The 144,179-nt window shown below is 40.8% G+C and overlaps 1 protein-coding gene across 1 annotated transcript; it reads right to left on the bottom strand.

Annotated features, from left to right (window-relative positions):
* Positions 1 to 49,996: 49,996 nt before the first annotated feature.
* LOC138211224 (GDNF family receptor alpha-4-like) lies at positions 49,997 to 117,070 on the bottom strand. Its single transcript, XM_069170961.1, has 8 exons — positions 116,606 to 117,070; positions 88,181 to 88,477; positions 82,634 to 82,705; positions 81,448 to 81,802; positions 80,322 to 80,431; positions 77,304 to 77,438; positions 66,718 to 66,857; positions 49,997 to 52,335 (listed from the first exon to the last, which is right to left on the bottom strand). The coding sequence occupies exons 1-8, from the start codon at positions 116,643 to 116,645 to the stop codon at positions 52,120 to 52,122; spliced, it is 1,365 nt and encodes a 454-aa protein (XP_069027062.1). The 5' UTR covers positions 116,646 to 117,070; the 3' UTR covers positions 49,997 to 52,119.
* Positions 117,071 to 144,179: the final 27,109 nt, after the last annotated feature.

Below are 144,179 nucleotides of genomic sequence, written 5' to 3'. Positions count from 1 at the left end.
CGGAGCTACCCGTGAGAGCCTGTCCCACCAGCTGTCCGTCCCTCTGCTCCTGATTCAGCTACCAGTCAGGAGAGTCGGTGGAGTTTCCCTCGTGAGGAGTAGAGGGAAGACTTTAGGTACCTGGTCTGTACAAAATAAAGACTGTTTTGGAACTTTGACCCGTGTCTGTGTCTGAGTTTGGGTCCACTCCAACACCACATCATAACATATCCTCCATTTCTCCCTACATATATAAGGTGGGAAAAGATCAATCTCAAGATATATTTTTACTTAAGTTCTTGGCTCCAACAGGGGTTTTGAACAGTCTTTTCTGCCACTCATGCTCTACAAATAGTTTTGCTGGGAAATACAACCTGTACCTTAGTTCCATTCCATGCCTCCTCCGGAGCTTCTTAACTGCAAAGGACTTGCATTTCTCCAGGACAGCTGCGCTGAAATCCGGATATAGAAAGAATCTCTCAACATTGAAGCTGAGCTCGCAAAATTTTCTGGCTCGATGCATCACTTTCATCTTCTGTTGATAACTCAGGAAGATTGGTATCCCTACATGGGCACCTGTCTGACATGCTTCACGTGTTCCTCAGGGTCACAGGCGAACATCAAGATATCACCCAAACAGAAGAAGACAGAGATTTAACAGGTAAAGGAAGACATCATTAACAGGGGCCTGGAACACTGCTGGTGCATTGGTCAGTCCAAAAGACAACCAGATATTCAAAGTGTCCCAGAGGGGTATGAATGCCGTTTTACACTTGCCCCCCTTCCAGGTGCAGATCAAGTGGTAGGTGTTGTGGAGAACCAGTTTGGAGACTTGTGGCAGTCTGAATGGGTTCAAATGCAGAACTTATCAAGAGCAGAGGATATTTGTTCTTTTTGTGGTGTTGTTTAGACTTTGGTAATCAATACATGGAACAAATCATTTTCAAATAATGCTCAACTAAAAGGTAACCCCAGCAGTCATTAGGGAAGATGATGATGATGAAGATAAAGATGACAACTAAATGTCCCCACTGTGGGATTAATAAAGTCTTATCTTATAAAACAGGGAATACGATGCTTGTCAGCAGACTATAGCATGCAGCACATGGTCATCGTTGGTTATGTACTGTAACCCCAGATTCTATGAGTATAGGCTTAACCCTAAGAGCTGTCGCTAATGGGTTTATCCCTCGAGTATGTGTAGTTTGAAGATGTTTTTAATGTTACATGACCCACCGGGGTTCACCCCCTTAGGTCCGCATCCTATTTATATAACATCATTTCTGGAAGCAGGAGAAAGTCACTGACCACTACCCAGGAAACACAATGGAAGGAACCCATTGTAAACAGATGCCCCAACTAAGATCATGAACTCAATCCCCACCGATGGCAGCGCAATGACATAACGGCAAGGCCAGCAGGTGAGGGGCTGTTGCGGATGGGATTCTGCAGGTTGCAGGACAACAACTTCCAGTCATGTCACATCAAAAGAAGAGCATCAGCAGGAAACAATTCAAAGGTACCACCACAGAATTTCTCCGATTATGTTGGAAGGGCTAAGGGGGCAACTGTTACAGATTGTGACTGCCCCCGTACATGTACAAAGAAGCGAGCACAACACACCCGTCGTTAAACCGATCACAGAGTGATGTACAGGAAATTCTGAGGTAATCGATTAACTTTTTACACCAAGCGCATTCAACACAGAATGACTCAGGGAAGTCTCTGCCGTGTCCCGTAGATAAAAGCTAATAAAAAAAACGGGAAAGCCCACAAAGTCACTGTGGAGGGCTGTGAATTAGGGAACAGCTCTCGTGGAATTCACTCGGATGTCTGGTGGAGTATCCACGCCTGCCACAGCATAAGCCTCACTAATTTAACAGCTAGAGAGACAGCCGCTGTTTTGACAGTGGTTTCCCCCAGAGAGTGCTCTCTGCAATGCACAAACAACTGCTGGGTCTGTCTGACAGCTGCTGTGTGCCTCACAAAGAATCCGGAAATGCACTGGGCAGAGGTGATATGAAGCCTCATCTGAACCATTCTTGTGAAAAGGAGGGAAGAAAAACCTTCCAAAGTCACTCTGGACCTGAACAAGGGAGTTATGACCTTGGCATAAACACAGGGTTCAATCTTAGAGCACGGAAGCTGCCACAGGTTGCCTGCATGAAGCTTAACCCCTTTTGGGTACCAGGATACGCTCGTGTGCTCTGGAGCTACCAGACAGCTGCTCTTCCTGCAAGCAGTCCAGGTGGATTTTGGAGAAATTGGAGGAAAAGCGTAAAGAAGAGCCATGGCTGGTGAGAAAACACAGACATTACCAGAGGAGGATGCTCTTGGGTGCTGATGAAAAACCACAGCAGACACTGGAAATGTAGGCGTGAAGAAAACAGATCCACCTCCACTCTACCAAACCTGTCCCACAACGTTCTCAAAATTGTGGGATTCAGCCTCCACTCTCTCTGGAGCAGGTTTCCCCGTGACATTGGATCTGCGGCAAGATTCTGCATGCCAGAGATACGGCTTTGATGGTTCACAGATGCGTCTGCACCCAAAGCAGGAGGGTCATGGCTGAACAAACACAGCCCCGCCAATTGATATAAGCCACGGCTATTTTTTACTTTTAATACTGGCTTTTTACACAGTAGACAGCGCCATTCACTTTATTTGAGGAGATGCAGGCTTTGGTCACCTTCTAAGTGAAACATTCCTCCCCAGCTGTACAGAGAGGCATCTGTGCATAGCCAGGTGCCTGATGTCCTCCTGCCCAAGGGAGTCCCCACTGACAGAATGTGAGAATTACCCAGGTATGACAAATCCAACTGGACTCGGGGAGGGACAGTCACCATGCATCCTTTGTGGCATACAGGCTCCAAACAGAGATGGCTGAATGATCTCAGTTTTCTCATTTGGAGGAGACTTAAGGGGACTATCAGATGATTGGCTGACATCATGCCCAGCAAACGCATCACTGAAAGAGCTGTCACTGATGCACAGGAGGAGATGAAAGACAGGGGAGAGACATGTTCATTGGAGGAGAAAGCGTTCCTGTAATGCTGAAAGAATCCAACTGCACTCCCAGTTAGTGGTCAAGTAGGAGGGAGGAGGTGAACTCTTTTCCTAGTCTGTGGCCAACCCCAGCAGAGACAGATGGCTCACAAACACCCAATGTGTGGGGTGCAGTGCTGTCTCCAGAGGAAGCCATTAGATCAGGTTTTCCAGATAAAACAATACTGTGATGCCCCACCTGTGTAGTGGCTCCAGAGCAGTTTCCGTACATTTGGAAAATGTGAGTAACCAGAGAATAACTGAGGGTAAACGGTTGTATTGTAGCTGAGCCCTAATGAACAAGAAAAACAGGTATTTCCTGTGTTTTGAGGTGATAGAGGCATGAAAATATGCATCTTTTAGGTCCATGGACATGAACCAGTCAGCAGATCCTATGCTTACCAACACATGCTTTATGGTGAGCATGCAAAATAAATTTGTTGAAAAGAGACAAATCAAGTATGGGTTTCATCTGTTCTGTTTTCTTGGAAAGGAGAAAGTGGGAATAAATTTCCGTTCGCCTCGCCCAGTGGGACTTTGGAAATCACTCCCTTTTCTAAGAGCTTGGACAGTTCTCAGTCTCTGCCTGTGACTGCATCACTGTCTCTAAAACTCCGTTAAATGGTAGAGGAGGGCTGGCAAACAGCAGTGTATAACCCTTTTTTTCATTAATTTGTCCATCCATTTCAACTTCGATTGCAGATCTTGCCATACTGAGAAAGGATGTATACATGCTCGCGGAGCCTTTGTGTATGTTATAGACAGCCACTGGAGAGCCCCTTCCACCATTGCATGAGTTGGACACGCACCTAGCGCAGCACATTGAGGGACTACAAGGAATGGGCTCATATGGAGAAGTCTGCAAATGCCAGCGTTTGAATCTGACAAGGAGATGCCAAGGTGAAAAAACACCACTAATGCACCGATGGGCGAGAAGCGGTGACGTTGCAAAGAGGTGGTGAAATAGAGCGAGTGTTTTGGTGCCCTTGTGAGAACACCGCTGCCTTATTCATTTCAATGCAGGGAGAATGAGAAACTGACATTTCCGCTGACTCAGTGTATGTGGAAATAGCATCTGTAACAGGGCTTGTGTTTGTAGCAGAGCTAGCATTTGTAGCAAAGGCAGCATATGTAGTGTAGCTGATGTGTTGGCAGTGCTGGCTGAGGCGTAGAGGCAGCAGTGGCTGCGTGGCGTCTGCCTGGAGTGAGAGTTCCTGCGATCTCGCAGGGAGCCCTGGGAGCATGGTGGGTGCTGAGTGGACAAGCCCCACCAATGTGCTTCTGGGCACAATCAGCATCCTTGGCCACTTGACAAAGGTGGGAGGTGGCATCCTGTAGTAACTGTCGTGCCTGGCTCCTGTAATGAAGTAATGTAATGTAACTCCATCTGGCCTCAACGACAACTGACCGGTTGCCCTCACTTCTCGTGGTGAAGGTGCTGGAGAAGCTGGTTTTGGCCCACCTCAGACCACGGGTAAAATCTTCACTGGACCCTCTGCAATTTTCATACCAGCCTCATGTGGAAGTGGACGACGCCCTCATCTACCTGCTGCAACGAGCTCAGTCCGCACCTGGATGGAACCGGTGGCTCTGTGAGAATCACTTTCTTTGATTTCTCCAGTGCATTCAACACCATCCAACCGCTGCTTCTGAGTGACAAGTTGCAGGTGGTGAGGATAGACACCTCCACCGTCTCCTGGCCACTGACTACCTGACAGGCAGGCCACAGTTTGTACGACTTGGCGGTGTGCTGTCTGATACGGTGGTCAGTGGTACTGGAGCTCCACAGGGAATTGTTCTGTCTGCCTTCCTGTTCACCTTATACACCACTGACTAACGGAAGCCTGACTAACTACCTCTGGAACAGAACAAACGAAATGTCTTCTCTAGCTTCTCTAAAGGTTACTTGACTTAACACAAATACAGAGGGAGCACCGACCAATAAACCTAGTGTTTCTAGACAACTACATGTGTGTACCAATGTACAGGGTACCCCAGACTCACCTACTGTCTGCTAGTGATGTTACGAGATGTGCCGACGCTTCGAAGCGTGTGTCGAGTAATGGAGGGGGCGTTTCCTCGAAGCGCGTGTCGAGGCTTGCTTCATTTAGGGGAGGAGCCAAAAATGATGACGTCCGAAGCCTCGCTGCCCGGCTGTACCACGTGACTGCTTCGGGAAGTGGTTCAGATTTTGCCGGGAGGTTTGACAGCAATATAAACCCCTCAGGCTCCATTCAAAATGTGGGTTGTTGGTGGAGAGTTGCGGTCAGTTGAGAGTTTGGATAGTTTGGATAGCGTTTATTTAGTTTGGAGAGTTTAGAGAGAGAGAGATAGTTTGGAGAAGTTAGAGAGAGAGAGAGAGAGATAGTTTGGAGATTTAGGAGAGTGAGGAGAGAAGGATAGGTGATAAGATGGAGCCAGCTAGGAAGAGGAGGATTTCCCCTGTGTGGGAACACTTTGATTTGATAACTCCTAATAAGGTAAGCTAAATCTAACTCTATTTCAGACACATTAGGTTTGCTTATCAAGAACTGTATTTTTCACAGTTTCTTATTTTATTCAAAGGTGAGGTGTTTATTGTGCTCCAAGGAGTTGGGGTACAATAACAACACCTCATCCATGCTAAGGCATTACCGTGCCTTGCATGAGAATAAGGAGGAAACTGGAGCTTCACCCAGCCAAGGTAAGTCATTACAATATTACAAATGCACCATCACAATTTTTCCCTGTTCACTTTTGTTTATTGTGCAAATAAAGACAGGTAACAGACACTGTATTTATTCTCTTTTAACCAGCCACCAGAAAACAAGAGCTGGATGAAGCCCTCGTATCCATGATAGTGAAGGACATAGCCCTTCAGTATTGTGGATGATGTTGGATTCAGGGCATTTGTGTCCAAACTGGATCCTAATTATGTTCTCCCTACAAGGCAGGTATGTATGGGTGCATGCATGAAACAAATGAGTACTTTATTGTGTCTCACAGTTCAGCACTATATATTTTTTCCTTTAGGCTCTGAAGGCCATGGTGGAGGCCAAGTATGAGTCAGCTAAGGAGAAGGCTAAGGCTAAAGTGGAAAAGGTGGCTGCTGTTAGCCTTACTTCTGACATGTGGACATCCACAAAACCAAAAACTGTTGAGAAACTGTTATTTCTGAATAAAAATGAATAAAATGTCCCCTGTCCTGTACATCATTGTCCAAGTTACACAAGCATATTCAGTCCCCTCTTCCTAGTTCCACAAGCACTTTCACTGTCCTCTGCCTGCTTAAGCCCATGCCATTTTCCTAAAGTGACAGAAAAACATGATTACACAACCTGCCATATCATATGATACTACCATTTTGGGAAAATTTACACACACAGAATACATTCAAAAAATATTTTATTATGCACATATGTGATAATTTATGTACAGAAATTATTTGGTCATACATTTTTGTAATTCATAGTCATTCCCAACAGCCATAACAGACACAAAAATTCAGTGCATCACATTATGTGGTTCAGATACAGCTGCCTGTGATTATACACTTGGCCAGTAGGTGGTTTCATGTGCACATGAAGCTTTGAGAAATTAACCCTTTCTCAAACCAATTGGCTGAAGTGGTTCGATGCCTCATGAGGCTTCATCTCACCATCACTACTGTCTGCAACCTCTCACCACCAACCTTAGCATGCAGTCTCAGCATTGACAGAAACAACAAAATGAGGAGCCCCCGAACTCCTGAGGCTTCCTGCTTTTATTCCTGGTTCTCACTCTGCTGATTGGCCAGCCTGCAGTTGGTGCAACCCACAGAGCAGCATGACCGGCTCCCACAGGTGGAACCCAATCAACTGATTGACACCTAATTTGAAATGAGGGAGAGAGAAAAAAAAAAGGCAGGGCAGGAGGGGAGAGAACACAACACGTAACAGTGGATAGAAATCACCTGCTCCTGAACGTGGCCAAGACCAGAGAGATGGTGGTCGACTTCAGAAGAAAGACCACGACTGCACAACCGCTGAGAGTTCTGGGAGAGGATGTGGACATGGCGGAGGAGTACAAGTACCTCAGTGTCTCCATCGACAACAGACTGAACTGGAAGACCAACATCAACGCTGTCTACAAGAAGGGGATGAGTTGACTCTTTTTCTTGAGGAAACTTCAATCCTTCAATGTGTGCAGCAAAATGTTGGAGATGTTCTACCAGTCTGTTGTGGCCAGTGCACTGTACTTCTCTGTAGTCTGCTGGTGGAGCAGCATTGAAGCCGGCAACACCAACAGACTTAACAAACTGGTTAAGAAGGCCGGCTCCATAATTGGCTGTAAACTGGACAGTCTGGAAAAGGTGGTGAAGAGGAGAACGCTGAAGAAACTGTTATCAATATTGGATAATCCAGACCACCCTCTCCACCACATGCTGCAGGGACAGCAGAGCACTTTTTCTAAAAAGACTCCTCTAGCTGTGCTGTCAAAAGGGCCGATACAGGAGATCATTCCTGCCCATCGCTATCAGACTATAAAATAACTCGCCTCTGGTCAAATCCATCACCTAACAATAATACCTTTGGTTGTATGTTTGCTGCTTAAATATATTTGCACTATTGTTTAGTCAGTTTAATTTAATATTATTCTATTTTATTGTATGCATTGTGCATTTTCATATTTAATATTTTTTACTCTGTTCTTTTTATTTCTTTACCTGTATCTATAATGCTGCTGTAGCGAAAAAATGTCCCCCTTGTGGGATTAATAAAGTAGCTATCTATCTAACTATCCATCTATCTATCTATCTCCATGGTGCCTCGGTAGAAGGAGCACATGATGGGTGCTGGGGCTCGTGCTCTTTTTGGAATTTTTTTTTTGCGGAAGACGTAGAGGTGCTCCTGGGCTTTCTTGGCCAGTGATGTAGTCTTGTTTGTCCTGGAGAGGTCCTCGGTGATGTTCAAACCCAGAAATTTGGTGCTGCTCGCCCTCTCCACAGCAGAACCATTGATGGACACTAGGAGGTGTTGGTTGAGGGTTCTCCTGAAGTCGATAACAATCTCCTTTGTTTTTGTCATGTTGAGGGAGAGATTGTTATCCTTTAGTTTTCCTCATCGTTGTTACGGATGAGACCCACTACAGTTGTGTCACCCGCAAACTTTATGATGCGATTGATGCTGTAGAGTGATGCACAGTCATGAGTAAGCAGGGTGAAGAGCAGGGGGCTGAGCACACGTCTGTGGTGAGCCCCTGTGCTCAAGGTGATGGTTCCTGATGTATTGTTGCCAACCCGTACTGCTCGCGGTCTGTCAATGAGAAAGTCCAACAACCAATTACAGAGAGAAGAGCTCAGGCCCAGACAGTTTAGTTTCCATATTAACTGCTGAGGAATGATGGTGTTGAATGCTGAACTAAAGTCGATGAAGAACAATCTCACGTTGGAGTATCTTGTGTCGAGGTGGGCGGCAGAGGAGACTGCATCCTCAATGGACTGATTGGCTTGATATTCAAATTGTATCCTCAGCTCTGAAGTCAGCGTTCCAAACCCTCAGCAGCCTGTGGCTGTCCCCCATCAGCCATGGTTTCTGGTTAGCCCAGGTGGTGATGGTTTTCATGTGGGTCACGTCATCAATGCATTTGGTGATGTAGGCAGTAACAGACTCTGTTTATTCCTGGATGTTTGTATGGCTGTTGTAGGTGGCTCCCTGCTTAAACATGTCCCAGTCTGTGGTGTCAAAGCAGTTTTGAAGTGCAGTGGTACCATTTTCTGGCCACACCCGTACCTTTTTCTGAGCTGGTCTGGTGACTTTAACCATTGGTCTGTATGCTGGTTTTAGCATAACAGAGAGGCCGAGGAGCAGGAGGGGTGGAACCTTGTATGCTCCTTTACGGGTTTTGTAGACCAGGTCCAGTGTCTATCTTCAACATGACCTGCTCCGGACCAGGTTAAGTTTGCAGCATCAGTTACCATGGTGATCTAGCCAGTTTAACAGAGAGCCAGCTTCGTCACACTGACAACCCTGACTTTAGTCTCAACATACTTCGCTAACCCACTAATCTCGCTTCGTAGTACACCCCTCTGGTCTCCTCAGTTCCCAAACATTTACAGAGTGTTGTAAAAAGAAGTGGTGATGCAACACAGTGGTAAACATGTCCCTGTCCCAACTTTTTTGAGATGTGTTGCTACCATCAAATTCAAAAATATATATATATATATTTTGTTTTAATAAAACAACAAACCTTCTAATTTTCTAATGTTGTCTTTGTTCTTTTTGCAATTAAACGTTGTGTTCATGTGATTTGAAAAATCACTGCATTCTGTTTTTATTTACATTTTACAAACTTTTGGGGAAATAGGGTTGTACAAAGGAAAAAAGAAAAAAAGAGGCCTTTAATTCCATATTTGACTTTCTCTGAATCATCTTATTAGCTATCTGTCAATTGGCTGTCAATGATTTTTAAAACAATCCAAAACATATGATCATTATTAAATATAACACAAAACACTGGATTAATTGAAATTCAACAAATCAACAGTATAGACGGTAATTAAAGCCAGCTCATCCTCAACCAGTTCTGACCAAGAAATGCTGCTTACTCACTCGTGCATTAGTAAAAAAGATTCTAGTAATAAACGGCAAGATTAGCAAGGGGGCTAATCTACAGAACAATTATTTTTACTTTTGATAATTTACTATATGTTTGTTTCATTGTGTACCTTCTGTAAAAGTTTGAATGTTAAATTTGTGCAACACTTTGTTGACTGATTACCAAAATTTTACTGTTATCAAAAGATTGTACAGTTTATTCGGTAATATTCAATTTTGCAACATAGGACAGTCTTTCGACACTTGATAAAGAAATGTAGTACTGTCATGGATTGCCAGCATTGTATTTATTTTCCATTACCTGTAGAAATATAATTACTTAAAGGACTGCTATGAAGGTTTGTACAGACATACAGTATGCATGCAGTCATGATGCATTGTCCCTTTCAGTAACTAAGCATTGCAGAAATGTTGGTGTCTTTTTGTTGTTGTCATGATACAAAACAATTTTTATTAGTCATTTTGAACTGTTTTGTACACACTTCCATTAACATTTGATTGGACCAATGTTCCTTGGCATCTGTTACAAAAAAAAAAAATCTGCTGAAAGTGGATTTATCAAAAGAACAGGTTGTTGGAAAGTTTGTTTTATGCATCCCAGCTAATAATATTCCTAAGGCAAAATAATATAAGACAAATCTAGTGCCGATGCCAACCAGTAATTAATGAACTGTGTTTTGCCCCGACCACAGTGGGGTATTTTCACAAACATTTGATCCATGATGATCATTGTGCTGTTATTATTATTGTTGAAGTAGACGAAATGCTTTGGCTGTTATAATTCTTTATCAATCGGCGTTACAGAAATTAAAGTTGTGTCATTGCTGCAATTTCTCTCTAAATTAGTTTTACTTGTTTTACGGAAGAATTTTAGATGGAATACAAGTAATTCAATCAGATTTTTTTATTTTTGCCGCACAGCTAAAATTTCAGGGCACGTTGACAGTCAGTCAGCCAAACAGTGTTATTAAGTTTTCTGCAATGCTTCAGTTCTTCATAATTCTTGCCAGGATATGAAACCACATCGAAATTACAGTTAAAGTTCAGTTCATTAATTTTTGGGCTTTATAATAGATTTGTGTGTGTGTGTGTGTGTGTGTGTGTGTGTGTTTGTCAGCCTGACTACCCAGTCTTCTGTTAGTATACAGTTCTTTAGGTCTGTTCATTTATGATCAGCTTGCAAAGACTAGCTTTGTGATGTTCGCTGTATCAATGTGTAATTAGAAGCTAGGAGCCACTGCAGTCTGAACAAGCTCTGTGTGTGAGTGTGTGTGTGTGTGTGTGTGTGTGTGTGTGTGTGTGTGTGTGTGTGTGTGTGTGTGTGTGTGTCTATATTGCAATTAAGTTTCTTTATGTGCCATCATTATACTTATGAGGTACAGACAACAGCCCTGGAGCTACTGAAGGGTGCAAACACATACATGCACGCACATACTTTCTCACACACACACATATGGACGGTTTGCTGGTTAATGAAGCTCTTCTCTTCTTTAATGAGCGCTGTAGTCGTTCTTCTCTTCGTTCTCCCCCTCATTACCCCTCAGTCTTCATACTCTTCTTCTTTATCCTCTTCTCTGTCCTTTTGTACCTGCACCTCCCTTTTCTTTTCTTCCTTCACTGTTCTGTGTGTTTCACTCTTGCAGCCTTTTTCTTACACCTCTTTTTTTTCTTGGCCTGACTCATTTCGACATACCATGTGTCGTCCTGCTTTAAATCCTAGACCATTGTCCCCTACAGACAACAAACTTGTGCTCTTTGGTCATTAAGTCCTTTAAATGCTTTATGCTGTCTAACCTCAAACCCATCACAGACCCACTTCTGGGGCCTTTGTAATTTGCCAAGAGAGCCAAATGTGGAAAACATGGCCCCCACTTCCTCCTCTCAAACCAGGACTTTGTTGGAACATACACTGATATCCTGTTTGTGGTCTCAGCTCTGCATTTAACACTATCCCCCCAGCTCTGCTGCAGGATAAGCTCTTTCTGCTGAACATGCCTGACTCCACCTGCAGGTTGATCATCAACTTTCTGTCTGACGGAAAGCAGCATGAAAAGATGGAAAAACATACCTCTGACTCCTTGACCATCAGCACCAGTTCCCCTCAAGGCTGTCTCTTTTTCCTCTACTCTTTACTCTCTACTGAGCTGTGCCTCCATTCATCTGTCAGTAAAGCTCCTGAAGTTTACAGGTGACATCACCCTAATTGAGCTTATCTCCGATGGGAATCATCTGGTGTCTTGGTGCCGCCGAAACAATGTGGAGCTCAACGTTCTACAGACAGTGGAGATGGTTTTGGATTTCAGAGAAAACACAGCCTCACCCATTCCTATCTGTGTGACTCCACAGGTGACAGTGTGGAGTCCTACTGCTTCCTGGGCACCATCATAACCCAATACGTTAAGTGGGAGCATAACATCAACTTCCTCACTGAGGCAGCTCAGCAAGGTGATGATGGTCTACTTCTACACTGTGCATTGGGTCCATACTCACCTCCTCCTTCACTTAATAATTACTCTGTTGAGAGGGTGACCTGCTGTCCCTCCAGGACGTGCATGCCTCAAGGACACAGACACAACCGCAATCAGTAAAGATCATAGCACACCCCTCCCACCCTGGTCATAAACTTTGGCATATGTTACATATGTAAATAATATGATGTGCATGTATGTGTGATTTGTATATTACACATTTTTACAAATATTTATATGCTTAATGTATAATTATATATGTGACATATGCCATGTCCAAAAAAGTATTATGCATACGTAAACATACGTATTTCTAAAGGCTAGACATATATGCCAATGTATGAAAGTGTTCTATTTTTCAATAGGTTTCAATAAAGGTTTATACGTATAAGAACAGATGGCATGTAATTTGTATATTACACATTGACAACAACATATATGTTTGATGTATTGACAATTACAGATGTTTTATGTATGAACAATTGCAGTCACATCTGTACTGTAATGAGAAAAACAGTACATGAGATTTACATGTACAATTACAGGGACTGTTGTAAAATGCAAGGGTCTAACTAACTAAAGAATGTGAAACAAAACAATGCTAAACAAAAAAAAGAAATGTGGCCAAAGAAGTATTGGAGTAGGTTTTAATTTTTTGAGTTAATGAATGCAATGTATTTGTCATTTCCCATACACCTAGGCTACATTGAAATCAGTGCTCTATAAAAGGATCTTTCAGATAAATATTTACTTAATTATGATATCTATCTGAAATATTTTGTGTAAGGTTCATCATCTTTGGGTGCTTCTGAAGCTTGCATACAACCATTTCCATTGAAGAAAGGTGAGGTCATCCCACAACTTGCGAGCGTGTTTAGACACTCCCTTAATCAGAGATACTCCATGGCATGAGTGCGACTCCATTGTGAGTGAAACTCCATCACCGAGTAAGAGGGTGTAGGGGCCAGATTGGCATTGGGCTAAAGACACAGCAACTGGAGAAGGAGGGAGACACACAGGTAACGTCTGGTGAGTAGGGAGAGTGACACAAGAAACAAATACCAATAGGAGAATCGCTTCAAAACGATCGCATATGAACACAATATTTGACAGGTGGTCATAATTTTCTTAAGCTCATCAGAGCATATTACCTCACTCTGAATGTAGGTTTTTTTTTTAATGAAAATATAGTGTAAAAACTCATACTTAAGGGTGACCTCAGCTTTAGCCTGAGAGTGGTTTTAAATGGATTATTATAAATTTGCATGTGGGCACATTAAGAACTTCCATTTTTTTGCTAAGTGTGATTTAACCACTGCTAACTAATTCAGCAGTGCGGTTCTCTTCCTTTTTTGCCAAATTAATTTGCAAGCCACAGCTGAACATGATAGCATCCAAATATATTTCCTCTCACATGGTAGAGATTGGATAAAATATGTAGAAGAGCCAAATCATGTGTTTTTGCCAACAGTTTGAATGACAGCTGAATGACTTTGCAACTTCAAGAAAAAAAGATTGCCATATTAAAATTGGTTGAGAGTTTGAAGTGTTTGAACTTTGCTGAGAGGCTGGTGTATGTCGACATACACACTGTTTGTCATCTGTGACCAATATTTTCCCCCAGTAGCAGCAGTAATTAAGGATATGGATGTTAGGTGGTAGTTCACTTTGTTTGTTTGTCCTTCCAGCACTTTGGTTCAGACTAAGGCAACTTTCCAATTGCTGTCCTGATTGCTGTAGAAACCATTTTTGATGGTTTGATAAATGAATGACTCTAAGGCTGTCACAAATCACTTACTTACACTTACTATTTACAGTGCATAAATTAATTCATACTGTCAATTATGGAAACATGTAGTACTCGACAAATAGCTGTATGCCAGTCAACAAATTTTGTATGGATTGCTGGAAAGTTATTACCCTCAACAGTCGCTTTGGCTACATAGCAGAAAGGGGGGAACTTCTAAACTGTAGTGGTTGCCAAAGCTGCAGCTTTTGCAGAATGGCAAACAATACAATTTGCACATGTCCACACAAAAGTGTTTATTTACACCTCTATACTGTTGTCAGATAGAAGACATCACTATGTTTACTGTGAGCATAAAATAGAGAGCACGAAAACACGTTACATTTTTTGTTAATATAACTGAAGAATACCGTCAGAACATATCGCTTTTCAAATGTCACCAGCTGGATTAAGATTTCCACAGACTGACCTTGGTAAATGAAAATACTCAATATAATGTTCCCACGTGATAAACCTATGATTTTAGCAACCTTGGCACTTATTCTTATAATCTACCACATACATCTTTAGCTTCACTACTGCTATGGCTAAAACAGGAGACTAAGTGTCCTGATCCACCTGAGTGTTCCCATGGATCAGTATGCTGTATTACACTTCATTCTCTCTTGGGGTAGGTGACACACAATTCAAGTACAGCAATTTAAACCCTCGCTTCTCTGATCCACATCGAACTGTCCTTCAGCAAAATGCCAACATCCAAATAGCTCTTTATTGTTTTGCTGATCCAGTGGTGTGTGAGTTGACCGGGGCATAAGAAAAAAAAATTATAAAGCACTTTGGATAGAGGCAATATACAAACGCAGTCCATGTATGTAAGAGGCGCTCATTTTGTTTTCACTGAATTTTGGTATAAATCGTTTGCGCACTACATTGAATAAAACAGATTTCAAGAGCCAGAGATGACTCAGACCAGATCAGGACTCAACAGTATCTGCACTCTAATGAAATAGTTATAATATGTTGAATGAAAGAACCAGAACTTTACCTTATCCATGCCACAAGCTCTTTTTAGAATTATTTCTCAAATAGTTTTCACCAATTATCCACAGCACGCTGGCTATTTAAAGTTTGGCACAAGCAGAACAATATCATGTAATATATTATGAACCAATAGCTGCTATAATTATGCATGTTTTCTTTGAAGTTTCCCGCTTGGGTTTATCCACTCTCTAATTTACATCTGCAGCTGTGGATTTTTGCATTTCTAAATTGACATTTTGTAAGGTACCAGTGCATTTCCATGACACACGTGTGCAGAAGCACACTTCAGTGGCCTAATGAGTCAGGGCTGGGCTCCGAGGCGAGATGGTCAAAGAAGGCCCTCCCATTGCAATGCATCATGATGTTGTGCTAGCTATTTAGTCTGCAGCTGGCCTCTTCTTTCTCTCCCCTTAGCGTGGATGCTCCATTAGACTCTTTCTCGTATAGTCAGAATAAGTGAGAATAACTTTGAAAGTATTTCATAAGTCTTCATAAGAATTTCAGATCCCCCCCAGTGGCAGTTATGGTGTCTGTTTTTCTGCCAATGCATAGATTTGCTAGCAGTGGCCCTCTGCTCTTACCACAAATTTGTTTAATCTCACAATACCACAATCAGACGTAACTAGAGCGATGTCAGTAGTGAATGTCACAAGTGAAAGCATGCACTTTTATGCAATGAGTGAATGACATTAAGTGTGGAGTAAATGACTCTGCTGATAGAATACTGTAAATACTTACTGCTTTTTTTATTGAATGCAGTTGTACCATGTATTCTGTAGACTCAGCATGAGACACGCATGAGCATGTTTTAATAAATACATTGATGAAGTAGCCCTTCTTTAAATCATTGCCCTAGTGCAGCTGTATTATCTGCATATATGGTAGTTAGACCTCTGTGTGACTTCATTTATGTGCTGAGTCATGAATACTGGAATCTACCATAAAATGCCAAAGTACATGCTGTTCTTCACACTTGAAAATATTTTTCCTTTGTTTATCTGACAATAGCAATATACAAGATGAATGAATACATTTAGTTGAAATGGAATGTATTTACTGTGCAGCAGGCAGTCATCCAGGAGATGTTATTAAGCTTTCTGCACTGCCTCATCTTATCGCAAAACAATAATAAAGGATTGATTTTATAGATTACACTTCAGATGCAGAGCTCATATCCATATTATTTTTGCAGTTCAGTTCTTTGGTTGGCTGTAGTGTTGAATGATTGGGTAGTTGGCTGGTTGGCTATAATAAGCTCCATATCAGCAGTATGGAGTTAGTAGAATCTGGTAGAATCTATTAGTTCTGGAGAATTTCAAGTGATTGTGTAAATAGAGGTGACACTATCAGCTGGCTGCACACCTGGAGACAGAGAAAGAGAGGGGGAGAGAGAGAAAGGGGGAAGACGAGGAGAAAGACTGGTGAGATGATACCTAATGTGGTGTGTAATGCTGTTCTTCTGTCTGTGATTGGCTTCATTTAACCCCAAGTAACCCATTCCTCCACCCCATCCCCATCCCCTCTTCGGTAGCCAGCCGGATGACTTGCTGAGCTGCTGCCAACCGATCATATTTGAAGAACTGTACTTTTGCTGCAATCTCTACCTGCTTTTAGGTGGAAATTCATCTTTATCTGCCCTGACCCAGTCGCTGTTACCTTGCTGCGCTGTCAGCCACATCTTCTGTGAGTCAGCACAAACCAGAAACCATCACTGGTCACTGAGTGGGAGATTTGGATAAGAGGAGTGGAGAAAGTGGAGAGGGAGAAAAAAGAAGCACTAGAAAGAGACAGAAATTAGGGAAATTATTCTAAACCAATATCATTGTATAGATTCATCAGATGGAGACGACTAATCTAATGTACTTGGCACTGAGCATTCACATGTAATATAAACATGTAACAACCCAGTTAAAAAATACGATGTTGGAAAGGTAGTTGTGGTGCGACCGCAGATCCATTTGGTAGTGCCTTGAGCAAATAAAAATAGTCTGGTGAGGTGGATTATTTTACTTAATGCACAGTAGCCTACCCTGTCAGCTGCTGTATTCATAGGGGATTAAGATCCTGAGGAATGTGGGTGATTAAACATTTGCCATGATGAACTGACAAAATTTGAACCAGTCCCAAAAAGAAAGGGATTTCACTTTAAAATCAAGCAAGGATGTGCACATAACCAGAGGGTGGAAAACACACTAGTATGACGTCGTACTGGGTGTCACTCAAAGATTTTCAATGCTGGTACTGATACCTTGACTTCTACACTGGTTCCTGAACTATACTTTTTTCAGTACTAATCAGTGGCGGCTCGTTATAATTTATTTTTTTATTTTATTTTTTTTGGGAGGGGGTAATGGGAAGAGGTGAGGTGTTGGAAGGGGGACAAATAAACTGAAGCCAGACTTCAAGCCAAAAAAAACAACATCCAAAAACAACACAGCACACTAATATTGCCTAAACACGAGCCAGTAGCACCACTTGAACATACATTTTGCCCTTCTCTCTTTCTGGCCTGCAAATTTATCAATGACTTTCTGGTTAAAGTCAGTCATCTCAGTCACCAGCTTCTTTTCCATTGGCCAGTGTGTCTGTGTAAATGAGGAGGCGGGGCTCTGTGTGTAGCTGCCTCAATGTGTGCACAAAAAACTTGTTCTGTAAATACTTCTCTTACTCTTTTAATCAAAAACATTGCTCTAAAGCTCAATTCTGTGGCTGTTCTAAAAATAAATAAGGAATTTAGCAAATTTTGATCAACCCATATCAATCTCAGGCTTAAATGAACAACTTCCGTTTGCTTCCCACTCACTTCCTCTCTAAGCACCTCCCACGGCCGGGTTAAACCCTGCCCCATCCGAGTACAGATACAGATACAGACAATTTAGTTGGTTTAACAGATACAGATACAGACAATGCTGTACTCACTCATCCCTACAAATTTTATAAATTCAATATATTTAGAAAGAAAATTACATTAGCCTATACATTATGATGCAGATCTTTAGTTTTCATATATTTTGTGAGGGAGTGTAACCCAGGTGATTTATCTCCTTCTGCTCCCTCTTTTTAGTTTTCTGATGCTCCATCTGAAAATATTTCAATCATTAATTAGATATTAGGTCTCAATAAGCAGCATTTTGGGGTACATGTCTGTTTGATTGGTAGGCCCATGGTGCAGCCAGATTTTTATGGTCGGTGGGCAATAGTGTCCTCAGGTTCCAAATTAGATTGAGGCAGATCTTCACTCACTCGTCGTAATATTGTCACTTTAGGCTCCAAAATAGCAAGGTGGCAGCGGCCAAAATCTGAACTCGAGGCTTCACAACAGCAATTCACAAACCAATTGTGGACGTCACTGTAGGTAGCACAGACAAGCAACAGCCCTTGCAAACTCCTACATGAGCACAGGTATATTGGGTATGTCTCGAGTCTGTTCTTGTTCATTTTGTGTTTCTGTTTGGTTGTTCTGTGGTCCTTTGAAGAACCATTGTGTCTCTTTTTAGTTGGTTTGTATTTCTCCACCTGCTTGCTGCATTTTCAATTCATAATAATTCTATTTTTTCATCTAATGTTCAAAGAACACTTTAAGAGCCCAATTTTTTAATAGGTGCAAAGCTGGTCTCAAGCATATTTGCAATTTTGCAAATGGCAAGGGTCTTTTTTCTGCTCTCGCATCTCGTTATTATCATGGCTCAACATAAACCCAGCTTTGCCAAGATGGGCCGAATACGGGTCGGTGAAGATGCATTCATGCAGTGCCATTTTGGTGTCATTTTTAAGGTGAAATCTCACTTCCATTTCCACCAGCTCATTAGGCCAGTTTAATTGCTTTAATGGACAAGATTGCACATGAACAGAACTATCCAAAATCCACAGACAGACTTTGTGGATATTCTATGTATTTCATCCCACTTAAATAAATAATTAAAACCCTTTTATCTTTTTGCAACCTTCTTATTCAGTTAATTGCATATACAATTAAGCTGACTCTTATTTATTGAATTGGATGTGAATGAAGCAATGGGGCATGTCATGACCGTCATGGGTGTTTTTGTGCGGGGTGCTGCAGGAGTACAGGGTGCCAGACCCGTTGCAGCGGGCGATCCGGTCTCTGTACAACCGCAATAGGAGCTGTGTTCGTATTCTCTGCAATAAGTTAGACTCGTTTCCAGTGGGTGTTGGCTTCCGCCAGGGCTGTCCTTTGTCACCAATCCTGTTTGTGACCTTCATTGACAGGATATCTAGGCGCAGCCGGGGGGAGGAGAACGTCAGACTTGGGGGTCTCAGGATCACCGTTTGCAGATGATGTAGTCCTGTTGGCCTCTTCGGACCATGACCTCCAGCATTCACTGGGGCGGTTTGCAGCTGAGTATGAAGTGGCGGGGATGAGGGTTAGCACCTCCAACTCTGAGGCCATGGGTTCTCTGCTGGAAACCGGTGGATTGCTCCCTCCAGGTGGGGACGGAGTGCCTGCCTCAAACGAAGGAGTTTAAATATCTCAGGGTCTTGTTCACAAGTGAGGGTAGGATGGAGCGCCTCCCTGTGGAGGTTTTCCGGGCACGCCCAACTGGCAGAAGACCCCGGGGAAGACCCAGAACACGCTGGAGGGATTATATCTCCCGGCTGGCCTGGGAACGCCTCGGGATCCCCTAGGATGAGCTGGGAAATGTTGCGGGGGAGAGGGAAGTCTGGGTTAGCTTGATGGCCTGCTGCCACCGTGACCCGACTTCAGATAAGCGGAAGATGATGGATGGATAATGCACGTCTTGAGCACATTGCTCTTCATCAGTGTTGTTAATAACTTTGAGTGTGCGTAATTTCTGTTTACTCTTGAACATCATTCCAGCACCTGATTTCAATATTTGTAATGAATGTTGAATGTTATGTAATGAGTAATGAAATACAATTTTTAGTTAAATTATACACAAGCATCACCTAATATGCCAACCTCGACCCCTCAAAATCCTTGACGCTCACAGATGAGACTGTTAAGCCATATTGATAAACACAGAGGCCTAAATGTGTTTACCAATGCAAATATTATTGCTATAAGATTACATGTTGGCTAAGACATTTGGCCCACGTCTTTACACCATTCTGTTTGCATTACGATGTGTTTTGTCATAAATGGACCCAAAAGCAGAACACTGACCCTCAGAATCAAAAGTGAGAGGGAATTTATTCAGTGCTGCCGAGGGATGATAAGAGGAGACAGGCCAGGCTGGCAGAGTGAGTGACTACAGACGTGAACCTGAGAATCAGTGAGAACTAAGGCAAACACTAGTGGTGTGAGGCAGGCTGAGCTAAGTGGCTGTGGAGGCTGATGAGTGGCTGGCGTGGGCTGAAGAGGAGACTGGTGAGGTCAGACAGGCAGAGTTGATAAAGTGAACAAAGGAGATGAGGCAGGCTCAACTGAGCAGGGAGAGATTCTGGACACAAGGGACCACACATTTGCAGAACTGCAAGGAAAATAACTTAGATACAAAATAAGCATCTTAGAACGAGTATACCAAACTGGCTGACTGAATGAGCTAGTGACGACTTACTGGATAACCAAACTATTTAAGCAGAGGACTCTTGAATCTGTGATTGCCCACAGGTAATCCAAAGCAGGTGAGAGGGAGCTGAGAGCCAGGAGTAGAGTTAAGGATGGAAGAAAACATTGGGAGACAGGGTCAGTATAGCTATGATGTCACCTGCTACAGGTTTGAAGAAGGAACTGAGCTACCCAGTTTACCATATTAGTTTAAAATGTGATATGCCAGTTTTGTCTTCAGTACTTTCTCCCTCCTGTAAGTGGACAGAAAGAAATCTGTTATTACACTGTTATGGCTACAAAAACACATTTGACTCAACCGGCATATAAAGAGGGCATACTTAGGACTAGCTGGACCAAAAGTAGTTTTATTTACAACAGCATTTAAACTTGAAGTCTGTGTAAAGTAGAAATAAAAATGTGTTAAAAAAAAAAAAAAAAAAAAAAAAACATCAACAAGTATATTAAATTAGGTTTCACAATTGTGAGAAAAAAATAAAATATCTTCACTCTCTAAAAGTTATATTTTATTAAAATTCATGGTGTTGCATCTCTATTGATACACCAGTCAAACACTTGTGTGACCTAAGTTAGTGTTTTATAAGCTACTTGCAAACCTTGCCAGCTGTTAGTCAGTGGAGTTACCAAGCGGAATCACTGTCTTTGCTATAAATATCTGAGTAATAAGGCTACTTTCCTGTGCTGTTGCCCGTTTTGTATTTTTCTTATTCTGCGACCGATGTTTTAGCAATATTCTGCGCAAACCATTTCCTGAAACAGATGTTATGGTTGTGAGAACTGACATGTGCTGCCTCTGCACTTACTGTGGGCCATCAGAGTTTTAACGGTACCCACCTTCCATCAACAAAGTTAAAAGTCAACGCATAAACTCACGCAAGATGTCTGTGGAACACTAAAACTCTCCTGATTCGATTTTAAGATTCAATAACCATCGCATGTACAGTACACAGCTTTGTGAGACCGCAAACAAAACAAATGATGCCGCAGTCCCACACTGACCAGGAAAAGTGCGACAGAAAGGTTAAGTCAGCGAAGGTCCAGTAAATCAAATCCGTCAAAGTATTTAGTGCAAAAAGCATTAATATATTCATAATACACGATCTGTGGTTGTGTCATTTGGAATTATGCGCCATGCGTTCATAAATCTCCATAGATTGTCCGGTAAAAACATGAGATATCCTGGCACAAAGCCAGCTCTGCTGTCATCTGCACCACACTCTATCTAACATGTCCGACACCATTTGATTGACACAAAGAGGACCTTCTAATTCCTGTATCCAGGCTGTAGAAGCCAACCGTAGCATGTGTGGAGCAAAAGTGCCCTCCTCTCTTCTGTTGTTTACCACTGCAGCCAATCACAAACTACAGTGGCAAAGATTGACACAATGTATAGCCAATGAGATTCTGAACACATGGATATGTGGCTTTTGGGGGCAGTTTTTCCGGCTTCCTGACTGGTTAGGTTAGGTTAGGTAGTTATTTTATTAATCCCTGAGGGGAAATGTTTTCGCCACAGCAGCATACAGGAAGCAATAAGATAATAATAGAATAATAGAAAAGCAATAAAATAGCAGTAAAATAGCAGTAAAAAAATATAAAATATAAAATGCACAGTATATACAGTACAGTATATATATCTATATATATTATATACAAACAACGAAGAAACACAGTCAACAGTGTTATTGTTGTGTGATGGATTTTGCCAGAGGTGAGTTATTGTCCAGTCTTATTGCGGTCGGCAGGATTGATCTCCTGTATCTGTCCTTGTGACAGCGGAGCTGAAGGAGTCTTTTGGAGAAAGTGCTCCGCTGTCCCTGCAGCAGGTGGTGGAGAGGGTGGTCAGGATTATCCAATATGGATAATAGTTTGTTCAGCATCCTCCTCTCCACCACCTTTTCCAGGCTATCCAGTTTGTAGCCGATGATGGAGCCGGCCTTCTTAACCAGTTTGTTAAGTCTGTTGGTGTCACCGGCTCCAATGCTGCTCCCCCAGCAGACCACAGCGAAGTACAATGCACTGGCCACAACAGACTGGTAGAACATCTCCAAGATCTTGCTGGCACACATTGAAGGATCGAAGTTTCCTCAAGAAAAAGAGTCGACTCATCCCCTTCTTGTAGACAGCGTTGATGTTGGTCTTCCAGTTCAGTCTATTGTCGATGGACACACCCAGGTACTTGTACTCCTCAACCATGTCCACCCCCTCTCCCAGAACTCTCAGTGGTTGTGGAGCCGTCATCTTCCTCCTGAAGTCGACCACCATCTCTCTGGTCTTGGCCACGTTCAGGAGCAGGTGATTTCTTCCCGCCCACTCCACAAAGTCCTCCACTACTGCCCTGTACTCATCCTCCCGTCCATCCCTTATAAACCCTACCACTGCAGAGTCATCAGAGAACTTCTGCAGATGGCAGGACTCTGAGTTGTACTGGAAGTCAGTTGTGTATGAGGTGAACAGGAAGGGAGACAGAACAGTTCCCTGAGGAGCTCCAATACCACTGACCACCGTATCAGACAGCAGACTGGCTGCGTCCAGATAGTAATCGGCCACTCTAATCCCGTGCATATGAGCATTTTTACGTTTTATCATGAAAACAATGCCAGATGGACCTTTTACAAAGTTTATAGTGCTCATATGTGTTATAATAAATAGTTTGATCTTTTTTTTTTTTTTTCACAATACTACTTGTAATGTCTCCAAATCTCTCCAAATGGCATTTTCTTTGGAAATGCCTGGACTGTTAGGGATAACAAGTAACAAGTAAAACTTGTATAAAACTTGTTTTTTTCTGTATTATTGTTATCAACTTTGAATGTGAATTAGATCAGATTTTATACTGAAGCCCCATTATGTTGTCCTGGTAATACCTCATAGCGTCTGTCATTTACAAGCACTTTAAAAATAATAATAATAATTCAGGCGAGAATAAAAAAACACTCTACTTTAGTGTATTCCAAATTGTTTAACTCAGTGCCAGTAACACCTATAGTGACTCTAACTGTTAGGGATAAAAGTGTTTCAAAAGTGATTAAAACTCGACTACAAATCATTTAGGAACAGCTTTCATTTTACTTTGGGTATGCCTTAACAAGACATTTCATGCAAATTTTACTGGAAGCATAATTCCACTGCAGAACTGTGTCTGTTTTTAATGTGGTGTCACCTAAGGGCCCAAAGATCCCAGCCATCCCGTAATGGTTTTCGGCCTTGTCCCTTGCAAACAGAGATTTTGAGCTCTCTGAATCTTTTAATGATTTTATGTCCCGTAGATTATGAAATCCCCAAATTCTTTAACATTTTTATGTGGAGACATTATTCCTAATTGTTGCACTATTTGCCCACCCCTACTCATCTTCACTGTTTTTTGAAATGTATTGCTGCCATCAAATTCAAAGTGAGCATATATTTTTTATTAAAAAAAAAAAAAACATTTCTTAGTTTCCACATGTGAGATGTTGTCTTTGTTCATTTTCAAATAAATGAGTCTACATGACTTGCAAATATTTTTTTTATTTGTTTTAGTTATATTTTTCACAGGGACCCAACTTTTTTGGAAACGGGGATGTAGTAATCTGAATTTTGAAAAATGTAAGATACCACTTTGATTACACTTCTTAACCCAAGTTGATCTAACACATTACCCTTTAGTTGAGTAAACTCAAGAAAGCTTTGCAGCAGGTTGCCTTATTTTTTGAAAGTCTTCTTAACTCTTCTTTTTTTTTTTTTTTTTACAGTGTATCTATATTTCTCATACTGATACTCTGTTTCTCTTCCTATCTCTCACTCTTTATGTCTCTCTCTTTCTCCCCCTCCTTTTGTGTTCCGAGTAGAGCCCTATAACCAGCAGTGATTTGATTACTCTGCGTAGCTAGGGTCTTTGTTATCAGCCTTCATAAATGTTTAAGGAGCATTAAGGAGACACAAACAGAGCAGACAGACAAAGGGGATATCTTAATGCTTAAATGACCATTACCCTTCTCCATTTACAGATTAAAAGCTTTACTTTGTTTCCTCCGCCTACTACTCATCCGCCCTGCTCTCACCATCATCCGTCTCCCTGCATTTTCCCATTGGGTCTCTGGAGAATCATATTTGTTGAGGTAAATGACTGTAGTGAGCAATCCTCCCACTTTCTCCTCTTCCAAGAAGAATGTGGAAGGATGGACAAAGAAAAAACAAAAGTGTAAAAGAGAAAAAGAGACAAGCTAAAAAAAATGTTTTAATTATTATTTTGATGCAGTCATTTTAGTGAAGGTCAGATCTATGATACCTGATACGATGGTGACAGAGGTATGATGCAGTAAGAGTGAGAATTCAACAAAAATGCCAACTTACAAACTAGGCATGTCCCAATCAGGTATTATCGTTACCCTGAAGTGACTTCGAAACAAGACCTGTTTACATCAGCAAAGATGACGATAATTTTGGCCGACAATTAAGTTACTCATCAAATGACTGATCATTCAAAATGTACCGAGATCAACTCCTTACTCAATCTTTTATGATTGGCTTGGGAGATCTCTAGTTTTGACCATATTACATCTATCATTCTTTATGTTTTATGTGTACAACGGAGTCCAAAATCATGAATGGCTTTGAGAAGAGGTTGCTAAAAAGCATGGCTCTTTTGCCTGTTTGCAAAAGTCATTAAATTTAGACTACAAACACACGTAAAAGCCCCTTTAATTTGTAGAAAAAGATTGTGGATGCAGTGTGATACATCCAGGAGAAGGTTTTGATGGCCAGTTTATAGCCTTGTCTTCAAATGTGACTATTTAGAATAGGTATAAACAAGTTTGCCTTTAGTTGTGGTCAGTTGATGTGGAATATTCTAGTACATTTCATGCATTAAAAAACACTCCCAAATGCATTGCTGGTTGTAGTTTGATTAATCCTGCAGAACTCAATCAGCAGCAAAAATCTGACATACAAGTCAGCTATCAGCTAAAAGGATGCTCCCTGCTACTCAGCTGCATTCTATTCATTCAATTGAATTCAGTGTTTTCTATACAATGTGAAATCACAATACAAGTTATTTTAAGAAACTTAGCATAGTAAAGTCCTTAGAAAATAACCTTATTATAGAGAGGAACCCCACATCAGTGATAGCTGAAAGGAAAAACACCCTTTTAACAGGGGGAGAAACCCTCAACAATGGGTAGGAAAAACGTTCTTTACCAGGAGGAAACCTTTGAAGGAGAGAAGCTCAGTGCATCATTTAAAGGTTTCCCAGAAGCCTAGGTCTATAGCATTTAGAGATGAGCCGGCCATAACTGATCTTTGTCAAATAGGAACATTTTAAGCTTAATCCTAAAGGTAAAGAGGGAGCTGGTTCCACAGGAAAGCTTAAAGCTCTGCTTCCCAGTCTACTTTTGAAAACTCTGGAAACCACAAAGTGGTACAACGCGCTCTGTTTAGATGATAAGGTAAGATCTTTGAAATAAGATGGAACTAGGCCTTCAAGAGCTTTGTAAATCAGAAGAATTTTGAATTTTATTTATGATTTTATGGATGCTGATAAAGAGAAACTAATATGGGAGAAATGTGAGGCTTTTCAAATGGTTATTGGGACATCCTAATTACAAACAATTACAGTAGTCTATCTTAGAAGTAACAAATGCATGGATAATATTTCTGCAATGTACTGAGTCCGTTTGTTCCTGATGCTAGTGATATTGCGTAGACAAAAGAAAACAGTCCTAGAGACTTGCTTTATGTGTGATTTGAAGGACATATCCTCATTAAAAATGAAACCAAGATTCCCCTGAGTGGTGCTGCAAACCAAGGCAATTTCATCTTAAGAAACTGCGATTTGGATAAATAATTACCAAGGTGTTTAGGGCCAAATATAATACAAATTATAAGGCGCACTGTGAATTAACATGTCTATGTTCACACATAAGCCGCACCGGATTATAAAGCGCATTAAGCAAAACAACACAGTCCGGTAAATCAAACTCCGGGCGCGGGCTGCCTTACATGAATGCACTTTTAGTTTCGACATTACATTCCTGTTACGGGGCCGATCAGGTAGTGACACAGCGTACCGTAATGCTCCGAATATCCATTGAGCGGAGCGGCTTCGTTGCTTACCAAAGTCGTACTTACACATTTCGACAGATTTTTGAGCGCATTGTACCACATAAAATCGATCAATAAGCACAACAAGTAATCATACATAAGGCGTGCTGGATTATAAGGCGCACTGTCAATTTTTGAGAAAATTTAAGGATTTTAAGTGCGCCTTATAGTCCGAAAAATACGGTACGTCTTTTAAAGAGATGTTTGAATTTTCACCAACAAATTTGTTTCATCCGGTTTCATAGAAAGATAACGGTGTCATCTGAATAACAATGAAAATGTATGCAGTTTTTCCTTATAATATCACTCAGGGAAAGCATGTACAGTATAAGGTGAAAAGTCTCAGATAAAGCATTGAACCTTGTTACACTATAATTAACTTTTGTGCAGGTGAAAGTTGTTGTTAACATGAACAGATTTGAATCTATTTGATACACCCCTCTGATGGTTTGAACCCTAACTCTAATGACATCTTCCAATCTCTGTAATAAAATGTTGTGAGCAATTGTATCAACAGCAGATTCAGTTGGACAAGTATGTAAACTTATCCAGGTGAATCTGCTGTTGATACAATTGATCACAACATTTTTTAAGTCTTTAAAATGTTTTTAAGTACGTAAAAAATTTGGAGTGTCTAAAGCCTCATTGAAAATCTTCAAACAAATCATTCCATACCATTTCAGATGGTCACATAATTGATGTCCATTGATGTCTAAAAGACAAGTTGATGATTTAGATGAAGCAATTCTTGTTGTTGGCTCAGAAAGATCAACAGGTTAGAGGGGATCTCAGTATAAATCAGGTCCTCCAGACATCTCCAAGGCCCCTCTACTTAGAGATACAGCATGTGACAGCGGTAAGAAGGTGGTGATCAACTTTTCCCTAATTTGAAAAATTTCAAGACTCCCATCTGCAGAGACTCAACAGAGCTGTGACACTTTGTCAGCCTGGCTACAGTCTGGAAAATAAACCCGGGACTGTTCCTGTTGAATAATACGCAGTTGTGGCATTCATAAAATTCACAAGCAAATGTTCTGCCTTTGTGGAGCCCAACACTCATTTAGAATGTTGTTGACCAACAGTCCAGCCCAAATTCTGTATTAATCAGAAGTAATGTATCAGAAATGGCATATTCCCACGCAGTGCCACTGCACGACATGCTTAAAAACGGTAATAAATATTCTCCAAGTCCTAATTCCCATGACTGAAAAGGTGAACAGGTGATCTGTTATTTCAAGACCAGGACTATTGCGACTATTTCGGTTCAGGGGGCGGGCACCCTCTCTAGTTTTAGGATTAGGCTTAAAACTTTCCTTTGTGATAAAGTGTATAGTTAGGGCTGGCTCATGTGACCTTGAACCATCCCTTCGTTATGCTGTTATAGGCCTAGGCTGCTGGGGGACCTCTAGTGATGCACTCATCTCCTTTCCTCTCCCTCTTTCATTCTTTATGCACTTATATGGCACTAAATCTGGTCAATTTCATGCTTCCTCTCTGCCATAGTCTTGCTTACTGTTTGTTCCCCTCACTGGCATAATTCTGTTCTTTCTTTAGCAGGCATCCCTAGGTCTGCGATGAGTGCTCCCACCAACATTTCATTGTCTTGGTTCTCGATGCTGTTCTTTTCTCTCGGTTGCTGACTGCCCACACAGCAAATTAACATCTTTGGAATAAACTCTCCCCGAGTTCAAATCAACTCTTTTTGCTTGTACGTGAGACCATCGAATACACTCCCAAGCAGAGTGAAAGCAACTCTTTTCTTGGAGTTGATTTTTAACACTTTTCAGGAGTTGAACCTGAACTCTTTGGGAGATAAAACTTAAATCCCATGAAGAGTTAATTTTACTTTAACCTTGAGTTGTTTGAATGTGAACTATTTCCAGTGTTAACAGTCAACACTTGAAAGTGTGCATTGTTCGACATTCATGGAGTTAAAATTTCATCACACTATAAAGGTTTTAGGTAAAATGACTACAAGATAACAACAGTTTTTTTTCCTGTTGTAAGGACTTTACTATGTTAAGTGCCCTGAAATAAACTGTTGTGTTGTGATTTGGTACTATATGAATGAAATGTTATTGAATTGGATTGAATTCTTTTGGAATTATTTTCTCCAGTTGGCCAAATTTCCATTTCCAACAGCTTGTTTTAGTTATGTGTTTTTTGATATACAAATAGAAGCAATGTCAGTGTTAAATGAACACTTCAAAATGAATGTCGGTCTGACTTTGTAAAGAGAGTAGGGAAATAAGGGAAACCAGAATAGAAAGACAAATATAGTTAGAAAGTGTGTGTGTGTGTGTGTGTGTGTGTGTGTGTGTGTGTGTGTGTGTGTGTGTGTGTAAGTCATTATGTTTGGTATGAGATTAAAGAGATGGAGGTGGATTTTGAGAAGCTAAGGCCAGAATTTAGACAGGGTCACTGGTGAGAGATGAGCCATGCAGACGGAAAATTCTCAGTGATATCGTGCCTTGCTTCCTCTCTTTAAAACACACATGTACACACATAAACCGCTGTTTGCTGAGGAGTAGCCGATTGGTTTCTGATTTTTGTCAGTGGGGGAGAAACCCGTCTGATTATTTAATAGGTCTCAGAATGGACCTCACAGGGAGCTCTGTGTGTCTGTGTGTGTGTTTTCAGATACTTCTACTTGTGTGTGAACTGCTCAAGTTTTAGACCCACGCAATGACAGCTCATTAGCTTGACATTTAAAAGCATTTATGGCTGAACGTTAATAACCCATGACCAATAAATAAATGCTCACTTCCCTACTTTTCCTCACAAATTGCTACAACATAATAGTGATTCAACCAAATCCATCTTTATGGAAGCTTCATTATTTGCTCCTCCAAACACCTGGGGCTCTAACGTTGTGAATCAATGTCGCACAACACGAGCACAGGGTGTGGTGGAAGATTTGTCATAGTTCTTGTGGCCTGAGGTTCACAGTGTAACTGCAGCAGAATTGCAAACAGCATGGGACTAGTCAGAATACACGAACAGCTGCTATGGTGACGACAAGTACTGTCATCCTTTTTCCCCGTCTGTAAAAGCAGAACTCTGTCAAAAGGAGAGTGGAGTCAACTGATAAAGTTGGGAAACAGTGTCCTTGTGCAGAAGGATGTGCAGTATTCCCACATAACTTTAAATTTATTATCTTTTGATGAGTCAGAACAATAAGTCAATATTAATGTATTTACAAGGATACTACAGCTAAATGTGGCAGATGGGAGTTAATAGGATGAGGTAACTTTCTCTGAACTCCTTGCATTGTGACACATAATGACATGGAAATAATTCACACCAGAGACACGTGACTTGCTAGAGATATGAGGGTGCTTTCAATATAAATTATATACATAGTATAAATCAAAGTCCCCCTTGCATTTTTTTTCCCATGTACATCATACATTTTTCAAAACTAAATTCTCTGCCTCCCAATTATATAATTTATTTTGAATGTTTTATTTAAAAAAATATTTAAAATAAATGTTAAAATTAATTATGCACAACAAACCAGCGGTGTGATAAAAGCAACCATAAAACTTGCGACCCTCTCACAGCCAGAGGTGCTCCCAAGCCAATGACTCTACCCACCTTCGCCGCCATCTAAGTGGAACACCACAAGTCCTGTAGGGGAACCCTCTGCTAAGCCTAACCTAACAGGGGAAAAGTACTCCTGTTTGAACAGACAACACAAAAAACACAGACAAACACACAACTAACAACACAAAGGGGACCAATTACCAAACTCTCTGACAAATTACCAAAAGAGGAACATGAGAACCTGACATTTCCCAACCTCAAAAAGATGGTGAACAAACAACAAATCATGCGTTGTACTGACATGTTCATCCAAAACAATTCACCAATCAACACTCCTGCAAGACAATCCAAGACAATAGCCACTGTCTGCCAAAGAGATTAGCAATACACCAATTTAATCCAGGCCAAACCACAAAAGGCTACGTTCAGCTCAAATAAATTTACTCTTAACAAATGGTTACCGGACGAGCCCCACTTGTCACAAACCGGCTCAACACTTGTGATAAAGAGGAGGGGAGATGAGACAGGTTGAAATGCCAATGAAGAGTTTTATTTAAAATCAAACAAAGTTAATCTATGAAAGGACCATGAGGAGGGAATATGAGTAGGATCAGTTGGGAATGTAATGCATGGATGGGAGAGAAATGTGTATGTGAGTGTTGCAGGTGAAAGATAACGTCAACTGACCCAAACCAGGAGATGTGAAGCCTAGGAGAGAGAGCAAGACAATTAAACAAGGCTGGTATTTGTAGCACTGGTAGAGGCCTGCACAGGTGCCAACATATACCTTCACGAACCTCCCTGACTGCAAGCCCTAGCAGGAAGAGGCCACTTGAGCCACAGCAAACAGAAAAGGAGGGTCATAACAATGTGCTGTGTGCAAAGCTCAGTGGTGATCTGAAAAACACCATGGACACTGTCATGAAGATTGTGATTTTCATTCATTCAACCGGCTTCCAATATCCCCTTTTTTGTGCGCTGCTTGCTGACACGTCTGCAGAACACACTGACTTAATTCCTCCATGATGTTGGCTCTGCTAAATTAGGATTCTAAATCTGAAGATCCGTTTCATGATAATTCAAATGATAATTCAAAAAGGCGTAAGTATTGCTTGTCTGGATTTAGTTATAATGTTCTTACCTGTAATAAATATGGACCTGCAAAAAGCACCTTATGTCTGTTTGAAATTGTTCTGATAGTGTCATAAACAGGCCCACACTGTTTTACTATGTTCATCTTAAATTTTGCTTCCTGAAATTGATAGCATTAAAGTGATAGAAAAGGTATGTGCCTGACTAGTCGATGTACTAATATATCTATTAACATTAAACAGTGTTATTTGTAGCCATTAACCACAGAGGACAGTGAGTGTTCACGTGCTTGGCAGATCTCCGCTTCTGCCCAACTGAAGTGAAGCCGTATCTGGTCCACTTGTGGGTGTAACCATAATGGGGACCACACCACTACAGCAGATCTGCCGCTGCATATTGGAGCCCTGGAAGACAAAACGCTCTCAGGAACACGTTACCTTGCATTGTGTTGCACTTGTGCAAGCACGGACAGAGACTTAAACCCACTCTCATAGTTGATATGAAACACCTCAAACAGTGTCTGTCCTTATCATGACACTATTGGGAGGAAGTGTGCCAAGTGAACTAAGGGAACTGCCCCCAATTTGAAAAGATTTACATACCATCCTTGCTGTGCAGGGCCCTATAACTGTGGACAGACCTGCCCTCGTACACTGTACCTCAGCCTAGTTAGGGGGCATCAGTTGTGAGTTGTCAACCTGCTCCCGCCCTGGCCTCAGGGAATGCCTTCTTGGATGGCCTGAGACCACCTCCATCATGTGGGGACTTTGAAGATTTTGTGGAAGGTTTTTTTTGTGATCGTTGCAATTGAAAAAAAGTTTGCAGCAGATTTTCTCAAAAATTGTGTTGTAAATCGTAGAGTTTTAAGGGATTTTGCTGTGATACCATTTTGGTACTTTGCAAAAATTGCTAGTTGAGGAAAACAAGTGTGTTAAAAAAAAAAAAAAAAATATGACAAAGAGTAATATGCAATGACTTCTTTGAAGGAGGGGGATAAGTCCAGCATCCTTGTATATTTTGAATGTTTGTGGTGACTTGGATACACCAAAATGAAAGCCATTGTACTTGCGAACCCTCCCCTGAGGGACTGCCCTGAAGTGGACTGATTGAAATACAAAGGCATCATGAAGATCTACCGAACAGTTCCCATCCTGGTTTACAACAGTTGCCTAAAGCAAAGCATTCAATGTGAGCATCTGAAAATTAAGCACCCTGAGGAACTTGTTTAGCCGCTTCAAATCCAGGATTGGGGAGAACCTCTTGGTCTGCTTGGGGACAAGGAAGTAGGTAGAATAGTACCCCTGCCTCTCTCTTTTTAAGACAGAGGCCGTTTGCTATCTTTCCCTACAAGGCAGAAATCTACATTTTTAGAGCAGTGGAACAAGATTCATCTCCTACTTTCACCTTCAAAATCATAATAGCCTTACAACTGAACCTTACAACATTATAGAGAGAATCCAACAATTCCAAATGAGCGACAAGGGGGAGGAAAAAACTCGCATGTAAGAGGAAGAAGAAAAAAACAACAGTGGAAAGAAAAAAAATCCTTTTTTACAGGAAGAAACCTCTGACACAACCAGGCTAAGAGGTGGGATTGGGGTGAGAGGAGAGAAAAAGAAAAGAACAGCAGAGAGATCCAAGACAATAACTGTTGGTGGGGCCAGTCATCACAGAATAGAAACATGCAGCTCCAGCACCAGGGATACCTGAAAAAAAAAAAGAAAAAGCACAAAGTTACCTGAGCAATGAGAATTGCATAGAGAAATAACAAACTATGGGAGACAGAGGGTATGAAGATAATTAGATGTGATGGTGTCATACAAATGCATAGAGAGTGAGAGAGAGGCATGGAGCTCAGTGCATCATTGAAGACCCCAGCCACCTCGGCCTACAGCAGCATAACTAAGGATGACTCAAGGTCACCTTACCAAGCCCTAACTATGAGCAAACTAAGAAGTTACCAAGAACCCTGGCCCAAGCACTAACACCCTGAATTATTATCCATAACCTTTACATCTCTGCATGGAGTTCAGCTGAATTCATGTACGCCAGGTCCCATTATCAAACACTCCAAATTCACCAGCCCTGTATTAGTATTGACCAGCATAGAGGGCATTGCTACAAACTGATAAGCCTTAACCACCAACCCATCAGTGAGAAAGACATTTCTTTTTTGAGTGCCAAACAACTCTGCTGCCTTTAAAGAGCAATGGAAGTTTAGGAATAAAAGAGTGAATGTGATCAGTGGAATGTCCTTGCAAGTATAGCGATACTACCACATTTCTGCCATGCGTATGTTTGCTTGTCTTCCTTTGTGCCAGCATCAAATGAGTTTTTAGATATCAATGTGTTTTCATCAGTCCCACACTGACAGGCTCTATTAAGAACACTCTTGGACTCATTCTCATCACAGCTTGACAGGAGTCTCATGACAAGCAGGGTGACGAGATGGAGACCAGACCGGAGTTAACACATATCCAATTTTAATGTTTTTAACTTGATTTATTTACTACATCAGGCCAATATTATCATGCAAGTTTTAAGCTTGTAAATAGACGCTTGAGAACAAATAGTTCATAGCTTAGGATTGAGCTCAGCAGTGTTTTCTTTCAGACTTCTTAATGAGTAGAATGCATAAATGAAGGCATTGGCACTGAGGCTTGGATCTGGCTGTATCAGGCCATTGGTGTGGCTGCAATCTGTCCTGCACCTGAAACTACTGCCTGAAGGAAAATCAAACTGCCTATTATGTCAATTCAAATTATAGCAATCCCTACATGTGCAGTACTGTGGCTATATGTTTGACCTATGTATACAGATATTTGTATTATTGTTATAATAATTATATACACACACTGAACTCAAGACACCACACTGGTGTGACCACTATTTGTCTCATCAGTGCAACACATCCCCTTCACACGGAAATTATCAGGATGTTGATTGTGGCCTGTGGAATGCTGGTCCACTTGTTCTATATTGAAACAGACGATAATTCATTTTACAAGTATTTTCAGATGGACTGTCAGAACACTGGTCAGAATGAGTGAATTTAGCAAATTAAACCATAATGACTTCTGAAAAAAATTATTGACTTTGTATTTTATTAGAGAAAATGAATGGGAGTCTGCAGTATGGAGCCAGAAGCTTTTTGGAGCCAATCTCTGGCATCACTCAGTGGTATTGCAGTTCAGAGCAATCAGCTATGGCTTCTCTTTTCAGACCTAGAAGCTGCATCCATTTTTATATTGTCTATGTCGGTACCATTAATTTACTGCAACAGATTGATAAGCTGCAAACACAAAATTGACATATCATACCTTATGTCTGTCCATTTGCCTGTCCTTTGTCAAGAACGCAATATTGTAAAATCTACATTTGAAACATTTTCTTTTGTCAATCCCCTTTATTAGCCAAACATGTGAACACATACAGGGATGCCTTTCAAAATGTTCACTACATATATTCTATAAGTTTAAACAGACATGGATTCAAACTGATTGTTTGACAGAGACATACAACTGGTAGGCGGTAATTTTAGTTTTAGTCTCCTGAGAACTGTGTCTGTCTCTTAATGCTCCATTATGTTAACCAACTAGATTATACAAAAAAACAGAACACATTGAAATGTTAGCATAACATTAAGAAATAGAATTCATAAAGGCAAACATTCCTTTTGGATTCTTTGTGTTGACATCATTGCATCACATAATTTCAGTACATTTGTCAGCTGCACATTCATGCTTCCAATCCCCTTTTCTATCCCATCCCAAAGGTGTTCTACTAGGTTCGGATGTGGTGACTGGGGAGCCAAAACCCAAATAAGAAGGTACAGTGGGTACGGAAAGTATTCAGACCCCTTTAAATTTTTCACTCTTTGTTTCATTGCAGCCATTTGCTAAAATCAAAAAAGTTCATTTTATTTCTCATTAATGTACACTCAGCACCCCATCTTGACAGAAAAAAACAGAAATGTAGAAATTTATGCACATTTATTAAAAAAGAAAAACTGAAATATCACATGGTCATAAGTATTCAGACCCTTTGCTCAGTATTGAGTAGAAGCACCCTTTTGAGCTAGTACAGCCATGAGTCTTCTTGGGAATGATGCAACAAGCTTTTCACACCTGGATTTGGGGATCCTCTGCCATTCTTCCTTGCAGATCCTCTCCAGTTCCGTCAGGTTGGATGGTGAACGTTGGTGGACAGCCATTTTCAGGTCTCTCCAGAGATGCTCAATTGGGTTTAGGTCAGGGCTCTGGCTGGGCCAGTCAAGAATGGTCACAGAGTTGTTCCGAAGCCACTCCTTTGTTATTTTAGCTGTGTGCTTAGGGTCATTGTCTTGTTGGAAGGTGAACCTTCGGCCCAGTCTGAGGTCCAGAGCACTCTGGAAGAGGTTTTCTTCCAGGATATCTCTGTACTTGGCCGCATTCATCTTTCCTTCAATTGCAACCAGTCGTCCTGTCCCTGCAGCTGAAAAACACCCCCATAGCATGATGCTGCCACCACCATGTTTCACTGTTGGGATTGTATTGGGCAGGTGATGAGCAGTGCCTGGTTTTCTCCACACATACCGCTTAGAATTAACGCCAAAAAGTTCAATCTTGGTCTCATCAGACCAGAGAATCTTATTTCTCATAGTCTGGGAGTCCTTCATGTGTTTTTTGGCAAACTCTATGCGGGCTTTCATATGTCTTGCACTGAGGAGAGGCTTCCGTCAGGCCACTCTGCCATAAAGCCCCGACTGGTGGAGGGCTGCAGTGATAGTTGATTTTGTGGAACTTTCTCCCATCTCCCTACTGCATCTCTGGAGCTCAGCCACAGTGATCTTTGGGTTCTTCTTTACCTCTCTCACCAAGGCTCTTCTCCCACGATTGCTCAGTTTGGCTGGACGGCCAGGTCTAGGAAGAGTTCTGGTCGTCCCAAACTTCTTCCATTTAAGGATTATGGAGGCCACTGTGCTCTTAGGAACCTTGAGTGCTGCAGAAATTATTTTGTAACCTTGGCCAGATCTGTGCCTTGCCACAATTCTGTCTCTGAGCTCCTTGGACAGTTCCTTCGACCTCATGATTCTCATTTGCTCTGACATGCACTGTGAGCTGTAAGGTCTTATATAGACAGGTGTGTGCCTTTCCTAATCAAGTCCAATCAGTTTAATTAAACACAGCTGGACTCCAATGAAGGAGTCGAACCATCTCAAGGAGGATCAGAAGAAATGGACAGCATGTGAGTTAAATATGAGTGTCACAGCAAAGGGTCTGAATACTTATGACCATGTGATATTTCAGTTTTTCTTTTTTAATAAATTTGCACAAATTTCTACATTTCTGTTTTTTTCTGTCAAGATGGGGTGCTGAGTGTACATTAATGAGAAATAAAATGAACTTTTTTGATTTTAGCAAATGGCTGCAATGAAACAAAGAGTGAAAAATGTAAAGGGGTCTGAATACTTTCCGTACCCACTGTATGTAAATCTGCAAAATCAATATGAAGTCATTAAAGAAGAACAGCCACACTGAAAGTCAAGGTAAACAAATGTCAGCTTGTACATTTATTTCATTATTCACAGGTGAACACAGCAGAGGCATGACTTGTTTAATATCTCCTTGGGGGCATATTCAGCAGGATAAAATGTCACCAGATTATCAGAAATGGAAACATTTCACATGGGGCCACATACATTTCCCCCAGAGGTACATATTTATTCACCAAAAACAGTTTAAACCACTGATCTCTATCGACTGGAATCAATGTTTACTTCTATTTATTCATAATATTTTTATGTGTGTGCAGGGGAGCCTGCATGGAGTTGAGTTCCAATGAAACAGTCGCCAACAGTCCAAATAGGTCTAAAGCAAGACAAAAGGAGCGTCAGGATGAATAAAACACTAAAATGGGACATCCCTGTGGTCATATTGCTCCCTCACTCTCCTACTATACACTGACATGCTTTGGACAGGAAACAAGGTTGGGATGGAAGCTTGACAGAAGTTCTTTAAGCCTCGGTCAATGCTCTTTGAATGGAGTCCACATACTTGTCAACGGGGCCCAGACCAGAGACTGAAATTACCCAAAGGAAAGGTTTACATTTGCCAGAATGAAAGAGAAGAGAAAAGAGAGATCGGTCCATTTCCACCCAGTTCCGTTCAAGTGACAGCTCAATCCGAGAGGCTGTCTTCCTCTTGGAAAGACAACTTTAAACCAAGTCTGGCTGTGCAGCAGCTCGCTCAAGAAAGCCAGTTTCATTTCTGAGACTGTGACTGTGTGTATGTGTTTGTTTGTGCGTAAGTGTTATCGCCTCAATCTCCATGGCGATGATGTCCCATTCAGCCAGGCACCTGCCGGGATAAGAGGTGGGGGAGGAGTGGTGAGGAGGAGTGGGGGGTTGAGTCAGTCAGTCAAGCAGGAAGGGAAAAAAGCATCAAAATAGCTGCTGCACCAGCTCACCAGGTGTTGGTGTATTGAAAAGAATCGAACCTCCAAAGATCATTCAGCCCAATTTACCTTTTGGGATCACCCAAGGTGCAGCAACCTAAGTGAGACCAGGGTAACCATGGCAACACATTGCAGATGGTGAGGAGATTGTGCATCTGTGTTGGCTGGGAAAAAAAAAACATTTTGCTCATAAGACAGAACCATTTGAAACATACATTTATAATGCAAGGAGTGAGATCCTTGAGGAAGTTTCAGGAGGTCCCAAATATTTCATTCACCATACATTTAGCTGCACATAAGTGATCCCAGTCCGAGTGTACAAGACTGAGAGTTATACAACTGGATACTCAGCCAGTAGCATAAATATTCTCACGGGTGTAGGAATTCAGTAAAATAATGCAAAACAATGCAACTAAACTTTCAAATGAGAAGACATTGCACACAACCCCCCTCAATTTGCAATGTCACATTTTGACAGTTTAACAGATAAAAAGTGCAAATGTAGCTGAGATTATTTAAAACAAAAAGAGGAGTTAATTCATAAGAAATAAAACAGCCTTGCTCAGTTCAAACCACTCGGGAGTTCCATTACTCCATTCCTAATTGTTCTGGTATGAGCAGCAACTTACAGTGGCTAAGGCCAATACTAAGGGCTCTATTTAATTGTGTGTAGTGCAAATGCAAGTCTAAGTTCTGTGCAGTGGGTGCACATGTGGGTTTGGTCAATATTTTTGGTAATTTGGTGAGCACTTGTGACAGCAAGGAACAGATCATCAGAAGGTGTCACAGCTAACTTAATCATGGCCAATCATATAAGCTCCTCTCATCTCTTTAAAATCACTATGGCAGCATCTTGTCAGTTTTGTAATGACTGAAAAAGGAGCTGACTAGCACTGCCAACTAAACTTTACATTGAGGAAAACATACTGGTTTGAAGCTCGTCATCACAACATTTTTGGTACTATGCGAAGGCCTTCACCGGCTGATTGTATTAAATCGGCCTGGGAGGTGCTAACTAATATTATAAATGTCTCTTTCCCTGGTATTATGAAAACCGCTGCAGTGTTTGAAGCAGGTTTTGGGGTGCATCGAGGCCAGCATATCAGATGATGCACAGCAAATGTTTATCATTTAACTCAAATTTATTTGCATTTTCATCAATAATTAAATGTCAATGTGAACAAAGAAATTCAGGCACTGGAACGATGTTAAGGAGTAAGCACAGATCCTGCTGAAATTCATTAATTAACAACACTGATGAAGAGCAGTGTGCTTGGAATCTTACTGCTGTTGTGGTGCTGATAAATTAGTTGCATCTGGAGCTTTGCATGTGTATAATTTACTTTCCAAACATCAATTGAATGGCCAGACCTATCATGCATACATTATGCTGTCACACTCTGTGGCCCTGCACATGAGTTGGCAAAAAGGCCTTTGATTTGTTACCACTTTATGTTTTAATTCAATTGCAATTAATTTGTTGTTCACCAGTGTTGCCCCTTATCTTAGATTGGTGACTGCATCATGATGCATGCCAACTGCTTGATTCACATTCAGTTTAATGTACAGCTTAATTTTTCATATAATTTACTGAACCGGTAGTTTGCTTTATGTAAGTGGGATGTGTAAGTTTTGGATAAGTCTATTCATGTACACTCTTGCCCACAAAATTTAGAAAATAGCCCTCTGTCGACTGCTCAGCACTTAGACCTGATATGAGCGGTTGGTAATTGCAATTTCCCCTCAAAATTGAGAACAAAATTGCACTGCATGAGTGCATCTTTTCCGACACTCTCCTCGTATTGTTTCGCCAATCTCGGTGCAACCTGGTTCACATTGAGATACGAAAATAACAACTCGGCGCAAACGCAGGACAAAACACTACCAAAATAGATTAGGGCCCTAAGACTTTAGAGTTCCTATTTACGGCTCAGTATTGCTTGTACTACTGTTGCACTATGTTTGAGCATTTAACATTATTCGATAAATGTTATGTGTGTCCTAAGTGGCCTCTGCTCAAGAAAAAAGTTACTTAGTCAACAAGCATTTCTTTCAGTGAAGAATGTGAATGCCTAATGAGATACAATAGATCTCGGAGTCTTTAGTCTTGCTTAGCACAACAGGGAAATGTGGAAAATAGCTGCCCTAATCAAATGTGTAAAAACACACCTCCCAACAATTCCAAAGGTGTCCTTGTGACATGTTGTAGGCTACTGTTTTTATATAAATAACTGCCTATCAAAGGGAATGTATTCTTTTCTGTATTTTCTTTCACATACATAATGTTACAATATTGGATGTTTATATCAAATTTGACCAGCATTTCAAATAGAGATGAGAATGAGTTTACTTCCAACTGCTTTGAAGACTCAGTTCACAATGAGCTGATGTCAACTCATCAAATATTTCTTTATGGGCATGCTGTACCTGGAGCAGATGACCATGAACAATAGAACAGGCCAAAGGTGCAGGGAGTTGTTTGGCATCAGCAAGAAGATATTTTACCTTATGTTAGCGCATTTCCCACAGGTACACCTATTACCAGGCACATACTGTATATCGGAAACATTGTATATACCATTTGGGATTGAAGGACTACATCCACAGTTATGTCAAACAAAAGCAAATAATGAATATAGTATTTACCAAAACTGTATTGTCCTGCTTTAATCATTGTTGCTGCCAATCTTTGTGCTGTTCACTTTCACATTACTAATTGCAATCGGGCTCAAAAATGTATGCGTCTATTTAAAAAGTTGTCAATCCAGATTGAGAAATTATGTTAGTAGGTTAATATTTTACTTTTGATATGCCACACCAGCAGGGGCAGGAGGCAGGGGTCAAAAGCACTGGGTGCTCCCCTTTGGTGGGTTTCCTGGGAGTTGGCCAATCAGAAGACAGTTTACTTTCAGGAAGGATCCCTCACTGTATGACAGTGAGATGCAAAATAGCAGGTCTACAAAGAAATGCAACATCAGAAAAAGTCCTTTAAAAAAAAAAAAAAAAAAAAAAAAACATGTTTTCCTTTCCTTCCTTTAATATTTTTGAGAGTCAAGAGCAAAAGCTGCAGGATTTTCAGTTTCGTAACTCTGACTGTGTTTGTGCATCTTTGTTTACCTACGTGCATGACTGAAAAAAATGTGCCAGTGAATGTGGTAGTTTATGTGTGTGTTTGTGTGTGTGTGTGTGTGTGTGTGTGTGTGTGTGTGTGTGTGTGTGTGTGTGTGTGTGTGTGTGTGTGTGTGTGTGTGTGTGTGTGTGTGTGTGTGTGTGTTTTTGTATGTGTCAGGACCTACAGAGTGTGAAATGGAGCAAGAAGGTTCAGGCTTCAACTGCAACACACTGCAACACCATCCCTCTCTCTCTCTCTCTCTCTCTCTCTCTCTCTGTCTCTATCTCTTGCCAACCCTGCTTCCCCTCCCCCTCCTCTTCCCCTCTCTCTGCTTTCATTTTTCTCTCTTGCAATGCTTTCCCTACTTCCATTTCCACCCCTTTTGCCCTTTTTTTTTTCTTCTTCTGCTCCCTCCTTCCCCTTTTTCTTCTCTCTTTCCACATCTTCCACCTCCACAGTATCTCTCTGTCCCTGCTTTATTCCACTGCTTTATCTCTCTGGCTAAAACTCTCCCTGCTGTGGAGTTTGTTTTTCTCTCTGCTCTGCCTTTATCTTCCATTCAGATGCTGTGTATGTGCAGCAGCATGGAGTGAGAGACACAGACAGAGAGAGAAACGAGAGAGGCAGCATCCCCATGTCAGGCCAATGATGGATTAGGATACTAAAATGCTGGAGAGAGAAAGCAGACACACTAGATGCTCAAATCTGACATACCGTATGTGTGTGTATGTACGGGCACTTTTGTGCATGTACATGTACTGCTCAGTAATAAAACAATAAAAAAGAGGGCTTCTTTCTAAGCACACACACACACACACACACACACACACACACACACACACACACACACACACACCCTTCTCTGTTCCTCTCTCACCCTGGAGGCTTTTTTTTATGTCTCACTCAGTGTGTGTCTCTCTCTCTGAGTTGATTTAATGCATGACTTCTCTGCTTGTTTATTTCAGTACATATTAATGTAAATCACCAGTGTCCACTCCCTCCGCTGTCTCTCTTTCTCTATCCGTCCATCCTTTTTGTTGTGCTGCCACCAGATGTCAGCCCTCATGACAAACAGCCAAGACAACAATTAAAACGAACAACGGGGCCCAATAAAAGGCTGTTGCTCTGTCCCCTACCCACCCTCCCCTGCTGATCTCAATTAACCCCCCTTTTGGGTAGTAGGAGGTGGATGTGCGGGGGAGGGTGTGTGTGTGATTGACGACGGTGACCTGGCTATCTAATTCTATGTAATGTGGTGGAGGATAAGGAGGAGTGATTTAGAGGTCAGAGTAAACTGGTCATCACCTTTTGAAATAATTTTCTCTCAACCATATGCTTACTTTTGTTAAATTACATATAGACAAAGTGTAAAAACAGTGTAATCAAATACTGCTTCTGCCTTTGAGCAAGGCAACGATCCTATGATCCTAACGAAGTTCATAAAGCCAACCCACATGGAAGAGATTTAAATATAAACACAGTGTGTGCAGTGATGATACTTGGTATAGAGGGATACTAGGGGTTTCCAGCAATGGAAATGTATATTCAGAGTCTACAGGTTTACTTGAAATGCTATGTGTGCAGCAGCAAGGCTTTCAGGTGGCAGCAGAAGATGGAGCAAAAGAGTTAGCACAGCACTGACAGCTTAAGTGCACCAACATATTCAGAAGAGTGTGCTCAATTTCTGATGCAGGAGAAGAGTACTGCACCTGACTTAAGTTGACTAACTATTTAACAGGCTTTCAGGACGAAGGAGTGTTAAACATTGTCAGTGTGCACCCACGTATTCAAAATCACACAGGCAATCTGAAGTGGCAACCTTCCAGTCCTAAAATCTTGAAAAGTAGTAGAACTAAGTAAATATTTTGGCTTTCCAAAATAAACTTTTTTTTAAGAACAAAGTAACAAACCTCCTTCATACAGCCCTGGTCAGCTGGTATCAACCCTCCATGAAACATTAACTCATGCAAGCAAACAAGCTGCCAAAATATCAAAGTAGCCAACTGTTACTGGTATTTGTAACTGTAGTGTAAGTACTAAAATTCAAACTATACAATCTCTTACACTACTTGTTATCAAACAAAGTAACGACATGGCTGTAACTAGTTGCTATTTTACTGCTCTAAGGTGGTTGTAATGGCTGTTCTTTGTTGGGTAAGCATGTTCGATAGCTCATAACTTTCTACAAACCACATCTTTGTTTTTTCTATTTGAGATTCACCAGTTTATCATTTCATCTAAGGTCAGCACTATCAATATGGTTCGCTACTGGTGTGGGATATAGATCTGCTTAGTACATATGAGGGCTCACATGTTGTACGTTCAAAATATATACTGACTGTAAACATTGTAAAACACATTGTTTATGCAGGAACATATCACGTGTATGAAATATGGCCAAATGTAAGATGCAACTAGTGCATCATATTAGGAAATGAAATGTGTTCCAGGGAACTGAATGTGTTGACTGTTTGTCTTAACATAGAAAACAGGAATCTGTGTGGGCGGGTCACGTGAGGTGCAACTGGCTATCAGGCAAGAGGAGGTGTGGCTTAAACGGAGGACAGTGGAAAAGTACTGAGACAAACATATGCAAATGTTCCCGCCTCACCGTATGTAATGCCTCTTCCAATAGTATAAGTGTATGTGCCGGAAAGCGGGAAGTTAGAATCCAACAAAGAGACGTTTGGTTGATGTTGGGCTCTCCAAGATATCTTGTATTCTATGCTTAATAAAAATAAGCTAAGACAGGAAACTGCCTAAAGACTGCCTCTATCAACGGACTCGGGGAAAACAATTGGTGTTACAACACTGGTCAACAGCAGAAATTTGTGCTTCAACATTTACAAAAGAACTGAGAGGCTGAAGACAAAACTGAATTGAGACTCGTAAGGAACTCCTCAGTTTCCAACAAAAAAAAACATGGCCATTGTAGAAACCTAAGCACTTATTATTAATGACTTCATGATACAATTAAAATGTATAAACACTATTGTAGTTTATTCCAAAAAAAAACACCAAACATCTTGAAACGAATTCATATTAAATGGCTATTCTAACAAAATGCTATAATTTTGTTGGGACTGAGATGATACAAAAAAAAAATATCATGGAAAAAAACAGTTGGATTATCTCAATTCTCTCTGCCTCTTATTCGCTGGAGTTATTATAATCAGGATGTAAATCTGTAAATACAATTCTCAAATACATAGTTTCAAATAGAGAGGGGTCACTGAATGAATAAGAGAATGAATGAATAGGCTCGTTTGAGATTAACTGAGATTCATCTAGAAAGTGGATAAGAACAGGCAGCAGCAGCAAAGGGCTGCCGTCAAGTTAAAAAGTTCCCAGACACTTTCAGTCTGTAGGAAGTCACACTGACATCCTGCTGAATCTGATTCCGATTTAATAAAAAAAGATCAGATGCTAGTTTGTATGTTCTCTATTTTAAATTTTTTCTTTGACATATTAGCCTATTATTTTAATCGAATACTTTTGCCACCTATAAAGGGGATCTGTGATCTCTGCTCATGGTTCAACCTCCTTTTTACAGAAATTCACATCAGCATAATACCAGTAATAAATCAGCTGAGCAGACCTGTTCCCCTCAAACTACATAAATACATTTAATAATTAGCTAAATACAGAGGAAAAAAATACAATAACTTTCCCTATTGTAAGGGCTTCAAATCTGTACAGATGTTATTTTAGGAATTCTTAAATCCCACCTCCTAGAAGTTTATGTTGTCAAATCCTTCAATGTTTAAAACAATCAAATGTTAGTAACCGGGTCGAGCTGTGATATGTGTGCAGTTTATGATCTGTAATCTGTATGTTTTCATTTTCTCTGACAAATGCCACCATCAATCAACAACATTTATTCTGTTAACAGATTAAAGCTTCAAAATCAGACAGATACAATCAAAATCTCTCCAATTCAATAAAAATTTAAAGTCTCTGGAACATCATAGCCAACATTTAAATCACTTAGTCGTGAGATGAGAGCCTGCCGTTTCCCATCATGCCATGAAGCTGTGCAGACAATGGAGAGTAACTGCAGCTCCAAAGACTGTAGCTGCTTTAATCTCGTGAGATTATCATTGCCTATGTTGCGTGACATAAGAGCAAGTCCTAACCAGCATGCATGGTGCGCTGATCGCCGTTGATTGATTATGCGCAGGACAGGCTCATCTCAAACAAGCCCATTGACTGACTGACTGACTTACTGACTGAAGTTGTACCACTGGTCGGCCAACGGCTGAGTGAGTTATTAACTCACCATTGATTGGATGAATGCCACAACTTCCGGTGTTAATTTAATATTAAAAGCCGTCAGACACGGTCCAGCCATATGCTAGGTTTTGTCCTTGTTTTGAGAGGTACATTTTCTCAGAAAAAGCTGGTTAATGTAGTTTTTATTAAATGCTACTCAAACAGGAGAAAATAATGAATATTTGAGAACTACTTTCAGTTGCGCATTAATCCATACATGGTGCTTTTTTCAGTATTAATGGCAGCAAGACAAGGCATGTTGTGCAAGGTATTGAGTCAAATTAAACTACAGTGTATGTGTTCATGGTATGGAGTTATTTATTGACTAATTGATTGACTCACTTCAAAAGGCATTTGACATCCTTTTGAGAGGGTCAGAAGAAAGTCAAGAAGCATCAATGCTGATAAAAACAACATGACACCTTAGACACCTAAACCCGTGTAGCCATTGAAAGATTGAATCTTTTCATGTAATGTAGGTTGTCACTCCTGCATCAGGAGCAGCACATTATCAAGCTTTTTTCATTAGTATATAATTTTACTTTAACTGTTAATGCTGTACATTTATGGCTTTGTGTTCTTTGCTTTTAACCCCTTATGTCCAGGGCTATTTTTTTAAATGTCTGCCTAGAAAAGAAAAAAAAATCCCCAAATTCAGTATGTAACAGCTCTGCAACGTTGAAGTCAAATTGACCAACCTTGGGATTTATGGATGAGATATGTGTCGGTATTTTGAAATAAAATAAGTATCTGTGTCCCCAACACCAGGCTAGAGTGAGATTTGAAAAATGTATGCCTCATCAAAACCATACATTTGTGAGTAAATAACACCTTTTTAATAATGAGTCATTGACACTGAAGTCACTGAATTTGTTTAAAAATTGCAACTCACCCAAATTTGATGCAACAGAAGTGAAGCAGAGCAATTCTATATCCTTTTTAGTCATAGTACTCTTTTTTTATGAGCTATGCTTAGCAACCTTTAAAAAAATTATCATTAGTTGCGTTTTCATAACATTTCTTGGAACAGAGACCTCCAAGGTGGAAAGGGTTAATTGTTTCTATTCATTTTCACTCATGTATGCCTTTGACCTCTGTGTCAAATATTTTCTCAATGATGTGTTTTTGGTCAATGATGGAGCTCTATGATACAGAGGGTGAAGATATATAAGGATTTGTACAAACCAACAGCACTTGCAAGATGCAATACTGGTTTTGGTCTTCTCATGGGGATTTACTAACAAGTTTCATTAACTTCTAGAAATTCCATGACCTGCTTTTCTCTGATGATTCCCTGTAAAGATTGTGGAAAATGTCTCATGCAGGCATTTGCAGTTACAACAAAGGATGGATGTTTCATTGGAAGCAGTATCCTCTCTCCGATTACTAACTGATGTTTATTATTTAATACTTGAGCAAAGTCATCCACGCAGAACATGTTTTTATCTGCTAAGTATTCAAAGATCAGGGCTAAGTGTTTCCTTGGTAAACAGAAACAACGGAAAGGAAAACCCGCAAGGAATTTTTCTGTCACAGAAGTCAGAATGCTTGTGGGTGAGGTGGAGGATATACAGCATATAATTGCTGGCCACAGTAGTGGGGTCACAAACAAAAGAAAATGCAAGTAGTGGTAACCTGATGCTGCTGCAGAACTAGCAGTGCAACCACAGAGTTAGTGCACCACTGACAGTGCAGGCATGCCTACTACAGCGCTTTTGCACACAAAAAAAACACATAAAACTAGAATCACAATATGAAAAGATATTAACTGATGCACTGTTCCCTCAGATTTAACAACCGCATTTCCCAAAAACGTTGGGGCGCTTTTTAGAATATAAATAAAAACAGACTGTGATGATTTGCAAATCATGTAAACTAATATTTATTTGAAAATAGACCAAAGACAACATATTAAATGTTTAAACTGAGAAATTATATAGTTTTACATAAAATATGTGCTCATTTAGAATTTGTTGCCAGCAACACATCTCAGAAAAGTTAGGACAAGGGGATGTTTACCACTGTTTTGCATCAGCTCTTCTGTTAACAACGCTCTGTGGACTTTTCAAAGTGAAATGTCCTGTTTGATTAAGGATTTCAACAGCTCAACGGTTTAGGGTCTCCTTCATCATATTTTTAATTTCATGATGCGTCAAATGTTTTCTGGATCTGGACTGCATGCAGGTCAGTTTAGCACTCTTCTGCTAGAGCCATGCAGTTGTAATGCATGCAGAATGGCATTGTTTTTGCTGAAATAAGCAAGGCTTTCCCTGAAAGAGACGTTGGCTGGATGGCAGCATATGTTACTCCAAAACCTTTATTTATCGTGAAGCATTAATGGTGCCTTCCCAGATGCCCAAGCTACCCATGCCACTGCTAATGCATCCCTATACCATCACAGATAACAAAAGTTAATAAAAAGCTAATACAAAAATGGATGGTTCTTCTCCTCTTTAGCCTGAAGGTTGTAGCGTTCATCATTTTCAGATGTCCATAATTTCTCATTTTGATTTGTCAGACCACAGAAATGTTTTCTACTTCGCCTCAGTCCATGTTAAATAGGATCGGGCCCATAGAAGTCACTGGCATTTCTGGATCATGTTTATACGGTTTCTTCTTTGCATGGTAGAGTTTTAACCAGCATTTGTGGATGCAGCGATGAACTGTGTTCACAGACAATTGTTTTCAGAAGTGTTTCTTAACCAAGACAATGATTTCCACTACAGATGTGTGTCTCTTTTTAATGCAGTGCCGTCTAAAGGTCAGAAGATCATGGCCATCCAAAATTGGGCCTGTGCCTTGCAGAGAGATTTCTCTGGATTATATTACTCGTTTAATGATTTTATGAATCGTAGATAATGAAATTCACAAATTATTTTCAATATTAGGTTGAGAAACATTATTCTTAAATTATTACACTATTTGCCCATCAAGTCTTTCACAGAGTGGTGAACACCTCCCCATCCAGACTCCGCCTCTCTTGGATACTCTTTTTATACTCAATCATGCTATTGATCTGTTGGCAAATAACCTAATTAGTTGTGAGATGTTTCACCGGGTGTTTCTTTTAGCAACTTTTCCAACTTTTTTTAGATGTGTTGCTGGCATCAATTCAAAATAAGCGATTTTTTTTTCATAAAACAAAATTTCTCAGTTTCAACATTTGATATGTTGTCTTTGTTCTTTTTTCAATTATATATGGTTTTACATAATTTGCCAATCCTTTTGTTTTTATTTACATTTTACACAGGATCCCTACTTTTTGGTAAATGGGGTTGTACAACCGATGCTGATGATTTATTGTTATGTCATGTCATGTTAGTGCAGTGACATATAAGGAAGTATGTTCACGTTTAATATTGGGAAAAGGCAAACCAGAATTTCCAGAGTCTTGCCACTTCCTCGCAACATCCTGCAACAGCTGAAGTGCTCCAGGACTGACTTCTATGGTCAGACCTCTCTCCTTTGTGCTCTGGGGTTAGGGAACGTGTTGGTGAGACAGTGCTCATGAAATATTGAGCAGAACTAGATTTGAGAAGGAGATTTTCTTATATCATTTACAATTGAAAGTTACTTATAGAAAAGTTATGGCTTAATAGCACAAATTACATTGCTAATTTGAATGTTTATGATAAAATAGATCTATATAACATAAGATATAAAGTGAAATTAAATGTGTGCGAGGCATCATTACCTAGCTATAATGATGAATCTCAAATTTAATTTCTACAATCTGTCTTCAATTCACCACCCCACTGCCCGTGTCATCAATTTCCTTTGTCTCCAAAATGTGCATACGCATGGGTCAGATTTCTGTACAGGTTCACTCATTCTCCCATCAAGTTTGTTTTTATAAATCCCTGGAGAGTAGCGTATGCATCTTTCAGGCCCTGTTTTGTGCGTACGTAACAGTTATAAATAAGGCCCCAGGTGTGCTAACTGAGGGTTGTGTTCAGACAGAAAGGTATTTGAGATTGTGTATGTGTGTGTGTGTGTGTGTGTGTGTGTGTGTGTTAGTTTCCCTGCAGTTGCGCCTAACAGCAGTTCTTAAGGAAAGCGAAAGAGGTCAAAGTATACCGCAGACCTGTCACCGCTCTCTCTACCTCTGCCCTCATACTTTCATTCTCTTTATAGTTGGTTTCCTCAGAGGATTCACGAACACCCTACTGTTTGTCCTCCTCTTTACCATTCCCTCTCTTTTCTGCTTGCATCTTACTTGCCTACTTTTTTTCATTCCTCTTTTTTCTCTTGTTCTGTTGTTTCTTGTTCCCCTTTTCTATTTTCTGCTTTTAATCATTCTCCCCCAATCTTTCTTCCATTCTTTCTTTCATTCTCATTTCTTCAGTTTCCATTTTTCCTCCTGTCTTTTTATTTTTTTATTTCATCCTTTCTTCTTTCCTCTTCTCATCATTTTCCTTCCTCCTCCGCTCCATTATGTTTGTCCTTTTTCACCTTTTTCTCTTCCTTCTATTAGTTTCCTCTTTCCTTTTACTACATCTCTTTTCTGGTATTCTCTGATATATTCCTTGTCTTTGTACCTGCTCCTGATACTTCCTTTCCTGTTCTCTGCTTTATCTTTCCATTTCTTCTTTCCACTTCTTTTATGCTTCCTCTCATCGCCCCCCGCCTATTTCATTCTCCCTTTTTCTCCTCTCTTCCCCCTTGCTTTCCTTTCTTCCCCCACTCAATCTACTTTACTTATTCCTTTCTCTTCTGTCCCTTGTTTCCTATTCTCCTCACTTTCCTGCTTCCCTGTATTTCCTTTGCCTCTTTTTCTCTACTTTGCCTTCCCTTCCTTATCTCCCCTCCCCACTACCTCCTCTGTCTCTTTGCCCTCCACCATCACTGGCAAATGGAAGTTAATTTTACTCATTCTCCAGAAATAGGAAAGGAATAGGGAAAAAAAAAAAATAGTGTCAGCAATAGATTTATAAGACACAGAAAATTGAGAGCTGGCGACTCTCTGCTATGTTTGTGCTCCAGGGTCCTTTCTGTTCTTGCTATAGTACACTATTTCTATTCCCCCCCCCCCCCCCCCCCCCCCCCCCCCCAAACCTCAACGCACATTCACACACACAGACACTCCTCCCGCAGGAACCTGTCAGATGATAAAGATATGTTGTCAGGGACTGATTATCAGCCTCAGAACTAAAAGGAAGTAAAACATCAAACGTACAAAGACCACACAGGGACTTGGCCTTATTTTTTGTCTTAATTTCTCCCCCATACATTTCTTATTCTCCCACTCTCTTCATTTTATCTGTGTCGGTGTCAGAAGTAATGTGTGATTTTTTGCCTGCCGGGGAGCTATTTGATTTGTTCTGCCGATTTAGACTTCATATTGTTTCTGGTGTGAAGCTTTTATTAGGACAGCTTTATTCATATCAGTGCCTGTGGCAGCTCGGGTCCTGCTCCTGAGTCACCGTGGAGAGAGCTAGGGACCGGGATAGAGCAATAAAGCAAGAAAAAGCTACATCGGCTCAAAATGTGGCAAGCAGTTTATGTGTAAATGTGTGTGCGTGGATGGTTGTGCAGGATGTGCTGATGTGGGTGGGAACATTGAAGTGCAAGACTCAAATTATAACAAAAAGCTTTGCCCAGTTTTCTTTGCAATCTCTGCCTGATCCCTGCAATTGTGTGCACAAACACTTCACATACTTGGCAATTGATGTTCATCAAACAATAAGAGACAAGCATGTAATTTATCATTCACCATGGCTGTAGAGTAGGCAGAAAGACGAGGATTGCTCTATTCATCACTGTGGTGAAATTTGACTCATGCGTTGTATGTTAACCTCCCTTCCATTTAGTTGCTGTTAGGATGACCGATGGACATGTAGGCTATTTCACAACTAATAAGACAAATCATGGTCCATCAATAAATTAAAAAATAAATATAAAATCAAAAAACAACAAGTTCTGACATCAGCTGTGGGGTATTTCTGTATGTGTGTGGTATCCACATTGAAGCACAGGAACACCCAGTTTACACCACTAATATAATTACTTCATATAGTTTCCTGAGTCATCATCTACTTTAACAACTTTTCGGTTTTTGCTCTCGAGTTTTTGAAATTACCACCAACAAAATGAAGGAGTTTTAGAGAGTAGATGTGAATGTGTGTGGCTGTTCATGGCAGATAGTTAACAGAGTTAGCAGATTCGCTGGATGTTCATTTATTTTACTGTTTCCTTCGATTAAAAGTAGCCACGGGTACATTTCGGAGGTTATAAATAACAATATGCATCATTAATGCTCGTCCATTCAGTGATGTACTTGTATAATTACTTGAGTTTGTTAACATGCAAAACTCTGCACGTTTTGTTTCTCCAATGTGTTCAATTTCAGTTTAAATTTCTAATGACAGCTAGTTAAAAAGTCAATATATAGTATTTAATTAACCCCTTTAAAGAAGTAGCCATGGTAACAATAGTAATGGGATTTGTAAAAAGCAACAGGAAATTGTTTTGTCATAACTTGCAACGCTTTGAAATCTCAACATCATTAACCCTAAGTTTAGTCTTATAGGCACATTTGTACATGAACGTGTAGCTGATATTAGCTATTTTTTTTTAACATGGAATCAACTGTATACAGCAATGAAACCAGATATGAGCGCTGTAAGCTATATAACTCCTTTTTTACAGAGTTGCATAACATTTTATCTTAATGTTTTCTTATGTTTGCGTTTGACTGCTAGCCACAGTGGCAGCCATTTTTGGACACATTTGTTGACACCGACATACTTCTTTTTGCCTACTAGGAGAAATCATAGCAGTCTGGAATTCAGATCTCCCACTCATAATTACTGAGGCAAATGTAAGCCGGCTGCTTACAGTTAGTGTCTGTTCAATATGACATAAAAGGCCACTTAAACTAGCATGTTTTTTCTGGACCAATGACAGGAAAAGCTATATTATGCTCATTGGTTGTTAAGTGCTCCTGTGCTCCCAGGACAACAACACCCCACTGCAGCTCCAGTCAGACCATACTGAACAAGGGGCTATTTTCAAGAAAGAAGCAAGGACAGAAGACATGAATAAGGGGATGCTACTGACAAAAGGTGAAGTCCATTTCTTCACTGTTTCTTATAATTTTTCAGCAATCAGTCCAGGATTGTTGGCAGGTCCATTACATGTGAGTGTGTGCATGTGTCTTCTCTGTATCCTCCATTCTACCCCCAGCTAAAGGTAGCAGATAGGAGTGCAAGGAGCAGTAGTATGGGTTTAGTAGGGCCGGTGGTGAGAGATGCAGCTCCACCAGTCCCAGAAGAGCCAAGGTTGGAGACGGTGGCCCTCTCTGAGTAGAGCGGGATGACATCAAACTGGTCGCCTTCATCACCATTCTCCTCCTCTTTCTGGGTCAGTTCTTCCTCTTCCTCGCTCTCTACCTGTCAGGGAAAAGATAGTATGAATGAAAGTTGGAATCTCTTTCTTTTTTTTGGAAGGAATCTCTTAATTTACATATTTTAAAATTGTACAGTCCTGAAAAACATTGTTGCGTGTCCATGTTTGATACAGGAGAGCAGATTTCATCATCACTTAGGCCTGGAACACACTGCCTGTGTGGCATGTGCGTCACATGTTTCTGTGTGGCATCATTTCATTTCGCCTTCCATGTTAACGGATTAGAGCTGCCGCGCTGCCTGCTGGAATGTGTGTCTCACCTGCGTCTCACGCCTCGCTTGTGCGGTGTGTCATTTATAAAATAGAAAATGACACCTATTTTTCATGCCAGCCGTTCATGGTTCCCAGCTAAAATATACAGGGAAACAATCTGTGATCACATTTGTACTGCACAATCATAGCAAAAAAAAAAACAGTGTAGGCTCTGAATATATCATGGCGATACTTTATCAGGTGTGGGGCGAGTTTTCTTCGCTGCTCTCTCTCTCCCTCCCTCTCTGTTTTGCTTCTCTTTCTCTGCGTGAGTGCCTGTGTGTCCTGCTATGAACCAGGGTAAACAAAAAACACTTGCCTGCTTTTTGGTTAGAACTCATCACTTGTCGGACCTCAAAAATACTATACAGATGACCATTGTCAAAGAGAAACTAATTGATTCAATGGTGGGACCTGCAGCCGCAGCAACACAGCTGACAGGCTGGTAACATGCAGTAACATGCAGCCGGTGTGGATACACACACACAACCAAGCCACAGCGGAGCAGTACGTGAGAGGGTAACACACATGCTAGGCAGGCAGTGTGATCCAGGCCTTACAGCGATGTCATGTAATGAACCCCTTTTTTCCAACCCTAATTATGCTCTTCCCCTAATTTTAACCATACTGTAGCAGGCGACCGTTCTGACAAGAAGAATGACTTCATCAGTGCTGCACCATTTAATGGGCTTCGCTATTGGTTAATCCCCTTGAGGCTTCGCCTTAGCACAGTGAGACAGATCTTTTGTATATCACCGACTAATCATGACATAGCCCTGCTTTGCAATGCAGGCAGCTATAAAGCCCCGGAAATCCTGTTGTCCGTCTCCCTTTTCCCCTAGCAACCCTGGAGATAGGTTAAGTTCAGTCACTCTGCAATATTGAAGATCTCGTCTGCAGCACCCACACTTTGTCTCCACCGGCCCACAAGAGACTTGCTTCTTCTCCCTCGATTGGAGCCACAAGCCCGAGGCCGATTTCTGTGGTGCTTGTGTCCCACTTCCTCAGGAGGAGCTGTGGCCAGGTGATCAGCACCAGCTTTCCCCCGCATGTTTCAGGAGCTTTGTTAGTAATACCACATAGTCGATGTACCATTCTAGGCTCTGCACAGGCACTTCTGGCTGAAGGAAACCGAGTGAACCCAGCTGATAAAGATGCCCCCCTCCCTTAATTCACTCTTCTGCAAGGACATTGCGCTAATGATTCACAGGCTGTAGATGGCATTGGAGAAACTGGCTCCCCATCTTTGCTCTCAACAGCCACCTCCTCAGCAGTAGCAGCAGCACCAACAGTTCCTACACCACCAGTGTGATAATGACTCCTGTGGCAGAGTACCGGCCGCAACGGAATCTCCTTCTTTCAGCCTCGCCGGCGTTGCGATACCAAGCTCTGTTAGCCCTGTCCAAGCTCCCATCTCAGGCAAGTGAAATATTAAGGTCAATGGTTGTCAATAAAGAGCATCATGCTGATATGTACATCCTCTCAATAGAGCTGCATTCCTGCTCCAATGCTCAACACTAACACACAGCTACATAGGTTAGCTGCGCTGCTCAAACCACACATTTTGTCATTCCTTATGAGCGTAAGGCTGTAGCCACATAGCTGAGCTATCAGCTAATGATGTATTTATGCAACATTGGAATAATAAAGTGGCAACATGCTCTGCTGCTAGCCCAAGCCGGGCACCTGGTCTCTCGCAGCACCACCCCGACATCACTGTGGCCCATTCTATGTCTCTGGCACAGTAAGGCAGGGATCCCCTGTGCTGAAATGTGGTGGACACACAAATACCGAAGAAAGAAGCCACTACTCTCACAAGATATGATTATTAGCCACCACAATGGTTACAGGGCTACTTCCTTGCAATCATCAATGTCAGTGACGTTGCGCACAACATTCTGTCCTGCAGGTCCACAACATAGTAAGGGAATTGTGGTCATCCCATGACCTTCCTGGAGCTTGAGGTTCTGTATCTGCCCACAGCCTTGGATCAGGCAGAAAGGACCATTTGGGCATGTCTGTTTCCGGGATGGTGCTCATGGTTTGGCAGTTGAGAAAGAGAAACTGACCAAACTTGGCCTGTTGTCGTCTGTGGTCTCCATGACACAGCACACTCAGGCTCCCGTACCTGTTAGATCATACATTTGTTGATAGGTGTGAGGACAGAGGCGTTGAACCACGTGGCGTCTACCCTAGAGGTGTTTGCAGTGGTGATTATGGCCATGAAGGCTAGGGTCAATTGACAGTCAGGAGCCACCCTTTGGTGGAGTATTTTGGCTGTGGTCAGACAGTCTGGAGGTCTCAACTACCCAGAGCCAACAGAAGACAATCCTCCCAAGATTGACCATCCATAGCTGCCATCCGGCTCTGTCCCTGATTCAGAAACAGACCTGTTGGTAGCTGCAACGGCCACTGCCAGGCAGCATATTCCCCCTGTTTCACCTCCGCCTATGGCTGCGTTGTTGTCTTGCATTAGTCCCTTCAAACGTCCATGGTGAGGTATGTATCAGTCCACTCCAACTAGGTGGCTGTCAAATGTTTTCCTGGAGCTCACCTGGCTGACATCGATGGGAAACTGTTGACTGTCATTAAAAAATATCCCACTGTGAGTACCATTGTTGCTCATGCTGGTGATGTTTCTGCTCAAGTAGGAACTGAATCATTAAAGGAAAAAAATGCAACTTCATTGCACAAACATTGCCGGTCCTGAAACGCAGCATTGTTTTCTCTTTTCCTATACTTTATCTCTGCCGGCATGGTTTGGAGACCAGCCTCCTCTTCCCCCCTAGACTCCTTGCTGTGAAACTTTAACAGTTTACATACGTTCAAAACTTTGATTTGCTCTGATTGTTCACACCCAAGTAAACAACATGCTTTACACAAACATTAAAAATAGCCTCCAAAGGTGTTGCAATCATGTATCTCCTGCTGTTATTCTTATTGTTCTGAGTAACAGGGTCCAATGCTGCAAACGCAGACACACTGTTAATGTTAGTAATCTATTCGCTGTCAACATTACTGCCTCATCTCATGCTTCCTTGACCAGTCCTGTTACATCTCCATCCTCAAACTCAGTAGTCTTTGGGCTGTTAAATGTTAGATCGCTGGCAAACAACTCATTTTGTTTTGCAAAAATTGTATAACATCTAAGCATCTGGATGTATTCATGCTCACTGACACATGGTATAGTCCAAGGAACCGTTGCACTAAATGAAGCAGGCCCTTCTGGTAATTGGTAGGTAATGTTAATTACTTTAATTAGCTCAGAATTTCAGGTCATGGAGGTGGGCTGGCTGTGATTCATATAATAAATTTAAAATGTTCCCCTTACCCACATGGACATGTTTTTTTCTCATTGGAAAGTCTTGGTTTTATGATAAATGGCAAGGCCCCACTACTTAATCTGCAGACCACAAAAATCAAACTGAATTCTCTGAGCTTTTAGCTTTTATTATGCCTTGGTTTAACAGTTTAGATTTGAGGGGTTTTTAACATACATGTATTCTGCCCTCTTGGTTCCCCTTTTGCTATGGATTTGAACAACATTCTTTCAGTTTCAGACCCATTTCTAAATATCATTTTTCATTGAAGGTTTCAGAGAAGATTGCTCAGACTTGAGTTGACCTCTTTTATGAATAAACATTATATTTTAGAAAGATTTTAGTTAGGTTTCCATGAACAATCATGGCACTGAAAGAGCTCTCCATCAAAGTGACAAATTACCTTTTATTTACAGCTGATGCTAGGAATTGTACGATTTTAATTCTCCTCAATTTGAGCTCTGCATTTTATACTGTAGATCACATTATCCTGCTTGAAAAGTGGGTAGGCATCAGGGACACTGCTCTGGAGTGGTTTAGATCATATTCATGAGACAGGACTTTCTTTGTAGTGATGGATATTGCCATGTCTGCTGTGGCCCCTCTGACCTGTGGTATTCCCCAAGACCCCATCCTTGGCCCACTGCTTTTCATTATAAATATTTTTGATCATTTTCATCATCTTTCCTCAGCCTCTAGTGGAAAATGAAATCCTGAGTGTCCTAAAACCTTTCCCAACGAAAAGAAACAGAATCAAAACTAATCTTATTCAGTCCCTCAAAGTCAATTTCTGTTTTGGAACAACATCCTGGGTCCCTCACACCAACCATCAAACCTGCAGCCAAAAACTTCTGTGTCATATTTGACAGTGACCTTTCATTTGATAAATATATTTCAAATGTAGTTAAATCATGTTTTGCCAGCTGAGGAACATTTTAAAAAATCGTGTCTTTCCTCTCCCAGTCAATTTTGAAAAGGGTCATCGGTACTTTCAATCCATCTCGTTTACATTATTGTAACTCACTGTATGCGGGGTTAAGCCATAGAGCAGGGGTGTCCAAACTGCGGCCTGCGGGCCAACTGCAGCCTGTGGTCCATTTTTAATTGGCCTGCAGCAAATTCTAAAAATATAATGGAATATGGCCCACACATGAAATTTGCACTTGACTGTATTGTACTTCTTACTTGATTTCTACTCAATTGCATGTGGTGAGAGCACAGACGCCATAGACGCAGCTGTAACATTTTTGGCGGGGAGTTAACTTTTGCATTACGGAGGAGCTGCTTGATCTTAGGAGTCTAAAGGGCACAACAATGGGTAAGGACATTTTTGAAGCTGTGTCAGATGCAATTGATGAAATGGAACTTAAATGGGATAAGATGTGTGGAGTTACAACGGACGGGGCTCCAGCGATGACAGACGAGCACAAAGGAACGGCCTCAATGGTGCACCAAGGCGGGAGAGTGGAGGCGAGGCTGTTAACATGCATGTGTGAAGCTTCGGCTCTCTGAGACACAACTACGCAACTTCAATGCTGCGCACTTCCCCACGTTGTCCGAAATCAAATGTGCTTTTCCAAAGACCAACCTTTCTGCTAAAAGGGGGAAATATGTGTCTGTGATCACATCTCTTATGACAGAATTCAGCCAGCGCTTCTGAGACTTTTCTGTCATTGAGAAAGAAATCAAGCTGTTCTCAACTCCCTTATGAGTTAAAAAATATATTACACAGTATTCATGTGTTGAAAAGCCCAATTACTTAATAAATTCAGCCAATTAAAGTTGATAACATTTTCTAACAAACGTTAGTTGATGTGTTAACAACCCCAATAACGTATTTGCATAACTAACTTAAATATACCCATCCCCTTGTTCTATTTTTATGAAAACCCGTTAATGTAAAGTTGTGATGTAGGCTGTTTTTTTATTTAAGCATATTCAATTATCAAGCATAATTTACCTACATTTGATTGATTGTGTTAACTTTCATAGTGACCCAGCCTTTTCGTATATTTTTCTGTATTTGGCCCTCAGTGAAAAAAAGTTTGGATACCCGTGCCATAGAATGATCTCCCGGCTTCAGCTGAATGCAGCTGCTCGGCTTCTAACTAACACCAGAAGACAATATCCCATCAGCCCTGTTTTAGCTGCTCTTCACTGGTTATCAGTAAGTTTTTGAATTGATTTTAAAATGTGTACTTTATGGTTTGGCTCCCAGCTTCATTTTTAGATTTGTTGCTACTATACGAGCCTGAGCAAAGCCTCAGATTCTCAGGAAGGGTTCTGCTGGCTGTCCGTTAGTCCTGGCTCAAGACTACTAGTGACCAGGCATTTGCAGTCAGGGCCCCTCAGTTTTGGAACTGCGTCCCCGAGAATCTGAGGCTTGCAAGTTCAGTGACATTTTTTAATTAATTATCAAACCTTATCTTTTAAAAAAAAAAGAAGTTTTTGAATATTTTGAGTATGCTCTTTAATCGATCAAGGTCAAAGTGACCTGGGGCAGTACATACTTGACAGGTTGTGTTGTATCTAGTAAACTCAAATTTTGAAATACTCTATGTATTCTGTGGTCTTCCTGTTTGGGATGGAGGCTAGAGGGTTGGGGAAGTTAGGGATGTGATTTCATATGCACAAAGGCTTTGCCCTGCTCTGTACATGTCACGGTGGTGTGCTCTGTTCACACACAACAGGAGCAGTCTTAGAACTTTTTGATTGGCCCTTGTATAGTGCAACTAAGGTTGATTAAAATAGCAGCATATTTTTTTGATTTATATGTCCATGAAATGGACGGCTGAAAGATACAGCTGAAACACTTTCTATGTCAATAAACCATTAGACAGGAGACTGCTGTTAATTCCTATTTCACACTGTGCAATGGGAAACCATGACCACAACCATATCCTTAACCATGTGTTTAATTATACAACAACCATGGTGAAAATCCCCTTACCTTAAAAGTATAGCCACATGAACACTGAACACATTTCCCTAATCTCAACCCTTTCCTTCACGGTGGCACCCTAAGAGACATGGCTGTATACGTAAAATGCAACCTGCTGCCATTTTTTCAAAGGAGCTTGGCACATTTAATGAAGAAGCTGCCGGCTTTATTTGTGTTGCATCAAACTTGGCAGAGTTGCAATTGAGAATGTTTTTTTTTTTAACAAATTCAATCACATCAGTGCGACTGACTTATTGCTAAAGGTTGTTTTTTGCTTTCTAATTTATTTTGAATTAGGCTTTGATTAGGTGGAGTTAATAATTTTTGCATAGTTTTTTTAGACCTCACTCTTGCCTTGTGGATAAGGAGACTTACTGTATTTCAAAATAGTTTCAAGTGTCTCTTATCCATAGTGCCCAGTGGTTAATTTTTACCTCACACTTATAAAGATGTGACTGACTGTGAAGGTTAAAGAAATAGCCTGGGGGTTAGGGGGCTGGATCATTCACATCATGGCTAACCAGTGCATCTCCATTCTCTACTAGAATGTTGAGATCAAATCATAATCAAGAATGAGAAGGCTTATTAAAAGGTGTTAATGCTTAGACCCATTATCACGCAACATTGTGGAGATAATGTATCTAGATACAATGCACATAATAACACCATGTCGAAATAGGGTTGTACATTATATTCAAAAGACATTATAAGTAAAAAAAAAAAAAAAAAAAAAAATTCATTATGTATTATTATGCATTATGCATTTCAATGCATCTTAATTTGTGTTCAATAAATAAAGAAATAAATGTTCTGTTAGTGTGGATAACTGTCAAAAAAGTGAAAAAAATGAACAGGCTATTGGCTTTCAAAATGGCATTAAAATTCCACATCACTACACATTTGATTGCATCCTCTGTGGAAATGTAACATTTAAAACAAAGAGCAGTCATTTGTGCTTTTAAATTTGAACTTTTTTTTTTTTTTTTTTTTTTTTTTTAGCTGCAGGAGCCGATACTCAGCTTTTTGAAGTGAAACCTTTCAAATTCTGGCAAAATCACTTTAGCTAAACAAGCAAAAGCTCCTCAGAGAAACAAAACAAGCAGCTGAGTGACAGTTGGGTGAAGAGATGTGGAGCAGGTATGGATTGTGGTAGGGTAGAGTGAAGGCTTGAGGATGTGTCATGGAATGAACTGAGAAAAGAAAGACAAGAGTGAATAAGTCAAAAAATACAAAGAAGGGTAGAGGAATTGAAGAAAAGAAAGGAAGGAAGTAAGAAGGGGATTTGGGGGAAGAAGGAGAAAGAGGGGGTAGACATATGGGCATGAATAAATTCATACTAATGAAGCCTGACTGATGCACTGCTTTCAACTAGCACCTCATCTAATCCGCTCACTAGGAGAGAGACACAGACAGACACAGAGAGGATGAGAGAGTGAGCAAGTGGGGGCGGGCAACCGAGCAAGAGAGAGAGCTGGAATCCCCTCTTGTCTGCTGGCCCAGATTATCTCTATCAGTGAGGCATGCTGTAAACCAAGGAGCCACAGCCATGGCAGATTGTGGTCTGGCCAGGGTTACAATAGCCAGGACCACGATTGGATTGGACCACATTTAACAGTCTGTCAGGAGCAGCCAGGAGCTGTGACGCTCAAAATATATGTACCCTCACCACATTTCAGTGTTTCACTGTGTATGCATTACTGTCTGCACATTACTGGGCTGGCACATTTAGACATGATCCAACAGGACTGAAATCAAAACACTTCAGGGCCAAGACTTGTCTGTGTGCCACAGACTTTGCGAACCTTGATCGGTTGGAGAGATAAATTAAATGGACACAGTCAGGACAGTTTGAACTTTTGTTTACTTGTAGTTTAGTTCTGATCCTGATCCCCTCACTGCCCCGATGAACAACAATCAGCAGGAAAGTGTATTGATTAGGTATTGAAGGAGCACTTGACTTTTAGCATCTTGATTATGTAGGTATTGTGGTTTGTGTTGCACCAGCTATTTGTAAAGTTTGTTCAGATAATGCTTCCTCGGTTCAAAATTACTTCTAGCTAGTTTTAACCAAATGCCTTTGTTGGCAATTAGTGGGGCTTTAGATAGTCAGTATTTCATCTTCTCCTGGCAGGTGATCAAAATTCAGTATCTGGACACTGGTGTAACCACTGCTGAGTCTCGTGCTTTAGTTTTTTTAAAGCTCCTTAAAGAATGTATTGGATGGTGATCTTTTTTTTTTTTTTTTTTTTTTTTTTTTACAAAAATACGGTGTTCCCTTGGATTCAGACCTGGGGAAGTCCCCTAAAGTGCTCCGAATGCACTGCTACTTTCATTAAAACAGTTTGAGATGGATTTGTCTTAGTGACATCATGCATTATCATTCTGGATCTTGCCATTGGAAGATGGAAAACTGTGTCCACAAAGGGATGCCCATGGTCAGCAACAAAGCTCTGATAGGCTGTTGCACAACAAACAATGACTAATTGATTTCAAGTGGGCCAGCGTGTGACAAATGACCTTCCCCACCATTACACCACCAGCAAACATCCGACCAGGCTATGATTTTCCAATCTTTAGAAGGCTGCATAAGCTCAACAAAACTCTCCCTTCCATTATTGTTTTTTTAATGTTTTTTCACCATTCCAAGAACACTCGAGTGTTGTGGTAAAAATCTAGGAGATTAGCAATTTTTTGAAATTCTCAAACCAGCCGATTTGCCAACACTCATGCCAGAGTCAAAGTCACTCGAACCTAACTTTTTCCTAATCTTTGATTTGAACATTAATTGAAGCTCCTGAATTGTAGCAGTGTGATTTCATACCTTGCGCTGCTGCCTCCGGATTGAGTGACTGGCAAATTGCAAGAATAAAACAGCAGTCATAAAAGTATTCCTAATAAAGTCCTCTTTGGTAGCAGACATGATTTGTGTGTCAGCCATAGGAGGACGATGGTGGGAATGGTTTGAAGTACAGTGCCAGGAGGGGAAGTAATTAGCACAGGTGCTTGGTGTTTTACTGATTATTCTCTCTCGCTCTTCCCGCATATGTAAACATTAGTGTGCTTGGACAGATGGTTCACACACACACACACACACACACACACACACACACACACACACACACACACACACACACACACACGGTCTCCTGGAGACGCCAGCAGAAAGCAAGAGGACTGGCCATGGGTGGTCATTCCTTTCTAGCGTGTGCTTGACAGCCAGGTGGACGCAGAGCACATGCATTTGTGTGTTGTATTTAGCGTGTGACTCGAGAAAAAGTGCCTATTCATGTCTTTAAGTGCTATAGGGAGCCCACGGTGATAGCAGTGGTCGTGCTATACTGGTGCCCAACAGCTCCTGAGTACAACATGGACATGGTCCCTCAAGAACAAGCCCAGCCTTTTTAATTTGGGGCGAGATACTGGGAGAGGTCGGGCCATGTAGCCAGAGCATGCCGAGGTGAACAGGCTGTTCCTGGATGCAAACCAAGGCCTGATAAAAAGACAGACCTGGAACGACCTGGAATAGATAAGACTCACAGTCAGCCACAGCTCACCCTTTGACAGCCAATTCAATGTCAGGTAAAGCACTCCATGAAATGACAGTGCAAGGTGATCTGCAATTATTCCTTGATATGTCTGCAGGTAGGAAGCTTTGCCGCCACCTCAGGCTCCTAGAGTTGCTAGTGTTGGAACACTTAATGGAGGGACTGCCTGACAGCATATAGGCTTCGGTCTGGTATCACCATCCCACAATGCTGTAGTTGGAAAAAACTCCCCTTTAACAGTAAGACACCTCAGACAGAACCATGCTCTTATGAGCATGTCTGAACCTAGGTTGGCGGCCATCTACCTTGACCTCAATTGTTGTGATGACACTCTAAGCTTTGAGCATATAAAAAAAATGGATGGTTCCCTGCTGCGCCTGACACAACACAGTCTGATGCACATTTTTCACTGGTTAGAGACAGGCTGTATAAAGTCAAGTCGAGACACCCAGACATGTCAGGCAAAAACCCAATTGCTGGTGCTGAAAAGCCATTGGGAATACCCAATTTAACACCATAGCTGGTCACATGGAAAATGATAAAACACTAAACCAGATAATGACCCGTTTCTATTGGCCTGGCATTCATAGCGATGCGCGCCATTGATGTGCGTTACTGCCTGGAATGCTATGTGGTGATCCAGAGGGCCTTTGTGCCCAATACTTTTAATGGAAGTCCCATTGGAGTACATTAGCATTAGCAGGCCAATTCACCAGAGTACATATGGACATTATTTTGTGTTACTTCTGGTGGATTATACAACGGCATATCCAGACGCAGAGCTGTTGCGCATCATCTCTGCAGACAGTGTGTTGCAGCTTTGTTTCAAGAGATTCTGACTGACTAGGGCACCTTATTCATATCACATGCACTTAAGGGTTACAGTGTATCACCCTCAGACCTACAGCATCGTTAAGTGTCTGAAAAAGGCTTTGAAGTCCATGAACTGCATATTTATGTACAATTGGGATAATTGGTGGGACCCTATGTTGTTTGCAGCACAAATGGTTTTCTCCCTGAACTGTTTTTCAAGTCTTAGCCAAAGTAAAAATTAAATACAATCCTGGACCTAAGAGCAAAACTCCACATGCTGGGCCACTTAACCCATTGGAATTTCCTCCAGGCCCAGGACAACAGTTGTACAACAGAGAGGCAAGGCTGAGACAATTTACATCAGGAGAGAAAATAAATGCATTATTTCCTTCTTCCAGCTCTAAACTACTCACCAAGGGGCAAGGACCCCTTGCAGTCACATGGCGAGTAGAGAATGTTGATTATGAAGCGAACAGGGGCAGAGCTACACAAATTTACCACCTCAACCCTTTGAAAGAATGGAGAGAGGCTGAGCCTGTTTCCCCCAAATCCAGTCTCGCTTCCTCTGCGACAACCACCTCGGCATCTTCTCTGAGTCGTAAGCATGGCTGTGGACTCTCACAACTTAAAATAATTCCATCCTGGATCAAGACATGTATTTCTGTGAGGTGGGGTTATTTTAATATTACCCATCTTGGTCAATGATTCTAATCCAGCCCCTAGTGCAGGGGCCTCTAAAACATTGCTTGGGAGCTACCAGTAGCTCATTACCCATTTCTTAATACCTCACTAAAGGTTTGAACAATATGTACATATATATGATAAAACAAAGTCAGTTGGTAAATCTGTTTAAATTTAAAGCCAAACAACTTCACAAAAATCCTGCCCCCTTGTGACACAAAGCGCCAATGCCACCTAGTTTTGCCTGTGGAAAGGTTAAATCCCCACACTACTAGAGTTTTTACAGCTTTTAAGCAATAAATTAACAGAATTAATTCACAATTAAATATAATTATGAAGTTATCAGTCTTCTTGATATAAATGTAATAAAAAAGGTTGATGTCCTCTCTTCTCTGCACATTGAAATACACTTCTTCACGCTGAAAGCTTCCATCCCATTCCCCCTGAGAACATTTTACCTCACTAAACTGACGAGAATATGTGATGTTCCAGAACACTATGAGTAAAGTAAAAATGAGATGTTATAAAAAATTTAGAGAAAGAAAATATCTAGAGCGTTTATCTGCAAATTAAAAAAATCCTCTTATTCTTAGCCATACCTCATCTGCAAAACATTCACCCCTTAAAACCAAACACATCAAGGAGATCATTTTGTGACATTGGTATATTGTTCAAAATGATCCATCCCTAAAATAAACTTTTAAAAACTAACTTCAGGTAACTTTTAAAAGAGGAACAAACATACTAGACAGGGTGGTTAGAGCTTATCAGCAATTTGAATTCCAAACAGCAAACTCACAATTGAACTTCTTCAAGGAAATTTTAATTAGAGAGCCTGCATAAAGTTCACCTAAGTTCACCAAGGTTCACCAAAAACCTCAAGTCCTTTAACTACCCTATCAATGGAAAGATCATTAATATTAAGTGATTTATTACCTGCAGAACAAAAATGTTCTTATCTGTTCAAGTGTCCATGTGGCAAAGCTTATGCAGGTGAGACATGCTGCTCCCTTAAACAGTGCATCACTGAAAACAGCAGTGCCATCAAAAAGAATGATGTGACCAGTTCTGTTGGAAGACTTTTCAATGAAAGCAACATTACATGTCAACTCTATTCCTTCATAGACTATAGAAAAGATTAAGAACAGCCAAAGAAGCAGTGATGTTCACTTTCTCATTTGGGATTTTTTTTATCTCGAGAGTTCATCTCCGGAGGGCATGAATGAGGACTTTTCAATTAAGGAGTTTTTATAGTTGTTTGCACTCCATATGTGTAATCTTGTAATGTTTTTATTATGATGTCAGTTGTGTATGATGTAATGACTGACGTAATGCTTACAATGTTGCTTACATTTGTCTGATGATCATTTATAGTTATTTATTGTACTTTTTTGTGCATCTACAATTAATGTTTTAAGTTTGCATCTTGATGCCTTCATATGGCATTTTATAATAAGTTTGTCTTCAAGTGGAGCATTTTATTTCTGTTTTTAAAGAAATAAGGCCTAAAAAGTCCTGCAACATAATGGTCCTGGTCCATAAAAACGTGGTACACCCATTGGTACACTTCTTCAGTCTGTGGATCAAATATGGTGTCAGCCATTGTCCCTTACTCTGCCAGTGTTGAGTAACAATTGACATGACCATATAATCAACCCACATCTGCCGCTCCATTGGCTGTCATGTTTGTTTGTGTGTGTGTGTGTGTGTGTGTGTGTGTGTGTGTGTGTGTGTGTGTGTGTGTGTGTGTGTGTGTGTGTGTGTGTGTGTGTGTGTGTGTGTGTATGTACTGTATATGATTGGTTGTCCTTCACCCTTTTTTTTAAACCTTTTTGGTATTTTTCATTTGTTTCAAACCCACCCTATTTAAGTGTTTATTGAAATGTGTTTCATGCTGACCCTGGTGAACGCCACAAGCTGAAATCTGAAATACGTTGGTCTGGTAACATCTAGAAGTTGTTTCACATACTGCAAGTGTCGCTGGAGTTTTGACCTCTGCTATTGCCAATGTACAACTTGATGCTAACACTGTGGCCGAAAGTGTTTGCGCCTTATCCACACCGACATCAGGTGGCTGAGCAGGGGTAAGATCCAACAGCCCTTTCTTTCCCTGCTGAGTCCAGAAGGGAGGATATAACCCTTTTGACTGATGGTGAGTGGCTACCTAATCTTGTGTTCCTGACAGATGAAACTGAGAAACTGAATCAGAAACTGAAGGGAAGTGATGTGAAATGTGGAAAGACAGAAAATAAGGACAAGTACGTAATAAACATTGTTTTGTTTTCAATGGCACATGTGAGTAGTGTGAGCTTCATCAATTGAAAACGTAAAGACATGCATACAAAGAAAAAGCATGCACATGCTGTTGAATATAAGCTGTTTTGATACGAAATGTGTGTGAAGAATATTAATATGTTATTGTTCACATCAAAGAAGCTTTTTCATTTGGTTTGGGTGGAGTTCAGCTATGTGAATAAATGTTACTAAACATGAGTAGCTCTTGGACACTTTAATTTTGTCAAAATGGCTCTCAGAGGAAAAAAGGCTTGAGACCCCTGCGGTCGCATATATCAGTAATGTTTCACACATTTCACAGTAATAATCAGCTGAAATTAGCCCCCTTCCAGTTTTTCAGGAAACTCACTGCTAGTCCTGTAATTTGCAGTTGCTGTTTATAATAAAACAACCATGATAAACAAACAACACAGCATGACAGTGCCAAACCAAAGACTATAGAAAAGGCCTGGGGATGAAAGTCTGAAAAGTAATTTTAAATGTCAAGGCAGTGAATGTAATGAGCTCAAGCATACTCACAATGTTGTTGTGTTCAGGCAGGTGATTGCTGCTCAGGAGCTCATCTTCCTGAAGCAGGATCTGGGATGGTCTCGGAGGGGGCGGCTGGGTGATGTCTACAGGCAGCAAGCTGGGGCTCCCCATCCAACTGATAGCGTTACCTGCATGGAGACATAGGCACATAACTCCCTGTGTGTGTGCATTCAGCTGATCTGCAACACTGCATCTGAGTGCGTGTGAGCATATCTATTTGGCAGCTTATTGTTAGAGCCTCGGCAGCTTGATAAATCATTGAGGTTTTTGGGAAGTGCATTGACGCATCATCAAGGCTTTAGTGTTTGGACATATACGTTCAGTGTGTATTGACAGCCTTATTGACAACTGCTGTGATTGAGTGACAACTGGAGGGCATTACCCTCCGGCTCCTTTTTCATACTGCTCCAGCCCTGCTGAAGCCTCATGCTGCACATCCAGACTGTAAGATTTTTCTGAATGCTTAGGGTGTAGAATGTAGCTGACATATACAGACATACAGTTCATGCTGTGAGCATAACCGCAGAAGGCAGCCAAGACAGATTCAGCAGAAATTGTGTCAAAGTCACTTTTTCATTTATGCTCTTTGAGTTGCTCCCTGCTGTATCTTTGATGGTGACACATTAATGCTGTTTTAAATAATGTATCTGGGGGTAAAAATTATGAAAACACGCTTTATCTTAAAAAAAAAAACCATATAGCAATATGTGGTAGAGCTTTTAAAAATGTGACAGTATTCAAACAATCCCGCTAATCAAAATAATCAAGTGCTTCAATTTTTTTTTTTTTAAGTATCTGAAACAGCATGCTGAGCTTCATAGGACAGTAAGATGCATTAAACCATAGGAAATTCTTAAAAAAATAATAATTTAGGCTATATTTTATTAGAAAAATTGTTTGCACTAAGTAGCTTAAGCTATATCCTAAATGTGCATGTAGAGAGGCTCTGAGGAATCCCTTAAACCCTATTTTCCACTACACAAATTGCTATTGCAGCAAAAATGAAGAAAAACAGGATAGTCTGACATTTTGGAAAATGGGATTATTTGCTTAATTTTTACAAACAATTACAAACTTCATAAATTAATCTTTAAAGATTAATTTATGAAGTTTGTAATTGTTTAATTCATAAATTAATCTTAATCTAATTGTGTAATTGTTTCCTACGGAGCAGAAAGCTAAAAAAGAAGTATATATTTTTTTAAATAATTGATTAATAATATCTGTAATTTTTTAACATGCCCAAAAGGGTATTTAATTAAGCTTTTACAACTGACATATAAATTGCACATTTTGATAGTAACTTTCAAATTACAAACATTGTTTTCTCTACTTTTTAGTGTTTACTGTATTTGCAAGGCACTGTAGACCCTTGCTTTAAATTGTTATGCTAACCTCTGCTAACAACAGACAGATTTATAACTCTTACTAACTATGGGTATTTACCACCCCATAAGTTAACTTGTACAGTCATGGATGAATTTGTTGGTATCTTAATAGCTTATTGAAAAAAGGCTTCATTCATCCTAAAAAATAATTACTTAAATTACATTTTCTAATGTATACCTTGCATGTCTTTGGCATGAAGCAAAAAAAAAAAAAAGTGACAAAAGATACAGTTTTCCTTTTTCTACAAAGATAATTTTAAAATGGCCTCGACATATTTGTTGGTAGCGCCCGAACAAAAATTGGGTTATACTGATAGTTCAAACTAACTCTTCTTTCATCAGTATTACACGTCTTCAATCTTGTAATCAGTCGTTCAGTGTTACTAAATTTCCCCACCGTGGGATTAATAAAGTCTAAGTCTATAAGTCTAAGTCTTCAATCTGCTGTTTGTTTCGTTTCTCTGGACCATGTTCAGTGTCATACACAAAATGATACCAGAGAATTATGGATAAGCATTTTAAGGTAAAGGCTATAAGATATTTCCAAGCATGTTGTTTGTTTGCTTGTTTTTACGACTACAGTTGCAAAGATTATTAACAAGTTTAAAGTCCATGGGACTGTCAAACTGCCCGGGGATACGACTGCAAGAGTTGTTGTTAGGATGTCCAAATTACTCATTAAAAACCCTGCAGTTGATCCAAAAATGCTGCAGCAACAGTACTGATGGGATTTAGCAAGCGAGATCATATTTCTCCTGTTTTAGCTTATCTTCCTTGGCTTCCTGTTAAATCAAGAGTAGAATTCAAAATTCTCCTGCGGACTTACAAAGCACTTCATGGACAGGTTCCATCTCATCTCAGAGATCTTATAGAACCACATCATCCTGACAGAGCACTTTGCTCTCAGACCGCTGGCCTGCTTGTGGTTCCCAGAGTTTCCAAAAGTACGATGGGAGGCAGAGCCTTCAGTTCTCAGGCTCCTCTCCTGTGGAACCAGCTCCCAGTTTCTGTTCGAGGGGCAGAAACCCTCTCTCGCTTTAAGGTTAGACTCAAAATTATCCTTTTTGATAAAGCTTATAGTTAGGGCTGGCTCGGGTAGACCTGAACCATCCTGCAGTTATGCTGTTATAGGCCGAAGCTGCTGGGGGACTTCGTTATGCACTGAACTTCTTTCCTCTCACTCTTTCACTCTCTATACACTCATATCTCACCATTACAACTCATTAACTTCATGTTTTTTATCTCCAATAGTTTTTGCTTATTGTCTGTTGAGTCTCCATTCAGTTCCCTTGCTCACGTAGTTTCTGTTCTTTCTTTTGCAGATGTCCCGCTATGGAGCTGCATGTCTCTGCTCTGTGATTGTCGGCCCCACCAACAGTTCATGTTTTGGATCTCTGTGCTGTCCTTTTCTCTCTGCTCTCCCTCACCCCAACTGGTCGAGGCAGATGGCCGCCCATCTCTGAGCCTGGTTTTGTCAGAGGTTTCTTCCTGTTAAGAGGGAGTTTTTCCTTCCCTCTGTTGGAGGTTTCTCTTCCTTAAAGAGGAGTTTTGCCCTTTTAGCTTATGTGGTAATTGTTGAATTGTTGGGTTTCTCTGTATAATGTTGTAAAGTTCTGCTCTAAGGACTTTAATGTGTTAAGTGCTATGAAATAACCTGTGTGGTGATTTGGTGCTATATAAATAAAATTGTATTGAATTGAATTGAAGAGAAAAAACGACCCCAGATTGAACAGAAGGCTGGTGGTAATAGTAAAATAGTAAAGAAAGAACCAAGGAAAAATTCCAAGAAGGGGTGTGTCATATTGTTAACGATAATGCCAGTATAATTTATAATACAAAAGAACACAAATTCAGATCATGATAATGGCAATAATCCAACCATAATGACATCATACTGATACGCAGCATAACTGTAGGACATATAGATAGATAGATAGATAGATAGATAGATAGATAGATAGATAGATAGATAGATAGATAGATAGATAGATAGATAGATAGATAGATAGATAGATAGATAGATAGATAGACAGACAGACAGACAGACAGACAGACAGACAGACAGATAGACAGATAGACAGATAGATAGATAGATAGATAGATAGATAGATAGATACTTTATTAATCCCCAAGGGGAAATTCTTTCGCTACAGCAGCATTTATAGATACAGGAAAGAAATAAAATAACAGTAAAAAATATTAAATATAAAAATGCACAGTATATACAATAAAAAATAGAATAAAATAAAATAAAATATAATTAAATTAAAACTAACTAAACAATAGTGCAAAGTTTTTTGTTTTTTTATATATATATATTTAAACAACCAAGAAAAACAGACAACAGACAACGGTGTTATTGTTGTGTGATGGATTTTGTCAGAGGTGAGTTATTGTACAGTCTTATTGCAGTGGGCAGGAATGATCTCCTGTATCTGTCCTTGTGACAGCGGAGCTGGAGGAGTCTTTTGGAGAAAGTGCTCCGCTGTCCCTGCAGCAGGTCGTGGAGAGGGTGGTCAGGATTATCCAATATGGATAATAGTTTCCTCAACGTCCTCCTCTCCACCACCTTTTCCAGGCTGTCCAGTTTGCAGCCAATGATGGAGCCGGCCTTCTTAACCAGTTTGTTAAGTCTGTTGGTGTCGCCAGCTCCAATGCCATTCCCCCAGCAGACCACAGCGAAGTACAATGTACTGGCCACAACAGACTGGTAGAACATCTCCAACATCTTGCTGCACACATTGAAGAATCGGAGTTTCCTCAAGAAAAAGAGTCGACTCATCCCCTTCTTGTAGACAGCGTTGATGTTGGTCTTCCACTTCAGTCTGTTGTCGATGGAGACACCCAGGTACTTGTACTCCTCAACCATGTCCACCTCCTCTCCCAGAACTCTCAGCGGTTGTGGAGCTGTCGTCTTCCCCCTGAAGTCGACCACCATCTCTCTGGTCTTGGCCACGTTCAGGAGCAGGTGATTTCTATCTGCTGTTACGTGTTGTGTTTCTTCCTGCCCACTCCACAAAGTCCTCCACTACTGCCCTGTACTCCTCCTCCCGTCCATCCCTTATACATCCAACCACTGCAGAGTCATCAGAGAACTTCTGCAGATGGCAGGACTCCGAGTTGTACTGGAAGTCAGTGGTGTATAAGGTGAACAGGAAGGGAGACAGAACAGTTCCCTGTGGGGCTCCAGTACCACTGACCACCGTATCAGACAGCACACTGCCCAGAAGGACAAACTGTGGTCTGCCTGTCAGGTAGTCAGTGATCCAGGAGACAGTGGACGTGTCCACCCCCACCACCCACAGCTTCTCACTCAGCAGCAGTAGTTGGATGCACTGGAGAAATCAAAGAAAGTGATTCTCACGGAGCCACCGGTTCCATCCAGGTGCGACTGAGCTTGTTGCAGCAGGTAGATGATGGCATCGTCAACTCCCATATGAGGCTGGTACGCAAATTGTAGAGGGTCCAGTGAAGATTTCACCAGCGGCCTGAGGTGGGCCAAGACCAGCCTCTCCAGCACCTTCATCACATGAGATGTGAGGGCAACCGGTCGATAGTCGTTGAGGCCAGATGGAGTCGTCTTCTTGGGGACTGGAACCAGGCACGACGTCTTCCACAGCACCGGGACATCCTCCTGCTTCAGGCTCAGGTTGAAGAGGTGTTGCAGGACCTCAGCCTGCTGGACGGCGCAGGTCTTCAGGACCCCGGGGCTGATGCCGTCAGGTCCTGCAGCCTTGCGCTGGTGGAGTCTCTCCAGCTGTCTCCTAACCTGGCCAGTCGTCACAGAGAGAGCGAGAGAGAGAGAGAGAGAGAGAGAGTGGGGGGTGGGGGTCGTGGCGACGATGGTGGAAGAGCCCTTTGGAGTTGAGGGCTCTGTGTCCATGCAGCTCACCAGGTGGGACAGAGGGGGGAGGGGAGAGGGGGGAAGGCAGCAGGGGTGTTTGGGAGGTGTGAGGTGTGGAGGAGACAGATGAGGGCGGTGAACTAAACCTGTTGAAGAAACAGTTTAGCTCATTGGCCCTCTCCAGGGAGTCCCCTGGTTGTCTCTCTCTCCCCTTGAACCCAGTAATCTCCTTCATACCGGTCCACACCTCCCTTACATTGTCCTGCTGGAGTTTGGCCTCCAGCTTCCTCCTGTAGGAGTCCTTGCACTCTCTCAGCTTCTCCTTCAGGTTGTGCTGAACTCTCCTGAGCTCTTCCCTGTCCCCAGACCTGAAGGCTGCTTTCTTCTGATTAAGAAGCACCTTCAGGTCACTGGTGATTGTTGTTGGGGAAGCAGTGTACAGTCCTGGATGGTACGGTGGTGTGTTCACAGAATTTGATGTATTCTGTGATACAATCCGTCATGCTGTTGATGTCCTCCCCATGTGGTCCACACAGCACATCCCAGTCCGTGGACTCAAAGCAGTCCTGCAGGGTGTCTTTAGCCTCCTGTGTCCACCTCCTCACAGTCCTGGTGGTTACAGGCTGCCTCTGCACCAGAGGAACATACTTGGGAGTCAGCAGGACCAGGTTGTGATCCAACCTACCAAGGGCTGGAAGGGCAGCAGCACTGTATGCATCCATGGCATTAGCATACAGTAGGTCCAGGGTTTTATTGTTCCGGGTGGGGCAGTTAACATACTGGTGCAAAGTTGGCAGTACTTTATCCAGACTGGTGTGGTTAAAGTCTCCAGTAACTGCCAAAAATGCACCAGGATGCTTAGTCTGAAGTTTGGACACAGTGGAGTGGATGGTGTCCACTGCTGCCTCTGCGTCAGCTGATGGTGGAACGTAAACAGCAATAACAATGGCGGACGAGAACTCCCTCGGCAAATAATACGGGCGCATCCCCACGGCTAGAAGTTCAATGTCCGGGCTACAGAAACGTTCCTTCACACACACACATGGTCGGGATTGCACCACCTCTCGTTCACATAGACTACAATCCCTCCACCTTTCTTCTTACCGCTCTGCACAACTTCCCTGTCTGCCCGAACAGTCCTGAAGCCGGGTACAGCTGCGCTGTGGTCCGGGAAATGTGAGTGCAGCCATGTCTCAGTGAAACACATGATGCTGCACTCCCGGTATTCCCGCTGGGTCTTTACCAGCGCGCCGAGCTCGTCCGTCTTATTGGCCAACGACCTCACGTTCCCCATTAAAATCGCCGGTACCGATGGTTTACATTTCCTCCTCTTCGCCTTCAGTTTAGCTCCAGCTCTGCAACCCCGACGTCTTCTCCGAAGTTCGTCTGGGATTTCAGGCCTCGCTCCAGGCAGCAGCAGTAGAGGCCTACTCAGCGCGATCAGCTGATCACAAGAGTAAACAATGGCCCCAGTCCACTGTGCGTAGCTCTCCGTTACGAAGAGAGAAAAAAGTAAAAGAAGAGCCACCAGAAAAGTGGAAAAGTTACGGTCCGTTGTCTGACCGTCACTTAACACACGTGAAAGAAAAAAAAGCAACTCCGAAGAGAGGAGAAAGAAAGAAAAATACTTAAAACACACTCGAGGGGGGGAGCTGCTATAACAGGCTGCCACTAGCACGGCACCATTTTATATCCAGCTTTCCCAGCAACAAGAATAGCTCAAAGTTGTTTTTTAACTTATGAGTTTCTCAGCTGTTGTCTGTGTATGCTTCACACTGGGCAGCTCCGCCCCTGCTCCATGCACAAGGAGCTCCATAGACACGGAGCAAAGCAGAGGCTCAGGTGAAGGGCTAGACTCGCTATGAAAAGTGCAACAAAAGATGAAAACTAATTTATTAATAGACAAACGATGCCGCTAAACTTCAGAAAATCAGTTCTAAACATGGTTGAATCTGCCAACAGTTGCGAGGAAATAATTAGCAGCTTTGCAGCTGATAGTCGTCCTGGCAGAGCAGCAGCTGTCCTGCACCGCTGCATCCCCAAATCCCCCTTAGCACTGTATACACAGTCTAAATCTCACTATGAGTTACTGTTGTTTGCAAACTAAAGAACAGAGACATAATTTTTGTTTATTTTATACTGAATATTAAAGGCATAATGTTATGTTTATGCTGACATATAAATCCATAACAAATTGATCAAATTTGGTGTTATTAAAGTTAATAATGAAATGTTTTTTCAGTTTTGTCATATTGTCAAGAATATTGCAAAAATACCCAGATATGTTGTGATATTCTTTTAGGGACATATTGCCTGACTCTACTTCCAAGTAGGTAAGCTGAATTCCAAAGTCTAGGTACATCAGTGTATGATCGCAGCATTTTTTTGAGCGCACTGGGCTCCTTGGAGAATGAACCAGGAGGAAACCATTGCTGCAAGAAAAAAACTTTAGAAAATCGACTGGAATTTGTGTGAGTCACATCACCTCTGTGCTGACAGACAAAAAGATACATTTTCCAAGAAAAGACCTGCTGTGTAAAATGGAGTGCTGTGCAAGGCACAATGAAATCTGAAAACTATTGAGACATTATGGAAGGAAATGAGCTGCCCACTGTCAGAAACCTCTGTCAAAGAATACTGTCAAACACTATCAAAAGAGCTGAAACATGCAGTCTGGAGGTACCTTTCAAACCTGATACAGCTGGCAGCCGTTTGCGTTGGAAGAGTGGTCCAAACTGACTGGTGCACAGGGATAACTGAGCGCCACAAGCTATTTGTTTGCAGTGATTGCATCATGCATGTGCAACAAAATAATTAGTCAAGGTTCCCCTCAATTTTGTCATCGCCATTTGAATTTGTTTTATTCATTAAAATATTCTGTCTGATTTTCATTAAGTATGGAATAAGCAATTATCAAGGCTGATTACTTTTGTCAGTTTTGAATTATTTCAGAGAAAGAAGTGGCATTTTATTTATTTCATGAAAGGTTACCAAAAAAATGCAACGCAGGCTATAACTGTTGTCTAGGTTTTTGCTTGTAGGGTTGTTGCCCAAGCTTCAACTAGGGTTTTTTTGAAGGCTTTTTAAAAAGAGTTTTGAATTTCTGCACTCAGACATAAAAACAGCTGTCCAGCTCTTACCTTTTTAATGACTTGCATCCCTTACTTCTCTGTTTGTGAAATACAGTGGAAATACAACGCCAATCAGACCAACTTTGACCTAAAGGTTCTCAAAATGTTTAGACCATGTTTTCAGATAAAAAAAAAAAAAATCCCATAAAGCTAACTATTGTTTTGAGGGACCTTTTAAAGCCACCTCTATGTTGAGGTTAAATGTAATATCCCAAAACAGTAAATATATTAAAAAATATATTTTTGGGGGGCATTTTCTAATTAATTTCACTTTGCAGATTTTATTTTCCTTTCTGTTTATGTTTTCATACATTTTAAATGTTTAGTTGAGTTTGCCATTTATATGTTTGACCTTCATCCAGCAACCTTACTAATAAAACTGCAATAAGTATCTAATTGGGGGCCCCTATTTAAGCCTGTTGTTCCTCCTCTTTGTGGATTACAGTACACAAGTTGAATCCATAGCAGAAAGGCACCCCAGTTCATGTCAGTTATTTTGTGGTTGTATGATTAAATGCAATTTTATTCCAAAAAAAGGTCTTAATGTTAAAATTATTAACTGACGCCACAACAGTATTCACTATATTTTTTCACAACTATACTCTGGTTAATCAGCAAGACGCCTGATACACAGTAATGCAGGACCTGTCAAGGCATTTCAGGTGATGTGCATATTCCTTTATTTAGAAATTATTTATCACAATTTAAATTGACACCAACTATGCACTGTTGGTAATCCAGCCTTGAAAATATTAGTTTGGGTAGGAAACAGAATTGGATTAGCCTGAGCAATATTGGCTAAATAACAACATACCACATTCCTGCTGGACTAGAACATGATTTATGTGATTTATTTGTGTGTTCTGTGAAATGTTTTTATGTTTGACCTTCATTGGGACTGTAGTTGGACTGCCTGTGGATATGGCTGCGAGAGGAAAAGTGACCTCAGATTAAACGTAAGGATGGTGGTAAAGGAAGTGCACAGCTAAAAGTACAGGTGTGACCTCACCTAAGACACTTTGAGAAGTGGTCTGAAAGGAACATAAAATGTATACTGGCACCCTTTTGATTAATTTGTTATTTCCTCAAACAAAATAAAATTGGGGAAAAAAACAATTTACCTGTTGTAAGAATTCATGAAGTCAAAAGTTAGACCCAAATAACCAGCCTATGAGTCATTATGCTAAAAAAGAATCATGGTATGAATGGATTTAAAGTGGTTTAACCACCCGGCCAACAAGACTTGTTAGGTTCTTGATGTGATTGAGACCTGAGGACTGCATTGGAAGTGGCTGATAAATGGTGTCTCATACCACCTCCTGTTTAGTGATAATCTTTCCAGTTTGAAGTAGATGTATTCTACCACTCCTCTTTCAAGCAATAGATCTTCCCTGCCCAAAATGTGTATGAGTGTACCTTGTCTTTAGGATGAAGATGGACTGTTGAGTCCTATCCTGAGTAGTTAGCTCTCCTGTGTGAAGCGGTTCTTTCGTTTATTCAATGACAACTCAGAGTATTTGTTTACTGCATTAAACTGCGTATAATAAATTGAATTGTGCACGTGTATTTTGTCCTTGGGGTGGACAAGTTCCTGCCTCGGTGTTACTGGGCTTGAATTATACAGGGATGCAGTGTTTTTTGAAAATCCTCCTCCTGATGATTACTAAGGCATTTTAGAGCAAAACGTGTTAGTGTTAGTTTCACAAAACTAGGTTTGAGGAAAAAGTCTTGGGTTTTTCAACAGGACCATGAACAAAAGCATAAATCCACCAGTACAAAAAAAAAGCTGAAAAGGACAACATGGACTGTTTTAAACTGGCCAGCACCAAGCTTTGACCTAAGTCCCATTGGAAGCCTTTGAAAAAAGCTGAAATCTGCCAGTGCAAAAAGGAATTCTGCAACCTTAAACACATAGCAATGAAACCGTGGCAGAACAGGTGCAAGAAACTTCTAGATGGAGACAAGAATTGTTTAGAGGCAGTCCCTGTTAGGTTCTGCACCCAAATATTACTGATGGGTGCCAATAATTGTTTCCAGCCTATATTTTGTGCATAAATTATTTCACTACATTGCAAGGTATTCTGATTATACATACTGATGATACAAAATAGGTTGATTTTCATATATTTGTGATGATTTTCTGGATTAAATACTTGACATGAGAGTAAATAATTGTGACCAGGACTGCATGTATAGATAGTGTAGACTCACGTAGGCAGGTGTTGTGGGTGAAGAGCCGCTGCAGTCTCTGACAGTCTTGCCACTGGTTGCCGCTGCCTTCACAGTTGCACCACAGAGACACATCTGCAGAGCTGTTGCTAATGTAGTTGGGCGTCATGATGGTACCTGAGGGTCAGAAGGGTCAAAGGTTCTTGACAGAATCTTAGCTTTGGAAAAGACAAAGTTCTATGTGTTTTTGAGTAAGATCGCACCGTGTGAGTGGCAGCTAGTCACAGCAGCTCTCGCTTTCTTTCTTTTCTTTAAGTTTATTTGTTTGTTTTTTCATGTGCTTTACCGCACTAGTCTCCGTTGCTCATCTGCGTCGATGGATGTACAACTAGTGAGATTAGTTTTTCTGTTTTTGCTTGTTTGTGGACTTCTCCTTGACTTCTTCGTCGTTCGGCCATGGCTCCATTGTTTACACTCGGGAACAGCTGTTGGCGCTGCGCGACTCTCGGATACTCCCTGAAGAAAGACCTCAGATCCCCAAGGAATTAAGGAGGAGGAAGCGTGGCGGCAGAGCTGGAGTTAAACACCGGCAGAGGAATAGACGTTATAAACCGTCTATTCCATTATTATTGGGAATGTAAGATCTCTCCCAAATAAGATGGAAGAGCTGTCATACTTGTGGTGAACAAACAACCCCCCAGAGAAGATGGTCTGAGGAGGCCAGTGAGGCACTGAGGGACTGCTTCACCACCACTGACTGGGACGTGCTATGTTGGCCTCACGGGAAGGACTTTGACAGTTTGACCCACTGCATCACGGACTACATGTCATTCTGTGTGGAGAACACCGTGCCCACGAAGAAGGTGCAGTGTTTCTCAAACAACAAGCCCTGGATGACCCCATAGCTGATGGCCCCGCTGAACGAGAAGAAGAGGGTCTTCAGATCTGGGGACAGAGAGGAGGTGAGGAGGGTGCAGAAGGAGCTAAAAGGGAGATAACGAAAGGGAAGGACTGCTACTGAAGGAGCGTCTCCAGCAGAACAACGCACGTGAGGTCTGGAAAGGCCTTAAAACCATCACAGGCCTCAGCAGCGGTGGTGGGAGGGGCCTAGAACCTGGAGAGCAGGCATGGGCCAACGAACTGAACCTGTTTTTCAACAGGTTTGATTCCGCACCCCCTCCACCCTCCAGAGCTCAGTGCAGGCGACGTCCCAACCTCTGGGATCGTTCTAGGCTACCTCAGACCCGTGGTGAGCACTTCACTGGACCCCCTGCAGTTCGCCTGCAGAGCAGGCGTTGGTGTGGACGACGCAGTGATCTACCTGCTGCACCAATCCCTCTCTTACCTGGAGAACACTGGTAGCATGGTGAGGGTCATGTTCTTTGACTTCTCCAGCAATTTCAACACCATACAGCCATCACTGCTGGAAGCAGGAAGCTGGAGGGAGCTGGAGTGCACGGCCGCCTGACTGCATGGACCATCAACTACCTCACCAACAGACAGCAGTATGTGAGGTTTCACAGCTGTGTGTCTGATGTGGTGGTCTGCAGCACGGGGGCCACATAGGGCACCGTGCTCTCCCCCTTCCTGTTCTCCCTGTACACCTCACACTTCAGGTACAACACTGACTTCTGCCACATCCAGAAGCTCTCTGATGATACAGCCATCGTTGGACGTGTATCAGAAGGGAACGATCTGGAGTACAGGGAGGTCATCATTGACTTTGTCGACTGGTGTGATCTCAATCACCTCCGGATTAACGGCAGCGAGATGAAGTAGATGGTGGTTGATTTCCGCAGGAAAGCAACACCAACTACACTGGTGAGCATCCAGGGATTGGACATTGACATTGTGGACACTTATAAATTCCTGGGTGTTCACCTCAACAATAAACTGGACCGGTCGGACAACACGAATGTCCTCTTCAAGAAGGGCCAGAGTTGACTCCATCTGCTGAGAAGACTGAGGTCCTTCGGAGTCTGCAGGACTCTGCTGAGGACATTTTACGACTTTGTGGTGGCGTCTACCATTTTTTATGCAGTGCCCTGCTGGAGCTGTGCAGGTACAGAGAGGGACAGGAGGAAAATAAACAAGCTGGTCAAAAGGCAGCTCTGTCCTGGACAGTCCACTGGACTCCATAGAGGAGGTGGGTGAGAGGAGGATGTTAGCCAAGCTGACGTCGATCATGGACAACACCTCTCATCCCCTCCATGAGACTGTAGGAGCTTTAAACAGCTCTTTCAGTGGCAGACTCCTCCAACCTCAGTGAAGGAAGGAGCGCTACTGCAGGTTGTTTGTTCTGACAGCAGCCAGACTTTTCAACAACACAATAAAATAATGTTGCACTGGTCATTTCATTCCACAGCACCTGTCACTTTCCATTCATCATCCAAGATGTATTTATTCATCTTTATTTTATTTTATTTTATTTGTTTTTGTGTGTCTGTGTGTGTATTTATTCTTTTATTGTTCTTATTGTTTTCAAAAATTATAATTGTTTTTATCTGTCTTATTTTGTTTATTTCATACGCATTTGTAAATGTGTTCATACTGTGTACATGCTGCTTTGATGACTAAATTTCCCCACTGTGGGATTAATAAAATCTAAAATAATCTAATCTATTCTATTCAATGATTTCATCTTTGAAACAATGTTCTTAAAGACTGGAAGGTTCTACTGGCTTCTACACTAAAAGAAAATTACTTGTTGGCAAAACACACAAATGCTTTTATGCTTTTGCTGCAATCACTGCCTGCCAAACAAAATTACTCTGTGACCTTCCCTGAAAGGACTGAAGGGTTCCTTCAAATCCTGAAAAAGTTGTGATTTTGTGTTTGTTTTTGGGGGAATTTAGCTTGCAGGCAGAAAGACTTCTCTGTCCCAGGGTTGTAGATTTTGATCAAAATCTTTCAACACCTGAGACCTCTCTGTCAGCTAAATTTCGGAAAAATCTGACATAGGTTTTTTAAAATGTCAATCACACAAATTTAATAATTCAGCCTATTTGATGCAATTAACAACACATTTTTCCAGTTTTCCCAGGCCCTTGCATTTTGTACCTATGAGTCCAGCGTAGGCTCGGAGGCAGAGGCCTGCTGAGTCTTTCAGACAGCCGCTGGCCGTCAGAAGAGATGGCTGGCAGTTATTAAGGAAATCAGCTAGTCTGGACCTAAAAACAACAAAAACAACAATTTAATATCAAACACTGAAGATGGGAAGGGTATTTGGGGTGGAAGTTTATTTTGGGTAACTAAAAAAGGTTTCAAAATATCTCCCAACGTCTTTATAGATATAAAGTAGGGACAGCTAAAGAATATAAAGAAGAAACAGCCAAGAATTAGGATGAATACTCATCCAATACAGTGAAATCAAGCATAGTAAATTACACACACTTAGAGCTCCAATGCAATTAATTTTTTCACAACACCAATAAAGAGCAATATTCTCCAAAGATAACTGATGTTGTGGTGTTAATGAATAAACTGCATGAATTCTTTGAATGTGCCAAATTTTATTCAAACCCATTCATTAAAAGACCTAAGATACTGTTTGAAAATTACTCTAACCTTTTTCAGTTTAAACGACACAGTGTGTCACTCCAGATGAGTAGATGAAAAGGCTTTTGAATTGTTACCTCTGAGATTGGCTACTGTGTCGTGATGTGTGCCAACTGCCTGATTCAGATTCAATGAAATAGACAAAAATCAGCTTAGTTTTTTTTATATAATCAACTAAATCGGAAGGTTGCATTAAAAAAAAAATCTTGTTCCAATTATTTATGTCAGTGGGATTAAATACTTAGGACATCCACCAAACACATCTGTTGGATTTTGGATAGGTCTATTCTTGTGTGCTCTGCCCACTGAAGCCAAAAAAATATCTCTCCGCCCTCTGCGTTGCACTTAGACCTGCTCCTAGCTAGCGGAGGCGCACACGTGAGTTCCCCTAAAGATTGACACCCAAATTGCAGTGTACTGGAACATCTTCAATGACACACACCCTGTTGCACCGTATAGGCTATCTCGGCGCAGCCAGGTTCACCTTGGTCTCTGAAAATTGCAAATCAGCGCAATATCTATCTATCTATCTACAATAGATATGTAATCAATGTACTCCATATAATACCATTTTATAGCAAATTTAAAAATTTTAATTGACAGTATTAGTCTGGGCTTCATGTCTAACCTGCAGAGGTCATCTCGGCGGCAGAAGCTCTGCTGGTGAAGGCAGTTAGGTTGCAGGCCGTCCATATCCTGATAGGAACAGGAGGGTACAATAGTTTTCCTCCTCCTCTCACCACACAGGGTGTTGGTGCAGGGACAAAACAGGACACCCAGGCTGTATTCCTCAGGCACCCGCTCCAGGAAGCGACGCAGCGCGCGGTGGCACTTGTGCTGGTTGCATCTGTTGGTCCCAGGAACACGTTTGGTGCAGGCCAATACATACTCTGATCGCAGGGAACCGCACTTCTCGTACAGGCCGCAGTCCTGTGCTGCTTTCAGGCACTGGTTCTCAGCATCCAGTTGAATGAAAGATGAGGCTGGAGGGTTGAATGCGGGAAAAATGGGATCAGTCAAGAAAGATAGATATATAAAGATAGAGAATGTGTGTTGAGGAGTGCATGGAGATGTTGTACACAGAGTAGTATTATATGCTACATAGCAGGGTATACAGACTATATATATATATATATATATATATATATATATATATATATATATATATATATATATATAAATATATAAATAATAACATAAACATGGAAATCATAGCAGCTGCAATGGTTCTTTTCACCAACTTCCACTGAAAGCCAAGTCTGACTATGACTAAAACATAAAGTGTTCATACTAGCAGCCAACAGCTCTTAACAGAAAAGACTATTGACAAAACAGAGTAATGCTAAAAGTCACAAAGCCACAAAGTCACAAAGTCACAAAGCAGAGTATGTTTGTATGAGCAGGACACAATTTGAAGACTTGTCTCAGAAAATTGGACCTTTCATTTCAAGGAAAGACAGAAATTACCAGGAGGCCATCAGCCAAAAGAACATCTCCATTTGTCTGAGGTGTGTGCAGAGGTTGCAACAGATATAACATTAGGTGAAATGTGTCCTGCCCCCCCTTCACTAGGATTGGATGGCTAATGTTGAACATAGTTGAATTAGAAAAAAATGCTGAACGTCGCATTGCTGGCATTTGAAAAAATGCGGTACTCCCATTAACAGCCAGCCCCTAAGGGACAGTGACTTAAACTGCCTAATCATAACAAAAACTGCCTGAGTGATGTGTGTGTGTGTGTGTGTGTGTGTGTGTGTGTGTGTGTGTGTGTGTGTGTGTGTGTGTGTGTGTGTGTGTGTGTGTGTGTGTTCTACCTGCCACTAGAGAGGCCATGCGAGTATCCACTATTGTGTCATCATAAGGCGATATTTCCAGTTCGTCCTCGCCTGGACAAAAGGAACACACACACACACACACACACACATTGGCAAACAAATAGGTGATCATTTACAGTAGGAAAACCAGTGGGTTGGAAGGAACAAATCTAAGACAAACATTGAGATAAACAGTAAAATTGAAATGGAAAAACACCAATGAAACTTCCCTTTAAAATGTACACATCAGTGTTATCTGGAATTAGGCATTGAAATAGTCAGAAAAGGTTAAAGCATTATTTTTTTCATAGTTGACATAAGGTGACATCCAGTTGTAGGTCCTATAAATGTGAAAATATGGATCACGTAATAATGTAGTGCCCAAACTATAATGCCAGACTATCATTTCATAATTTTTGAAAAGTCCTCTTTCCAAATAAAATATAAGAAAATAGAAAACAGCTAAAACTCCTCTTCAAACAGTTAAAAATTTGGCAAAATGGGGAACACCACAAGAACTATTTAGACTTCCCATGGGAATTGATTTGGCACAATAAGTGTGTGGAATTCTCTTTGTGTTCCATCTCGGCTGGAGGCGGTGACGTGGCCGTCACGGTTGGCAGATTACAGCACAGCTGATATCCGTATGGCAGTTAGGGAGAACTGCATAGTTGACTTGGGTGATATGAAGAAACAACTATTTTGTTTCTTTCTCCAGCAGGTAATGTAAAGGTGCGATTCCTCAACAGTCTCGTGGCTCGTCCAGCGAGCAAGGGACTGTGGCCTATAGGCTTAGAAAAGACAAAAGCTTAAACATTCTTGGTTGTGCCTGTCCTTTCAGCGACAGCATTTCACAGTGAAAAGCGAGAAAAAGATGTGGCCTTGGAATTTAACAGGCTCGTGATATTATGGCTGCGTCGTGTGAATAGTATTGAGCTTAGGGGTTTCCCCCCCAATAGAAGACCAGCGTATTCAGCCCCAAACCAGAGGGGATCTGTAGTCTCCGTCTCTTTGTGGTCAGGCTTTGTCTTACATGTAGGCCTCTTCATTGTTCTCCATTCCCACGTGGCCATATCAAGGACAACATTTTTTATCACTTACCCTGAAATGAGGATAGGCGCACAAACACAAAACCAAACTGAGGCTTCTAAAAACCTACTATTACATATATATATAGAGGGTCATGTAATTAGAGAACATGTCTGGAGAATATATTTGGACCGAGGGCATGATATGCATGTAACACCATAAAACAACCATTATTGGAAAATTATACATACATCTGTTATTTCAATCATAGGAACGTGGACAAAATGAAGGATAAGATCAGACTGGTAGGCGGCCAAATTCAAAGTTACCATGATATTAAAGATTTTCTTCTGTTGTGAAAACCTATTAGCAGAGCCTTGATTGACGAGAGAACAAGCCGTTTGTTCGTGGAAATATTTTAAGCACATTCTAAAATACAAACTCAATCAAGAATGTAATGGCATGAAAAGTGTTTATGTATGTAAATCCTATTCCAGGCTATATATTTATGGTAATGACACGCTAGAGCAGCCTAGCAGCGTTGGGAACTGAAGACTGTGTAATTACACTAATGGACCGCTGACTAATAGGCCACAGGGGAGGAGGAGTCTCATGGCCAGTGTTACTTCACTTACTGATGCACACATCAAACCAGCACTCCTTATGTGCTTTTTCTAACTGTGTGTGTGTGTGTGTGTGTGTGTGTGTGTGTGTGTGTGTGTGTGTGTGTGTGTGTGTGTGTGTGTGTGTGTGTGTGTGTGTTTAGAATGAGGTGCTTTTGACTGTCTATGCAACAATGGGAAGGAAGAACTCCCTTTTAACAAGATGAAACCTCCGACAGAACCAGATGCAGCAGCAATCTGCCTGAACTGGATAGAGTGAAGGAGACAGGGGAGAGAAAAAACAACAGCAAACAATAAACACAGTTTAGATTAGAAACATGCAACTCCAGAGCCAGAGATACCTGCAGAAAGGTATGGGAGAGAGAGGACAGCAAGAAAACAGCACAAACTACGGGAGCGATAAGATGCAAAGTTGACTGACAATAGCAGCATGTAAATGCATGGAGAGTGAAAGAGAGCGCAGCATGACTTAGCACGTCAGCTAGCCTTTAGTTTAGGCTTTACAAGTGTGGAAATAAAGTGTTCACAGGTTTCTACATCAGGTTGAAATTTATGTACATGTTCTCAGTGTTTGAAGATCCAAAGCATACATCATGCAGGGCAGCCAATCAAAACAAATGGAATGGTCTAATTTGTTATAATTAAATTTAAGATGTATTAATTCATTCACTTCCTGTAATAATTAAAGCCCCAAGTGTTTTATGATGTAACCCACATTAGTTTTACCAGCAACTAAAGGGTTAACTCAAACATGCAATATCGACGTTCACCAGAGGGGCGCTGTGGTGCACGTCGGGAGATCAAAGCCTTCTCCCGGTAGATGACCCTTTATGTCTCCAATGAAACAGCGTCATGATCTACACCACTGAAGAATCTCATTTGGTTGATTTTTTTGCTCACTGCTTTTGAGGATCTTTATTTATTTGATCGTTAACCAGACCGACTCCGAAGGAAAAAGTTTCTTTAAGTCTGAGAAGAATCTCCGGTGAGTGACGGATGCATCGCTAAGAGTTAGCCGTTGCTGTAGAGCTACAAAGGAGGACAGTTGTTTAGTTGGGCTAGATACCGATCAGGAGAGAAGAGAAAAAAAAACCAGTCGGAGATAAATATTAATTTGTTGTTGAATATTATTTTACGTGGTTGATATCTGTGATTGTGGAGCTACATGTGACCGACGGGGCTAGTTAAGCGCTAGTTAAGCACTGGGGGTTAATGCGTCGGGACCTGTTGAACCGAGCGGGAACGATGACGCCATTTTCTTGTTTTAGCGCCAGAAGTAAACGGTCAAATTGAGAACAGCTGTTGAGTGTGTTGCTTAGTAACGGTGGACGTTTAAATAATGTCTGTTAGGTATAAGTGATAGATGTCACTGAGACATGAGTACATGTGTGTGTGTGAAATATGTTGGTATGTTAATATTGACCATAGTGAATATTGTGTATATATATATATATATATATATATATATATATGTATGTGTGTATGCTATTTTACTGGTCATTTACTGTTACACCAACAATAGAGTTTAGAAATTATAGTACTGACATCGTATTCAATTCTGCTGTATGCAGATTGTTTTTTTTTTGTATGGATCTGTGATGGAGACAGCGATCCCCAGAAACCTCCACAGAGCTGGAGCTGAGTGACCCTGTGATCCCTGATCATCTTCTCCGTGGGTGAAGCTGCATTTGGTCTTCTTGGATTCTCCTGCCGGAGCACCGACGAGCAAGAAGATTCAGATAAGAGTTCGGCTGAGAGCCTCCAGACATAAACTACCCGGGTAGTAGACTGAAAGACAAGAGACTGAAAGACAATAGACTGAAACTGACTGACTGTGAGAGAAATACCGGTATTGGGGTTATTATTTGAATTTGTTATTTTCTTTTATGTTGTTCCCTTGATTTTCTGTGCGTGTTAATAACTATAATAAATTGCAGTTCAGTTCCTTGTTTTAAACTGCAAACATTTGCCGTGTTTCATTCACTCCCAGAGCGACCTAAAGACAGTCCTAAACTAAAACACAGGAAATCTACTGTGTTACTTATATAGATAATACAATTAGATAAAGCACGTTTCTTAAAAAGGCTGTGGAATGGGATAATGCCAATTAAAATTAGTAATCCAGAACAACTGTTGAAAATAGCACAATTCTTTTGTTGAATTTATTCAATTTAAGCATTCAAAATATACATTATTGACTTGTCAACCATAGGAACAGTGGTTACACCCAAGAAACAAGCGGTCTGCGCCCCTATGTGTGTCCTCATGCTTGCGCCCATGCACGTGTGTTACATGTGTACTCCAGTATTTCAACAAATAGCACTAAACCCCTGGGAGAGATGGAGATCATTCCATTTTAGATGGTGTGGCTGTGACATCTACAAATATGGCAGTTTATCAAAAACCCTACAACATGACAATCCAAAGTTAAGACCGGAGTTGCAGTTTTAAACGCTTCTCTTCTTAGTCCCCCTCCCCAAAGTCCCAAAACCCCAGATATTGTTTCTGCTCCCCAACCAACTAAAAGTTATCCATAAAAACCTAATAAAAATAAACACAAAACTTGGCAATAACAAAAAACAGGACCTTTAAATATGGACAGTTTAGATCTGTCGCATCTAAATCTGAGTTATTTAATAATTTTAAAACTGATCACCAAATTGATTTACTTTCTCTCACAGAAACCTGGGAGCTGCAGGAAGAATATGTCAGTCTAAATGAATCAATTACTTCTCACATTCCTTGAAGCACAAGCTGAGGAGGAGTGGCAGAAATCTTCCACTCAGGCTGATTAATCAACCATAAACCAAAACAGCTTGAACAGACAACTACAGATAAGATATTGTTGTGGGTTGCATTAAAAAAAATACCTCAACTCACGATTAGACTTTTTTTTTTTACTTTTTTTTTTTAATATCAATTAACCCACTTACTTATTTATACACACCCACCATCTTGTTCTTACATGTTTAATTAAATTCATGATGACAACATAAGTCATATTGGGGCACTTAACAAACTATGTTTTTTATAATACTCTAATGTTTTATGGTTCTACCATTGTACTGCTGACTGGTCCGATTGTACTGCATTAAGTTATGTCCTTTCATTTGACATGTGCCACACCTCACTGTGATGAATACTTCCTAAAAAATTCAACTGAGAAGAAAAAACATACGCACTGTGCATCTCTCAGGCTCTATGGGTTAAACATACTCAATGGAAGGCATTATGGCACAAAGTAAGCCTTTCGAAACAAAAGCTGCTGTGTAAAAAAAAAAAAAGTAAATCCTCATTTACAGCCAGCAAAGCTCTTCAACTTCTCCTCATCATCAAAACAAACCGCATCCCGTGATGGCTATGATGTGCAGTATGCTTATTACTGTATGGAAGTGATTAGATCTGATTCTTTAATGATTAGGCAGTAAAAAACATGATAGTATGTAACATACTATCATGTTTTTTTTCCCTTAACTTGCAACTTCTCCCAATTCCTGCAGTTTTACTGCCAAAAAAAAAATCACATTCACACAATATCACACAACTTTTGAGAGAAGCTGCTGTAATATCAAGCATGTTTGATTATAACAATCACAAAAAAAACTCCCAAAAATTCCAGAGGGACTTTCTGTTTTCAGCTGCAGTAACACTGAAGCAAAGCAATACATTTTTAGGTTGTAAGAGCAAAACAATTAACTGAAAGGTGCTAATAGGCATGACAGAACTACAGCATTGCTGCTGAGCTACTTAATTTGGAAGATGTTTTCACAATTCTGCTTTTCTAATTTAATAAATTGTGTGTCTTCTAAAATACTAGAAGGAACCCCAGTTTTAGCAACCATGCAGGCTTGCATGCATGCCCCGACACTCCTTTCCCATTAGAGGCCTGACTGACCTGGCAGCAAGCGAACCCTCCAATATATGTGCAGGCACTGCTCCTCCTTGCGGAAGCCACGGTGGCACTTGCAGGACAACAAAGAGGGGTGTTTGGCCAGCAGAACATCCTGTCTCTCCAGGCACTCAGACGCTGCCTGCTCCCTCAAGGGAGACACCGCTGCGTCAGCCGCACACAACTCCAGGCCTCGATACAGCACCTCGCACCTGGGTTCATCCAAGCATTCATGATGAGCTTCAACACAGTCAGTGGGGGAGGGTGGGAGGGGAAGGATGGGTGCTGAAGATGGCCACACACCTAAGAGATGAAGAAAAGAGATGGCGGACCAAATATTAGGCAAGTCAGAGGGATAATAGAAGACCAAAGTGGTAAAGAGGGAGCTGTAAAGTTCAGATACATTGTGGGAACATATGAACTTGCAGCATATTGGTTGTAATAGATATGCCAACTGGGAGTCCAGCAATTATTTGACCAAGCAACCTGTCAAGAGAGACTTGGCCCTGGTATAGCATGTGCATCTCTGCAAAATATTTTGTTCAAGAAGTTTGGTGTTGTGACTATACTCAGAGCTGAATGGCTGGTGAATGATTGTCACTGGGGAGCTGAAAGTCCCATATATGACACCTTTCTGGTGTTTTATCTTTATCTTTTTTCTGTTATGACATACCCCTCTTCTGATTGGCTGACTCTTTGTGAGTGATGCACACCAGGCAAACCAATTGTTTTCTTGGGTCTTGTATCTTGCTATAGCCGCAAAGGAATAACTGCTTTGTGTTTTCTTCGGCATAAAAGGTTGAATATTGGGCCATGCTAAGAGCGGATATTATACACCCATGAAATTCCAAACAGCGCAGTTGCTGAATACTGCCTAAGTGTATTTCTTCATGCTTTCACAGTATCTATACGGCAGAGATACGGTAGAATTAGTCATGAAATTTCCTGTTTAAACCCTGGTATGACCACACATGTGCAACTATCTACAAGATCATATTTTTTTCCTGAGCTTTTTCAGAACACCTCTTAAAAAAATTATTCTTCTGATGACTCCGGAACCTCTTCATGGGCAGGCTCCATCTTATCCAAGCTTATAGAACCATATCATCCTCATAGAGCACTTTGCTTTCAGAATGCTGGTCTGCTTGTGGCTCGTTAGTGTTTTCAAAAGTAGAATGGGAGGAAGAGCCTTCAGGTTTTGGGCCCCTCTCCTGTGAAACCAGCTCCCTGTTTAAGTTGGGAAGGCAGTTATCCGGCTCTACTTTTAAGATCAGGCTAAAAAAAATTATTTTTGAAAAAGCTGATAGTTTGGGCTGGCTCATATCAATTCCTATACCACGGGATAAAGAGCAGGCTGTCAGTTTATGGTACTGCTGTTAGGAAACATCTGTATCACCTGTGGCAAACTACAGTTAACCTCATGAACTCCAACCAGCACAGAAACGGTATATGTACTGGTGGTAATACAAGCAAGATACCAAGGTGTGTGCTGCTGAAGGGATCAGCATGCTGATGGCATTGACAACGTGAATTTTTACCAAAGTGAAAATGTTGCTACATAGAAAAGCATTTCAAGAGAAAAGAGCAATATGAGGTAAACAGACATCCATGTAGGCTCCTGTCGGATGTTTACCATGCTGTAGATCAAAGTCGATACAGGCAATAAAAACTAGCGTAGGTCATACCAGGTGCGTAAAACATCCGCCTACGCACCTGGCCCACTGCTCACAAAAACGTGTGTGGCTCAGGAACTGATGATGATCAAGTGAAGAAATTTGTACTAATTACTCATTCGGGTTATATCTTTCTCCAGCTCTGTGCACGCGCACGAGCAGTAGTCTCAGCACTTATTGATCTACCCTATAAATATATACACTAATAATTCACATGCTATTGTATCACACCATAGTTTAAGTGAGGGAGATACAGGGCATCAGAGTGAGAAAGGGCAATCATCCCACAGGGAGAGAATGGAGAAGAGGATACATCTAGGGATGTATCTGTGGCTGACAGAGATGGTCAGACAGGTAGATATGTAGATGAGGCTGGAGATACAGGCAGCTATGGAGATGAAGCTGGAGAGACAGGTAGAGTAGGAGATGAGGTTGGAAAAAGACAGGCAGAGTTACTGTGTGTTCAGACTAAACACAAAGTGAATTATTCCCGCAGAGTGATTACATATAAAGCCAATGCAAAGACGCGATTGTCCCCGCGAGTTGAAAATATTTAACATGAGCGGCCATACTTGTGCGAGTATCGCAAGGCAAACATTTGCTTTGCACAACACAACATTAGAGATGAGGCTGGAGAGACAGAGATGGTTGGAGATGAGGCTGGAGAGATGGTTGAAGATCAGACTGGAGAGACAGGCAGAGTTGGAGATGAAGCTGGAGAGACCAGAAGAGATGAAGATATCAGCTGTGTGGAATGAGGAGATATGGTGGAATAAACAAAAGGCAGGAAATTAGATTGCAAAACTTGCACAGAGGTGGCTCTGATACTGTCTTTTTGTCAAGAGAGTGGCAATCATAGGCCTATAGCGTTTCCCATTTAGTGTGGATGAGCGAGTACAGCATTATCTGTATCTACATCTGTTAAACCAGCTAAATTATCTGTATCTGTACTTGGGTGGGTGGGGCTTAATTCAGAAGTGGGCGGTGTTTAGATTAGCAGTGGGTGGGAAGTGACCGGAAGTTGTTCATTTAATCCTGAGATTGATATGGGTTGATAAAAAAATTGCTAAATTCTTTATTTATTAAAAACTATTTACAGAACAGCCCCAGAATTGAACTTCAGAGCAATGTTTTTGATCACAAAAGTAAGAAAATTATTTTTTCTTTTAATAAAAATGCTGTATTTATTGTTATTGTTGAGCTATAGTGAGAGAAAATGTGAGGCTAGTCATATAAAAAATAAAATAAATATTTAAATAATAGTATGCTTTACTTTGTATTTTGTTCAGCAAATAATGTGTGTTTGTGTGGGGGGGGCAGGGGTTGATTGTCAACCTGGTTTTATTGTGTTATTAAATAAACTGATGGTGGAATGATGGGTGATTTATGCAGACATCGAAATATGCTTTCAGCCTTACACTATATATTCACTGAAAGCGGTCAGCTGGGTGAAGATATCTTAATAAGGAAGGAGGGAACCGTGAGCCAATGTAAAAAAAGGAAAACAATCTGGCAGAAGTAGTGACTCACGAGCTGTAACTTGCTACTTTGTCCGATAAGAGCAAAGTTCTCTGAGTAATTTGGATGAAGATATTTTATACAAACCTAATTGAAGTGAGCCGATACCAAAAATTAACCAGAAGAGTTGCAAGTTGTTGTTAATGCCTGTAGACACTGGACACCGACAGTGTGTCTCAGCAGAGCAAGGAGGCGATGTGTGTCTGATAGAAACCTTCATCAACATGGATATTGACACATTTACTCGGATGATACTCGTTCTTGTCAAAAGTACATTATTCGTACCAGATACTCATTTCAGTCGAGTACTCGTCTCACACCTACCTTTTAGGTGACAACTGCAATGCGCAGTTTTGTTCGTTGCAAAAGAAAATCATTCAACACAAACAGTCATTGACACACATTAGTGTGCAACAAATCCTCAACAAGTCCAAAGAGGAGAAATTAGAGATGAAAAGATGTGTGACAAAATTAGCACATAATTACCAACTACAATGACTGTCTTTTGAACATCACACTTCATTGCCCAAATGGATATGCCTGACTCCGACCATTTGAATTTACTAGAAGTGCAGCTGCTAAATGGGGTTGAGATTGGCAGTGGCCTACATTCAAGGTACAGTGATGCACAGATAATTGATCACATTGCTAAGGACATGCGCTAAAAAAAATGTGCAACCACATAAAAGGCATCAAAGGGAGAATCTCTATAATAATTGACAAGTCCACCACCCTAAGTAACAGATGCACATTAATAGTTTACTTAAAGTCCAATAAAATCAGCGATCCTCATGTATTTCTGGACCTGGTGGAACTCCTTGATTAAAAGGCTGAAACAATTATGAGGTACCTCCTGGACTGAGCTTTGACCACCAGCAGATTTGGTTGAATTTGCAGGCAATGGAGAAGTCTGGAGAGGCTCAGAGAATTTCTAACCTATATCCAAGCATCGTGACCTGACCATGTCTAAATCATAGATTGCAGTGATCGGGAACTGACCAAAATTGGGCACGTTTCCGGATACACGGTTGGTGGCCAGCTCATTCTGTACTGTGGCTGCAGAGTGGATAAACATTTAAATGACTGAGCACACACTTCTGTCAAGGGATGTCAATTAAATCCAAAACCAGCAGTGACAGCAAAATGTATAATCGCTTCCAATGAAAATTGTGTTTCAAGCAGTTTGTTGGAGATTTGGCCATCATGTACATTATCCTTGATGCACTGGCTCTTATGTCCCAGTGCCTACAGAAGCACAACATGTCCATTGCATACGCAAACAAGCTCATCATAAGAAGCAAACAAGTCCTTGAACACATGAAAAACGGAAACTGGCCAAGGCAAAACAAATTGAGCTGGATCCCCTATGGCAAAATTTGTGAACTATTTTCTCAATCTTGTGTTCAATGATTTACTTTTTTTAAATGAGCACTGATATACTATTTTGTATTGTTAATATTTTTCTCGGGCCCCTCCCCAAACACGTCACACATGACTTGACAATGGCTACCACAAAAGACAGATTAGATTTATGTCAGTAGCATCAATGCTGACCTCAGCTCTGTCTTAAAGCCATGCTAACAATAATTTCATTAGGAAACCACTTAAGTCAGTAAGCCACAGGCCAATATAGATTTCTTCTGTCTGTTGTTACAAATTTAAATAAAGTACTGTTTTGTATCAAATTCAATGAAGCACTGTTATAATTCAGTTAAATGAGGTACTGCTCTGAAATTAATCCGACCATACACACTAGGTGCTTTTACTCTGAAGCACCAGGCTCATCTCAGACCAGAAGTGTTGATGTCATTGCTACTTCCAGTCAAAAGACAGTCAGAAAACAATTAGCTCTTAGTGGGAGTTAAACCTTTACTGGTCAGCGGCACTAGTAAACGTGTGGATTTATTCACTCCAACCTGGAATTCAGCAAATTCGGGGCTGCAGTTGTAACAAACTTACAGCTCTCTTATTTACTTTGTTCACACATTGACACAAACAGGGTATCCATCCGGCTAACTGCTGCATTTTATTGCACAAGCTCATTGTAAATATGGAATTAAATATTTTATTAATTTTACAATTTATTAAAAAAAAAAGAGTGTAATTACTATTCAGTAATTTTTCATTACTTTTTTTTTATAAATTGTAAAATTAAGAATCCCAGTATACTATATTTAGAATACATTTTCTGTTCAATAAAGTTGATATTCTTTTTTTCTCCCACCCCTACTACAGAACCAGAACAGGCTGCATATAACCACTCCACTAGTTAAACAAGTAACACTACACCCCTGATTATGACAATAATTAGTTAACTGCAGCTAAGCCTGGGACTTGGAAAAAACAGGTAGCATGAGGATGGAAAACAGGTATTTTCCTATAACAAAAAAAATGTGGGTCTCTTTTAGGCTTACATAGATTGATCAGGAGACTGTTAATCATTGAAACTGTCAAGGAAGCAAACAGGTGTTTGGTTTAATTTGGGTTTAAATTCTGAATTCATTCTAATATTGCACATCCCAAACAAACCACACCAGAGTGAGAATGATAACGGGCCGATTCACTCCTTTTCAAAATTTAGTTTGGTCCTCATCTGTCATTCAGGCTTCATGCAGGTCATAGTGGACCATGGCACACGTGCTTCCAGTCATCTAACTTTCAATGAAGAACATCTTATTTCCCTTGTCTTTCCCACAGTTCACCTCTTCTCTAACTTTGTTTTCTATGTGTAACAGAATACACAGTAAAAGTCAGGGTATTCATAGCTACCAGTTAAAGATAATGTGCTAAGTTACTTTTCATTTGCAATGTATCATTTACAGACAGCATTTTTGTTGTGTGGAACCAAAAGTTTCTCCAAGGAGGACTGTTGTTTTCTGAAGTGAAGCTGCTTTAATTTGCAATAGCATAAACGGAGAGGCACCCCTGGTAAAAATCCAATAGCTGATATGCACAGGAGAAGGCCATAGAAATTGTCTTGGGATGGCAAAAATGTCATACAGGGAGGAGAAATAGGGAAACGGAGAGATAGATAAAAAAAAAAAAAAAAGAAGAGGTGGGACCGCAGGAGAGAGTGAGAGCGATTGAGGCAGAGACAGTGAGCGCACTGATGTGAACCTTGATGGGTTGGACACACGCACAGTATGAAGCACAATCAGCATGCACCGCAACAAAATGGTGTTCTTAGAATCACACAAAGATATGCACACACAGGCACACACATACAGTCGCAAAAAAACTACACAGAGACGTGCACACACGGCTGCCCTGAGAGGGACCCTTTTATGTGTGTGTCCTGCTGTGAGGGAGACTGGAAGGCACAGAACCTATCATTATTACCAGAACACAATACTGCACAACAACAGGGGAGGGAGCGGAGAGGGCAAAGCAATCTGTCTAAGACACACATCCACACGCGCACACTTCCATGCACACACCTCAGTGTCAGAAAAAAGTGGCTGAGAGAGCATAAACAGCTTAACATTCAGTGCCGGATCAGTAGACAATATGTAAATTGAATACTGAGTGTGCTGATAAGACTAACCACATACATAAAACATTGTAGATTGAACAAACAGCCTTTGTGGAGCACTCCATCACAACACTCCACCCCAACTCACTTTGTTCATATATCAGACAAACTGCTAAGCCTGGCCAGTTTGATTTTGAGCAGTTTCCTGACCAAAGGTTGTCCTGTGTCCTGCCAGCATCACATCATCACACTTGCAGGCTCATGTCCATCTCTGCGCAGATGGACATGAGTTTAGAACCACTCATGTCGTTTTCAGATCACACACTCAATGTCTCCCAGTACTATTTTCTGCAACACACAACTGAGAAAAAATTCCTCAAACTCAAACCAGCTTGCAGTTTTATTTCTGTTTTATATAATACTCAAAAACACCAGTCAGTCATTGGTTTGAATGAAGATACTCTAACGCCAACAAATACTGTACATACTAACCGCTGAGAGTTCTGGGAGAGGAGGTGGACATGGTTGAGGAGTACAAGTACCTGGGTGTGTCCATCGACAACAGACTGAAATGGAAGACCAACATCAATGCTGTCTACAAGAAGGTGATGAGTCGACTCTTTTTCTTGAGGAAACTTCGATCCTTCAATGTGTGCAGCATGATGCTGGAGATGTTTTACCAGTCTGTTGTGGCCAGTGCTTTGTACTTCGCTGGGGTCTGCTGGGGGAGCAGCATTGGAGCCGGTGACACCAACAAACTTAACAAGCTGGTTAAGAAGGCCAGCTCCATCATCGGCTACAAACTAGATAGTCTGGAAAAGGTGGTGGAGAGGAGGACGCTGAACAAACTATTGTCCATCTTGGATAACCCTGTCCACCCTCTCAACCACCTGCTGCAGGGACAGCGGAGCACTTTCTCTAAAAGATTCCTCCAGCTCCGCTGTCACAAGGACAGATACAGGAGATCATTCCTGCCCACTGCCATAAGACTTTACAATAACTCACCTCTGGCAAAATCCATCACAGTACAATAACACTGTTGACTGTGTTTCTTGGTTGCTTGTATATTATATGTATATTATATATATAGATATATACTGTACTGTATGTATATATATACATATATATATGTTGACTGTGTTTATTGGTTTGTTGTATATAATATATATAGATATTTAATGTACTGTATATATACTGTATATACTGTGCATTTTATATTTTATATTTATATTTTTTACTGCTATTTACTGCTATTTTATTTTATTGCTTTTCTATTATATATTCTATTCTATTATTTTATTCTATTGTTTCTATTATTGCTTCTGTATGCATGCTGCTGTGGCGAAAAAATTTCCCCTCGGGGATTAATAAAGTATATACCTACCTACCTACCTACCTACCTTGGTGTGGAGATCAGTGCACACACTGCTAAACAGAGGCAACAGATGAACTGAACTGATTGTTGCAATAAGAGCTTTAGGTGGAATCTTAATATAAATGTGGGAATTATAATTCTGTAAAAAATTTAAGCATTTAGCACAAGCGCACTAAAAAGACAGACTGATGACAGTACTATAATATCCTAAACAGCGCCCTTAAAAGAGGACAAAGCACAGTTTTAAAAAAGGGTCCAAATTGATGCAGCACAAGCAGATGTATTGTCTGATATATTCCACACATTCTTTTTTTGTGTCAAAACCGTAGACTGCATCCAAAAACTGATTTAGTAATATGTGACCTTTTGTTTGGCATTAGAATCCAGAGTCAAAGTTTATGGTCGGCCCATATTTTACTTATCATTTAAAACACCCGTCTACCTCAGCGGAAGCAACACAAGCTTACATAGGATGGATAAGGAGAACAGTGCCGTCACGCATTGTCTATTGCAGCAAAAAAATTCCCGTGGCCAAATAAGTATTTAGACCTGAAACCAAATCTGTACGAGAGAGTATAAAACTGTTGACAGGACACCTCCCACTGAAAGCAAGGTCATGTTTTTGTCTTTCAAGAACGTATGCATTATTTCTGGAGAAAAATCTGTTCATTCATAGCCGTCAATCCGTGGCAACTCAGCAGACACCAAAGCCTCCTCTACGACTTCAAATTGATTTGGCGTACTAATTTACAAAATTAAAATGAAGGTTTGAGTTTATTAATTGAGACAATAATGACTCAATAAAAAAATTATTGACTTGGTCAGAACCTGGTGCCTTTACCATAAATAAATGTAACCCAACTGAGTGTTGGGTAAGAGAGCCTGGTGGGCTATGCTACTAGCGGCACACAACCAGTCAGTCTCCTACAATATTAAAATAGTAATCACCATTCTATGCCAGGGCTCTAGACAACCTGATACCACATCAAAAACAGACCGCTGCCATTTTCTCAGCAGTCTCTTAAAATACACTAAGAAATAAGTGGATGAAACATCTACTATTAACTACTGGTGAATATGGGCAAAGGTCTTTACATTTGCAACACCGTGCTTATTATATATTTTTAAATATTTTTATGTCCATCAGCTCACTTGGACACCAACAATAAAACCAGGATCAGGATCAGTAGAGTATTGGTGAACAGGTTTTAATTCAGAATTAATCCAACTACACATCAAATTAATCATAGATCGCAGTGAACAACATTTGAATAGATTGGAAACCCTATAGTGACCCTGGCAGTGACTGAAATCAAATGCTATAGGGTAAGCCTAAACTGCAGAGAATTCACATCCAGGTGAGATATAATTGTGCCTGTGAGAAACAAACAAGGGTCAGATGGGTTGACAACATAGTCAGCATGTTGTTGTTTTTTAACCACCACCACCATCTTTCTGTGAACCAGTAGTTTTTCATCCCACCCTCATAATGAAGTGTTTTAAACCAAATTCAAAAAGGTTCATATCTGACCTTGAAGAAAGCCAAGTGTGGAGAATCAACATTGACTCAAGGTTAATCAGGGTTTGGAGTCAAATCAGTTTAACTTTAACTTAAAGAGAAGGATACTGTCTATTCAGGAAGATTATAAAATGCAGCTGACGTCTGGAACCATAGTCTTTACCTAACCCTAATCCATTTGTGCCTTAAAATCACGAAATGTCAACATACATCTTTGGAAAACAAGGATTTACGGCAATAATAGAAGGCACTGACAAATAATGTTTCCAACCATTTGGAACACATTCAAGATGGCAAATATAGTTGATTTTTAAATGCAAAAGGGAATTAAGTATTTTGTGTTCCATGTGGGCAGCACGGTAACAGCAGCCACGTTTCTGTAGACAAAACAAAACCCTCACATGACTGCAGAGGAGCCACAGGAAAGTTTAGCTGATACTGAAATGGCGGTACAACGTTTTATTGTGCAGCAATGAAGCACCAACAGGGTCTATCCAAGTTTAGCATACATTTAAATCCAATTTACAGAAAATTGGTACAGCAAAACACAAATTAATGCGGCTTTCCATCTACTGTTGTCAGATGAATATTAGGAGTTGGTTCATCGGGATGAACAGCTGGTGATGCTAGTTTACCAGTTGGGTGCAGCATAATGATTTATTAGAAAAAGATCCAGTAAAAGCTCAAATGGTGGAAAAGAATGTAAAAAACATGATGAAAATTGAGGAAGGTTAGGAGTTGGTTTCCTCATAGTTTTCATTTCCAGTGGAGCAGAAGCTTTAATGAATCTTGAGGTTACAAGCATATCAGTTATTCACTAAATCTCTTTCTTTTGCACTTTGCTACATCTTGCTTTAATCAATATGCCAACGTTTCACCTCATTCAAGCAGTAAAACATTTTTGTGTAATTTTGGGGATTTTTTATTTTTATTTTAATCAACATACTGAAAATGCACATAAAACAAATAAACAGAATTGTTCCTAATGTTGAGTTCAAATATTTAATCCTCAAATTAATGGTTTTGTTGACCCTCATCACTCTGGAAAGGATACCAAAATCAGGCCTTAATAAACCAAGTTTTAATAAAAGGCAATCTACTGCCATTTAAAAAAAGTTGCAACCTTCTTAAAGGTGACACATTCAGTTAAGAGGCCATATTAGGATGACAACAATGGATACAGCATTGCTGTTCTTTTTTTCTGCAACAATTTGGTAATTGATAATTTTTTTTAAGTATGTTGAAGAACATCATTGTCACTATCTTGTTGTTATAAGGCTGTTTTAACTCTAATTCACAGTTTTGATTAGGCACAAGTAAAATGGTCACATTTTCCTGGAATTTTTGTTTTGTTTTTAAATTTCACTCCAGCCTGATAATGGGGACTTATGGTATTTCAATATGTTCTGAAGTGTCTATAAACATTGAGTTTAAGGTTATTTATTTTGGCCCATTGAGGATTTGTTAGCGACTCACTTGGCAATGTTTTTTCAGGCAGAATTTTTGTTAAACACCAATGGCTTAAGGGGTTAAATGCCAGTGTATTAATGTTTTTATTTTATTTAATTTTTTATAAAACTTCATCATTCATGGACAAAAATTAACCCACACAACCTCTCTGAGTAAGGCCAGTAATTTGCATTCTTACAAATGTGAACATGATTCTTACATTTGGAACAGAATGCGCGAGTTATAGTTTTCCTTTTAATGATATTCCTACCTTCTTTGCCTTTATCCACCTTCACCTTCTCTACACCTAAATAAACCTAATAGAAAGTAATACTCTTCTCTTCCCAAAAATGTCTAGTCAGAAGACAAAACCTATTTACAAATTTATCTTCAGTGAAAAAGAACACTAAATATATGTTGATAAATAAATGTGCAAGCCTTAGTTTTGATAAAATTTCCAAAACCTGTTTGTCATCTGCAGCCAGCAGGGGCAAAGACAACATTTTTGTTTCAACAGTGTGTTTGCAGGCGACCGGCAGCACTCTGCGGCAGTGCTGGAGGAGTTTATGATTGTTTTCCCACTGAAAACAAAGAACATCCAGCAGGCCATCTGCTGCACACCAGTAAATGTATATAAGTCTGGAGAGCTGTCTCTCCAAAGACATCATTTAGACTTGTGCACATCTGTTTAACATTCATTCAATCCATTAACTGTGAGTAACGTTCTTCAGGAAATAATGCAGGTTTTGTGCAGAATGTGACTACATTTTTTTAAATTACGAAAGGAGAGGAAAGGCGTGCCCCCTGTTATCTTTTTAGAAACTATATTATTCTGTGCTACGGATGCTTGTCCGTACAGTTCTAGGACAGTTCACGCACCTGTGAGTAACGCATATAAACGAGGAACTATGCTCTTAGTCGATAATGACAGCAAAATTGTACCGAAAAGCACCAGGTAGATGTAACAATGAAGCCGATAAAAGTGATCACGGTTTTAGTACTACTACTCACTGAATGGAAAACATTTCTGTAATTTCACGTGTGTTGCATAGTAACATTACAGACAACACACTCATTTGATAGGAATACACAAGGAAAGACAGTTTAGGTAAAGTTGGAAAGATATTGGCAAATGGAACCTCTGAATCAATAAGTCATTAACTTAATAAAGTTAAAACACAAAAAACATTCAATTCAACAAGCTACAACCTAATTTTCCTGAAACAACCTGGACAAATAACATTGGTCTGTATGTAAACCGTCTGAGACAAGTGCAGGGACAGTCTACAAAGTGCAACACCATTAAAAAAAAATGTATTAATACAATTTATATTAACTTCAGTCTTATTTAATGTAGGGTCACCAAAATCACTTCACACATCAATGATCTCCTGTTGGTTATGAACAATAGTAAGATTTCAAGGGCCCTATTTTCTTCCACCTGGGCACAGCACAGGCGCAGTGCAACTGTATGAGGGCTGGGGGTGCAAGTAGGTCTGGCAAAATTGTTTGTTATTTTAGTGAACACAAGCGCAGGTGCTACTCTGGCGCAGCGCAACGCAGTAGTGAAAGGAGGGAAATAGATAATTAGAAGGTGTGCCACTGCCGCAGATCATGTTAAATTGACTTGGGAAGAGGTAACTAATATCATAAATAATTATTCCCCTGGTATTATGAGAACCGCTGCCCAGTGTAGGAAGGTGTTAAATGATATATGACAAAAAAAATGCATCTTAGATGCCAAACACTGACATTAATTAACTGTCAAAGTGAACAAAGAACACTTATCCAATACACAGAAATCAGGTGCTGGAATGATGTTGAGGTATAAGCAGAAGTAAATTACAGACACTCCCAGTAAAATTAATTTATTAACACCACTGATAAGCAATGTGCTCTAAATGTCACTGATGTTGTGCTGTTAATGAATAAACTGCATTGGGAGCTTTGAGAGTGCCTGCTTTTTTTTCAATTATTAATTAAATGGCCTAAGCTGCCGTGCGTAATATACACTAACCTTTTATACGTAAATGATGCAGTGTCACACTCCGTGGTCTTGCACATCTGACTAGATTACTAAACCAGATGAGTTGGTGAAAAGGCCTTTAAATTGTTACCCTGTATGGGTAATTTCATTGCAAATAGTTTAGAACCTTTTATGTCTAATGGCTAGGATTGGCTACTGTGTCATGATGCATGTCAATTGCCTGGTTCACATTCAATTCAATAGACAAGTGTCAGCTCAATTTTTCATATAATTAACCGAATCAGATGGCTGCATTCAAAATATGATGTTTTAATTATTTATGTAAGTGGTATTAACATCCACTTTCATCTTTCAGTGAGATTTTGGAAAGGATTAATCTGCGCTGTTGCCTACTGAAGCTACAACAGTAGCCCTCTGCCAGCTGCGTTGCGCTTACACCAGGGGCTGTATTCACAAAGATTGCTAGGACTAAATGTTACTCCTGGTGACAAAATTCTAAGAAAATTGTTGGAATTGTGACGTTTTCTAAGAATTTCCCCTTAAAGTTAAGAGGAGATCCTTGTAAAAATAGAAGGTATTGACAAGGCATTTTAACCCTTAAAAGAGCTTCGAAGGAGAAAAACTTTTAGGAGCAGGGAGGAGGACTTTTAAGAGGCTTAAAAATGTTTTAAGCAGTGGAGAAAATTGCAGAAGTACAGCGAGGTAGGAGAAATATTCTTCAAACGCTGAATGACGTTAATGAAACACTACAGAGTATACTGGCAGAGATGATGTTTGTGGTTGATCTCATGTAAGACGCTCACTTCTCCCACTCAACACGATATTGCCAGAAATGAAAGTGATCACAGTGAGAAGATATTCGGTAACTGGAAAAATGTTCAGCAGTGATCACAAATAAAATAAAATAACGCAGTTAATTTTATTTCCACCGGATGTCCCTGCCCATTATCACCATTATTTTTTTGATCAACCAATCACATCTTTTGAAAGGATGCATCATACGTAGCAACGGGGTCAACAACACCTCCTCACTAAGATCAAGTTTCTGTCCTTTCCTCGCTCAGAGTTGCTCTGAGAAGTTTCCTAGGCTAAGAAAAAAATATATATATATTTTTATATTTTTAGTCAAGAGCTCTCTGAGAGGATTCTAAGAATGTTTGTGAGTACAAGTCCGAGCTGGCAGAGTTGCAGGCGCAAGTTCACCTCAAAATGTACACCAAAATACCACATCTTCAAGGCACACCCCCTGTTGGACAGTTCTGCCAGGTTCACCCAGTCAACGAAAATTACAACACAAAGCACCTTCCACTGTACCAAAATACCAATGTGCCTGTATTTGCACCAGGTGCGATAATAGGGTCATTAGTTCAAACAATTAAGCTTCAAAATCTTGGTGCTGTTGCATAATTTTGAAAACTAACAGGAGAGCAATTAATTTGTGAGGTGATTTTTGTGGCACTACAGGGCGCACACATCCATTGCTACCAAGGAGAACAATTGTATTAGGAATGATAATCGATGATTGATTTTATTTAGCAACCACCACTATTCAACTACAGCAAAAGCATTTCAATGCAAATAGGCTTTTATAAGGTACTGGTGGGTTGATTTTGGTGCCTTTGAACAAAGCCAGGCCAACTGTTTGCCCTTCTGTTATTAAAACCACACAACTTCTTATACTCATGTGGCCTTAATTGACTTGACAGGTTAGACATTATCATTAGGAACTGTCAGACCTTCCAAAGCTGATACATTTTTTGACTTGTGGTTACACTCAACAAACTTGGGTACCTCTGAGCAACTCGGAATCTAAAAATGACCCATTTGATACCTACAAAGCAGTGAACACTATGACAATATATCAAAGAGCTTAAATTGCCTAAAATGCACTCTAGTGATAAAGAACTATGGAAGTCAAGACAAGGGGTTCAAATCAAACTGCATGTCTGCCGAGCAAAAAGAAAATAAAAAAAGCCAGATGACTGCAGAAAAGTTTTTGGAAGGTTTAGCTGACACAGCAATGGTGGTGTACATTTACAATGTGCAATGTGAATTCAAAAACAGTATTTACGTGGAAAAGTCACCACCTTACCTGCCATCTGCCATCTGATGACCAAATTTGATGTGATATCTGCTGATTGTGGCTAGCACTCTGGCCTATCCAGATGTTGCTTTGCAAAGATGATTTTCGAGAAATAATTTAACATCATTTGATGAAAAGAACAACTTACTAGCTTTTGATTAGTGTCAAAGCCAGTGCAATTAAAATCACTGCACAGATAGAGAGAAGAATGGGCTCCACTAAATATCAACAAATGATGAATATAAACATTGTACACTCAGATAAGAAAGTTAAAAGAAGCTTCTTTCTACAACAGAATGATGATCCAAAGCAGAACTCAAAATCCAATGCCAACTGCTTCAAGAAAAATAATATGAGCTGGAGCTTTTGGAGTGCCCCTCACCGGATGATCATTAGGAATCTGTCGGGAGCTCTTCAATATCGAGAGTAAGAAAACTGTCTGTCAACATAAAAAATTAAGCTGTGTCATTTGCCTAATGCTGTCTAATGTTCTTCTATTTTTAAGAATTAAATTGTTAAAAAAACAACAAGAAAGGTGCCATTTGACCAGAAGTTTCTTTATATCAGTGTTATTCTAAAATAAAGAAAAACAAATCCTTGCTTCTATTGTGTTTCTATTACTATTCTTCTGTGTGAAGGGCAGATGAGTGAGCAGGTACACAGTTTCTCTGGGTGGAAACACTGTGATGAGAAGTGGAAGTGATGAATTTCACATTTCGGGTTTGTCTTGGGGCAAATGGAAGAAGGAGTAAGTGGTTGGTTTGAATGAAAAGTGATGATCACAGCACAGCAAAGAAAAGACAGCCACTTATAAAGCCACTAATCGAACATCAAGAAAAACATATCTAGGGAAAGAGGTTTCAGCAGTGACCTCAGTGTTTGTCTGAAAATACAGCTGTAAAGGGTGACAAAAGACAATAAGAAATAATCAAAATATAAAATAAAATACAAAAATAATATATATATATATATATATATATATATTTTATTTTTGTATTTTATTTTATATATATATAATCTCTTCAATTCTAACTTAAATGCTGTGTCAATTTCAAATGGGTGAGTGAGCATTTTGGAGAGTGATGTGATCTGTAAGTGAACAGGAGACTAGTTAAATTGTTAACTAGCACTTTACTGTACTATACTGTGGAAACGGGTCTCTCAACATGCAACTCAACATGCTGTTAATTTGTTGTCTTTTCTAAGGTCTTTGGTCTAAGGTCTATGCTGCTTTAACTGTGTATCCAACAGCTGAACCTTACTAAAACATGGTCAGTGGTTGTCGGTGGATCATTCAAATACTCAAATGTTTGATCTGTATAGAACCATCAATATTCATATTTTAAATTCTGAATGCAATGTACCACAGCTTCCATCTTAACTGAGATCGTTCTTACTGCTAGGCTGATCTCAAAGTCCACCAACTAGCCTTTTTCCACAGTTTGAAATCGCATCACATATTCAGCAGAGAAAGAGTGTTTTCAAAGCAAACCCAACTCAACTTTTCAAAAAGTGCTTGAAGTAAGCTGTTACCGCCACGTACACTGTAACAGAATATCTACATTTTAGTCTTTGTTGTACTATTACTTATCTTGAGGTTATCTGGTCAATTCATAATCGCCCTTAATAAGCATTACCCTGGGGGCACTACATGATGCTCACCTGTTCCCTTTCTTGCTAGCCAGCTCTTCTCTGTCGACAGGTAGTCTAAGTCATGTTAACATTAATCTATTACGATTACGATGTTAGTGACATGGGTTTAATTGGGGTCACAGTGACCTTGACCTTTGATTAAAAAAATAGAATCAGTTCATCTTTGTTACCAAATGAATATTTTTTCCAAGTTTAAAGAAACTCCATCCATTCAGCGTTCTTGATGTATTGCGTTCATGAGAATGAGACGGACAGATGGGCAGGTGGATGCACGGACAAACGGACAACCTGAAAACATAATGCCTCCGGCTATGACTGTGACTGACATAAAAAAAATTAAAAAAAAGTCTCAAAACAGATTCATGGAGAAGGGGAATAATTAATCAAAGAGCTAAGAATTACAGCTGTCACAAATTAGCTCAAAAAGTTGGTCTGAAAAATACTACCTCATTCTGAGCTTTAAGAGACAAAAAAATTACATATTTCATGTTCTACTTGCAAACAAAGACATCAAAATACACATTGAAAGGCTTCAGTAATGAGGACTCGAGTACTACTCAACAATTCTATAATCATGTTAATTTTTGATGTGGGAAATAGCAGTTTCACATAGAAACTTGTTTTTAATGGATCTTTTTTTCAACATCTCAGGATTTCATGAGTTGTAATTACTTCATGATAGAAATGGCTGAAACAATGAATTTCATGTTTTTTTATTTATATTTTGTTGTATTCTGCATTTAGTTTTTTTTATTTTTCAGATATTGACAGAAGAGGAAGAGACAAGAAAGGAAAAGGATGTACAGCAACAGTTGCAACAAACAACATTACAATGATATGTTCTTAATTTGCTTGAAATAAAGTCAGTTGCATTTTGTTTTCTTTTTTCAGTTAAGCAAAACTGTAAAGGAACATGTGGTCTGTCATTTTTTATGTGAAAACCTGAGTGCAACATTGTGCATGCTTTTGAAGAGAATTTATAAGTACTGTTTTTCCCAATTTGTCCAATTGAGTGAATTGTTGAGAAGCAGTGTGATCTAGCAAAGAAAAAGCTAAAAACACTTTCGGTGCGCTACATTCGAAGGCTACCAGGTTAGTTTTTAACATTCACATTCATGTACAAAACAAACCTGCAAGATTGGCTTTGTGAGGTCTGATTTATTCAAGTTTTTTTAATGCTTGACTTTCCATGAGGGATGCTTCAAACCTCTGTATTATGGAGCTTTGACCATATGAACACATATGAAGCAGCGTGTTTCCAAACATATTTATGATTTGAAGAACTGAAGTAAATGTCTGGCAGCGGTCCTCCAGTCAAGGACGGCAGTCTGTCAGCAAGACTTACAGGGGATTGTGGGTCCAGCCACAGATATGAAGCCAGTCTCTGACACATCTGTCATCATGATAGCAGATGGGCCTGAGGTCAGGCCATGGTTGACCTAAGATCAACCCAGACTCCGACCACCGAGAGCAGCGGTACCTTTAGGGACCAGTGACTAAAGCTACACAAACACACACACACACACGCACAGCACTCAATCTACTGCTTGTTCACACACTTGACACAAACACACACAACTAAGGTAGCGCAAGCCAACACACCATCTGCCGCCCCTGTGTTTGAGTTCCAAATCGCAGTTATCAACAAAACACACAGAAGACCTCGAAACTACCCCGTTGGAGAAACCATTCCCTTTGAGGTTAGATGGAGGCCAGGTAAGTTGCTTATATTTAATTGAATATGACAGAAGGAAAATGGATTTCCTCACTTTTCACCAATTTCATTCACCTCACACTCTTCTAATCCTCTTCATCTCTCTACCCCTCTTCCAACCCACCCATCCACACCGTCTGCTATGACCTGGAATAATCACCTCTCTTTCCTACTCTAAGCAGCTTTTTTACACTTATCATCAAAGCAGGTTTATGGTGCTCCGTTCTCTGGCCTCATTGCTTTTCATAAATGTCATCGTCTGTCACTGGAGATCAATACAGATAAAACAATCGCACTCTGTGGGTCTCTCTTTCACTCGCTAGTAAGACGAGCGTTGTTCTCGACCCACACCTCTGCAGTTCTGTAAAATTTTTCATAATAGGTGTGTTAGCACAATGAGACAGTCTATAGCACTAAAAACACCCAATACCTCAGTATGTGTGTGTGTGTGTGTGTGTGTGTGTGTGTGTGAGTGTGAGTGTGTGTGTGTGTGTGTGTGTGTGTGTGTGTGCGTGCGTGCGTGCGTGCGTGCGTGCGTGCGTTTGTGTGTGTGTGTGTGTGTGTGTGAGATGAAGTAATATTCAAAGTTTAATTCAATTCAGATTTCTCATTTCATTGCACCTTACATTGTAAGAGAGAAACAATTCCCACGAGCAAGCATTGGCTACAGTGGAGTGGTAGCAAAGTTAGACCAATATATCACACATCTACTGCATGTATCAACATATGAATTTCTTGAAATTAGGAAATGATAGCTACTCAGCCTTTAAAAATGTTTATGTAACATGTAGCTTTGGGTTATAATGTCAACATTGTACATCACCAGCATTTAATGTTGTGAAATATCAATGGGTTTTTTAATGAATAAATCCCCAAAATAATTTCACATCAACTTTTGTGAACTTAAACCCACTTTTTCGTGCTGTTGACAGCAAGCCTGAAAGTCCAAAATGAAAGAGGCTGTCCTGCCCTACAATGCAGAAACACAGTATTGTTGGTCAAAACTGATCAGAATCAGACATTTTTATGTCACCCTTTACCATTAAAGTAGGTGTGATGAGTAATGTTTGACAAAAACATAATACAAATTCAAGAATTGTAAAACAAGGGTAAAAATTAAATGCATTTATGGTAGTTAGTGCTTGCTGGTGAAGCACCTTTACCTAAACACTCACTCACTTTTGCCTGTTTTCCAGAATTGAGTTTGTTATACTACACAAATGAAACAACAGTAAATGGTCTGCACTTATATAGCGCTTTGTCACCTTTGCAGTCTCAAAGCACTTTACACTGTTTCCCATTCACCCATTCACACACTAATGGAGCTGTCATTCAAGGTGTTTGCCATTAGAAATATATTCACACACAAGTTCACAAACCAAGGTGCCATTCAAAGTGTTCGTTTGCTATTAGGAGAAATTCAGGGTTCAGTGTCTTGCCACCTCGGCATGTGAACAGGAGTAACTGTAACTTTGTATAATTAGTGGGTGTCTCCCATCGCAGTAGAATATTTCTATGCTATCATATATCGGTCAGAGGACTGAAGGCTTTCAGACACATCACTGCAGTTCAGCTCTGTTCCCGGCAAAAACAATTGAATAATCTGAGGAATAATTGACGTGATCAGATCAATTCTGACAGGGTTGAATATTTTAAAACTATAGTGTTCAGACATTTTGGCATACATTTTTCCACATAACAAGTTTTAAGAATGAGTTTAAGCTTATTTTTTTGTATTGTTAGCAAAAAATAAAAGCCATCTAAAGCCTAAAGTGAATTCCCTCTGTTCATTTTCCTAATCTACCTTGTGCAACATGTATTTGCATCCATGCTATTATAATCAATTAAATCCTGTGAAAATAATTAGGCTGCCTGCAATATTTCTTAAATGCAATATAATAAACAGGAATGTTTGTTTACAAGTTTTTTTTTTTTAAAAAACTGTTAGACTTCACAACAAAGTGGAATGGAAATAAAAGAAAAGAAGTAGAGTGGGGAAATAGAAAGATTTACTGTATTTACGTACAACGTAAAATTACTTAAAATCTAGTACAACATAATTTTGTAATAGCCAATCAAATTTATATTATTTTACAAATGTGAAAAATGTCTTGAGTAGACTAATTGAAATCACATTAAATTGAAACTAGAGAGTGGAAGCTTCATTGGCATTGAGAATGAGTTGTGTGTAATGTTTTGCTTCCTGTATTTGGTTAAAAAAAAAAAATGCCTTTAATTTAAAATTTAAAAACACAATTATCTGTCTTTAAAATATTGTCATGAAATGATAGTTGTGGAGCAGCATTGGAATGTATTTGACCTAAACCTATCATGTGGTTTGTCAGTGTTCCCAATCAGGAAGTAAATGTTCACATTGTTATTAACAAGCTGAAAATGAACATGTTTGTGGCCTTACACTGATTTGCAGGACTTTTTTGCCATCACTGGCAGGATCATTTGAATGCCATTATGTCACAGAGCGCGAGAATGAGCTCAAGTTTATCTTGTTGGGACCGGTTGGTACCGGTTGGCAGAGTTGTGTTGGTCGACCCCAGAGCATTAGTTTCATCCAGTAATTTAGATGGAGAGTCAACCACAACTAAGGCGATGTGAATTTGGCAGCACGTTAAGTGTACCTATCGATAAAAAGTAATTTTCTTCCAACTACTTCAATTAGGCCACGATTTAACCAACACCAGCTTAAGCTAACTACAGTTTGGTGTTTCTCCTTAAAGCATTTACTTTCTTTCCAGTCATCCAATAACATAAAGTACAGGTATGTAGGAACACTGCTGTCAACATCTTTCCACCTTTCTCCCCCCACTAATCACTTTCCTGCTCAGACTGCTGCAGTCAATAGGAAAACCTGCTTATCCATTTATAATGGATATATTTTGTGAAAGATGTTACTTTTAGATCTGATTTTTACTGTCAATTATAAGCACATGTACAAATATACTAAAATACTTAGAATGGTTAAATTTGATCTGATTTTTCTCTTAAAAATATGACAATAAAGAAAGAGTACCTTTTCATTTTTTAGAAATATTGAATACAAGTATCATGATTTTGATTTGACAGATGTACATAAAAGTCCCTTCTCTTCTCTAAAAAACAAAATCAAATGGATCAATGAAGGAAACATGAACCCACCAAACAGTGTAGCCTGCCGAGACGCTATCCAACTTAGTGCTGGGTGGTGTGACCAAACATTTATGTCTACTTCCCTTACTTAATCATTTCAAGTCTGTAATATTTTGTGAATGACTCTCAGTTAAGTGACTTGATGTACTTCTTTTGTGCAATTTCTTAAATCACTAAAAGAACTATAACTAGAAGTATCACTGTATTTACACCTTATGACTTGGTAAATTTTGTTCTTAAGTCTTGCATGGCATAGGGACATGCATTCTGTTATAATACTTTCCTTGTGTGATGTAATTGTCACTATTACAGTGACTGAGTCCCATGTCGTGTCCAATGATTCTCCAAATAATGAAGATAAGTAGCAACATCCACATCAAGTTCACCACACCCAGCACAACAGTGTCTCCTGACAGGAGAACCTTTTAGATCCCTAAAAAGTTATCAGTTTCACCAAATTTCACTTTTCACCAATTTATGGTATATGGTATGTTATGTATGCTAAGTAAGTCTTATCCTCTTTCATCTGGGCTACTTATTGGACAGGTTACAGGGTAAGAATGCAACTGAGGTCCTCCATTTCCCCTTTGGATGGACAATTTTGTGACAGCCAGAATTATACAAACCAGTATGACACAAGGAAACTTTGTGCACACATTACATGACAGAACAAGAAATAATAGCACTGTGTGCATTTTTGAGCTTGTCAGAGTGCTTTATTATTGTTGCATCAATACTGTACTGAAATATCTCAATCACATGTTGTAATCACTCTGTAAAATTGGATATTGTATTAATGTGCTGTATTGTTATTGCTGTTAGTTAATATTGAGAACACCAATAATACAATGTAACCCAGATCAACATATCTGCCCTATGTCTATGTGGGTGTTCTTTAGGTTCTTCAGCGCAGACATACAGGCCAGTAATCGGCTCACATTCTTCATAGTCACCTTCTTGCTGGATGGTGAGTATGATTGTCTTGTGTTTGCACTGTAACAGAATGGCAACCTGTGTAGCTGTACACTGTCTTCTCACCTAATGTCACACATTGCTTGTAGGGAAAGAACATTAGGAAAAAGTTTGCCCAATCTGCTTCAAGCTCGTTGGGTGTGTTGCAATGGCAAGTTTTTTGCGATTTGGACACGCAACACATTTGCTAATAATAATACTATCAAATGCATCGCGTTTGTGGGTTTGTGGCAACCTCTGAATGACAACCCACCTCTGTGAAGCAGTAGGCAGAGAGAAAGCTTCGCAGTGACATTATTCTCTTCTCTGCAGAGAGCTCTGACTGAACTCTGCTCGAATCTACAGGCTTTTTTGTTTTCCATTGTCCGTGGCTGCTATGTGGGACCTTCAACTATTTCATGATCACCATGTCTAGGTTACAAGCGAGCTGAGCCAATATTAAAAGGTGACATGAAAACACTGCACACCACGAGCTTCCACAGTGCTGCAGACTCTGCCTCTCTTTAGAGGAACAGACTCCAGGAAGTGTGTGCTGTCCCTCCTTCACTGGACCCGTTTATTTCACAGGTATATAATCATGGCACGTTTAATATTCATTAACTTAAAAAAATTTAAAAAAAAAAGACGATCAGCGCTCGCTGCCTGCAATGCTTCCACTGAGAATGAGCATGTGGATTGAACATCTCTTCACCTTTCACCTATTATCGCAATGAACAGTTCTCAAGAAACAGTGTTTGCCCTGCTATTATAAGAGTTAGGTGCAGTTCCCAATTGCTTTCACGTTAACGGCTCTTAAGCCGAATGAACCGGGCCGAGGTCGAGCGAGTGGGAGGAAGGGAGATATTAAAACCCCTTCAGCTAGCGACTGTGGTAACGTGAGCCGACGAGTGTGAAACTGTAGTGAAGCCAGCGGCCGTTGGATTTTCGTTGTGCCTACAGTAGTTTAGGTAAGGTAAAGACGACCTCTCAGCAATGCGACGGTCCTGAAAGATACAAATGCAAAAATAGTACTGTAATCGTAAGAACGGACTGTGAGGGAGGCAAATCTACCGAAAGCTGAATATGATCGTAAAATAAATATATGTCAGAACAGCAATGCCTATGAGCAATGTAAAGGTCCCGAAAGATACATTAAAGTAGTATAAATATATATATACAAACAGCAATGCCTATGTGCAATGTAAAGGTCCTGAAAGACACTTATACATGTTTTTTTTCACATTCTTTTAGCTTTTTTATCCAATCAATTAGACAAATGTGGAAAAAAATTAATATCAAACTAATATTAGGGGTATTGTCAGGGGTGGATAAAGTATTTAGAGGTTTTAATTAAATAAAAAGTACTACTACCACAGTGAAAATACTCCACTACAAATAAAGGTCCTGCATTTAAAACCTTACTTGAAGGTTATCTGTGACAAGCAAAAGTACACACTGTGCAGTAAAATACTCAAAGTTAACTATTACATAATGTATTACATTTAACATTACTGCTAGATTATTATGTATGTTGTATTTTACTGGTGTAAAACTGTCAACTAATTTTAATAACTGCATGCTTGGGTAGTTTAATCTACAGCAATACTATTTAAAATCATCATATATTTACAGTATATCAGTATTGTCCTGTGAGAACCATGTCTGTAAATCCACCACTGGTTATTTTAGGTACAAAAATATAATTACAGGGTTAAGTGACATTCAATAAACATTATCAGTTGTTCAGTAGCTGTAATTATTGCTGGCTATAAATACACAGGTTTAGCAATTTATTCTACCTGCCATCATCCTTCAGCCTGAGACACGCGGGCAGTGAAGCCTCTCCATCTCCTCGATTAAATGATGACATTACATAAAATGAAAATGTCTGGTGACGTAGTCAAGCATGTCTTCACCGCTGTCCGCAGCAAGCTGTTCTCAAGAAAGGTGGACAACAATACTACAAGCCAGGAATCATACTGCCAAAGAGGGTATTTTCAACAGGCACTTCACGAGTTATATTGTATTCTACATATAAACTTTATACTGAACAGAATACTGTGGAAAATAATCCCATTTTAATCACCAACATTTTCAATAGTAACTGTAATTGAACTACATATTTTCTCTAAGTAAGTGTATTGGATTACAATTTGATTAATTGTATAGTTTAATTGTGTAACTCAATTACATGAAACTAGTTACTCCCCAATATTGGATTTAATTTAATATTTAACGGTTGTTTATCTTATCCAAAGATGGTCAGACAGCACTCATGTACAACAAAGAAAAGTATCAACTTTTGAGAAGAAACTGGAACAGCAAACAGCAAATGATTACTGGCCTAATGGTAGCAGCTTTGTCTGTTTTCAAAAGATTTGTGTTCTGTGGATTAAATGCACATGATGGTTGTCCATCTGGAACAGAAAAAGAATAGCATAAAATGGTGTGCACAACATGTAGAATATTTCCATTTGAGGGAATAGTGAAGTCAAAAAACAAACATTGACTTTTGGGTTTCATTATTTTACTCAATATAAAGATCATGTAGAATAGAGATTACACGTGAGAAAGATTGGAATAGGATGATTTTAAAAGATGAACAAAGCCACATTTCTCTTTAACACAAACTCTGTCTAACTTTTGTAGAAGGTAGTGCAAATAAAATTTAAAACAGCTGACTTGGAAAACATGTTTTCAGGCAGGGCCTTTAAGGGGAACCATAACAGAAGAAACTGTGTTGAGGGGTTAAAAATGATTAAAAAATATATATATATATATATTTATATATATATATTTGCTGTGGACAGCTTCCCTTTCAAAGTATCAGTATCATAATGGGTCTTCAAAAAAAACACAAGTGCCGTCTATACAAAATGAGCCCAGTCAAGCACCCTCCTACCCTCTAAAAATACACACAAACATCCACACCTGCCTATGCACCGATAAGACGTCAACCATTGCCGCTCCAAATACGTTTGCACACCAGCGTCGGTTGACTGCACTTCCTCATTGAACGATTTAAACAATTTATTCTGACGCAGAGCCGAATCCGAGGGGGAATTTAGATTGAGATTAAAAAAAAAGAAAACCTCAGACAACCTGAAAGCCTTGAGGGTGGGAAAGGGGGAGGACGGGTGGCTGGGTGGTTGAACCTGAGGCAGAGAGACAGGGAAATATATGAGCCTGTCACTCAACATTACAGCGTCACTACAAGCTGGACAATCATTAACACGACTAATGAACACTGCGGGGCCATGCTGCAGTACAGACCTTGCTCACGTACACTATAAAGCCACTGTGGGGAAAGTCCTGCGACAGCAATGATAGTTAACCACTGATGATGTATGTGTGTGTGTGTGTGTGTGTGTGTGTGTGTGTGTGTGTGTGTGTGTGTGTGTGTGTGTGTGTGTGTGTGTGTGTGTGTTGTAGAGAGAGAGAGAGCTAGAGAGCTTTTGTCTAATCTAAAGCCTAGCTCGAGCATACAACATATGTACAGCCCTATATTGCCTTACGGGCGCTATGGGTAAAATTAACTATCACAGTGTTTTTGACCATCCCTAAAGATCAATACAGCAATGAAAGTGTTGGGATTAATATTGGTGCTTTCACAAAATAGGTCCATGAGATGTTTGATAAATAATCCAAATTACATCACTTTACTGTATTGCTGCCTTTAAAAACAGGAAAAGACAACACTGATGTCATGTCATGATTTTAGTTTCCAATATCAGTATATCAAAATTATGACTGAATGCATGACCAAGCTTTGAACTGAGAGTGAAATGTTGACTTTGCACTCAATTAATTTTTTTTGCGTGTCTTTAACTTGAATTCGAAAAACATACTTTTGTCACTACCAACCTTCCGTATCAACTCTTGAGTGTAAAGGAGAACATCTGCTCTTATATAATCTGCAGGCTGAAGAATTTCCTGCCCGCTTATTGTATGATACAAAACAAAACTTTTACCCCACATGCCCAGGCTTGCAGACTGTTTGCGCCTTATTTTTTATTCGAAGGAACAAGTACGTAGTTGTTTGTTTTTATGCCTATGCTTGAAATCATGGACATTCTGACCTTGACTTGAGCGACCCCTTTAGGTCTTTGTGTAATACAGCATTTTTGGGATTCTCAATACACATACAGCTCTGGAAAAAAATTTAACGTTGAATTACTCACAAATATTTAAGTCAATGATCACAAAAAAGATTTAAGATAGACTAAATGTATTTTGTTTACAGTTTGTATTGTCTCGAAATAAAAAACAAAAATGGTTCAACCATGAACATAAATTAGACCGTTTCATTTAAATGAACAAACTAATCATTTTCAGATGGTATACTTTTTCAGAGTTGTAGATTGTAATTTAAAACAATTTTAGGCTTTACCATAACCTGATGCTATAAAGTGTATGGTGCTGTTAATAAGCCTTTTTTTCCTTTATTAATTTTGCTTGTTGGATGGTTTAGTGTTTATTTGCCAGGGCGCTAAATGCTTGTAAATGAAAGGACAAACTAAACCTAACAAGGTCATTTTCAGAACTGTGTAATGGTCACACCCAACAGCAAAAATCCTTGATTACAAACTGATCATCATGAGGTGGCATTAGTGTGTACAAGCCCCAAATATAGAAAAATATGTAACTGTGTAAGACATTTTTTGCTTGATGTAAGAAATCAACTGACTGTTTGTGAGATCAAGGTTATTTATTATCAGGGCTATTTGTGGACATTGAGAAAAAAAAATGGAAGCATCCTGACAACATCAAAAGTAATCAAGTTAGTTGGGGTTGAAATTAGAACTGGATTAGAAAAGGTTGTCTGTTTACCATAACCCACAAAAAACATCTCGGGAGCTAAAGTGTAGAAAAAACATAATGGAAAGAAATAATGCTGTGACTCAAATCATAAATGATTTCATTTTCATCTAAGTGTATGTACAAATCTGTACTAACTATGAGTCCATAGGATTGATAATTTACTACCTGAATCTTGTGCTGAGATTGTAGAAGGCAAAATTACCTTTGGTTAAATTACTTACTCCAATCACATCCCTTCAAAATTACAACATAATAAAGTATATAATTCTGCTATTCCAATGGATTCCTTCTGAAAATTATTATTTTTTTCTTAACCTTGACATAGTTTGTTTTTTACGCCTTTATTCATTCAAAAATTTTGACAAATTAAATCACATTATTCCAAAACTAAAAACTATATTAAGACAAACTTTAAAACATTCTTTATGTTACGTTTTATTTTGTATTATTTTATATCAAATCAGAGGATTCTTAGAGCCTTTATATCTCAATATGATAATCATAATATAATTCTTGCTGTACTGCTGGGACCATACAAATAAAATACAGCAGCCATGTCTGAAGGGTATGTGACGCATATCAGTCAGGGTGTTTCGAGTTCAGAATAGGAAAGTTTCAGTTCAGCTGAAAGGGCGTAGCCTAGTGGCGTTTTAGTCGCAAATATAACCAAGAGAATTCGTCCAACGAGCACACAACCACAACCAAAAATCAAGTTTAAATGACAAAATAATATTATTGAGAATTAAGTAGTAAACGACATTCATACATTGCGAGACATTTTTAATCTGCTGAAAAGTTGGGGGGGTTGATCTTTCCACTCCAGAGACCCTAAAACCGTGAAAATGACCAAACGAACCAAAAAGCTGCTCCTAGAAGTAATGGAAGTCGATCATAAAAAGAGGCAAAAAATAGCTCTCTTCACTGTGGGGCAAAATACAAGGCTATGTTAAAGCATGACTTTTCACTCTGCCTTCTTATCTCCGATTTGAGAGTCAAAGATCATCTAGACAAAGACTACAATTATGTCTCTTTTTTACTATATCTTATAATAAAACCAATGAACATAGCCTACCTGAAAAGAAAAGAACAAGGACAATCCCGAGGAGAATCATGCTTGCCTTGTTCGGGACACTCGGTGAGAGGTTAAAACGGGGGAATGAGGACTTTGTGCGTTCTTGGCTGGCTCAGGCAGCAGCACCGCGGAGCGCCCCGTAGAAAGAAACCCAGCTCGCCACTACAATCACCGCACCGACTATATCCGTGCGTCCACCTTTTACTCTCTGCCTGCGACGTAAAAGTCCATAAAGTTTCCAGTCATCAGATGGAAGAAAGGAGAAGCCTCGGATGAAGGAGCGAAGTACGCATCGGAGAGGCAGCCTCTGAGACTGTTTGTTTGTGCCAATGCTCCAGCTTTTGACACCGCGCTGCAATGAGAAATCATCTACTGAGTGGAAGAAATGTCAGGCGTCACCGGGTTGCAGCTCTGCCTGCAGACTGTCATCACGACACGGGATCCGTTTTCGAAAGAGTTCCGGTGTTTTCTGCAATCATGATGCCGACAGGCAAAGGAGGCTGGAGTTATTAACTGGTGATATCCCTCCTCCTTCTCCCCCTCAGATCATCATCACCCTAACGGACAGTCGGATAAAAATAGTCTTGTTGAGTTCAGTATAACGGACTAGTCCTATTGTATTGCGCTTTTACATTAATTTTGCATTTCTGTAATGTCGTCAAACTCTACATGCAATGTTATTGCAAGTGGCTATGCAAATCTGCAGCCCTAAAAAAAAAAACTATATTTATTCTCCCGTTTATTCATAAAATTACAAATATTTGTCAGCTATTGAATTCTTCTAATTAACAGTATGGCATTAAACCAAACAATTAAACTGAGAAATAATAGAAATCGCAAAAATAAACACTTTTGTATCGTCCGATATTCTAGATAAAAGCCCATTCAGGCCACAGACACCTATATCCTCAATGGAACAATTTATACAGAAAACATGTTGTTTTTACACAGTTTTTTGGTAAATAAACATCCTGTTTTCTGAAAAAATTATGTTCATATATCACTAAACTGTTTTCCATTGCATTATGAGGGTGGATCAATACTGGTCCTACAGTGCGTGATGTGCACAGATCAGTAGTAAGTTGTAAGTATTCAAAATTTTGTTGCTTGATCAAAACTAAGTTCCTCACATTTTTGTGAGCACTGGTCTGTGCTCCCCAAATTGCCGGCACAGAGGCATAACAAATTGTTGAATAGTGTAAATCACGGCGCACACATGGGATTTTATTAATGTTACACATAGAGCAAATCTACATACATACGTTTGGTTTTGCAGCTTCCACTGTTTTTTTGTTTATTTGCTTTGACTAAATTATGAGCTAACACATAACAAATTAAATGGCATTTATCGTACGGTTTTGTTTTTTGTATTTTGCTATTTTTTTCTTTGGTATTGTCAGTATTACAGTTGTAGATGGTGTCGAGCAGAGCAGAGCAGATATGGAGCCTGGCTCTGTGGCTGTGCTGTTCCTCATCCACAGTACCGTAGTGTGAGCAGTTAGGTGCACTGCTGGACTGGATGATTGTGTAAATGGAGGAGAGAGAAGCTTGTGGAGACACTTTTATGGCCGACCAAGCATAAATATCAGTTACACAGTGGGAAACTTTCACATATACCCAACACATGAATACACATGCATGTAGACTGTCTACCATCATATGTGCTTACTTTTCCTCACATACAATTTTTATAATTGGATATGGATAAAGCTGAGATGGCACCCTAGTTTTATGGATGACCATCTGCAGAATGCAAATGCTTGAGTGTCACAGATTAGTTTTACTTACAACAGGGGAAAAAACAGAAAATAGAAATTGAACTGAACTATCTGGTTTTTGATTTGCTTTGCACATAATCATAAACATGAGATCAGCAGAAAGCAGAGCAACAGGGGGGGCACGGAGACTATTGCAGCACAATGGTTTTGTTCATGAACTAATGTCTTTTCTCGGTTTCAATTACGAATCACAAACTGTAATCAGGAAGACCATTTTAAGGATGACAGGCAAATACACACATAGAACATAGGACATTCTACACACATAGAAGTGTTACAACCTTGCCCCATGAAACAAATTACATTCCTCTTGGTGCACACCCAGAGGTCATTCAACCTCATGGCCTGTTGAGCAGCAAGCTGTTCAGCTAATCAGTGAAGAGCTTCCTTTCCCTGGGGAGAGGCATATGGTGAACAGCAATGTGACATCACAACAAATAACAACCACAGTGACATCACAATAAAGGCTTTGCAGTGGCCTCATAAATCTCTTTGAGACCACATCTGGCTCCACTAGGAGGTCTATTGCCAAACTGGCTGTATGGCCTGGATATACAGCTATCAGGCGGTAAGAATGTCTGGTGATGATACGTTGAATAATGTTAAAGGTAGATGAACAAATTTACTGGTGAGCATGTTTTTTACAGTCTCAAATGATAAATTGCCTTCATGTGCACACATTAAAGGTAAAACTACATTGACAGAGTAAAATTCAATTTACTCTCCAATTTTTATTTACAGCGTCAAATTAATTATCCCAAACTTAAGTTCTTCTTAAGTCCTGACAACAGAATGGACACAGGAGGTTAATTCACAGCTTCGATCATCATTAACACCAGTGCACTCTTTTTAAATCTAATTTCATACATTTTCTTTATCTTATTCTATTTAATTTGAATTATAGTGTGCATTTTTTATACTTATACTTTAACTACCTCTATTTTTATTCTGTCATTTGTATTGCTTTTGCCATATCTTCCATGTTGCTGTAACAAAACAAACAAAAAATCCCCCTTGCGGGATCAATAAAGTCAGTCTATCTATCTATCTATCTATCTGTCTGTCTGTCTGTCTGTCTGTCTGTCTGTCTGTCTGTCTCTCTCTCTCTCTCTCTCTATCTCTCTATCTATCTATCTATCTATCTATCTATCTATCTATCTATCTATCTATCTATCTATCTATCTATCTATCTATCTATCTATCTATCTATCTATCTATCTATCTATCTATCTATCTATCTATCTATCTATCTATCTATCTATCTATCTATCTATCTATCTATCTATCTATCTATCTATCTATCTATCTATCTATCTATCTATCTATCTATCTATCTATCTATCTATCTATCTATCTAAAGTCTGAAACTGGCAGTACTGAGTGACAGTTTGGCCAGAGGGCATCTGCCTGTTTCTCACCTCTGCCTCACCTTACTGCCAAAACAAAACAATGATGACCTGCTGTTCATTAACAACTGGAGGTTTGTGTCCCTGCTATGCACTGATTATAAGCTCCTCTCCAAAGTGTTGGACACCAGACTGAGTAAAGTCACAGAACGAGTGGTTCATCCTGGTCAGACCTACTGTATACGTGGCAGATTGATCTCTGGCAACATTATTCTAATTTGAGACTAATTGAAAATGCCCAAGTTGTTTGGCCTCGAGTTTGGAATTCTATCAATTGAGCCTGTCAAATAATTATTTATAGCAAAACTTGAGTGCCTTTGGTTTTGCTCCTGTTTTTTTTGTCAAAATGGAGGGTTTATAGTGTGACATTCAAAGTATGTTGAAGATTAATGATGTTTACATCGCTTGCTCTCAGATCCAAAGGGAAGTTAGATGGGGCAATGCTCTTTCTGGCATGTTGTATTCTTGGAGCCTTTGTTTCACAAACTTAGATCTTACCTCGCTGGCCTGACCATCTCAGATTGTAATACACCTTTAAAGCTGTTGGCCTATGCAGACTGTCACGCGCGTGCTGAGGCCCTGCTCATCCTTCTCTCACAGATTTACAGACACTATTAAATGTAATTTTCCTCTAGTTTGAATCTTTTTTATTATTATTATTTTTATTTTTAAAGAGTGTTTTCTTTGGGGGGTGGGACTGAATATTTTTTTCTTGCTATCAGTGGGGTCTTGATTTTTTTTATTTTCCTTTCTTTTTCTGGAAATATCCTCAAGACAATTTTTGGGGGACTTGGGATGTGCTGCAATGTAAATAAAATTGTTTTCCTTTTCCCCTCACTAACTGTGCATTTTTGTGTTTTTTCTGGAACTGTGAATCTGCAGATCAAACAAACTGATTATGGCCACATAGGACTTTGCTTGGCTTTATTTCGAGTTCACGTATTTTTTGACTGTTGATGTAGTTTTCTTTGAGGTTCTATTCAATTCTTCATTATTCACTCAGAGGTATTGACACTTACAGATGCCTCTCAGATATTGGCATTTATAGGTGTAAACTCTTTTGAGAGTGGTCCTACAGTTTGGTTATTGATCCCTGTTACCAAGGTGTTACCAAAAGTTAATGTTTTTACAAAAACAGATCCCCACGAGTTCCCCCTCATTTTATAGTTTGACATGTAACGTGTAAAGTTTTATAGACATCCCTTTCATAATGTTGGCTTAAAGGAAAAAACACTCTTTAAGCATTTTTGCTGTAATACCACTAGTGGTCACTAGATCAAATTAGCAGAAAGACAGTGGCAGAACTGTAAATGGCTCTCCCAATAAATCTGTGCTCACTACACTTGTGTAGACACTGTGGTAGTTTGTCAGGGCTGACTGATTAAAATTTGACTATTTTAAATATTGAGTTATGGCCACAAATGCCACAGTTGTAAGGTCACAGTTACCTTTGACCACCAAATTCAACTCAGTTCATCATTGAACCCATGTAAATGTCAGTGCCAAATTGAGTTTGGCACTGACCATAGGTGAGGGTAGGAACGTAGATCACCCAGTAAACTGAGAGCTTCGCCTTCCAGCTCAGCTCCCTTTTCACCAACACGGTCCGGTGCAGCACCTGTTGTGCTGCTGCAGCCGCATCGATCCGGCGGTTGATCTCCCGCTCCATCCTCCCCTCACTCGTGAACAAGACCCCGAGATACTTAAACTCCTTCGCTTGAGGCAGGCACTCCGTCCCCACCTGGAGGGAGCAATCCACCGGTTTCCGGTAACCCTCATCCCCGCTGCTTCACACTTGGCTACAAACCGCCACAGTGAGTGCTGGAGGTGGCGGTCCGAAGAAGCCAACAGGACCACATCGTCTGCAAACAGCAGAGATGAGATCCGGAGACCCCCGAACCCAACGTGCTCCTTCCCCCGGCTGCGCCTAGATATCCTGTCCATGAAGGTCACAAACAGGATCAGTGACATAGGAAAGCCCTGGCGGAGGCCAACACCTACTGGAAACGAGTCTGACTTATTGCCGAGAATACGAACATGGCTCCTACTGCGGTTGTACAGAGCCCGTCTTATTGACATTGAACTTTAATCACCAAAATTCATACACGTCATCATTGCATTCAAGTGAACATTTGTGCCCAATTTGAAAGTCCATCAAGGTGTTCCTGAGATATTGTGTTCACAATAAATGTGAAAGATGTGAGGTCAGAGCGACCACAACCATTGACCACAAAAATCAAATCACTTCATTGCTAAGGCACAGTGAACATTTGTGAGAAATTTTAAGAAACTACCTCCTCAAATATCACTTTCACGAGCATGGGTCAATGTGAGGTGATCGTGACCTTGGCCTTTGACTACCAAAATGTTCAGTTCATTGTTACTAAGTAAACGTTTTTGCCAAGTTTGAAGAACTTCTCTCTGGATGTTCTATTGCATTCACAAGAACAGGACAGGTGGCACAGGCTAGGATATATGCGTGGGTGTCATTATCGAGTGACGGCCACCAGAAGGAGCGACAGAGCCAGTTGATGGTATGTCGTATCCCTAGGTGGCCGGAGAGTCGGGAGTCATGAGCCCACTTCAGGACTTGGGAACGGACAGAAAGAGGGACGAACAGGCGACCAGGAGAACCACCTCCCGGATCAGGCTGGGTGAGTTGAGCCTCCCGGACCGCGGACTCTACTTCCCAGGTGAGAACCCCCAGTATGCAGGTGGGAGGCACAATGGTGTCAGGGGCTGGACCTCCCTCGTCTGGGGAAAACTGAGGGGAGAGGGCATCGGGCTTGGTGTTCTTATGTCCTGGACGGTAGGTGATGTAAAAGTGCAGCGGACAAAAAACAACACCCAACGAGCTTGGCGGGAGTTGAGTTGTCGGGCGGCGTGTATGTACTCAAGGTTTCTGTGGTCGGTCCACATGATGAAGGGGAGAGCTGATCCCTCCAGCCAGTGTCTCCACTCCTCTAAGGCCAGCTTGACCGCCAGTAGCTCGCGGTTGCCCACATCGTAATTCCTCTCGGCCGGGGACAGTCGTCAGGAAAAGATAGCGCACGGACGGAGCTTAGAGTCAGTGCCAGAGCGTTGTGATAATACTGCCTCCACTCCGGTGTTTGAGGCATCTACTTTGACGACGAACTGTCGACTCTCATTGGGCTGGATCAGGATGGGGGCAGACACAAATCGTTCTTTTAGGACATTAAACACCCGGTCGGCTTTGGGAGACCAGGAGAAATCCACCTTAGAGGAGGTGAGTCCTTTAAGGGGGGTCGCCATCTGACTGTAGTTGCGAATTAATCGTTGATAGAAGTTGGCGAATCCTAAGAATTGTTGTAGTTTTTTCCGGGTCGAGGGGACCGGCCACTTGGTGACCGCCTTGATCTTTTTGGGGTCCTTGCGAATCTGCCCCTCCTCAATGATGAAGCCTAGAAACTGTTCAGACAGGACATGGAATTCACATTTCTCGGCTTTTACAAAGAGTTGGTTTTCTAGGAGGCGTTGAAGAACCTGACGGACATGGTGGCAGTGCTCCTGTGGGTTCGGGGAGTATATTAAAATGTCGTCAAGATAGACAAACACAAACCAGTTGAGAAAGTCCCAGAGCATGTCATTTACCAGAGCCTTGAAAACAGCTGGGGCATAAGTCAGTCCAAAGGGCATTGCCAATTATTTGAAATGTCACAGAGGAGTGTTAAATGCGGTCTTCCACTCGTCCCCCTCTCGTATCCGAACCAAATGGTAGGCGTTGCGAAGGTCCAGTTTGGTCAAAATAGTGGCACCGGTTAGGGACTCAAAGACTGAGCTGAGCAGGGGTAGCGGGTACTTGTTCCGAGTGGTTATTTGGTTCAACCCTCAGTAGTCGATGCAAGGGCGGAGACTTTTGTCCTTTTTGGCCACAAAAAAAACCCCGGCTCCTACCGGGAAGGACAATGGATGGATAATTCCGGCAGCGAGGGAGTAGGGGATATAAGTCTCTATTGAGTCACGTTCAGTTCGGGAAAGGTTGTATAACCGGCTGGAGGGTAAAGTGGCGCCAGGGAACAGTTCAATGGCGCAGTCGTATGGTCTTTGGGGCGGCAGCGAAAAGGCTCGTTCCTTGCTGAACGCCTCTCTCAAGTTTGCATACTCCAAAGGGACAGAGGAGAGTTTGGTTCCGGTAACCGGGGAGCTGGGGGGAGAGGTCTGAAGAGGAATGGCAGACTTGAGACATATAGAGTGGCACGTAGTACTCCCGCCGGTGATTCTGCCCCCTGCCCAGTCTATCTGGGGGTTGTGGTCCAGGGGTGGCCTGGAAACAGTCACGTGAGCTGGAAGACGCGTCCTCACGCTCCGCTTTGATCCAAGCCGGAAACTGGCTCCACCGCGGATGCAGCTGGCAGGCAGGCAGGCTAACGGAGAGCACTTACGAGTGGGCGTAGCTCCACTGTGTGGACTCCCGAGGTCCAACACAGTGAGCGGCAGGCTGGCGTAGTTTGTGTGGAGTCCCAAGGCCTGACACAAGAGCAGCAGACTGGATCACCTTGTGTGGAATCCCGAGGTTCGACACATTGGGTAAACTGGATCACTGTGTGGATTCCCGATGTCCGATACAGGGCAGCTGGCTGGATCGACCGTGCGGATATGCCATAGTCCGACACAGGACAGCGAGGCAGGGTCTACTGTGTGATGACCGAGGATCAACACAAGGTGTCTACAGATGATCTCCGAGGAACGAACTGGACGTTTTCTTCATGTAAGTGAGAACCCGAGGATCGACACTGGACGGCAAGTAAATTAGAGACAAACGGAGTCAGAACCGTAACTTCACTGAGTGAAACGGACGAACTTACGGGGACGAGATACCAGGTAGGTAAACGGATGGAGTGACAATGGTGAGGAGAACGGTCGAGGTATATCGCCAGGTGGCGGTGATTAGCGGAATCCAGCTCAGCTGTACCCACAGAGAGGGGTGGAAGGCATTTGGAGGCGGGTACTGTGAAGAACAGGCACAATCACAACAGACAGGGGAACGACAAAACACATGAGGAGAGGTGATCAGGGGGAAAACAGGAAAACACACTAGGGTCAGACAGGGATCCTCACAACTACATGTTTAGCTATATGTCAAATGGTGCACAGTAGACACGGATGCAAGAGGACAGAATAGTTGCAGTATATTGATACTTGCTTTATACTGTATTTTTCAGTTTTACATAAAAGGCAATCAGTAAAGTTACACCTTTTCCCAAGACACGGATTTACTGGAGTTTATGTTCACTATTAGTCAAGCTATGCTGAGAAACTTGTGAGGACAGAATATACACAATGAAACCCCACTAACCTTCTCAGCGCTGGCTTGAACACACCAAGTGCATTGCATTACTGGTTACTGTTACTAAATATCACAAACAATTTCATGAGAATTCTACCACTCAAGCTCTTCTGATGTCTCATACCTACGACTTTCATCTTCTTTCATAGCCTTTGTCTCTACCCATCCATTTTGGGTACCTCTCCTCCTTTTTCCTTCCATCCCCCCCCCCCTTTGCCCACCTGAATGTTTCACTCTCCTCTCTCGGTTGCCCTTCGCTCCCTCTCCTTCCTCTTGTTACCATTTTATAGGCTTGTTAGTTCCACTTGAAATGACATATGACTAACAGTCATGAGCTGCTGTCTAAACAAACAAGATATAAAGAAACACTTAGGCAGTCTGCCCCTGCCCACACACTATAAATCCTAATAAAGGTTTTGGACTTACACAGTGAGCTGTTTAACGACAAGCACGATGGCTTTTTTTTTTTTTTTACTTTGAATTCTGAGTGTGAAGTAAAATGTTACTGGAAAACAGCAAAATAAAAAAAAACTGAAGTCTTGAAGTTCTGAACTGAAAAACGCATATACTCAAAGAGAATGCAAAAAAATAAAAAAATCACCCAAATTGTGGTTCTGAGGTGCAAATGCAACATAAAAAGGTTTTTGCTTTTGTACTTAAGGGCTGCAGATTTATGTTTTATGTTTCATCTGCACTTCAGGACCACAGAGATTTGTTTTTATTTTAATTTTATTTTTGTTTGCATTTAGTGTTTGGTGCCACCACAGCGAACAGACAGTAAGAAAAATAGACCACTAGCTGTTGCTGTAGTGTTTATTACTTTTTATGTTCAAGTGTGATGGAATCTATATTGCTGAAATATATTTGAAATAATTATACATTTGTATTATTGAGCATCAACATATTTTCTAAACACAAAAAGAAAGTCCTCTGCTCCTGCCATTGGGTCATCTTTTTTTTTTTAATGCACATTCTTAGTATGCATTTCTTATTTTATTTTGATACTCACCTCTTTTTCTCACGTCGGATGTCTTGACTTACTGGCAATGTGTGTCTTCCCAAGCCATTGTGAACATTCCTGTTCCAGACGACAGCCAGGCTAACCAACTCCTTGTCCCAGTCTCTCTCTGCTCTCAGGTCGTAAAGCTGTTTTGATGGCCGGCTATGGAAAAAGACACTGAATATGTAGCGGCATGTCCCAGCTGGGCGAGGTGCAAATCTTCCTGCCAGTTTGACAGCACTCTGGACTTCCTAACTGGACTTCCTCCCTCTGATGGTAACACCACCATTTTCACAGGTGTCAACAGATTTTCCAAGAAGTTTAATTTAAATTTCATTCCCCAAACTTCCCTCCCCAAAGATTATGTTGCATGTCTTCTGTTAACATAGTTTTCCCAAAGATGTGGTGTAAGACTGGGGCCCCCAGTTCATCTTCCACTTTTAGTAAGCTGTTCACGGCGCTGGAACAAGAGGTTAGTGTGCCTTCTGCTCAGGCTCTTTTTTGTCGTAGAACCTGGACCGAAGCCTGCCAAGTTCTCCCCCGAAATGTGGCATAAACAAGTGGCTGGCTGACATCTGTCAGACCCTTGCTTCCTCTCATTTCCCTGGACAAAGGGTGTGGCTCTCCACCTGGGAAAACAAATCCAAGGTTTTAGATAGTTAGCATGCATTCATCAATTGCCTGAGGAAAGTCTGCCACTCTGAACAAATAACTTAAGCTTGAGACAATTTATAAGAAAAATCAACTGCACAGACCACTGAGGCAGGAGCCCAGCTGAGCTAATAAAGCAGCAAGTAGCTCCTTGATAGGTCACAGGGCCTAAAATATGGATCTTCAGCAGAGGGTAGTTGCTGACTTTATACGAACTGATAACACTTCTTGAGACTGTTTCTTTATTCAACCTCACCTTACAGAATTCAAGGAAGTTGTTAGTAGAGCCTGACGTACCAATACCATTACTATGGAGTAAAAAAAAAAAGCTGGTATCAATATATGGACCCATATGTTTTATAAACAGTACATTTAAAAACACATTTTATGCAATGATCTCTCAAACGTGGTTTTCAAACACTTTTGACGAAGCTATCTAATGGAGGCAGGATATTTTACAGTTAATTGAACACACTGTTATCCATGTACTGAAACAGTAAACTCCACTGGGAATTTAACAGCCTGCTTTATAGGCCTTACAACTCCTTAATTTAGGGCATAGACTCCATTGCAACTTGATGGAGCAATCCAGCAAGAGATGGGCTTCACAAGGGAGCCTATCTTATCTCGGGAGATTACCTGAAACAGAGCCTGCGCGACACTCTTTGCAGAAATGCTGTGCAATGGCACAGCCTCGGGATATCATGTTGCGTAATCCACCAGCGATATCTGCATGCACTCCGGTGAAATGGCCCGATGAGCTCCATGCCAATTCGTTCGAATGGGGCCTCCATTAATGGCAGAGGACGCAAAGGCGCCCTCGGAATGGCCGGCTGGTTTACCAATTGAGACTCCGGGCAGGACGCGCACCACAGGCGCACATCCCCCCAGATGCCCAGCTAATAAAATTGGGCCATTATCCGGTCCAGTGTTTTTTCATACCCCATGTGGTCAGCCATCGGGTTATAGTGAGCCGTGAGTTATATAGTGAGTTATAATTTCCCGGCGGCTTTTCGGCACCAACAACTGGGTGTTTTCCTGTCCTGTTTGAGTGTCACAACTCACTCTATAAAGCCTGTGCCTAATCACTGAAAAATGTGGATATGATTGTGCTGCGTCAGGATGCACCAGCTGACCATCAATTTGTATCGCTTGGTCAAAGGCAAAGCGTAGAGTATCATCACGAGACGGCTCAAGTGGAAAAACCTCTACTTCCTTGGGATGCTGTACAGTGTGAAACGCTGATAATTGGCACATACACGCAATTCCCTTTTTGTAAAACACCACCCCATTTTGTTAATTCACAGGCACTGTCCCTGACCTCCATTGAAGAGGCATGTCAACCAAGACAGTTTAACAACATGCAGAGTCTTCAGCACCTCCACCTTGCCTTGCCACTGATGTGCTTCAGAACTACCTCAGAGACCTTAGCCAGACATATAAGTGAACCCCTGTAAAGAGAGTTCCCCATTTCAAAAGGCTTACTGAAAAGAAAGCAGGTTCCTTTCCATGTTTCCATGATTACATCATGGATAAAAAAAAGTAACTTACACTGAGGATGGGCTCACAAACACAAAACCAAACCTACCCACAGCTATTCAACTCAAAATATTAAGGAAAATAAATGTTTAGGTTGCACTTAGTCCCGAAAGTTCTTTGGATGATTGATTTGCCTATTTTACTGATGCTTTGAGATGCAGAAAATGCTCACATTTGACTTGGCTTCTGAGTGGGAATGCTCTTGATAAGGAAGTGACCACTGGATTAAGCTTGCTATTTTAGCTGCAACATGATAACGTTGTGTTCTAGGCATCTCTTGTTGTTGTGGATTAGGATTAGGGTAGTTGGTGAGACTCTGTTTACTCCTCACCAATTTGGTAATGGCTCCTCTGTACGGGGACAATGCAGTATGTGTGGTCCGGTCCCACGACCTGTCGAAAGCTACTGGCAAAATTGACTTTCTGTAATTCTGTGCACTAATTTACAACTGCTACAGCTCTTGTCAAAATATGTAATTCATTGGCTGTTAACACCATAATTGTTATCGAACAAAACATCAAAGGACAAAACATTTTTACAGTATTGCAATGAAGCTAATTGCACCAAAAATATCAAAGAAAGATCAGAGATCCACTGGTGGCATCTACTGTATCTGGGCAGAAACATCAAGATTAACATACAAATAGAGTTTGTATACAATGGTAATGTAGACACATCCTCACATAATATGGCAGCGCTTTACTGGGAAAAATGTTGAATAACATAAGGTTTTCTAAATGGTAGCATGGAACAATTTGCTCAAGAAGAATAGACCAGAAGTCTAATTGAGAGCTAAAGAAGTCATATTTTGCTGCACAACCTTTAGACGTTGTCTCTCCAAACAAATGAACATTCTTATCACCATTTTCATTTGTTTTATATATATATATATTAGATATATTTGTGCATCTGTACAAATTAGAAGGGAGCGGTCAGTAACTAAACTGTTTTTATTTAGTGTCCTTAGTCCGGCCCAGTAAGGGTCCAAGTGAAAAGGCAGTGAAGAAGGCTTTGGAAAGAAGATAGTAAACAGTTTTGCAAATCCCATTCGCCTCAGCCTAATTTTAATATGATTAGAATCTTGTACTGGTGGATGATCAGGCAGGCAAATCTTTTCCATTTATTGTGAGGGCTGAACAGGACTCTTTTGTACTAGATTGCCTGGGTAACAATGGAGACAAATCACCATGAGGCAGTAATTCGAGATCTCCTTTGATACTTATACGTGTTAAAAAAAAATTGTTATGTCTTGTAAAGGGTGCAGTAAAACTGTCTTTAGTCATCAAAAAAGTAAAAAGTCTTACCAAATAAACAAGGAAAATTAGACACACTTGACTGTACAACACTCATTCTCCTCTACTAAACATCTGCTTTTTATGTGTTTCTCCTCGGTGAGTGACTGTTCCATGCTACTATCAGACCCATCACCACCCTGTGTGTTCTTCTGTGTGAGTGCGTGTTGGGAATGTGTGTTTGTATGGTAGGGGGAACAAACATGTCCTTTTGAGTCAGCATCTGCAGAGCTAATATTGACCAGCAATGTGCTCTGCAACATGCAGCAGGTCCAGTTAAGCACAGTAGCGACAGTCACAGAGTACAAAGAGTCTGTGACATGCCTTATCAACTGGGTGAATTAACTTCCATTTGGCAGACTGATCACCCACACAGCCCGAGAGAAGGAGGGGAGAGAGAGATGAACACAAGCTATACATATACATGCTGCAGCTGTGCAGGATATATTTGTACCTGAATTGTGTTGATATAAAGGATGCTTATTTCATTTTTTGGTCTTTTGATACCACCTCGAGGTGTTGCTATACAGATAGCAACACCAGGAAAAGGGGATTATAATGTCAGATGTTACTAATTTACTGAGTTCCCAAAAGTGGATTCAGGTAGCTATCAGGTTCCTCTTTTGAGGAATCAGCTCCCAGGTAAAAAATAAACGTGACATGGGAATGTGCAGGCCATGGCGCTAGCTCTCAAGCAGCTGTGACAATATGTAGGCTGTTGCACAAACTCTTGTCTCACTCTGTAATTTCGCAGTTTCAACCTGCAAAATACTGAAACTCGTCTAATGAGATAAATATCAAGTTTTGAGTCCAGTTTGTGGGATATGTCTATGAAGTAGTCTATAAAAAAAACATATATCTGTCCACTGATCCACCATAATAATTTAAACATTAATGGGGATACTAACACCAGAAAGACCAAAATCCAAACTGGAGGAAAAAGCTATTATCCGTACCCTTAATAGCTTGTATTAAATATTAAGGTGCCAAACGATTGAAAACTGCCATGTAGATACAGGCGCTTTTTCCCCGTATTGTGCGTATCGCGGTTAATTTGCCACAGATTAAATGCTTTACTGTGCCAGAAATAAGACTGCCAAGGAAAACTGCTGTTGTCTCTGATGTACATAAACATCTCCATGTCACATAAACAGTGACTGTACAATTGACGAGGTGCACACACATCCATGACACACAGGATCTGAGGGGGCACGGATCCATCTCCCCAGGGGAAACACAGTGTCAGGTGCACTCACCTGTTATAATCATGTTATATGTGAACAAGGTGTAGGAAATTTAGTATGGCCTCAGAAAAGAGGTATAAAACATGATGTTGATGTTAATAAGCTATGATGTCCACGCTCGGGCTCGGTCGGTGGTGGAACAGACCATTGGGCAGCTGGTAGGCTGTTGGCTCTGCTTGGACAGTGCTAGATGCATGCTGTCGTGCACTCCATAGAAGGTCTGTCACATTGTGCAGGCCTGCAGTGTGCTGCACAATGTGGCAAACACACATCTGCCTCTGCTACAGGAGCTGTGGTTCAATGAACCGGACCTGGGCCCATCAAACTTTGAGCCGAATGCAGAACCTCTACAGTGCCGTTTGGATTGTAAACAGGATGTAAAACAAATTGGTAAGGGACTTGACAATGAGAACATCATTCATTCGTCTTAATTTATTGCTTATTTCTTTCATAGTACTCAATTTCTTTCGTTGATAACAGCACAGTGTTGATGACGACACGGCCAGACGGCTGCCCCTGAGCAGTGGAGTCCCAGACAGCAGATCCCTGGTGCACACCGTCTTCTGCCTTGGAGACATGGGCCTGACATAGGTCTTCTTCTCCTCCCCCCTCTGACTCGGGTCGGCATGGTCCTGCTGATGTGTCTCTTGCACTGCACCCCCTAATTTCCACATTACAAGCTATGCAAATAAATTGCTTTACATTGTGTAACTCAGTAAATCCAGTCTCTTACTGTGCGTGAAAGGGATTATGACATGGGACACTAACAGTTGTGGCTAGTTTTAATTAATTCAACTGCAAGGTTTAAGTCATACTGAGTTTCATTTACTAACCAGTTGTAACACACGTCAGAGTCACCCTAACATGATAGCAGGATGAGTGGCATGAGGGTATTTCCAATAAGTGCAATAAACCTCTCTTCGTGTGGCATCAGTTCTGGCTGTCCTGAGCCCCCACCTGTGGCAGCGACGAGGGATGAGACGAGTACTGGGCTGAAACGATGTCTGGTACAGATAACGTACTTTTGATGAGTATGAGTATCATCTGAGTAATTCTGTCAATATCCATGTTGATGAAGGGTTCTAACAGACACCTAACTGTGTGCACACAGCTACACACAGAGCTCTGCCTCCCCTCGCTTACTGCTGCAGCTCTTCTGTGACAGCCTGCTGCTCTCTCTTTGCTGGGACACAGACGCTGAGACGCTCTGTCGGTGTCCAGCGTCGACAGGAATTAACAACTCGCAACTCTCCTGATTAATTTCTAGCATTGGCTCAATTCAATTAGGTTTGTATAATATGTCTTCAGCCGAATTACTCTGAGAACTTTGCTCTTACCAGACAATTCGCAAGAACAAAATACAAAGTATTTTTTAGGTGATTATCCCGACATTTTTTCCCACGATAGCTCAACAATAACAATAACAATAACTATAACTTAAGTAACTAATTGCTATGCAAATAAAGATCTATGGTTTTTCATTTTACACCTCTTTTTATGCCACAGCCATTCAAGTCACTTATGACTTTGTGAGAGTTTGTGAGAATACACATTCTTCTAACCGGTTCTCATATTCAGGCATTGACTTTTTTCTCACCAGCAATTAAATTTAATCTAATATTTCAGACTCCAAGATCCACCCTATTATTATTAGTGACCACGCACCATTTACTCGGAGCAGTACCAGTCCACACCAAACCACCACCAGATGGCGCTTTAATACGTCCCTCCTCAAAGACCAGGAGCTGGACCACCTCATTAAAAAAAAGTGGGCATCCTTCCATGAAAGAAATGATTCCCCAAAGTCATCACCAACTTTTCTATGGGAAACAGGAAAAGCAGTCCTCAGAGGCATAATAATTGAATTTTCTGTTTCTAAAAAAAAAAAGAAAAAAAAAAAAGAAAAAGAACAAGAAGCTGAACTGGAAGAAAAAATAAAACACCTCCAAAACATTAATGCCAGCAACCCAACGCAGGAAACCCACAATTAATTAAGAAAATACAAACTCGAATCATGAAATAAAAAGACTTTGCCAAGAAAACTTTCACCACAATAATTTATCTGGTAAATACTTGGCAAATCAAATTAAAAGAAATAAAGAAAATACAACAATCTCTGTTGTTAAGGACTTGGCAGGGAAGCCCACACATTCATCCGATGAAATTGTTGTGTTTTTACATGTATCTCACTGTGAAAAAAAAAAGCTGTGTTTTCATGACATTTAATTTGCTATTTGCTTCAGCAAGATAATTGAGTTCATCCTTTTTTCCTTTTATACAAAAGTTAGGCAACAATGATGAGAAACAATAGTGATCACAATGAAAATCCAAGGACACCTCTGTGTTAAAAACAAAATACACTGCTTACAAAAACAAACTGAGATATTTTGCTTTTTTTTTGGTTGGGATGAAGAATGGCCAGAAGAGGCAACTGCAACTGAGCTGCCAATGGTTCCTCCTGGAGCTCCAGCAGAGTATTTTGCTGTGGAGGGGGCAGCACATCAATGTTTTTGATGAGGAGGACTTTCCTCACAGTCTGAGGTATATTCCTTCACACTGGCTATGAGGTTTTCTAGGCTTGATTTGTCTCTCATAGCACTTTGCATGTAGCACAGAATTTCTCACTCACTGATGTTGCTTTCCATCCTCTGTTCCCATGACAGTTGTAGGTAGAATGACATCCAAAGCTTTGGAAAAAAAAAATTAGGTGAGATTTTTTTTTTACCTGCCCTTTTGAGTGATGACAAAACAAAAACATATTTTTTAACACCGGTGACAATCAGGAACCACCCTAATTAAACATTAAGTGTAAAAGGGCCTGACCCACTATCTATACACTGAACAGCATATTAGTTTATAGCAATTTGATGTTTTACAGGCCTCCAGCTTCATTATTATTGTTATATTCTGTAATAAAGCCACAAGATTCCACAATAAAAAGATCTAACTGTAAAAAAGAATGGCATTTAATTTTTCTTGTGATATGTATAGTGACGCATGTGCTACCAAGTCATTTCAGAATGTTTCATCATTACCGTATTCACATAAAGCCCTCAATTAAGGCATTTTAAAAATCTGTGAAAAGGTGTTCATAAATCCCAATGCAGGTTGATTTTGAAATTATTGCATCTGTCCCAGCAGATAACAAAATATATACTCATTAAATGTCTTGTCTTGTGAATGAACAGAGTACAATACATGGGTAAATTAGATTTACATTTGTGTAAGCCTATATATGTGGAACAGTTTTCGGCTAAGATCACTAAGAAACTACAATGATAAAATGCATTTTGATCACCTTTATAGGCCCTGCCTGTACATATTTTTGTATCATGATGTGATTTAATATTATTTCTGGCTATAATTCAAGTAATATTTTATTAAATAATTGTTTTAAACATTTTTGATGAATTATTTTTGTTTTTTTAGATTCCAATTAAAAAAACCATCTCATCAGTGTTGCAATTAATTGTAGGTAATTAAATCAGGGTGAAGTCTGCACCCCAAGTGGAATTCTGCAGAACATCCACAAAGTCTGCGAGTTTGCAAGGGTGGTGAAGACCTGACATTTTGATGCAGCCTTTAATGTAAATGTGGGCGGGCAGCGTTCCCAGTAGACGCAATCTTTGTAAAGTTATGCCCACTTTTGAACCATCCAATTAAATCCCTCTTTAAATTTGACCTTTACCACTGATTGGACTTTGTTTCTGTTCTTTGATCTTGATTTCAGATTTGTTTTTCCTGTTTTATTTCGCAAACCACATTTCTCTTGTGCCTGTCTTGTTTTACTCCTTGACTGTGTTTTTCTCGCCTGTTTTTGCACTGACCAGTGTCTCCTTTCCTCATCAGCACTCTTTGTATTTAGATCTGCCTCTTATCACCATCAGTGGCAGTGTCATATTCCCTTTTCTGTTCGATACTGTGTTCTGTCTGTCAACCTTGTCAGTTTTATGTTGTGGATTTTCATCAGTTGCTTGGTTTTTCTGTAATTTCTTGTATCTGTTTGTTTGGAAATTCATTTTTAGGTTAAAGCCAGCTTGGCTCACTTTCTATTGTTTTTTCCCAAAAAAAATTATTCATAAACGTTTAAAATTTTTGAACGAGCTTTTGTGATGTCAATTTGGGTCTAACCTCCCCCCAATTGTATTATATTGTATACCTTGCCACAGTAGCCTACACGAGCTAAGATGATCTATCTGATAATTCAATGTTTTTTATCAAACTGACTTAAACTCAGTAAAAGACCAAAAGGTTTATACAACTTGACAGGTTCACTTTTAAAAGATTGCTTTAAAATATTGTAATGACAAAATTAAAGAAAATGTGGGGGGTGGCACGAAGGGCTGGGCCTTCCCTCATCAAGGTCTCTTCATTACCAAGCAGCTGTTAAACTGCAGTCAGGTGACTCAAGTTGATTTCAAAGTCTTTACAGAGTTATGACGGCTCTGTTGTGTATCGGAGGGAAAGAGGATTGAAAAGTGATTGAGAGTGACAGCCGACAGATTGCCATCGCTTGCAGCTCACCCTCAGGTGAGACATGGGAAGATAGATCACCCTTGCTGATGTTTGAGCGAGCAAGGCAGAGAGCACAGCTGTGGCTAAGGAGCGTACTGTACAAGCATTTGTACACATTTACACACACACAGTGCGTACACAACATATCATATGTGTTTTTGGCCTGTGTATGTGTTTTCATAAGGGTGTGTGTGTCAGGCAAGACCCTGCGGCTCAGGATCTGCTGTCGCTAAGCAGCTGACACTTCTTAATGACAGACTGACAAGATTTTCACAAACTAATGTGACTCTGAAGAAGACGACATGAGATGCTTATAAAACTTTTCACATCCTGCCAAAGAGGGTAAAAAATAGTGCATCCGGAAAGTATTCACATCGCTTCACTTTTTCCACATTTTGTTATTCCAAAATGGATTAAATTAATTTTTTTCTTCAAAATTCTACACACAATACCCCATAATGACAAGGTGAAAAAAGTTTGTTTAAAATTCTTGCAAATCTATTAAAAATAAAGAACGGAAATATAACACGTACACAGTATTCACAGTCTTATTGTGAGATATTATGAGAGACAATGGCGTGGAGCCCAGAATCAAAAGGACAAGAAAATGGCAGACACCACTGACAAACTCCAGATGGGTCTGCTTCAAGCATACCATCCTCAGGCTGCTTGAACAGTGGGTTGTGGCCATGGGTGCGGTCACAGATGCAGAGGAGGAGGACAGTTGCAGCCTGGAAAACTTGGTGTACTACAACAGCAACAGGAGAGGACACCGAGCAAGAAACTGACCTAAGCTTCAGCATCACAGCACCCAGGGGGATTGATAGTGCGCAGGGTCTGAGAAAGATTGGGGAACAAAAGAGTACAGTAAGAACACCAACATGGTTGGAGCGATAGGTGATGAAGTTGAACCGGGCGAAGAATAATGCCCCACAGATTTGGCAGGAGTTGAGACACTTGGCAGTCTGTATGTACTCAAAGTTCTTATGATCTGTCCAGACGACGAAAGGGTGCACCGCCCCCTCGAGCAAGTGCCTCCATTCCTCCGAGGCTAGCTTAACTGCCAACAGTTCATGGTTTCATTTTTTACATCGTAATTTCGCTCAGCAGGGGAGAGCCGACGGGAGAAGAAGGCGCAGGGGCGGAGTTTAGAGTCCGTTGTGAGAGTACAGCCCTGACTCTGCCGCCAGGATCCGGTAGTTCACAGAGAATACCGCCACACTTTTAGGACCCTGACAGAGGTGAAGCAGGCGTTTAACTTTATTGAGCTTTATTGTCCACACAGAACAGGGAAAATAATCCAGGGTAATTTGTGTGAGCACAGAGACAAGTCCAGACTGATTGATAGCCAACAATAGTCACTACCGAGATCCTTCCGGGGTCGGGGCAGGAAGTCGGGCAGAATCTGGAGGCGGTAATCATCACCGGAGCTGAGGCAGGTGGTTACAAGCTGGCTGGTGAGCGCGTCCCAGTGCAATCAGCTTGGAATCGGGCGGAGTCTCACCGATGGCAAGCAGGGGGTCTCCGAGGACCGACGCTGAGCAGGCTGGTCACCTGGTGATCCTCGTGGACCAACGCAGGACAGTGGCCCGGGCCGACTGTGGTTTCCCGAGGACCGACACAGGATTGCCAAGACTCGTTGACTGGTGATCTCCAAGGAACAATGCAGGACTGCTTCTTTGTGCAGGTGATCCCCGTGGATCGACACTGGACAGCAGCTAAGTACCACAGGGTATCAGGCCCTTGTCTCAGAGTTCATGCACTATATCCTGGACTGTTTGTCTGTTCTGTGTTTTTGGCAATAAACCTATAGTTTATTCAAGTCATCCACTCTGTGTGCTGCGTTTGGGTCCGTTCTAACACCACCACACAACATATTTTGGTTCAGCAGCAATGTACAGTTGTGTATTATCTGCATAACTATGAAAACAACCACTGTGCTCTCTAATGATGTTCCCCAGTGGCAACATGTAAAGTGACAATAGTAAAGAACCGATGCAGCTCCCTTGTGGAACCCTACAGCAGCTGTCATATTACTTGGACACATTATCTTCAATGCTGACATAAAACTTCTCCTCTTTGATGTATATTTTAAAACGTTTAAGACATTGTCGGACAGACCAACCAACTTCTCAAGACAATTGATCAGGATATCATGGTCAATCGTATCAAAGGCTGCACTCAGGTCTAAGAGGATTACAATTGAGGGGTTATTTTATCATCAGTTTAGTCAGAGGTCCCTGATTATTTTAGTAAGTGCAGTTTCAATGCTATGATGTGTTCTAAAGCCTGACTGAAACTCCTCAGGATGTTGTTTTCTTTAAGAAAGGAGTTTATTTGCACTGAAACTATCTTTTTCAAGTATCTTAATAATAAAATGAAGGTTGGCCATTGGCCTTTAGCTGGTCAATGCATTGACATCGAAGTTGGGTATCTTTAGTACGGGTTTTTCAACAGCTGTTTTGAAGGCATCTGGGAAAATGCCTGTTTGAAGGGATGTGTTTATAATCTTGATGACTTGAAATGTTGTTGAATACCTGCTTAAAAAATGCTGTTGGAATTGGGTCAATACAGGAAGTGGAGGAGTTACACCCAGTGACAGTCTTACAACGCTCAGTTAATGTGATAGAGGTGATTATTTCCATGGTTGCATTTGTTTTACAAGATTTTTGGAGTTTGTCTATGTTTACATCAGCAGCTGGCTCTGATTGAAGATGCCTTGTTTCAGAAAAACAGTGCTAGTTCTTCACATTTTGATACAGAGACCTGCAGGGGGGCACAGCGAGTGTTGAGTAGCTGCTCAATAGTGGACAACAATATTCTTGAGTTCCCAGCATTCTCTGAAATAATCTTAGAAAAATAATCATGTCTTGCCAGACGTATTGCTTTGTTATAGGAAGTCATGGCTTCTTTGTATATATTACAGTGAACTGTGAGACCAGTTTTCCTTCACTTTCTTTCTGCTGCCTGATAAGTTCTCTTGTTCTTTTTCACAGTTATTGTTTAACCATGGAGAGATTCGACAAGTTGACTTCTTTCTGGCCTTTAAAGGAGCAACAGTATTTAAAACAGACCACAGACTGTTATAGAAGTGTTCAACCATGTCATTTAGGGAGCACTCATGATTGTATGGCTCAATTGTTCTCATCATCGCAGAGAATTTAGCGTCAGCCCTTTCATTAAGGAGTCTCTTTTGAAACAGAATTTCCCTTTTAGTCTTTGGCATGGTTACAGTCACATCATAAAATACAAAGTGATGGGTCAGAGATACATAATTCACATGCTGAAACATTATCCATGTGTAACCCCCTTTGTTATCACTTAGTCCAGAGTGTCACCATGCTGGTGGGTGGCTTCCTTTACATGTAGGGTCAGTTCAAAGCTGTCAAGTAAATTTGTAAGCTCTATAGCTTTGTGGTCATTCTTGTTATTAACATAAATATTCAAGTCTCCATTCAGAATGAACCTATAATATCTGGTGATACCTAGTGAGATGAACTCTTAGAGTTCCTGCAGAAATAAAGATGAGTACTTTGGTGGCCAATATACTGTGATGATTACATGACATCCCAGGGTTGAGAACAGGACGCATAGTTGCAGTCTTACAGTTCCTCTGCAGCTTCTTTAGAGCTGTCACTCAGCCAAAACGTTCAACATCCTATAGAGGTTGTGTCTGTACCCAGACCACCGATATTTAAAAAACTCAACAAAAGATGGATCAAACAAATTTGACAATTAAAATCGGACTATTAAATATCAGATCTCTCTCATCTAAATCTCTGTTAGTAAATGACTTGATAACTGATCATCAGATTGATTTATTTTGTCTCGCAGAGACCTGGCTGCAACAGGAAGAATATGTTAGTATTAATGAAGCAACTCCTCCCAGTCATATCAATTATCCTATTCCTAGAGATTCAGGCCGAGGAGGAGGAGTGGCAGCAATCTTCCACTCAAGTTTATCAATTAATCCGAGACTGAAACTTAGTTATAATTCATTTGAGAGTCCACCTGGTCCTTATTCAGAGTTTCTAACTGAATTCTCTGACTTTTTATCTGATTTAGTGCTGAGTTCAGATAAAGTGATGATAATGGGTGACTTTAACATTCATGTTGACATGGACAACGACAGCCTCAGTACTACTTTCATCTCATTATTAGAGTCCATTGTTTTTTTCAGAATGTAAATAAACCCACACCCTCGATCTGGTTCTGTTATATGCCATGGAAACTGAAAATTTAATTGTATTTCTCAAAACCCTGTTTTGTCAGACCACTTCTTATTAACATTTGAAGTTACAATAATGGACTACACAGCATGTGGGAATAAATCCCACTACAGTAGATATCTGTCAGATAATGCCGTGTCCAAGTTTAGATGGATGGATGGATGGATGGATGGATGGATGGATGCTTTATTAATCCCCAAGGGGAAATTCTTTTGCTACAGCAGCATTTATAGATACAGAAAAGAAATAAAATAACAGTAAAAATATTAAATATAAAATGCACAGTATATGCAATGAAATAGAATAAAATAGAATAATTAAATTAAAACTAACTAAACAATAGTGTAAAGTTTTTTTATATATATATATAAACGACCAATAAAAACAGACAACAGACAACAGGCAACAGACAACGGTGTTATTGTTGTGTGATGGAATGTGTGATGTTGTGTTAAGGAAGCAGTTACATGAAGAAGAAGGTGTGATGTTGTGTTAAGGAAGCAGTTACATGCTTATCCTCTTCGATGCCGTGTGTTAAAGCAGTGGAAGGCATCTACGTTGACCTTAGTCCCACACAAGTGGATCATCTCATATAAAACACTGCAGCCTCTCTACGCACAACTCTAGATAATGTTGCCCCTCTGAAGAAGAGAGTAATGAACCAGAGGAGGTATTCTCCATGGTCCAACTCAGAACTACGCTCTGCCAGGCAGGCAACTAGAAAACTGGAAAGGAAATGGCGTTCCACGAATTTAGAAGAATTTCACCTGGCCTGGAAGGATAGTCTAATATTATATAAGAAAGCTCTTCGTAAGGCCAGGACTTTATATTATTCATCATTAATAAAGGAAAGCAAGAACAACCCCAGGTTTCTTTTCAGCACTGTAGCAAAGAGTCACCGCTCTGTCGAGCCCTCTATTCCTTCAGCTCTCAACAGTAATGACTTCATGAACTTCTTTACTAATAAAATTCTTACTATTAGGGAGAGAATCGGACAGACCCTTCCCGCCACCGTCACTGATGTGATGTTAAGCACAGCAGCCCTGGAAGCAACTGTAGGACCAGTGTAGCACGTCTGGGCTACCATGGTTCCTCGGAGACACAAACGACCCGCTGAGCCACCAAGTTCATTTTACGTTTGCTTTTATTTCTTAACACACACACTTTACTGCTCTCGATTCCGGCACTCTCCTGCTCTGCCTCCGAGCGTCCGTCCAGTCGCGGCCTTCCTTCCCTCTTCACCAGGTCCTGCTCACTTATCAAGGAGAGCCATCCGGCCTAACCTACCCCCCCACCTTGAGAGCGGGAGAGGAAGTCGGCCATGGTCATCTGTGCCCCCGGCCTATGGACCACCTTGAAGTTAAAAGGCTGTAACACCAGATACTACCGAGTGATCCGGGCGTTGGTATCCTTCATGCGGTGGAGCCACTGCAGCAGAGCATGGTCCGAACAGAGAGTGAATGGGCGTCCCAGGAGGTAGTAGAGCAGGGAGTCGACCGCCCACCGGATGGCCAGGCACTCCTTCTCCACAGTACTGTACCTGGCCCCCCTCTCTGACAGTTTCCGGCTGATGTAAAGGACGGGGCAGTCAAACCCCTGCACCTCCTGGGACAAAACGGCCCCCAGCCCTCTGTTCGACGCATCAGTCTGCAGGGTAAAGGGAAGAGAGAAGTTAGGTGTGTGTGAAGGAGCGGTTCCCCACAGAGAGCCTGTTTTACCTTCTCAGCCACCCACTGGCACTGCTCTGTCCACTGGACCGGATCTGAGGCACCTTTCCGGGTCAGGTCGGTCAAGGGGCTAGTCAACTCCGCGAAGCCCGGGATGAACCGCTTGGATGAACCGCTTGTAATACCCAGCCAGCCCCAAAAACCGCCTCACCTCTTTTTGCGATAGCACCAGTCTTGTCCACCTGAGGGTGCACCTGCCCGCCGCCCAAGTGGTACCGCAGATACCGTACCTCCCTCCGTCCAACTGCACACTTCCCTGGGTTGGCAGTGAACCCAGCCTGCCTCAGGGACTCCAGCACTGCGCCCACCCGCTGCACATGCTCCGCCCAGGTGGTGCTGTGGATGATGACATCATCCAGGTAGGCGGCCGCACATGCAGCGTGCAGACACAGCACCCGGTCCATGAGGCATTGGAAAGTGGCTGGGGCACCAAACAACCCAAAGGGAAGCGTGGTGAATTGGTATAATCCAAACAGAGTGGAGAAGGCCATTTTTTCCTAGGACTCTGGCGAGAGAGGAATTTGCTAGTAGCCCTTGGTTAGATCCAGCGTCGTAAAAAAACGTGCAGTGCCCAGTCGGTCCAGGAGTTCGTCGACCTGGGGCATTGGGTACGCATCAAATCATGACACATCATTCACCCTGCGGTAGTCCACACAGAACCGTATAGATCCATCCTTCTTAACAAGAACAATGGGGCTACACCAGGCACTGTTGGACTCTTCTATTACTCCCATCTCCAGCATAGCAGCCAATTCTCTCTGAACAATTTTTCTCTTGTGTTCAGGTAACCTGTAGGGTCGTGACCGCACCGTCACACCCGGGGGCGTCTCAATGTGACGTACTATGAGGTCTGTGCAACCTGGCAGGAGGAAGAACACACCAGCAAACTGCTTCTGCAACTGGGCTATATCTGTTTTCTGGGTCCCGGAGAGATGTGCATCGAAAGGGAGCGAGGCAGGATTGGTGGACTTTGGAACCTCTGGCCCCAGCTCCTCTCCCTCAGACACCAGAGAAACAGGCTCCGCCTCTCTCCATATTTTTAGGAGGTTGAGGTGGTAGATCTGTGTAGCTTTGCCCCTGTCAGATCACACCATTTCATAGTCCACGTCCCCTACTCGCCGTGTGACCACAAAGGGCCCTTGCCATCTGGCGAGGAGTTTTGAGCTGGAAGAAGGAAGCAATACAAGTACCTTTTCTCCCGGTGTGCATTGCCTCAGCTTGGCCCCTCTGTTGTACAGCCGTTGTTGACGCTCCTGGGCCTGGAGCAAATTCTCACGTGACATCTGACTCAGTGTGTGGAGTTTTGTTCGCAGGTCCAGGATGTATTGAATTTCATTTCTGCAGGGGCTCGGACCCTCCTGCCAAACAGCAGTTCAAAGGGAGAAAATCCCATAGAGGCCTGGGGGACCTCCCTCACTGCAAACAACAGAGGATCAAGCCATTTATCCCAATTGCGTTCATCGTCGTGTATGAATTTACGAATCATGGATTTTAAAGTTTTATTCAGACGCTCCACAAGACCGTCGGTCTGTGGATGATAAACACTGGTCCGAATAGATTTAACTCCCAGTAATTCGTAAAGTTCCCTCAGTGTCCGTGACATGAACAAGGTGCCCTGGTAAAATGAATTAATGCATTTGTTACTTCTAGGCTAGATTATTGTAATTCCTTGTTGTTAGGATGTCCAAATTACTCATTAAAAATCTTCAAGTTGATCCAAAATGCTGCAGCAAGAGTACTGACGGGATTTAGCAAGAGAGATCATATTTCTCCTGTTTTAGCTTCTCTTCACTGGCTTCCTGTTAAATCAAGAATAGAATTGAAAATTATCTTGATGACTTAAAAAGCCCTACATGACCAGGCTCCATCATATCTTAGAGATCTTATAGAACCATATAATCCTAGCAGAGCACTTCGCTCTCAGTACGCTGGTCTACTTGTGGTTCCCAGAGTTTACAGAAGTAGAATGAGAGGCCGAGCCTTCAGTTTTCAACCTCCTCTCCTGTGGAACCAGCTCCCAGTTTGTGTTCGAGGGGCAGAAACCCTCTAAGATTAGACTTAAAACTTTATTTTTTGATAAAGCATATAGTTAGGGCTGTCTCAGGTAGACCTGAACCAACCCTTAGTTATGCTGTTATAGGCCGAGGCTGCTGGGGGACCTCGTTACACGCTGAGCTTCTTTTCTTTCCTCCTACTCTTTAACTGACTCATACCTCATCATCTTTTTCTCTCCCATAGCTTTTGCTTATTATCTGCTGTCTTCCCATTCAGTTCCCTCACTCGCGTAGTTTCTGTTCTTTCTTTTGCAGATGTCCCGCCATGGAGCTGCATGTCTCTGCCTTGCGCTTGTCGTCCCACCAACAGTTCTTGTCTTGTATCTCTATGCTGTCCTTTTTTCTCTCTGCTCTCCTCTCACCCCAACCGGTCGAGGCAGATGGCCGCCCACCTCTGAGCCTGGTTCTGTCGGAGGTTTCTTCCAATTAAGAGAGAGTTTTTCCTTCCCTCTGTTGGAGGTTTTTCTCCCTTAAAGAGGAGTTTTTCCTTTCCTACCTTATGTGGGAATTGTTGTATTGTTGGGTTTCTCTGTTTAATTTTGTAAAGTTCCACTGTAAGGACTTTAATGTGTTAAGTGCTATGAAATAACCTGTGTTGTGATTTGGCGCTTTATAAATAAAATTGAATTGAATTGAATTGAATTGAATTGAATTGAATTGAATTAGTCTTGTTGATTTTGCTTTGAGCTTAAGAGCAAGATATTCAAAAGATGCAAATTCACCGAGGTCAATGTCATTGCACACAAACTGTGTGCAGAAGATGACTGCGATCCCCTCTCTCTTGTTTTATCTTACTGACTGATAACATTTATAGTTAGGAGAACAAGCCTC

This window comes from Embiotoca jacksoni, unplaced genomic scaffold, assembly GCF_022577435.1.
Source record: "Embiotoca jacksoni isolate LCO1_2020_lvr unplaced genomic scaffold, fEmbJac1.0.p SCAF_5, whole genome shotgun sequence".
Taxonomy (NCBI): domain Eukaryota; kingdom Metazoa; phylum Chordata; class Actinopteri; family Embiotocidae; genus Embiotoca; species Embiotoca jacksoni.
The sequence above is the reverse complement of the archived record's forward strand: the minus strand, read 5'-3'. Positions and strand labels throughout refer to the sequence as shown.

Excerpts from the sequence above, each read along its gene's own strand:
- LOC138211224 (XM_069170961.1), bottom strand. The coding sequence starts at position 116,645 with ATGATTCTCCTCGGGATTGTCCTTGTTCTTTTCTTTTCAG. Across the intron at positions 88,478-116,605 it reads CCTTGTTCTTTTCTTTTCAG|GTGTGTGGCCATCTTCAGCA; the intron begins GTAGGCTATGTT and ends TTCATCTCTTAG. Across the intron at positions 52,336-66,717 it reads TGCCTGAACACAACAACATT|GTAGAGAGCGAGGAAGAGGA; the intron begins GTGAGTATGCTT and ends TTTCCCTGACAG.